This window comes from Oncorhynchus nerka, linkage group LG13 (assembly GCF_034236695.1).
Source record: "Oncorhynchus nerka isolate Pitt River linkage group LG13, Oner_Uvic_2.0, whole genome shotgun sequence".
Lineage (NCBI taxonomy): Eukaryota > Metazoa > Chordata > Actinopteri > Salmoniformes > Salmonidae > Oncorhynchus > Oncorhynchus nerka.
The window spans coordinates 47,326,745-47,470,923 of NC_088408.1; the positions used below are offsets into that span (position 1 = coordinate 47,326,745).

The 144,179-nt window shown below is 42.9% G+C and overlaps 5 protein-coding genes across 5 annotated transcripts; 3 read left to right on the forward strand and 2 right to left on the reverse strand.

Moving 5' to 3' along the window:
* The first annotated feature begins 1,008 nt into the window (after positions 1 to 1,008).
* On the forward strand, positions 1,009 to 29,993 carry ube2j1 (ubiquitin-conjugating enzyme E2, J1). The gene is made up of 8 exons (XM_029677145.2): positions 1,009 to 1,337; positions 19,764 to 19,837; positions 20,067 to 20,198; positions 20,829 to 20,913; positions 23,244 to 23,349; positions 26,102 to 26,228; positions 26,502 to 26,621; positions 28,581 to 29,993. Exons 1-8 carry the CDS (start codon positions 1,307 to 1,309, stop codon positions 28,845 to 28,847), a joined length of 942 nt encoding a protein of 313 aa, XP_029533005.1. The 5' UTR covers positions 1,009 to 1,306; the 3' UTR covers positions 28,848 to 29,993.
* Positions 29,994 to 30,087: 94 nt separating this feature from the next.
* On the forward strand, positions 30,088 to 74,926 carry LOC115139589 (gamma-aminobutyric acid receptor subunit rho-2-like). The gene is made up of 10 exons (XM_029677146.2): positions 30,088 to 32,996; positions 45,092 to 45,201; positions 49,362 to 49,429; positions 72,218 to 72,441; positions 72,624 to 72,706; positions 72,816 to 72,956; positions 73,252 to 73,404; positions 73,582 to 73,790; positions 73,893 to 73,916; positions 74,055 to 74,926. The coding sequence occupies exons 1-10, from the start codon at positions 32,878 to 32,880 to the stop codon at positions 74,364 to 74,366; spliced, it is 1,443 nt and encodes a 480-aa protein (XP_029533006.1). The 5' UTR covers positions 30,088 to 32,877; the 3' UTR covers positions 74,367 to 74,926.
* A 25,299-nt stretch (positions 74,927 to 100,225) lies between these two features.
* On the forward strand, positions 100,226 to 113,160 carry LOC115139590 (gamma-aminobutyric acid receptor subunit rho-1-like). The gene is made up of 9 exons (XM_029677147.2): positions 100,226 to 100,272; positions 105,632 to 105,738; positions 107,499 to 107,566; positions 107,726 to 107,949; positions 110,720 to 110,802; positions 110,947 to 111,087; positions 111,202 to 111,354; positions 111,545 to 111,741; positions 111,937 to 113,160. The coding sequence occupies exons 2-9, from the start codon at positions 105,672 to 105,674 to the stop codon at positions 112,228 to 112,230; spliced, it is 1,227 nt and encodes a 408-aa protein (XP_029533007.2). The 5' UTR covers positions 100,226 to 100,272; positions 105,632 to 105,671; the 3' UTR covers positions 112,231 to 113,160.
* A 4,547-nt stretch (positions 113,161 to 117,707) lies between these two features.
* LOC115139591 (xaa-Arg dipeptidase) lies at positions 117,708 to 129,308 on the reverse strand. Its single transcript, XM_029677149.2, has 7 exons — positions 128,825 to 129,308; positions 124,693 to 124,841; positions 123,990 to 124,132; positions 123,635 to 123,789; positions 120,679 to 120,814; positions 120,415 to 120,522; positions 117,708 to 118,314 (listed from the first exon to the last, which is right to left on the reverse strand). The coding sequence occupies exons 1-7, from the start codon at positions 129,236 to 129,238 to the stop codon at positions 118,124 to 118,126; spliced, it is 1,296 nt and encodes a 431-aa protein (XP_029533009.1). The 5' UTR covers positions 129,239 to 129,308; the 3' UTR covers positions 117,708 to 118,123.
* An 11,763-nt stretch (positions 129,309 to 141,071) lies between these two features.
* LOC115139592 (proline-rich nuclear receptor coactivator 1) lies at positions 141,072 to 144,129 on the reverse strand. The gene is given in 3 exon segments (XM_029677150.2): positions 141,072 to 142,403; positions 142,405 to 142,626; positions 143,337 to 144,129. Coding segments are annotated over 3 exon segments (828 nt in total). The 5' UTR covers positions 143,688 to 144,129; the 3' UTR covers positions 141,072 to 142,148.
* Between the last annotated feature and the right edge of the window lie 50 nt (positions 144,130 to 144,179).

Here is a 144,179-nt window from a genome sequence, read left to right on the forward strand (position 1 = left end):
AAATGTTCACTCCATGTACTTGCTTCTCGTCTCCAGCGTCGACCCTTAGTTGCCCTTTTCTTGTGGCAGCAGGTCACAAATCTTGCTACTGTGATGGCACACTGTGATATTTCACCCAATAGATATGGGAGTTTATCAAAATTTGATTTGTTTTCGGTGTAATCTGTGGGAAATATGTATCTAATATGGTTATACATTTGGCAGGTTAGGAAGTGCAGCTCAGTTTCCACCTCTCTCTATCTCTATCTCGCATGCACGCAAATATAAACAATTTACAAAAAATATAAACGGAACATGTAAAGTGCTGGTCCAATGCTTCATGAGCTGAAATAAAAGATTCAAGATATGTTCCAAATTCAGAAAAAGCTTATTCCTCTCAAATGTGCACAAATCTGTTTACATCCCTGTTCGTGAGCATTTCTTCTTTGCCAAGATAACCATCCACCTGACAGCTGTGTCATATCAAGAAGTTGATTAAACAGCATGATCATTACACAGGTGCATCTTGTGCTGGGGACAATAAAAGGCCACTCTAAAATGTACCGTTTTGTCAAGCAACACAATGCCACAGATGTCTCAAGTTTTGAAGGAGTGTGCAATTGGCATGCTGACTGCAGGAATGTCCACCAGAGCTGTTTCCAGAGAATTGAGGAGGTGCTGAAGATAATTGATGTCTGTAATGAAGCCCTTTTGTGGGGAAAAACTCATTCTGATTGGCTGTGCCTGGGTCCCCAGTGAGTGTGCCTGGCTCCTAAGTAGGTGGGCCTATGCCCACCCATGGCTACACCCCTGCCCAGTCATGTGAAATTCATAGATAAGGGCCTAAGGAATTTATTTGAATTGACTGATTTCCTTATATGTACTGTAACAGCAAAATATTTGCAATTCTTGCATTTTGCATTGATATTTTTGTTCAGTATATCTTAATGGAGGGAAAGAAAGAAAGTGTGTTAATAAAGTTTTGTCGTTCAAATCATTTACAGTTCTACTACTTCCTGTTTACGGTTTCATGTGACGTCACACGACTGACATTCTTCTCTGTTCGAACAGGTCGCTCACCAAATTCGTGGAACAACAAACTTGTGCCACGTCAGGACTTCCTTTCTAGCTAACTAACGCATATGACAGCTTTTTAGGGTAAACTGCATACGACTTTTGGCACTCGGTGAGCTTTACCGAATACATTGCTCGCATGTTTTGGACGAATCAAAACTCAGTATTGGCTAGTGTTAGCTGGATGTGCGTGTGTCAGCTGTCTCTCCTAAACAGACGTGAGCTACATTTTGAGTCCATTTGACTTGTTAAAATGGAGAACAAATATAACCTCAAGAGCCCAGGTAAGTTCGTAAATGACACAGACTACAATATGTCGAACTCGCTAATGCTATTTAGCCTAGCAGAAAGGATTTGGCTTTTATTCGCATTGGGTTTCCCATCATGAAGAAGTGACTCCACCATAATGCTGATAATATCTAGCGTTCGCTAGCTTGTTTGACTGTATGTTTAGCAAACTATTTGCCCAATGATATTTGAATACAAATGACAATGCCATAATATTAAGAAATAATCTAGACGTTATGGCCTTTTACAGGCGTTCTGTCACTTAGTAGCTAACACGTAGCCTAACCTCAACTTCACGGACACTAATAGAAAAATTGAAGTCATGATATACTTTTGTCTATTTTCGTGTTGCTGTTCATTTGATCAGACTTAGTGGAGTCTTTGAGCATAGATAAAAATCAAAAGTTGGTGTCTTAAGTTATTTGTATTCACAAACACCTTACCCAAAAAGACAGTAATCTGAGCAGTGGGCCCTGGTTATGATCACTCCAAAATAGTGAACCTATATCAGACACCTCTGGGGTTGACATTGTTATTCAGCCTCTGACTGGCTTGCCTGGTACAAGGACACACACGTGCACACTGGTGGCAGGTGCAGAATTATCTTAACATGAACAGCCGAGTGGGTTGGAACATGTCACTTTCAACCACAGCTAATCAGTTACACTAAGCTCCATGTGTTCAGTCGGTTCTGTGGTTTCCTCACTAGCTCAAATTAGACATGGTTTCTAGATTTCATTTTCTGCCTTCTTTGGCCAGCCTTGGACTGTGTCAAGAAATATGTACCGAAACCTTGTTTTTGCATAAAGCATTTTCTGGCCTGTAGTTCCTGTCCTCCATGCTAGATCAAGTATAGTGTGGAGGGTTGGGGAAAGATTTTAAAATTCTGCTCAGAATATTGTAGATCAAAGTTGTCTTGTCCTTGCGCACCCGGTGTGGGCTGCATTTAAGGTCTTAAATGAAGGGTTTACAAATACAGCTTGGGTTAACTAGTGTTTGGATTTTGAGAGGGGGTCAAAATAAGGCTGAGGCTATAGTTGAGTCAGGGTGTTGAAAGAGGATCAAATAAAGATTTGCTTCCAGTTTTGAAAGGTGGTCAAGTCAAAGTAAGGAAATGGCTACACCACTTTCTGGTAGTTTATGCATTTACAGTATCCCATTTGTTTGTGTGGATAAGCAAATGGAGAACCTATGCTTAGAGTATCACTGTCTCCATTTTTCAATAGCTTATTGTTGTAAGGTGAGTGTGACATTGTCTCTGAGACATGTCCCAAAAGCTTGTAGAGCTGTTAAGAAATGTCATTAGAAACCCACAATGAGGGCCTCCCGAGTGGCGCAGTGGTCTAAGGCACAGCATCACAGTGCCAGGATTTAGAGACCTGGGCAATGATGGAATTGTCTGAGTTTACTACTGACCACTCCGCCTTCCTAACCTAGAGGAGGTTTATGTCCCAAATGGCACCCTATTCCCTATATAGTGCATTACTTCTGATCAGAACACTATGGGCCCTGTTCAAAAGTAGTGCACTATATAGGGAACAGGGTGCCATTTGGGACATAAACCTCTAGGTTAGGAAAGGGGAGTGGTCAGTAGTAAACTCAGACAATTCCATCATTGCCCAGGTCTCTAAATCCTATTGTATTATTATGAATTTGGTTAAAAGTCATTATGTAACAGTGTCTCCCTGCTCACAGGACCCAACCTGTCTGAATTGTCCCCAGTTGCCTGCAAACACTAAAATGCGTTACGTAAGATTTTGTGTACAGGATTATAATCCTATCCCACAGGTCCACTGACTGACACCCTGCTCACCGCAGGAGTCAGGAGGCCCATGTGGCAGCAGAGGCTTTTCTTCTGTCACACCCACTCATTGTTATTATGAGACGCAGCTAAAGAAGGGCTCCACATAGTATGCATCCCAAATGGAACCCTATTCCCTATATAGTGCACTACTTTTGACTAGGGCTGGGAATTTCCAGGGATTACCAGATATTATCACGATATTTAGGTGCCAATATGATATGTATTGCGATTCTTTGTGTTACGATTTTATAGCAATATTATGTGTGTGTGTGTTGGGGTTTGTGTGTGCATAATGTGTGTGCACAGAGTCTGTGCAAGAGAGTTAGTTAAAAAAGGGTCATTGCAGGTAGTCCGGGTATCCATTTGATTAGCTGTTGAGTAGTCTTGTTTAGCAGTCTTATGGCTTGGGGGTAGAAGCTGTTTAGGGTCTTGTTGGTTCCAGACTTGGGGCACTGGTACCACTTGCCGCACGGTAGCAGAGTGAACAATTTATGGCTTGGGTGGCTGGAGTCTTTTTGAAGAAACGTTGGGCCTTTATCTGACACCACCTGGTATAGAGGTCCTGGAAGGCAGGGAGCTCAACACCAGGGATGTACTGTGCCGTATTCACCAATTGAAACTTATTTTATTGTACTGATCAACAACATTTGCATAGAAGTAGTCTTAAAATAAGAGATTGCTAAGTAATGATGTCATTCATTAAGTTGATTTGCCCACCCAGTCTGTTGAGCTCAGTTAGGGAGAGACATGACAGACAAAAGGGGAAACTATCTTTGGATGTGAGGGAGAGGCGATTTAAGTGAATTAATGCTTTTGTGGACAATCAGCTTTGAAATCAGCAAATCTTTGCTTTATGGTTTCACAAACAAACAAAGTACTAGGGCAGTGAATCCCGACTGAGGACAAAGATCCTGAATTAGTTCCTCCACGTCTTTCAGGTAGCCTACACTTGATACTTACATGTGACTTCTGCTCTCAGAATATGAAGATCGCATTGAAAAAGACTGGTCTGATTGTTTTCATATCTGGTTGACCACTTCAGGAGGTGATCAGGGATGCATTGTGTGTGTATTTCTCCTCTGTCTCCTCAGAAAACTAGTGTTCTGGGACAGAGAGGCATCTTTTCATTAAAACATTGGAGGAAATACGTTCGTAGTATGTGAGGAACGTGTTTGCTGGCCTCAAATGATAGTCAGCTAGCTAATATTTAGGAAATTTTTTTTTAAACCCTTTAGCGTTGCTTGCTGGCTAGCTACAGAGGTTACAGGTGCCATTATTTGTTGTGTTATAATATTTTGCCTATTCCAGCGTTTGTAGAATGCATACTGCAATTTTGATATCACGGAGGAAAAGAGAATCCAGGCAGACTGTGAATACGGTAGACGCATTTTAAATGTAGGTGTAGATGCATGACGCGTTCGGAATTCCATGATCGGAACTCTATGATCAGGATACTGAAGCTGCATGAACTGTCAAGTCTAGAGACGGTCTCTGTCGCAACTTGCCACCGTGTCTGTTCCTCTTTAGGGACAGTCACAGCACAACTTCAAATCGAATGTTATTTGTCACATGCGCCGAATACAACAGTTATAGACCTTACCTTGAAATGCTTACTTACAAGCCCTTAAACAACAATGCAGTTTTAAGAAAAATAAGAGTTCAAAAACAAATTTTACTAATCTAAAAAATAGAGGCGCAAACAATCAAATAACAAGGCTATATACAGGGGGTACCGGGTCAATGTGCGGGGGTACAGGTTAGTCGAGGTAATTGAGGTACTATAGGGGTAAAGTGACTATGCGTAGATAATAAACAGCGAGTAGCAGCAGCAGCGGGGGGGGGGGGGGGGGGGGGTCAATGCAAATAGAGCGGGTAGCCATTTGATTAGCTGTTCAGCAGTCTTATGGCTTGTGGGTAGAAGCTGTTTAGAAGCCTTTTGGACCTAGACTTGGAGCTCCGGTACCGCTTGCCGTGCCGTAGCAGAGAGAACAGTCTGACTTGGGTGGCTGAAGTCTTTGGCAATTTTTAAGGCCTTCCTCTGATACTTGGCCCCAGTGATGTACTGGACAGTACGCACTACCCTCTGTAGAGCCTTGCGGTCGGAGGCCGAGCAGTTGCCATACCAGGCGGTGATGCAACCGGTCAGGATGCTCTCGATGGTGCAACTGTAGTACTTTTTGAGGACCCATGCCAAATCTTTTCAGTCTCCTGAGGAGGAATAGGTGTTGTGGTGCCCTCTTCACGACTGTCTTGGTGTGTTGGACCATGATAGTTTGTTGGTGGACACCAAGGAACTTGAAGATCTCAACCTGCTCCACTACAGATGAGAATGGGGATGTGCTCGGCCCTTTCCTGTAGTCCACTATCATCTCCTTTGTCTTGATCATGCTGAGGGAGAGGTTGTTGTCCTGGTATCACACTTCCAGGTCTCTGACCTCCTCCCTGTAGGCTGTTTCATTGTTGTTGGTGATCAAGCTTACCACCGTTGTGTCATCTGCAAATTTAATGATGGTGTCGGGCTTGGCCACACAGTCATGGATGAACAGAGAGTACAGGTGGGGACTAAACACGAACCCCTGAGGGGCCCCTCTGTTGAGAATCAGTGCGGCAGATGTGTTATTGCCTACCCTCACCACCTGGGGGCAGCCCGTCAGGAAGTCCAGGATCCAGTTGCAGAGGGAGGTGTTTAATCCCAGGGTCCAAAGCTTCCACAGGGAGACAAGGGAGAGTTCCACTTATCCAGCAGAGCAAGCAACTGATCCAGTTAAGAAAGAAACGTCACTGTCTGTCTGCAACACATCTGTTTTATGTGTATCAGCAGTAGTGTTGCATGGTATACCAACATATACTAGAACATGAAAAGTGGTTTGGTACTAGAATTTGTTACTTTCGGTACTTCTGTCAAATGTGTGTCACATCATCTACTGATTGGAACGATCAAGTCTGTCGCAAGCGCACCGTGCATGCCTCTCGCCTACTCCACTTACTCATACATTGCTAGAGCACTGGGAGTCTGGGCTGCAACATGTTAGCTCCCCACTCATGCTGCACAGAAATGAACACACTTGAATATTGCGACAAGGCATGTTGAATTGTTGAAACTGTTAATTACTGTTTGCAAAACAATGCCCATACAGGCTTGAACACTTTACAATGCAATAAGATACTCATAGCTTCCAGCTTTGTAGGCTAACATTCCTTGCTAGCCTACATCTGAAGGAAGCTAACATCAATTCACTACCAAAATACTTTGTAAAGATATGCTGATTTTAAAGCTGTTTGTCCCCAAAAACTTTATTGATTCACTTAATCGTCTCTCCCTCACATCCAAAGATACTTTTGTCCGTGACATGTCTCTCTCCCTCCCTCACCTAACTCAACTGACTGTGTGGGCATGTATCCATGACATCATTATTGGGTCTTAAAGACAGCATGTAATTTCATAAAATAAGAGATTGCTTCTTCTAGGCAAATGTTGTTAAGCAGTACAATAAAATTAAGTCCCAAATGGAAGGAAACAGGTTGTCATCTGTAGCCCCATGAAATCAGTGAAACCAACCTCAATAGTTTATCAATAGAGATTTAGCATTCAAATAAATGATGACCTTTGTTATGTAGTTAGATTGGTAAAAACAAAGTCCAATTAATTGTATGATTGTATAATTCATTCATTAATGCATACATGGCTGTCTGAAATGTTGACATCAAATTTCAGATATAATGATATTGAACTCAAAAGATGCCCAACGATTGAACAGAGCAGTATCTGAGTTTATCTGTCTGCATCAAGTGTCATTTTCTGACTTTGGCTAATATGCCTTTTTTTCCCCTGTGGTATAATTTTTTTAATCGTTTTGGTATCGAGTATCGTGATACTAAACCTGGTATCAGTATTGAAGTCAAAATGATGGTATCGTAACAACAGTAATCAGATGTGAGTATCAGTATTGATTTAAAAGTCTGAAGCCTCAGTAAGAGCACTTGTGCAAGGCTTGATGTCACCGTTGTCCAGATCCGGGTTAATATATGATTTTGAAGCTTGATTCTTACTGAGCAAATGATGCTATACTGTTATTAAAGGTTCAATGCAGCCTTATCTCAATATCAAATCATTTCTGAGTTACAATTAAGTACCTTACTGTGTTTTAAATTAAAATGGTAAAAAATAAACAAATGGCTTCTTAGCAAAGGGCAATTTCTCAAGCAACAATCTTGCTGTTTGGGAGTGGGCTGGGAGGGGAAAACTGAAAATTAGCTATTATTGTCAGAGAGGTTTGGAACTCTCTCATTGATCTATTAACTAATTTACCACATGGTGATGTCAACATGGAAGGCCAAAACTCCATCCCACCAAAGCAGGCTGAAATTTCAGGCATTCTTACACTAAAAGGGCATTATCAGAATTTCCCAGTATTATTCCAACCTCATAGTATGGAAATGTTAAATTAAACACAGGATAATCCAGTTTGAGTGCACTGAGCCTTTAAAGATTTCCTAAGGTCCTGTTAGTTCTTTGTCCTACCTAGTGAATTATTACGATACATCATGCTTAACCGATAGCCTGACTCTCACTGCAAAAGCCCCTCACCCCATAGTGGCTTTAATGAGGGATGGCTGAGTTGTTTAGCCTACACGAGGGTGCATGTTCGCTGTCGGAGGATGTCCGAAAACAGCATATCTCCTCTTTCTGTCCCCTGGGAAACACAACGAGTGCGGACTATACCAGACTGCTCCAAGACTATGTCGATTCGACCGCCCACATACAAAACAATGCTTTTTATTTTCTTCAGGCTTTTCTTTTGCCCGCCATAACCAAAAGAAGTGTTTTGAAGCCTGATGCAGTGCTTTCAAAGGGAGTCAGTGTTTATTCCCCAAACCGAAGGAATTGGACTTAGTAGGGACATGGGCTATATGTAAACTTTTAACTCTGAATCTGGGGAGTTTGATGCATAGCCTTATTTTTCACGAGCTATATTATAATAAGTGTAAGGTTATGTAAAAAGTAGTGTTTTGGGCCCGTGTTTATTCCCCAAACCGAATGATTTGGACTTAATGATGGGTGGTTCTTGAAGTGCTCAGTGGCCCTTCAGGTTGTAATATAGCCCGTGAACAATAAGGCTCTGCATCAAACTCCCCAGTTTCAGAGTTAAAATACATATAGCCTATGTACCTACTAGGTAACAAATGGGCAATGGCAACTTCATGACAAAGTAGGCTAAATGTTCAATCTTGGTATGAAGTGTTATGCTATATTTTATGTTCATCACAAAAGCAGGGCAATATCACGGTAACAGAATTGCGCTGAGACTCTTTCACATCTTTCACAAACAAAAACAATTGATTCCAAAGTTTAACAAGCCATAGAACTCTATGCACATGTACCACTTAATAATTTACACTGAACATTGGACCAAACAACACATTTTGGAAACAGAATTTAGGTCAAATCTCCCTCACTTTGTTGACCATCTTTTCCAAAAACTCTTAAATATCTGTTGCAAATGAAGATTCAACTATGTCTGCAGAAACGTAGGGCTGTCAGCTTTTTGAGTTTTAATCACTTAATAATTCATAAGCCAAATAGATATCAGTAGAAACACTATGTAGGTCTACCTACTTGTTTTTTTTTGGTGAACTTTCATCATCCTCCCTCATGAGGGAGATGTGGGGTTTTGGTAATAGAATTACAAGGCACAAGGCAACGTTTCTTAAACTTACACAAGATTGATGTATTTCTAATACCTTAAGACTTTTTTTCCTGGTAGGTGTTTTCTTAGACTCCCTTTCCATCTTTGAACAGAAATCAGAGCCTTTGCTTTTTCCTAATATTTAGGATAGAAAATGGTTGAAAAATGTGCAGTGCCTTCAGCAAGTATTCACACCCCAGGCCTTTTTCTGCATTTTGTTGTGTTAACAGCCTGAATTTAAAATGAATTAAATTGAGATGTTGTGTCTCTGGCCTACGAGACCCACACTAACCAATAATGTCAAAATGGAATAATGTCTTGAGTCAATAAGTAGTCAAAACATTTTTGCTATGGCAAGCCTAAATAAGTTCAGGAGTAAAACATTTGCTTCACAAGTCACAAGTTGCATGGACATGATTTTTGAATGAACCACAGTTCTGTACCCCACACTTATAATTATCCGTAAGATCGATCAGCACAGATTCAACCAATGCCTTGCAAAGAAGGGCATCTATTGGTATAAAAAAATGCATTGAATATCCCTTTGAGTATGGTGAAGTTATTAATTACACTTTGAATGGTGTATCAAGACACCCAGTCATTACAAAGATACAGGCGTCCTTCCTAACTTAGTTGCAGAGAGGAAGGAAACCGCTCAGGGATTTTACCATGAGGCCAATGGTGACTTTAAAACAGTTAGTTTAATGGCTGTGATAGGATAACACTGTGGATGGATCAACATTGTCGTACAGAATAAAACAAATATTTCAAAAACATCCATCCTGTTTGCAATAAGGCACTAAAGGAAAATTTCTTTACCATTTAAAAAAAAAGTTAACTTTATGTCCTGAATACAAAGTGTTATGTTTGGGACAAATCCAACACCACACATCACTGAGTACCACTCTTCATATTTTCAAGCATGGTAGTGGCTGCATCATGTTATGAGTATGCTTGTAATCGGCAAGGACTAAGGAGTTTTTAGGGGGTTAAAACTAAATGGAATAGAACTAAGCACATGCAAAATTCTAGAGGAAACCTGGTTGTCTGCTTTCCAACAGACACTGGGAGACATTCTGTATACCATACACATTGTATATAGATACATTTGTTTCTACTATGTTATTGGCTTGTTTATTGTTTACTCCATGTGTAACTCTGTGTTGTTGTCTGTTCACACTGCTATGCTTTATCTTGGCCAGGTCGCAGTTGCAAATGAGAACTTGTTCTCAACTAGCCTACCTGGTTAAATAACAGTGAAAAACAACAAAACACCTTTCAGCAGGACAATAACCTCAAAAACAAGACCAAATATACACTGAAGTTGCTTACTAAGACAACATGGAATGTTCCTGAGTGGCCTAGTTACAGTTTTGACTTAAATCGGATTGAAAATCTATGGCAAGACTTGAAAATGGCTGTCTAGCAATGATCAACCACCAACTTGACAGAGTTTAAATATTTTTTTTAATGACTAATGTGCAAATATTGTTCAATCCAGGTGTGCAAAACTCTAAAACCTTGTTCACACTGCAGGCCTTAATGGTCAAATCAGTTTTTAAATATCGAATGTCCAAGTTGCAAGTGACCAAATCGGATTTGTGTGTATTCAGACAGCAGTCATTTTCTGACATGGTTACGTTGGTTGTCATGGTAACGACGGGTTGGTGTGCAGTGATGTAGGCTGATTGGTGGTGCTCGTGCTTCCTATCAATCAGAAGTTATGTAGCAAGCTAAGGTAACAACAATGCCTGCCATGGATGTTTCCCAGTTGCTTTGAAAGTTCAAAATCATAGTGTAAGAACACTTTTAAAGCGTCAAAGTATAAGGTTATCTAACTTTCAAAACAAGTCCTTTTTGGCTAGCCACAGCAGTCAACTAAGTAGCTGTTTAGCTTTCTGGCACATTCACTAATTTGTTTGTTATCAATTAGCAAGCTAGTTGGCTACCACATACACGTTCTTGTCAAACTGTCAACAGAGTAGCTCGCAAGCAACAAGATATGCCAAATAACCGTCTAAAAACCACTTGAGGGCAAATAAATCAGATTTGACCAGTTAGACGCAAGTCACATGGCTAGGAATCAGATTTGTATCCGACTTCAAACGACCTACGAAGGTGGTTTAAAATGTGGCTTGAACTATCCGATTCCATGTGCTTCTTGGCTGTTCAGACGGCAGGAAAAAGAACTAATTCAAATCAGAAATGCCCCAAAAAATGAAATGAGTCACTTCAAACTGCCAACGTGAACACTGCTTTAGAGACTTACCCAGAAAGACTCACAGCTGTAATTGCTGCCAAAGGTGATTCTAACAAAGGTGATGTATTGACTTGGGTGTGAATACTTATCATTAGGAGAGATTTCTGTATTTTATTTTCAATACATTTGCAAACATTTCTAAAAACATGTTTTCACTTTGGCGTATTGTGTGTAGATGGGTGAGGGGAAAACATCTATTTAATCAATTTTGAATTCAGGCTGTAACACAACAAAATGTGGAATAAGTCAAGGGGTATGAATACTTTCTGAAAGCAGTGTGTGTGTGTGTCTTTATCTAAAAAAATATATATATATATCTAAAAAATATGGACTGTTAGCTTTTATTTAACACCCGATTTGACATGCTTCTATAAACTTCACATTGGTGCTCATGGGTCCTTTACATGGAAATGCCCAACAGCTGTCTCATCTAGATAATCATCACAGAAGGGGTGGTGTTCCCACACAAGCAGACCACACTGTGCTAGTGTTTAATCTGGAAATCAACCCTACAAAAACCTGTTTTGATTAGTCAAATAAAATCCCAATTTAAACCCCTCGGTATACAGTATTTTCATAGTGACTGCTCATCCCACCAGCCTACTGTATCAACCCTGGTTAATCAGGGTGTTTCTGAAAAACGCTCACAAAATGATTCAGCCAGCTGCTGAGAGAGACGACCACTATGTGGGAGTTGCAGGAGGGACCCGTATTACCCAATGAGATCTGGGACAAGCTACTGTTGACAGCTGCCATGGCCCGGGATCAGGCCCATGACTGGAGGGTTTAGTGGCACAGACGGTGTCTGAGCCGCCATTGGCACTGCTATCAAAGCTTGGAGCTTTCATAGCTATACCATATCTCACCTCAGTCATTTTCACACCGCTCAACCACTTCTTTGTATTTTTTAAATTTAACTAGGCAAGTCAGTTAAGAACAAATTCATATTTACAATGACGACCTACCCTGGACAAACCATAACCCGGACGACGCTCGGTCAATTATGCGCTGCCCTATGGGACTCCCAATCACAGCCGGATTGATACAGCCTGGAATTGAGCCAGGGTCTGTAGTGACGCCTCTAGCACTGAGATGCAGTGCCTTAGACCGCTGTGCCGCTCGGGAACCCTAAAAGAAGTCCCAAGTGTAAGATTTTGTCTGCCACCGCACAACAGGAGAGGTATCAACTTAAATATGGTTACAACCAACAACAATATCCACACGTAGCATATAGACTCCCTCACTTATTTTTAGACCAGGAAATACACCTTTTTCTGCTCATAAGCACACTCCAGGGATTTGTAAACATGGTCCTCCTCCTCCGCAGTAGCTCCTTCAGTGTGTGAATGCATCATCTGTTGCTGCTGGGGAGAGAGAAAGGAATGGTTGATAGCTCTGCAGGCTTGTTGTGTGAAGTCGTGCTGCAGTTTGGACAGTGTTAAAACTCAGTGGCTGTCAGGGCAACTTACACCACGCAACACCCTTGCTGACTCTTCTGGTCCAGGGTTTCTGTGGGCCAAATGTATCAGTGCGTTAGGGAAGAGGTTGTAGTTCGTACACATACTAACACACATTCCACTATACTGTGCAAACCATATAGGCTATTTTCTACAATGACTTCTTGGCTCCCTACAGTCTTTGGTCAATATGTGACCGACCTCCTCAATTCGGTCATATGTAGCAAAATTTGAAATTGTGTTTTTTTTTAACATCAGATAAGTAGAGACTCAGCTAGCAAATGGTATATCATACACTGCAGTTGAGGAACAATTGGAAAGTAATTATGCTTTGAAAGTAACCCTACTTTTGAGAAAATGGCACTTGAATGTTTTGGTACACCGACTGGAGAGCTCTTCTTTGTCTACACCCATTCAGGATCGTTCACACCCTCTTTAGCCTTAATCCCACCCTTCTCTTTAAGGGTTCACATGTGAGGCCATGTGGTAAACACACTATATCAAATAAAATCTATATGTATTTGTCACGCACAGGATACAGAAGGTGTAAATGGTACAGTGATAGTACTTGCATAGTAGCAATATCAAAAACAAAGTGTCCAGATAAAAAATATTTTATAAATATTTTATCGTTAGTAGGTGACGCTTACCCGACACACTTGTCTAAATTGATGGGTCATGTGAAGGAAATGCTATAACCACCCCTCACCCACATCTAACTAAGAGGATGGGACACTATTGTCTAGACGTGTGCAGGTTCATGAAATAAAATAGATGGCCGTAATCACCCCCAGACACACTTGCTAATTTTATGGGTTTGGACATGTAGCTAAATAGCTAGCTAGCTAAACAATGAACCGGCATAACCCCAACTCATACTACTACCAATACAAACATTGTCATAGCTGTAGTATGAATCTGCAGTAGCTAAAGCTAACAAGCTAGGTTAAATATTAAGTAGCTAACATTAGGCTATAACTAGCAATGCAAATGGTTTACATTATCTCAGCCAATCATGGCTAGTGTGAAGGTTCCTGTATTTTTCTATGGCAAAACCAACTAGGCTCGTAGTTTAACCATTTTATTTGTATTTATGGATGGAATACAAGTTTGATATTAAGGCACACCAAAGTTCACATGTTCCAGAAGGGATTAAGATAAAATCAATGTTTACGTTCACATGCTGCTCCTGTGAAGTAGTGACGTGTGACAGTTTCCTGAAACAAGTCACATACATTTGAAGTCAGAAGTTTACATACACCTTAGCCAAATACATTTAAACTCTGTTTTTCACAATTCCTGACATTTAATCCTAGTAAAAATTCAGTTTTAGGTCCGTTAGGATCACCACTTTATTTTAAGAATGTGAAATGTCAGAATAATAGTAGAGTGATTTATTTCAGCTTTTATTTATTTCATCACATTCCCAGTGGTTCAGACGTTTACATACACTCAATTAGTATTTGGTAGCATTGCCTTTTAAATGGTTTAACTTGGGTCAAATGTTTTGGGTAGCCTTCCACAAGCTTCCCACAATAAGTTAATTTTGGCCCATTCCTCCTGACAGAGCTAGTGTAACTGAGTCAGGTTTGTAGGCATGCTTTTTCAGTTCTGCCCACAAATGTTCTATAGGATTGTTGTCAGGGTTTTGTGATGGCCACTCCAATACCTTGACTTTGTTGTCCTTAAGCCATTTTGCCACAACTTTGGAAGTATGCTTGGGGTCATTGTCCATTTGGAAGACCCATTTGTGACCAAGCTTTCACTTTCTGACTGATGTCTTGAGATGTTGCTTCAATATATACACATCATTTTCCTGCCTCATGATGCCATCTATTTTGAGAAGTGCACCAGTCCCTCCTGCAGCAAAGCACCCCCACAACATGATGCTGCCACCCCCTTGCTTCACGGTTGGGATGGTGTTCTTCGGCTTGCAAGCCTCTCCCTTTTTCCTCCAAACATAACAATGGTCATTATGGCCAAACAGTTCTATTTTTGTTTCATCAGACCAGAGACTTCTCCAAAAAGTACGATATTTGTCCCCATGAGCAGTTGCAAACCATAATCTGGCTTTTTTATGCCGGTTTTAGAGCAGTGGCTTCTCGCTTGCTGAGCGAAGTGGTTGAAAAACAAGTTTTAATGACTCCAACCTAAGTGTATGTAAACTTCCGACTTCAACTGTATGTACTGTTATTCCAGTGTAGTCTCCAACACTGACAGCTTTGTTGTACTGTGCTGCTTTCTGTTGAAGCTTAGTATCTGTTTTTTTATTACAGATTTCCAAGCTGTAGTTAAGGATTGTTTCTCCACTGTTGATTGTCAACGGAAATGCATCTGCTGGTGTATTCTACAAGATGACTTCTAAGCTTGATTTAAAGTGTCAATAGGAACCACTGGCTAAGCTGACATCTGGATGTAAAAAGAGATTTCTCAGGACAGTCATTCTCTTTGGAAAATATGATTTCCCGCATTGCTTTGGTCACACTGTCAACTGTCATGTCATTCGCTCACCGAAAGGTTTCATGCAAACCATCAAGTAGTTATTGATAGTTTTATGCACTTATTAGCATGTTATAAAGTTGAGAGAGACAAATCCATATCGTGATAAATTGACTGAATTGATGCGATAATGATAAATAGAATTCTGTTTATTAACATTATTGTGCACCTTAGTTATTTTTTTGTTATCCTTTAACTACTACTACTAGTTTGACAGTTGTAGCCATCAATTGTCCTATTAACAATCACCCATATTAGCAATTGTATTTCATTTCGATTTTTTTCTACTATATGCTGTTTATCGTAATGAAGGACATCAGCAAAATTATTGCCGTAGGTGATTGGTGTCGGTAATGTTCGGTTTATCGTCCCAGCTCTGTCAACCTCCTCTTCTGATTAATCTCATCTTGTGTTTACACCCCAAAAAAAATTCAGGAAGCTCAACTTGATCTGGGTTCCTACTTCCTACCGTCTGTGACCCTGTTGTCTGTGGGTAAACACTTGAAGGAGGAGGGGGGGAGAGTTTAATCAGTGCATTCTTATCACTCACACACACACACACAGACTTTCCTTCATTTTTGTTATCTTTCCTGTGCAGGATTACAGAATGGTACAGATAGTTACATCTGATAGTGTCTGGCCAGAGGCGGGATCAGATCTGGAACACATGCCCTGGGAGGTGTGATGTCAGAGCCTCTGTTCCACTGCCTTAAACTGCTTTCCTTCCCCTGCTCTCTGCCCTACAGTCACACAGGGGTCTGAAAAACATTATTAGCTTACTAGCTTCTGTCCTTGTTTCCTCAATTCCTTTAAAAAAAAACTTAAAGCTCATTGGAGGAGCAGGTACAAGGGAGGGACCTTGAATCGTCTCCACCAATCAATGTGCTTTGAAAGGAATGGAGGAAGCAAGGATTTGATTGGTGGTAAAGTTTTAAGACAGTCAGACCGGCCAGGGTTTCCTTCCATCCCGTTGGTCCCCACTCCTCCTGAGCTCATTTCACAGGCTTACTTTTAGTCTTCTATATTTGGAATTCCCATTGTTAGAACCTATGCTGCCCATGATATACTAGACAAACATGCACATGGCCAGTACATTCATTAAAAGTGCCATCTTACGTCATTACCTACCAATGCACTACTACTACTATTTTTAAAAAGGTCTAGACATAATCTCCAACATTTGCAACATTGTTTCAATATTGAAATTCGAACTCAACCAGTGTTCAGTGAATGTAGAAAATGGTATGGTTTGGGAAATAATCTTGCTTTTTAATGCTGGTAGCTAGCTCATTGTTAAAAAGCAATAATACACTTGAGTCCATGTGTTATAACATCATGTCACAGCTATGATAAAAATGTCATGACACATGGCCTTTCATGTATTGTTGCTGAATTGTCCCTGTAAAATAAATGTAATAAATAACATGTCACCTATACAAACTCCAGCTCTTTTTGGTGGTCCTTTGAGCTGGATAAGAACAATGGTCCTGCAACCTGGCTAGTGGGTCTTTTTCATTTTCTTGTGACCTTAAGAAGATTAATTGAGAACGTTGGAGACGTCAGGAGAAGGAGCGTTTTCTCCTAGCAACGGAGGGTCCATATCAAAGTATGTGAACCGGAGCATGGAGGGCACTTCTCGAATGCGTACTCAGTTTGTTCATATTTTGAAGCATGCATCGATACAAAGTGTGCAAAGATATGACGCGACCACGTAATAAATTATGCAACATTTCTTCAAATCAATGGCGCCCATTATTTGAGCTGAAGAAAAAGAAAATACACTCCGACTTCAGAATGAAATGTTACGTATTCACATAGAATATTGTAGTCAAGCAACATATTACATTTTTTACATTACATCTTGATATGTTAATAAATACATGCTGAGTTAATTTTGACATGTTTACCTACCTATGTACCGTAGATCGCAAGCCCATAATAAGTCAATTGGGCTAACTGGCTAGCTACTACTGTTAGCTATTGTAGCTAGCCAGATAGCCATGAAGAATGGGTATCTACCTTGCATAATATTAATTTTAGGTCATTTTTGCCTGTTAAACTATCTGGTTAGCTACATTATTACGATTCACATATATAACTAGCTGATAGTTATGAAGTAAAACGTTTGCTTTGTGAAAATGTTGTTTTGTCTCTATTGACGGGTAGGGTAGCCTAGTGGTTAGAGTGTTGGACTTGTAACTGAAAGGTTGCAAGTTCAAATCCCCGAGCTGACAAGGTACAAATCTGACGTTCTGCCCCTGAACAGGCAGTTAACCCACTGTCCCTATGCCGTCATTGAAAATAAGAATTTGTTCTTAACTGACTTGCCTAGTTAAATGAAGGCAAAAAATGTATTTTTATTTTTTAATTGACCTGGCTGGAAGACGGTTCAGTGAATGGGTAGTTAAATCCATAGTAAGTCAATAGGGCTTGATAACTAGCCATGAAGAATTGGTAGCTACCCACACAAAATGTACATCTACCGTACATAACATTAGCTTTAACTTATTTTTGCCTGTTTAACTAGCTGGCTAGATAGATTATTAAGATTCCCATATCTAGCTGACAATTATGACGTAAAACGTTTGCTTTGTGTGTATCTTGTTTCGTCTATTGTTTCCATTGTCCTGGCTGAAAGAAGGTTCAGTGAATGGAAGGTATAGTGTGAGGTAATAGAGTAGGGGGAGTGCGAGTGCTTCTCAAGTGTTATGCAATATCCACCCTCTCATCCTCACAATAATGTATTCGAGAACATTGTCAGAGAATGCACTTGGAGCACGGGTAGTATGCATATTGAGAAACACCCACTTTGTCCTGAGATAATATGTGGTCATCAAAATGTCCTTAGTTCACTTCCTGCCAATCAGTCTGACCAGCAGCAGAGGTGCAATAAGGCTGCTGGTCATTAAATCAAGGAGAATATGTCCTTTATGGTTATAGAGCCGTGTTGCAAACATCTGTATAAAAGGGACTGGTCCAGATGAACACAGTCCGGAGGCATCAACGTTCATGTCATAGGGGTCAATACACACCGACAGATGTTTTCAGCTGTTGGGAGCACATCATGTCTGAAGTTGACCCTGGCTTTACTGCTTGACCCTACTGCTATACGAATGTGTTTACTTCCTCTTCCATGAGCCCTAGTTACATGGAGTTTAGCTTGCACAAATTTGGCATCACGTGTGCTTCCTGTTTCCAAGCCAGGCAGTCTCCTCATATAGCCTAGGCTACCCATTTGCAACTGATGGGTTTTCAGTCTCTCATAGAGATTTTTAACTCATCCAAAGCTGGATTTGTGTTGACATTTGAATGGACACCTGCTGAATGGCACAATCCTTGCATTATTTGTAATGATTTTATGATTAACATTTTTGATTTTTGGCAGACGTAGATGAACAGTAATTAACACACTCAACACCACAATGTCAAATCATCAAATCTGATTGTTTACCAGGGTTTTTGGTGACATGCCACATTTTGCTGTTGCTGTTGTGCATTCACCACACTGTCTGTGTGGACCATTGACCAGTATGTACACCGAGTAACTTAAAACTTTCCACCTTCCCCACTGCTGTACCATACAGTCTGTGGATAGAGGGGTGCTCCCTTTGCTGTTTCCTGATTTCCACGATCACCTCTTTTGTTTTGCTGACATTGAGTGAGAAATTATTTTCCTGACACCACACTCCGAGTGCCCTCACCACTTCCCTGTAGGCTGTCTCGTCGTTGTTGGTAATCAAGCCCACCACTGTAGTGTCGTCTGCAAACTTGATGATTGAGTTGGAGGCGTGCATGGCCACGCAGTCGTGGGTGAACCTGGAGTACAGGTGGGGGCTGAGCACGCACCCTTGTGGGGCCCCAGTGTTGAGGATCAGCGGAGTGGAGATGTTGTTTCCTACCTTCACCACCTGGGGGTGGCCCGTCACGAAGTCCAGAACCCAGTTGCACACGGCTGTGTCAAGACCCAGGGACTCAAGCTTAATGATGAGTCTGGAGGGTACTATGGCGTTGAATGCTGAGCTGTAGGCAATGAACAGCATTCTTACATAGGTATTCCTATGGTCCAGATGGGATTGGGCAGTGTGATGGCGATTGCATCGTCTGTGGACCTGTTGGGGCGGTAGCAAATTGAAGTGGGTCTAGGGTGACAGGTAGGGTGGAGGTGATATGATCTTTGATTAGTCTCTCAAAGCGCTTCATGATGACAGAAGTGAGTGATACAGGGCGATAGTCATTTAGTTAATTAAGTCATATATAAAGAGCTCCAGCCCATGATAAAGAAAACACAAAAAATAATAATAGAATGGAATAAATACTTTTTACCACTGGGAAAATACATGCATTGTAAGGCGATTAAACGTAGAGGTTTGAGCTGGTTTGACAGACCGTGTGCGTTGCAGTTGCTGGTTCCAGTCAGCACTGTAACATTTGTGGAGCCCAGTCTGTCTGTGTTAGCCTCCCCTCAGCCCAGGCGAAGCGCTTCTCGAGCCCTGTGCATCTTAAATCAGGAGTTTATCCTGCTGTAGTGTCTGTTTATGGATGGATATGGGGATGTAGAAAGACAGCTGGAGAACCTGGGACATCGCATGCCAGTGGAAGTAAACTGCAAGCTCTGTGTCTGCTGGGATAAAGAGTGAGAGGATATCTGCTAGTCATTTTACCTGGGGCTTACTGGGATGTTTGTTTGTTTGTTCTCTTCGCCGGCTCGGTGCTAGCTGTAAAGAGGCTGATGAAGGAGGCTGCTGAACTGAGGGACCCCACAGAGCACTACCACGCCCAGCCACTGGAGGTGAGTCACACCTGGGACACCAAAACTCACTCGGGCTCATCAGCACCACAAACATCCCTGCCCTCCTCATTATCAACATAGTGTGTCATGGGTGTGTGTGCTTCCCTATATGTTTCTTACAAATCGACAAACAACCCCACACAAAACACATAGAGAAGGGTGTGTTCTCTAGCTAGCTGGACCAATCATTGAAATGTGTTAATTTGACTGACTTGTTGTGCACCCGCAGGATAATCTGTTTGAGTGGCACTTCTCTGTCCGCGGACCCCCAGACTCAGATTTCGACGGTGGGGTTTACCACGGCAGGATCGTGCTGCCCCCGGAATACCCCATGAAGCCCCCCAGCATCATTCTACTCACAGTAAGCACCCAATAAACACACACTCATATACACACACACTTATGAAGATATCCCCCTCTCTCGATCAATCACAGCCAATTATGTGTTAGTTGAAGTAACGATGAAGGGTAGCTAAACAAATGATCAAGGCTGGAAGATGGACAGCTATAGACATCTGGCCATAACCAACAGCCACATCTGGTTACATCGCACCGAGCCACTACTGTCAGAACAAGACCTAGCTGTCTTTGCATGGTCATTGCCCTGTCACAGAGGTTTTGAATGGTTCTCTGGTGATGCACCAATAATAAGAAGAACCAATGACGGGCTGATAAAAGCCAGTGGATCCGAAAGGTTGTGACAGTCTTTATGCCCAGTCTCTTTTTTTTCTTTTTCTTGTCTCAGCTCAGGCTGGCAGGTTTTTCTTGGTCTTTGAAGGCACTCTCTTTCTTTTTCTTAACATCCCATCCCTCCCATCAACCTCTACCACCCCCCTCTTTCGGTTTTCACTGTCTATTTGTTACTTGTTCAGCCAGGTTGTCATAGACAGCGATATGGTAATCAAGATCCTATCATAGAAATCCTATAAATCACTACGCCATATTATATATGTGTTCTATATGTAATTCTATAGTTATGCTTCTTTTTCAGCCCAATGGGAGATTCGAGGTGGGGAAGAAGATCTGTCTGAGCATCTCCGGCCACCACCCAGAGACATGGCAGCCATCTTGGAGCAGTAGGTATCCCTGTGTAACAGGTGTCACTGTGCCTGCTTTAACAGTATGGCTTCCTTCCTCACTGGCACTCGAGTTCGGATCCTCTGTCTCGCAAACACACGTGACTGCCCGCTTGATAACATCTTAGCCAACTACGCTACCGAAAACCTAGCAGTTCGGTAGTGCAAGTAGAGAAATGTCTAGTCAGGTTACCAATCCAACCAATCCAACACCGTTATACCTAGGCCGCCTCTAGCCTGTTCCCCCTACTCCTCCAGCTGCTGCACCAAAACTTAGCCTAGCATCCCCACTCACTTGCTCTCTGCCTGGTGGGTACCAACAGGAAGAAATGAGACATAGCTGACATAGTTCCCAAAATGTTTTGCATACGGGATGATTTCTGTATTTTTGAATGTTTACATATCTTGAAAACTTGATTGCTGACAAGCAAAACATTTTGGGACTATGTCAAAAATGGACTAATGATACAAATACCAAAAGATTGTTTTTGGATGGAGTCCTCCTTTAAGACTTTTCGTTTGAATTTAAATGAAGGCAGATATGCAAATGTTTTTTTGTTTTTTTTGCTCAACTTTGTTCTACATTGTTCTATCATTGGGCTTTTCTCCCACAATTTAAGAAGTCAAAACTGGAAGCGGCTGAAAATAAGCTTTCATAGGAGAACAAAGTAAATAAGATAAAGTTTTACTTGAAATATAGATTTGACACGCACGTCTTATTCACTCGCAATAATCTGTGTTGGCAGCAGGCAATCTGCTTCGTACCTTAAGTCCGATATTTCCCTTTTCTGGCTTGATTTCAGTTACCACCATTAAGCCATCCTTTTTCTGAGTATTCTCCACATGTTACTCTCCATACCAAAAACATGAAAATGTTATCAGATAGAATTCAATGGGAGAATCTAGATGTTCCACACTGCATTTATTTCTATTACTTTAGGGGTATTTTGGATGAGCCCCAAAAAAGCTTAGTCCATAGTAAGGTTTAGGGAATTAATAACAGAATTTAATCATGTGGACAAACAGGTTGTGACAGACAACCCCCCCATTTTGCCCTCCAGGGTCACATGGCAAAACAATGAGGCCATGCCCCAGAGATTGGACCTCCCCTGCTGGGTTTTTGATGTCTCAGATCCCCAGTACAAGTTCACTCTGGTGCATTACCAGCTCACTGTGGTGGAAAAGCTGGATAATAAGTTCCAGTAGAATCTCAAAGGCTGGGTCCCAAATACACTGAACAAAACAATTTCAAAGATTTTTCTGAATTACAGTTCCTATAAGGAAATCAGTCAATTGAAATCAATTCATTAGGCCCTAATCTATGGATTTCTCATGACTGGGAATACAGATATGCATCTGGTCACAGATGCCTAAAAAACAGGGATGTGGATCAAAGAACAAGTCAATATCTGGTGTTACCACCATTTGCCTCATGGAGTGCAACTCTTCTCCTTCACATAGAGTTGATCAGGCTATTGATTGTTGAATGTTGTTCCACTCCTCTTCAATGGCTGTGCCAAGTTGCTGGATATTGGAGGGAACTGGAACACGCTGTCGTACACATCGTTCCAGAGCATCCAAAACCTGCTCAATGGGTGACATGTCTGGTGAGTATGCAGGCCATGGAAGAACTGGGACATTTTCAGCATCCAGGAATTGTGTACAGATCCTTGAAACATGGGGCCGTGCATTATTATGCTGAAACATGAAGTGATGATGGTGGATGAATGAAACGATTATACAATCGGCCTCAGGATCTCATCACGGTATCTCTGTGTATTCAAATTGCCATCGATAAAATGCAATTGTGTTCGTTATCCGTAGCTTATGCCTGCCCATACCAAAAATCCACCGCCACCATGGGGCACTCTGTTTACAACGTTGACATCAGCAAACCGCTCGCCCACACAACACCATGCACTGTCTGCCATCTGCCTGGTTACAGTTTAAAACCAGGATTAATCTGTGAAGAGCACACTTCTCCAGCGTGCCATTGGCCATCGAAGGTGAGCATTTGCCCACTGAAGTCGGTTATGACGCCAAACTGCAGTCAGGTCAAGACCCTGGTGAGGACGATGAGCAAGCAGATGAGTGTTTTGTGCATATGGAACATTTCGGGGATCTTTTATTTTAGCTCACGAAATATGGGACCAACACTTTAGATGTTGCATTTATATTTTTGATCCGTATAGCACCCTATTCCCTTCATAGGCCTCTGATCAAAAATAGAGTACTATTAACTGCTGTTAAGAGTTGACAGACGGTATGAGTTTGTTTTTATTGTCTTTCATAACTTTTTTGTTTCTCCCTTTTTGTTTTTTCTCTTTCAGTCAGAACGGCACTAATAGCTATAATCGGATTCATGCCAACCAAAGGAGAGGGTGCAATCGGATCTCTTGATTATACCCCAGAGGAGAGGAGAGCCCTTGCCAAAAAGTAAGATTACATAGATTAGAGCTCTCCACTGTTTACTCTCTTTCCAGTGCATTTACCCTGTGTGCACTAACGGATGGATGAGTGGCGCTGATAACAATGTTGTGAGAAGGGACACACACACACACACACACAACAGTCTGGAGTGAAATGTCTGTTTGCATTTTGTTTCAATGTGTCCCTAACCCTTACACGCATCATTACACAATACACACATTAGGCCTGTATGTATGTATGTTGGATACTGGTGTGGTACGGACTAGCTGTACATGCAGAACCTATGGTGTTTGGCAGGCATTTGTTCAACAAAGTTGAGCATAAAGCGATGCTTATGCAAGCATGTCATGAAATTAACACCCTGGACACAGTGCATGTGCCTTCTACAAATAGCTATGCTCATTACCAGGGACACCAAGGCACCAGCATTGGACCTTATGAGATGGCAGCATTAGTGGCTGAGGGAAAGGGTCTCTGGCGGACACGTCTGGGCATCTTGATGCTCTTCTTCTCGCGCTGTTTACGGGTCTCTCCCTCTGAAGAAACTCGCACCGAGCTCTGACTTTGAGATGTATCAAAAGAGCAAAGGGTCCAGCCATTGCGTCCCAAATGGCACCCTGTTACCTTTTTTTGTTTGTTGAAAGGGCTCTGGTCAAAAGTAGTGCAAGCTCAAGGGAATCGGGTGTTATTTGGACCGCAACCCAGCATCTGTTGTATTTAACATATCAGGACAGGGGTCTTTAACAACTGGCTGTTTAATTAACACATGAAGATGAGATGTGACACAGGAACATATCTCGGTCTATAAATACATACAGTGCACACCGTGCCTGCGTGGCTGTTTATCTTCCGGGATGAAAGAAAGGCCCGTTTCACGAAAGGCTGTCGTGGCTGCGGCTGAGAGAGCAACTTCGCTTTGATTCAGATCTCCCGTCTTGGTTGTCTCCGTGCCCTGTGGTAATTGTGAAAGCTGTCAGTCAACGTCGGGGCCAGGGGCACCCAGCAGGAAGTAGCGAAAGAGGAGAATAATCCGCAGTTTTCAGAGTTGGCTCTGTTTCCTGACAGAAAAGTAAACTGATTGGGAAGTTTTGCTGGCTCCCAGACTGCTGTAATGACAAGTGTTAATAATTCAGAAGTTAGAGGAGGAAAACATTTCAGATGGTTGTCTTTTCTGCCTATTAAAGCATGATTTTGGTTGGGGGGGGGGGGGGGAGAACAGCAACTCTTGGGATGTCATGCTTGACTTCGTTGATGGAATTGTCAAACTGTCAATATCGCTCTCCAAGCCACAGTTGAATATTTTCTTCACATAATGAGTTTCAATCCATACGACTTGTCAAATTGTCTTGAGTCATCTTTGACTAACCAAATCTCCAAGAAGTTTCTCTAAGTTTTTGGTTGTTGTGCTTGGACCTCCAGCCAAACGACTCTGAGCTCTATTTTAACAAACCTAGCGCAATGGTAAATCTTAGCACTGGTGGTAGCGTCATTGTTCAGTGTGTGTCAGAAATAGTTGTTATTTTCACAATCGGAATTATGGGCGCAGTGGCGTGGAATTGCTGGGTTTTTGATGAATAAACAAGTTGTGTGTATCGAAGCTTGGCCCCTCACTGGTCAATCAGAACTTGCGCCAAGGCTAAATATGTGGTTGCTTCATGTGGTGTATTTATGGTCTTTTATGTATTGCATTGTCATCAACTACAATTCAAATGTTGGTCTGTTATAGCCTAGTTCTTTAAGCATCCGGCCCCGTGTTTGATAAATATGTTGAACATGTTTGCAGTCCACACTGTTCATATTGAAGCAATGCAATTATAACAGAGAATTTGATGTAAATGGCATGTTATAGAAGGGTCCAGACACTATTTAAATGTATTTTTTATAGCTATTTTTACTTGCTTTTGAGAAACTGACCCCCCCCCCCCCCCCCCAACCAATGATTTAATTTCCTCATCTTCGATTGTGCAGTATGGGGGCGCTGAAAAAACATGAACAAATTGTCATTCCGAACTTTATCCGCAACGTTATATTCCATGGATAATACGATTGTGGGAGCTGTTTTTGTTAGAATCTCTCCTGGCTGAAAGTAGAGGAGATATTGACTGCATCAATACTTGTCTTTGTGCGATGTATTGACGTGTCACAAACGATCTGTTCAAACAACTAACACACAGCTCAAACACCCATACAAGACATGCTACCCGTTGTCTCTTCACAGTCCCCAAGTCCAGAACAGAGGCTAGGAAACACACAATACTATATAGAGCCATGACTACATGGAACTCTCTTCCACCTCGTAACTCAAGCTAGCAGTAAAATTTGTCCAAAAAAACAACATAAAACAACCCCTCAAGGAACCACACTCACTAACGCACATTGCAATCTTGTACATTTTATATTGTACATTAGTAATGTAGAAGCAATGTACATGTGTATAATGCACAATGTCTTGTATGATGTTGGCTATTGTTTTAATATGATGCATTGTTTTATTCCTGTTTGGACCCCAGGAAGAGTAGCTGCTGCCTGGGCAGATCGTACTAAATACTAAACGAAAACAAATCCAGGCCCTCTTTTTGCCTAGAGGACTGCCGGGGTGAATTATTTCCCATCATTTATACACAGAGTTTATATATTGAGTCACATTTTCTCTACCCGGCTTGTCAGATGAATCCATTTGACTACAGGAAAACAAAGAAAGTTCAATGTAAACACTTCTGTCCATAACTCACACTCGCTCTCGCTGACCTTCTGACAGATCCCAGGACTTCTGCTGTGAGACTTGTGGCTGCTCCATGCACTTAGCCCTCCTGTCTCCCTCCCCCACAAACCCCAGCCCAGAGGACCAAGAAGACCAAGAGCTTGCCCAGCAGATCAACTTCAAGGTACAACTGCCTACCAGTCGCAATCCTACCCCAGCCACGGTGTGGTGTTGTTTATTTACATTTGAGTCTAGTCAGTTTTCTTCGAAACCTTTTACCAGATGTCAGAACTGGATGAAACACGTGTTCCCATGTCTTAACCCATTTGTGCAGTCAAGCAGTCACATACAGCAAAGATGGGGCTTTGCACCCGAGGAATGTTGTCTCAGCCCGCTGACAAGAGCTGGAGTACATTGTGTGTGACGGCAACCGTCAACTGTGTGTTTGTTCCTGCAGGCAGAGTCCAGGCAGGGCAGTGAGAGTACAGGGGCAGAGAGTGAGCCACCCACAGAACCCCAGGGAGAGACATCCTCCTCGGGGAGACAGGAGGAAGAGGAGAACGCCCAGGCTGAGCAGGTGAGGAACGCCATCCAGTGTTATAGTAGCTGGTGACGGACTGTGAGATCAGCGGCAGCACTTTTTCCTGCTCCTGACATAGGATCCATTCAAGTCCCTTTCTGAGGCACTGTGAAAACAGACAGTTGGAAAGCGAGAGCGAGACGGCTGGTGGAGGAGATTACCCTGCACCACAAACCTCCCCACCTACACATATTTTAATAAGCAATCTCTGCCACCTACGTGGGCAGAGAAACAACTGCATACTGAAGGTATTTGCTATTCTAGGGGATTATTCATGTATTTGCTATTGAAAGAGGTTGATATGGTTGCGTAGTTGGCATGGTTGCACACGAATGTGCCACCTTGTCGCAGACGACGTCCCGAAGACCGGGATTTTTGTCGTTTTTATTCCCGAGCCATTAAATGAAAGAGTTATTTATGAGAGGAGTGGCGGGGGTGTCCTGGGGGGGGGGGGGGGGGTCCCCCCGACGCTCCAGAATGGGGTATAAAAGAGAGAACATGGCAATGTCGTTACCCCGTAAATGATCCCTAATCTCTCATAGTGCTTTATGTAATGTTGTGGCTCCACTGTGCTGCATCAGCCTCTGTCACTCACTCAGGGAACAGCACTTTAAAAAAATAAATAAATCAATGTGTTTAATGGCTCGGGAAGCAATCAATCTGTATGATGACGGTGCAGGCAGCACTCTGCTCTCTGGCCCTCCAGGTTCTTCACTGTGCGCCAACCCGCTGCCAGTGAGGCATGATTTCGAGCAGTCCCCTATGACAACACTCATGATAACTGATGTTTTCTTATAAGCCGATTTTACAGCTAGATAGCAGTGTTATGATGTGTCATTTAATTGCACCATTATTTATTAGGAGAAGGTGATAGCAATTTTGAGATTGCCGTTCCCAAGCATGGTGAAGATGAATGAAGGGATTATGTTTCTTCATACTTCATACAATAGGGTCTATGTTTGTAAGTCGCTCTGGTTAAGAGCGTCTGCTAAATGACTTAAATGTAAATGTATGTGGATTTGGATTCAATCCCACTGAACTGACCTGAGTAGGAGAGAAAGAACGGGGATAGTTCAAATAAAAAAAATTGACTTCCCGTCTGCTGCTGGATGCAGTAACAAAGGACCGATGTAACCTCTGGCCGGGAGAGGGACCATTCTGGTCCTGTGGTTATCCCACACCTTGACTGCATCATCACGGTCTGCCTTGCTCTTCCTATGTCAAACTGAACAGAGTGATAATGGCATGATTAGAGGGCGTTGTTCACTGCTCCCTACTCTGTCCCCCAGTGTCTGTCTCTCTGTGCGCCAGCCCTCCCTGGCCTGCAGCCATCCCCTAACCAGGAGGCGTGAGATTGAGCTTTCTCTCTCTCTCTTGTGTAAAACCTGAGCTGTACCCTATTGCTCTTTGTTTAGTCATCACCTTTTAAAGCAACTTTAAATAAGACTGTTTCCCCTTTAAAACCATCAACGGTAGCCTTTTTAGTTGCTATGACCGTAGTGTATTTTCATGGCTGCAACTTAAGTGTTCCCAAGACCAACTGTGAACCAATATGCACATTTGCTGAGAAGCTCATGAATTAAACGCGTTTTGCTGTGTAGTAACACCATGTCTCTGGTGGTGGGAAAACCGATGTGCTTCTAGAAAGATGGCCCATAGTGTGTGTGTGTGTGTGTGTGTGCTCATGCACACACACGGGGTGGCAGGGTAGCCTAGTGGTTAGAGCGTTGGACTAGTAACCGAAAGGTTGCAAGTTCGAATCCCCGAGCTGACAAGGTACAAATCTGTCGTTCTGCCCCTGAACAGGCAGTTAACCCACTGTTCCTAGGCCGTCATTGAAAATAAGAATTTGTTCTTAACTGACTTGCCTAGTAAAATAAAGGTAAAAAAAATAAATGCAGTGTGTGTATGTGTCCACTGTCTGATCCTGTATATGATATGCTGTGCTCCCTGCAGGCCGAGGCGGCTCCACCTCCCAGTGAGGAGGAGACGAGTCCACCAGCCTCCAGCACCCACCAGCGCCGGGCCCAGCAGCAACAGAGAGACCAGATAGAGCCCCCCAGCAGGCCCACTTTCCCCCACACCGCCGCCCCCCACCCTCCTCAGGACACCAGCCATACGGGCTCTGTGGTGCTCATCGTGGTGCTCGCCCTGCTTCTGGCTGCCCTCATCTTCCGCAGGGTCTACCTAACCAACGAGTACAAGTTTGACTACGAGCTGTGACAAAACTAACCTTAACCTCCCCAGCCCCACCAACCCCCTGAGTCGAGTGAGTCAACCGCCCCTCCTATCACCTGACCTGACACCCTAGCTGGCAACAAACTGACTTTTTCTTTACCGTGGGCTTCAAAGAGGGCTTGGTTTACAATGAGGGTAACTTTCATTCCTGTGGAGGATGGGGTTGACTCCACCACAACACCTCCCAAGGTGTCTTCTATTACTTTGAATTGACTCTAGAGTGTACTACATTTTTTAGAATGGGAGTATTGTATCTAAACCTCCCCAGAGGAGAGACACTGTATCAGACCTGGGTTCAAATACTATTTAAAATCTTTCAAATACTTTGTTTTTGCTCTAGCCTGCCTGGGATGCCAGTTGTTTTTTGTTTTGGAATTATTATATTGGGACATGTAGCCAGGCAAGCTCAAGCAACCACAGATAAAATATGTGAAATTATTTCAAATAATATTTGAACCCAGGTCTGCTCTAGCTCTCCTTTTTAATTTGTCAGGCATCTGTTTATCATAGGAATTGCTGATTTGCTCTCAATATTTAAACAAGACAATACTGTCATATAACATGTAAACAATGAAGGCTATTAAATAGTTTGTCTCAAAATTATTATTTAATTGTGCAAAGGGAAGCAATATGATTAACATTTTGTATACAGATAAGATGCTAACAATTTCTGCTCAACTGTTATGTCGTTTACATATCTGACTGCCTAGCCAATGCTCTGGCTGCTCCTACTTTGCAATAGCAGATACAACCTAGCTAGTATACATACTCTGTCAATCTTATAGCCTGAGTGCCAGTCTGTTTCTGCTCTCTTGCCAACTCCTTGTCACTCAATTTCATGAGCTTAAAGGAAAGGGAGATTTTAAGAGACTGTACGACTATAGCCTATCTTTAAGTCCTCAAAAGAAATAGGATTGGGGACTAATGCAGAGGTTTAAATGTTGTGTGCACATTTTACTTCAGAGCAAATCAAATGACCAGAATAGGGCCTCTAAGTTTGAAACATATAAGACAGCTTGATTCATGTCTCAAGATGTAATTTAGACATATATCCATCTCTTCAGACTGTATTTGAACCATACATACAGTAGGTTTGAACATTGTATCAGAAAATAAATGCCTTGGAATTTTCTTATTTCTTTCTGTGTCATGACGGATGGCTGAAAGTAACACTTAGTTATCCATCTCTGCACAAACCATTCAGTAATCTGGAGAGTTGATACACATGTACACATAAAGGATCACATTTCATCATCCAGTAAGTTTTATCTAAAAGATGTACAGTGCATTTGAAAAGTATTCAGACCTTGACTTCTGACATTTTGTTAAGTTTCAGCCTTATTCTAAAATGTATTAAATGTGTTTTTCCCTCATTGATCTACACACGCTACCCCTTAATGACAAAGCAAAAACAGAGTTTTAGAAATGCTTGCAAATGTACTTAAATGACACATTTATATAAGTATTCAGACCCTTTACTCAGTACTTTGTTGAAGCACCTTTGGCAGTGATTTAAAGCTTCAAGTCTTCTTGGGTATGATGCTACAAGATTGGCACACCTGTATTAGGAGAGTTTCTCTCATTCTTTGCAGATCTTCTCAAGCTCTGTCAGGTTGGATGGGGAGTGTCGCTGCACAGCTATTTTCAAATCAAACTTTGTCACATGCGCCGAATACAACAAGTGTAGACCTTACCGTGAAATGCTTTACAAGCCCTTAACCAACAGTGCAGTCCAAGAAGAGTTAAGAAAATATTTAAGTAAACAGAAGTTTAAAAATGATAAAAAGGAACACCATAACGAGGCTACATACAGGTGGTACAGGTACTGAGTCTGTGTGCGGGGGTACAGGTCAGAGGTGATTTGTACATGTAGGTAGGGGGGAAGTAACTATGAAGCTGTTAAGCAGCCTTTTGGTCCTAGACTTGGTGCTCCGGTACCGCTTGCTGTGCAGTAGCAGAGAAAACAGTCTATGACTGGAGTCAATGTTATGGGCTTTCCTCTGACACCGCCTTTTATATAGGGCCTGGATTCCAGGAAGCTTAGCCCCGGTGATGTACTGGGCCGTACGCACTATCCTCTGTAGCGCCTTACGGTCAGATGACGAGCAGTTGCCATACCAGGTAGTGATTCAGCCGGTCATGATGCTCTTGATGGTGCAGCTGTAGAACTTTTTGAGGATCTGAGGACCCATGCCAAATCGTGCCCTCTTCATGATTGTTTTGGTGTGTTTGGACCATGATAGATCGTTGGTGATGTGGACACCAAGGAACTTGAAACTCTCGTAGGGATGGTGCCATTTTCAGGTCTCTCCAGAGCTGTTCGATCAGGTTCAAGACCGGGCTCTGGCTGGGCCACTTAAGGACATTCAGAGACGTGTCCCAATGTCACCCCTGCGTTGTCTTGGCTGTGGTCTTAGGGTCGTTGTCCTGTTGGGAGGTGAACCTTCACCCCAGTCTTCATCAAAGGTTCTCTACTTTGCTCTGTTCATCTTTCTCTCGATCCTGACTGGTATCCCAGTCCCTTTCACTGAAAAACATCCCCACAGCGTGATGCTGCCACCACCATGCTTCACCGTAGGGATGGTGCCAGGTTTCCTCCAGACGTGACACTTGGCATTCAGGCCAAAGAGTTTAAACTTGGTTTCATCAAACCAGAGAATGTTGTTTATCATGGTCTGAGAATCCTTTAGGTCCCTTTTGGCAAATTCCAAGCGGGCTGTCGTGCTTTTTACTGAGTGGCTTCCGTCTGGCCACTCTACCATAAAGGCCTGATTGGTGGTGCTGCACAGATGGTTGTCCTTCTGGTAGTTTCTCCTATCTCCACAGAGTAACTCTGGAGCTCTGTCAGAGTGACCATCGGGTTCTTGGTTACCTCCCTGATCAAGCTCCTTCTCACCCGATTACTCAGTTTAGCCAGGCGGTCAGCTTTAGGAAGAGTCTTGTTGGTTCCAAACTTCTTCCATTTAAGAATGATGGAGGCCACTGTGTTCTTGGGGACCTTCAATGCTGCATAAATGTTTCGGTACCCTTCCCCAGATCTGTGCCTCTACACCATCCTGTCTCTGCGCTCTACGGACAAGTCCTTCAACCTTATGGCCTGGTTTTTGCTCTGACATTTACTGTCAACTGCGGGACCTTATATAGACAGGTGTGTGCCTTTCCAAATCATGTACAATCAATTTAATTTAACACAGGTGGACTCCAAGTTGTATAAACATCTTAAGGGTGATCAATGGAAACAGGTTGCAACTGAGCTCAGTTTTGAGTCTCAATGGATCTGAATAGTTAAGTAATTAATGTGTTTTTCAGGGGGTTTTGCAAAAATGTCTAAACTGTTTTCGCTTTGTCATTATGTGGTATTGTGTGTAGATTGAGGAAAACATTTAATTTAATCGATTTTAGAATAGGGCTGCAACAGTAATAAAATGTGGAAAAAGTGAAGAGAAAGTCTGAATACTGAATGCACTGTATATTAGGATATGCACTTGCTGTTGAAATACTTGATTCCATGCCTGTTATATTATAGTGACATGAATAGTGCTTTCTGAGTTGTTACTGAGAGGTTTAATAAGAACAGGCGCCATATATCTACGTTGTGGTTTTTCGACAAGCGCCAGACACCTGTGAGAATCCTTACATCAGTTGATCGAGGATTCCCTGTGTCATGTAAACGTCTTCCCACCGTGAAATGGTTGCCAATCAACTTCACACGGACACCCTGGATTGTGGTCATGTCATTATACTGTAGCTAAACAAGAGCTGTTGCTGAAGCTGCGCGCTCGGTGCCTTGGTTTGGAGCGCTTGGAAACCAACCACTGTAGACCGTGGACCAATCAGGGAGCAATAAGCGGGACAAGCCGCTTGGCCTCGTGAACAGTCGTTGTTACTTATTCAACCGGCAAACTGCCTCACTACAATGCTTGGGAACAAAATATGCTACAATGCTCAAACCATTGCGGACGTGGATTAAAGGGATCGCTTCACTCATTCGAAGACTTTTGAGTTTTTACACATAATGCCTTATATTAAGTTTTTGTTTTTACTTTTTTGCTTGATACTTATCGGGGAATGCCGAAAGCACAAAAGTAGGAAAAGGCGGTGGTCCGGGGCGGTGGAATCTTACAAGCATGGCGCGTAAGTACCTGGATCCTTACCCTTTTTGAGAGTCCATCCAAATGTGTTTCCATCTTTCACTCTTTCGTTTGCACTTTAAAACAACTGGAGGTCTTCATGCCATCCCCTTTCTTTGTTTCTTTGGTTAAATGTCACACTTGTGGAACCCTACGTTCCGTTTGATGTAGCCTAATACTGGGCTATTTATTTGACCTCATTTTTTACATAAATTATTTATGGCTCGTTTCAGTAATGTTAAACCCGTTATAGTCGTTAACACCGAGACTGTATGCAAATATTAGCCTCCGTGGGGTGGTCTCGACTCGAACACGCACGGTGCCCGTGCGTAAAGATGATCCAGAGCGCAGTGCGCATATGATGGAAGGATGCAATCAATGGATGGACTCTGCATGAGCAGAGATGTCATGAATCATCACTATCTGCAAGTGTGATCATCCATGCCATTCATCTGAACTTTGCATCATTATTCTGCATCGTGCTTCACTGACTTGTGCCGTTCTCCCCTTCAGATGACCAGTTACGTGTTCCGTCATTGTTAATAATCTTATCTGTGAAATGAGACGCGATCCCACTGCGAGACTGTTCAATGACACAAAGCTCTCAAATGCACTTGAAGTAGGCTTCAGTAAGGGCAGAACATGGTTCATGTAATCTGCAAGATTTAACAGATTTAACAATTCCATGGGGACAGTGGATTAATCGGGTTCTCAGGATCCCCCGCTGTATTACAAGTAACTAACCAATTATGTTATTCTTGTATATTTAGTTATAACATGAGACATTTTTGTCCAGTAGACAGTTATAGGATTACAATGACAAATCAACCCCTATAGCATGAAGTGGCAGGGGACAATGTGCGGTTCATTATTACAAATCAACCCCTGTAGCATGAAGTGGCAGGGGACAATGTGCGGTTCATTATTACAAATCAACCCCTATAGCATGAAGTGGCAGGGGACAATGTGCGGTTCATTATTACAAATCAACCCCTGTAGCATGAAGTGGCAGGGGACAATGTGCGGTTCATTATTACAAATCAACCCCTATAGCATGAAGTGGCAGGGGACAATGTGCGGTTCATTATTACAAATCAACCCCTATAGCATGAAGTGGCAGGGGACAATGTGCGGTTCATTATTACAAATCAACCCCTATAGCATGAAGTGGCAGGGGAGAATGTGCGGTTCATTATTAACTCTTGTGTTGTCTTAACATTATGTATACTACCCTTGTCTCAAGGGTTTAAAAAAAATGACCCACCTTCACTAAACCCCTAAAATAAAGCATCTTAGTTGAATTTTAAACCCCAAATCTATTTTGCATGAAGAAACAACCTCTTCACAATGCAGAACGACTGCATTTAAATCAGTGGACATCACTGGTTTTTATTACGACACACCCTTCATAATAGTTTTTTTTGCTAAAGTAGAGGTTAGTTATTATTATTGCTAAAGGTACTGCATAGGTGTAAACATTACTTTTTTTTAGCAAGAGGTAGCACTTGTATAGCCTAAGAAAGTAGCAGATATGTGCAGAAAGTAGTTTTGAATGCATTTTATTGAAGGGAAACAATAACAGTCTTGAACTTTTTTGGCAACATAGTGATATGTTCTTATATACTGTACAATGAGGAATTCAACTACAAAATACTAGTCTTCTCCCATTTTTTAACCATTGCCCCCACCCACAAGGTGTATAAACAACAACAACAACAAATAAGAATAAAATAAGATAATTGATACAAAAAAAAACTTGAAGAACAAATCAATCACCTGTAATTAGCACACGTAGGACAGTATGCAAGTGTGTGTGCATGGACTTTGCAGATGTATTTCTCCCATGTGCAGCACATAGTATTTGTTTTACAGTCCTTTGGGGGGCAGAATTGGCATCTCCTCCTCTTGCCTGGCCCAGCTGCAGCCTCAGGTGGATCAGGACAAGATTCAGCCCCCTGAACAGCTTTCACAAGCGCTGTAGAAGCTGCTGCATGGGGGACGCGCTCCCTTCTTTGAATGTGTGGGGTTACAAGTGCCTTTCCCAGCTTCTCCAGGAACTCCCTCCTCTTGTTCCGCTTATCAGGCATCCAGGTAGTGTTGATCTTGTTCCATATCACGAAGGCATTGTATGAGGACACATCAATGATTTTATGGAAGATGGGGCCAGCGGGCAGTCATCCTCCTGCAGCTGTAAGTTCCAATAACCTTGTCCAGGTTGTCCACACCTCCTTTGTTGTGGTTGTAGTCCAGGATGATGGCTGGCTTCCTGTCCTCACGATCACGGATCTCAGCTGTTTTGCGCAGTGTGCCCAGGAGGACCACATTCTTGTTCCTCTATGGGAGGTAAGAAACTAGAGTGGTGGTGGGGGTGAAGGCAAACTTTAATGAGAAGGCCTCTCTCCCCCTTGTTTCGAGGGGTGCAGGTGGGAGCTCAGGCTTGTTCTTTTTAACTGTGCCAACCATGGTGATCTTCCTCTTCAGGAGCTGCTGGCTGAGTTCATAAGAGTTGAAGAAATTGTCACACGTGACATTGTGCCTCAATCCATCTGTGACATCAAGCACAACCCACATCCGCTGGTTCCTCTCCAGGCCTCCGGTGGTCGACTTCCCTGTGACTTCCCAGACTTGCAGGTCTTGACTCATGGTTATCAAATCATAACATTCTTGAGAATGTGTGAAAGACTTTCAGTTGCATCGTGGCATGGACAATCGCCCTTCCACTCTCTGCATCGCAGATACTACATGTAGCCTCGCCTCGGGACCTATACACACCCAATGTAGGCACGCAGGTCAATCTCATCCATCCCTTTCCAGTTGTCTCCATATTTACGGAAACCCTCCAAATGCTTTCAAGAAATGTTTATTTTGTCTGAAATGTTTATTTTGCCTGAAATGGTTTTTATTTTGTCTGTGAACTTGAGTCATGTGTGTGGTCGTGGAGTGGAGATGCTGCACATGCACATTAAAGCTTTTGTTTTGTGTGTGTGTGTGTGTGTGTGTCTTTGTGGTTTTTGTGGTGTGGTTAAATGATTTTATAACTGCCAGGTCAAAAATGACCCTAAGACCAATCTTTGTACCCTGGTGGTGTACAGCTTTCATGGAAATATGAACAAAGACGATGTTTAACTTTTTCTAATGTTGCGGTCACTCTAGGAAAGTCATCAAATTTCAAGTTGAAAAAATATCATTTAGGGGGTTTTCTCTGCTGTTAAACATAGTGGCTGGTCATGTTTTACCCTTAAGACAACACAAAGGTTAATTGTGCAAAATCACAAACACCAAGTGTGCATACCTGGATACACTGCGAAGGCTGGCACGGTCTAATTGGTTGTCTGATGGCCTAATTTGCCTCCATTTACTCAATAATTGCAACCCCCTCTATTTTGGGAGAGCCTTGAACAGAAATTGGCCCTGGCATTTCTAACACAACGGCCCATTCCTTTCCTTGACGCTCCCACACCGGCCCCAACACAGGCCCAATTCTTTCCATGAGGCTCTCATTATTAGCCTAAACCAAATTTTGAGCTACAAACCCAAGTTAGACATGCCCTCTTGGGCTAAAAATGGACCAGCCCATTTGGCATTTGCTTGAAATGCCAAATGGCCAGTCCGCCCCTGCCCTTGAAACTGGTGCAAAATGCCTAAATAGATGGGGGTCTGTTCGGAACAGTCTTCCCTGTCTTCCCTTAACTTTATACCCACAGAACATATAATGTTTACAGAGTATGGAAACGAACTTCCACCCATATTATCCTCAAACGACAAACGTATCATGCGGGTTAGATAAACTCACTTTGACAGCAAAGCATGTTTCTCTTGATTCTCTGAGGGCACATACACCCACACACATTGCAGTTATGCTCATGCAGACAAATGGCCCATAAACAGCAAAGCTCAAGTCTCAATGCTGATAAAAAAAAACACCTGACACCACACCTTGAACATGACAGAAAAAAATAATAATTAAGATCAGGTCCCGGTTTCCCAAAAGCATCTTAAGGCTAAGTTCATCATTAGAACCTTCGAAGGAGCATCGCTAAATCTCAGATCTGTTTCCTAAAACCGTCGTTATTAACATTGTACTTGAAAACGCTCGTAATCTAATGCCTACATCAGACTACTTGTAGATCAGCTCTACGTCATTTGATGCTTTTTTGGCCTCCTATTAATGCGTGGATCATCCATTTTGTATGGTATGTTACGAATTACAATTCGTATGATATTTTACAATTTAGCGAAATCTACGATATGTTACAACATTTCTAAACATATGAAATGTTACAAATTCTAACATGTTGTGGCTAACATTTGCTAACACACTAAGTAGCAGTAAGTAGTTGCCCAGGATGAGATTTGAACACACAACCTTTAGATTCCTAGACATTTGTATTATATGCCTGCCCGTCTGTCTGTCCAGCCATCCAGAGTCAGCCTAACCAACCACTGTCTTTTTGTTTTTACCTTAGGTAACCTTATATCTTATGTAACCATACCAAACATAACATCATGCTAATTTGGGTGTCCCGGATTGACGTTTACTATGTTACATCTAGTCTATGAGACCAGTCTGGAATGATGCATCGTTTAAACACTAGTAAACCTAAATTCAATCACTATCAGGAAACCTGGCCCAGGAATGTTAACCATAACTTCCATTGCTGTTTCGTCCATTGCGCAACATCCATATCTTGGTTTCAGAATTCCCGCCAATTGATCATATTTAAAAAAGTCACACGTGTGTTGTAAAGTCTGTGTTCTTACTCTTATTCATTCTGGGCTCGGTTTCCTGTTAGAGATGGAACCTATAACTGTGGGGCGGCAGGTAGCTTAGTGGTTAGATCTTTGGGCCAGTAATCGAAAGGTTGCTAGATTGAATCCTCGAGCTGACAAGGTAAAAATCTGTCGTTCTGCCCCTGAATAAAGCAGTCCACTGTTCCTAGGCTGTCACTGTAAATAATCATTTGTTTCTTAATTGACTTTAAAAATAAAGCAATGATCCGTCGTATACTCCACACACAGAGATGCATACAAAACTCTCCCTCGCCCTCCATTTGGCAAATCTGACCATAATTCCATCCTCCTGATTCCTGCATACAAGCAAAAATTAAAGCAGGAAGCACTAGATCAATAAAAAAGTGGTCAGATGAAGCAGATGCTAAGCTACAGGACTGTTTTGCTAGCACAGACTGGAATATGTTCCGGGATTCCTCCAATGGCATTGAGGAGTACACCACATCTGTCATTGGCTTCATCAATAAGTGCATCGATGACGTCGTCCCCACCGTGACTGTACGTACATACCCCAACCAGAAACCATGGATTACAGGCAGCACCCACACTGAGCTAAAGGCTAGAGCTGCTGCTTTCAAGGGGCGGGACTCTAACCCGGAAGCTTATAAAAAAATCGTGCTATGCCCTCCGACGAACCATCAAACAGGCAAAGCGTTAATACAGGACTAAGATTGAGTCGTACTAGACCGGCTCTGACGCTCGTTGGATATGGCAGGACACCGGATACTTCCGGCGCCGACAGAGATGGCCGCCTCGCTTCGCGTTCCTAGGAAACTATGCAGTTTTTTGTTTTTTTACGTGTTATTTCTTACATTAGTACCCCAGGTCATCTTAGGTTTCATTACATACAGTCGAGAAGAACTACTGAATATAAGATCAGCGTCAACTCACCATCAGTACGACCAAGAATATGTTTTCCGCGACGCGGATCCTGTGTTCTGCCTTACAAACAGGACAACGGAATGGATCGCATGCAGCGACCCAAGAAAACGACTCCGAAAAAGAGGGAAACGTAGCGGTCTTCTGGTCAGACTCCGGACAAGGGCACATCGCGCACCACTCCCCAGCATTCTTCTTGCCAATGTCCAGTCTCTTGACAACAAGGTTGATGAAATCCGAGCAAGGGTAGCATTCCAGAGGGACATCAGAGACTGCAATGTTCTCTGCTTCACGGAAACATGGCTTACTGGGAAGACGCTATCCGATGCGGTGCAGCCAACGGGTTTCTCCACGCATCGCGCCGACAGAAACAAACATCTTTCTGGTAAGAAGAGCGGCGGGGGCGTATGCCTCATGACTAACGAGACATGGTGTGATGAAGGAAACATACAGGAACTCAAATCCTTCTGTTCACCTGATTTAGAATTCCTCACAATCAAATGTAGACCGCATTATCTTCCAAGAGAATTCTCTTCGATTATAATCACAGCCGTATATATCCCCCCCAAGCAGACACATCGATGGCTCTGAACGAACTTTATTTAACTCTTTGCAAACTGGAAACCATTTATCCGGAGGCTGCATTCATTGTAGCTGGGGATTTTAACAAAGCTAATCTGAAAACAAGACTCCCTAAATTTTATCAGCATATCGATTGCGCAACCAGGGGTGGTAAAACCTTGGATCATTGTTACTCTAACTTCCGCGACGCATATAAGGCCCTGCCCCGCCCCCTTTCGGAAAAGCTGACCACGACTCCATTTTGTTGATCCCTGCCTACAGGCAGAAACTTAAACAAGAGGCTCCCACGCTGAGGTCTGTCCAACGCTGGTCAGACCAAGCTGACTCCACACTCCAAGACTGCTTCCATCACGTGGACTGGGACATGTTTCGTATTGCGTCAGATGAAAATATTGACGAATACGCTGATTCGGTGTGCGAGTTCATTAGAACGTGCGTCGAAGATGTCGTTCCCATAGCAACGATAAAAACATTCCCAAACCAGAAACCGTGGATTGATGGCAGCATTCGCGTGAAACTGAAAGCGCGAACCACTGCTTTTAATCAGGGCAAGGTGTCTGGTAACATGTCCGAATATAAACAATGCAGCTATTCCCTCCGCAAGGCTATTAAACAAGCTAAGCGTCAGTACAGAGACAAAGTGGAATCTCAATTCAATGGCTCAGACACAAGAGGCATGTGGCAGGGTCTACAGTCAATCACGGACTACAAGAAGAAACCCAGCCCAGTCACGGACCAGGATGTCTTGCTCCCAGGCAGACTAAATAACTTTTTTGCCCGCTTTGAGGACAATACAGTGCCACTGACATGGCCTGCAACGAAAACATGCGGTCTCTCCTTCACTGCAGCTGAGGTGAGTAAGACATTTAAACGTGTTAACCCTCGCAAGGCTGCAGGCCCAGACGGCATCCACAGCCGCGCCCTAAGAGCATGCGCAGACCAGCTGGCCGGTGTGTTTACGGACATATTCAATCAATCCCTATACCAGTCTGCTGTTCCCACATGCTTCAAGAGGGCCACCATTGTTCCTGTTCCCAAGAAAGCTAAGGTAACTGAGCTAAACGACTACCGCCCCGTAGCACTCACTTCCGTCATCATGAAGTGCTTTGAGAGACTAGTCAAGGACCATATCACCTCCACCCTACCTGACACCCTAGACCCACTCCAATTTGCTTACCGCCCAAATAGGTCCACAGACGATGCAATCTCAACCACACTGCACACTGCCCTAACCCACCTGGACAAGAGGAATACCTATGTGAGAATGCTGTTCATCGACTACAGCTCGGCATTCAACACCATAGTACCCTCCAAGCTCGTCATCAAGCTCGAGACCCTGGGTCTCGACCCCGCCCTGTGCAACTGGGTACTGGACTTCCTGACGGGCCGCCCCCAGGTGGTGAGGGTAGGCAACAACATCTCCTCCCGCTGATCCTCAACACGGGGGCCCCACAAGGGTGCGTTCTGAGCCCTCTCCTGTACTCCCTGTTCACCCACGACTGCGTGGCCACGCACGCCTCCAACTCAATCATCAAGTTTGCGGACGACACAACAGTGGTAGGCTTGATTACCAACAACGACGAGACGGCCTACAGGGAGGAGGTGAGGGCCCTCGGAGTGTGGTGTCAGGAAAATAACCTCACACTCAACGTCAACAAAACTAAGGAGATGATTGTGGACTTCAGGAAACAGCAGAGGGAACACCCCCCTATCCACATCGATGGAACAGTAGTGGAGAGGGTAGCAAGCTTTAAGTTCCTCGGCATACACATCACAGACAAACTGAATTGGTCCACTCACACTGACAGCGTCGTGAAGAAGGCGCAGCAGCGCCTCTTCAACCTCAGGAGGCTGAAGAAATTCGGCTTGTCACCAAAAGCACTCACAAACTTCTACAGATGCACAATCGAGAGCATCCTGGCGGGCTGTATCACCGCCTGGTACGGCAACTGCTCCGCCCTCAACCGTAAGGCTCTCCAGAGGGTAGTGAGGTCTGCACAACGCATCACCGGGGGCAAACTACCTGCCCTCCAGGACACCTACACCACCCGATGTTACAGGAAGGCCATAAAGATCATCAAGGACATCAACCACCCGAACCACTGCCTGTTCACCCCGCTATCATCCAGAAGGCGAGGTCAGTACAGGTGCATCAAAGCTGGGACTGAGAGACTGAAAAACAGCTTCTATCTCAAGGCTATCAGACTGTTAAACAGCCACCATTGAGTGGCTGCTGCCTACACACTGTCATTGACACTGACCCAACTCCAGCCACTTTAATAATGGGAATTGATGGGAAATGATGTAAATATATCACTAGCCACTTTAAACAATGCTACCTTATATAATGTTACTTACCCTACATTATTCATCTCATATGCATACGTATATACTGTACTCTACATCATCGACTGCATCCTTATGTAATACATGTATCACTAGCCACTTTAACTATGCCACTTTGTTTACTTTGTCTACATACTCATCTCATATGTATATACTGTACTCGATACCATCTACTGTTTGCTGCTCTGTACCATCACTCACTCATATATCCTTATGTACATATTCTTTATCCCCTTACACTGTGTATAAGACAGTAGTTTTAGAATTGTTAGTTAGATTACTTGTTGGTTATCACTGCATTGTCGGAACTAGAAGCACTAGCATTTCGCTACACTCGCATTAACATATGCTAACCATGTGTATGTGACAAATAAAATTTGATTTGATTTGATTTTGACCTGCAAACCATTACAGACTACGAAGGGAAGCACAGCCGGGAGCTGCACAGTGACATGAGCCTACCGGATGAGCTAAACTATTTCTATGCTCGCTTCGAGGCAAATAACACTGAAACATGCATGAGAGCACCAGCTGTACTGGAAGACTGTGTGATCACGCTCTCCGCAGCCGATGTGTGTAAGCTCTTTAGACAGGTCAATATTCACAAGGCCACAGGGCCAGACGGATTACCATGACGTGTACTGCGAGCATGCGCTGACCAACTTGCAAATGTCTTCACTGACATTTTCAACCTCTCCCTGGCCAAGTCTGTAATACCAACATGTTTTAAGCAGACCACCATAGTGTCTGTGCCCATGAACACTAAGGTAACCTGCCTAACCTAGCCATGAAGTGCTTTGAAAGGCTGGTCATGGCTCACATCAACACCATCATCCCAGAAGCCATAGACAAACTCCAATTTGCATACCGCCCCAACAGATCCACAGATGATGCAGTCTCTATTGCACTCAACACTGCCCTTTCACACCTGGACAAAAGGAGCACCTATGTGAGAATGCTATTCATTGACTACAGATCAGCGTTCAACACCATAGTGCCCTCAATGCTCATCATAAGCTAAGGACCCCGGTACTAAACACCTCCCTTTACAACTGGATCCTGGACTTCCTGACGGGCCGCCCCCCAGGTGGTAAGGGTAGGTAACAACACATCCACCACGCTGATCCTCAACACAGGGGCCCCTCAGGGGTGGGTGCTCAGCATCTTCCTGTACTCCCTGTTCACTCATGACTGCACGGCCAGGCACGACTCCAACACCATCATTAAAATTGCAGATGACACAACAGTAGTAGGCCTGATCACTGACAACAACGAGACAGACCTGGCCATTTGATGCCAGGACAACAACCTCTCCCTCAATGTGATCAAGACAAAGGAGATGATTTTGGACTACAGGCAAAAGAGGACCGAGCACGCCCCCATTCTCATTGACGGGGCTGCTGTGGAGCAGGTTGAGAGCTTCAAGTTCCTTGGTGTCCACATCACCAACAAACTAACATGATCCAAGCACACCATGACAGTCGTGAAGTGGGCATGACAAAACCTATTCCCCTCAGGAGACTGAAAAGATTTGGCATGGGTCCTCAGATCCTCAAAAGGTTCTACAGCTGCATCATCGAGAGTATCCTGACTGGTTGCATCACTGCCTGGTATGGCAACTGCTCGGCCTCCGAAACGCAAGACTCTACAGAGGGTAGTGCGAACGGCCCAGAACATCACTGGGGCCAAGCTTCCTGCCATCCAAGACCTCTATACCAGGCGGTGTCAGAGGAAGGCCCTGAAAATTGTCAAAGACTGCAGTCACCCTAGTCATAGACTGTTTTCTCTGCTACCACACGGCAAGCGGTACCGGAGCGCCAAGTCTAGGTCCAAGAGGCTTCTAAACAGCTTCTACCCCCAAGCCATAAGACTCCTGAACATCTAGTCAAATGGCTACCCAGACTATTTGCATCGCTCCTCCCCCCTCCCCTCTCCACACCACTGCCACTCTCTGTTGTCATCTATGCATAGTCACTTTAATTAACTCTACCTACATGTACATACTACCTCAACTATCTGGTGCCCCCACACATTGACTCCGTACCGGCACCCCCTTGTATATATATTGTTATTTTTTACTGCTGTTCTTTAATTACGATGTTACTTTTCTCTTATTCTTATCCATATTTTTTTAAACTGCGCTGTTGGTTAGGGGCTTGTAAGTAAGCGTTTCACCGTAAGGTCTACTACGGCTGTTATATTCAGCGCATGTGACTTTTGATTTTATTTGAACTGGAATGAGATAAACTTTATATGATCTTTCACCCTCTCTACTCTGATAGACATGAGCCAGCGTTGCACTCAATCATTTATTTACTCGCCAGAAGGGTTTTGAAGGAACTGCAGCACCCCTGATCAATTTAAATACATCTTCAGAAATAAATGAAATAATTCAGAATAGTCTACTACACCACAAGAAGGCCTATTATTTAGCCTCAGAGGATCAACAGATTTTTTTAAAAATAGCCTAGTTGTGGATTGATGCCCAGTAAAAAGAGGGAGTCAGGGTAGTCCTCATATTGCAGCCAAAAATATGTGTCTCAACACACCTAGGCCTAGGCTATTTATGGATTCAAGACAAGGTTGTTTTTATTGATCTCAGATTCCCAGTTTGTCAGTGTCAAAGTAGCCTGCCATTTCGATCATTTGTTCAGTATTAAAAAAGATTCTGCCAAAGTCTCCAGTCATGTAAAATGAAGTAGAATTGCATGAAATGCGTTTATACAAGGCACACACACACACACTTTTTGTTCCGGCACCTCTCGATTTACAAATTAAGCACTGAGGTTAGGGATAAGGGGTTAGGGTTAGGGGAAGGGTTAGCTAAAAGGTTTAAGTTTAGGATTAGGTGAAGGGTTAGCAAGTAGGGTAAGCTAACATGCTAAATACCTCAAAAGTAGTTAGTATTTTCTAATTAGCTCAAATTTTACATGATGAGATTCAAACTCACAACCTTTGGGTTGCTAGATGTTCGTGTTACATGCCCATCCCTACCAACCACCATCCTTTTGTTTTTCCCTTAAGTAACCATCTGTCTTATGTTACCATACCCTATGTAACACATCATACTACATTGAGTGTCTTGGATTTACGTACAGAATAATACGAAATGCTCTGGGACCAGGTTGGGTAGGTCTATCGATTGCACATACATGAACGTGATGTCAATATTTAGCCTAATTAAGATTATTAGGCTATCTCAAGTTTTATTTTAAAAATGTAGGCCTATCCATGCTTTGCTTGTTTATAATATTGCTAACTTTTTAGGCTATTTATATATTTATTTAACTAGGCAATTCAGTTAAGAACAAATTCTTAACTGAATTGCCCTGTTCCAAATTCGGGCCCTGTTCCTTTCGTAATCTGACTGTTGTGGTTTGAAGGTCATTTTAAAGGTGGTTGGGTGGTTCTCTGTAAGGAGTAAGGACTGGATGGAGACAGATAGCTGTTATCCACCAATATTTTCAGAAGTAGCCTATTGATTGCCGTTTTCTTTTGCAGTCCCCTGACTGGAAAAAGGATGGTTGATAACACCAAATCTCGCAAGTTGAAGACAGACAACCTGCTGCGAGTGGATGACCATGATTTCACCATGAGACCAGCCTTTGCAGGTAAGGACATGGTTCTAAACATCTTGTTGACTGATTTAACAAAAGTAGAATCCAGAGCCCTCTAAACCCGGGAAAGGGGCCCTGATATCACTGTTCAGATCAGGGGTGAAAAACTGTTCCTTGAGGGCCGCAGTGTATGTCTGTTTCCATGTGTGTACTTCTTGTGACCTCTCTGGGCAACCAATGAATGTCTCTGAAAACCCAGCAAGATTGTGGCCCTTGGGGACTGGAGTGGTGCTACTCTGGTTGAGATCTTGAACGGCATTGAAGCATATCCAGCAGAGAACGTACATCTGTGTGAAAAAGTAGTCTCATATCAATACACACAGGAGCTAGTGAAATATGACACTTTGAGAATGAATTCCTCTGTAGTAGCAATCCATTCGGTATCCACACCTGGTTTGACATGTTTGCCAAAGTGTAAGGCAGGTATAAGGAGGAGCTTTTGAAATGCATGAAATGGGATGCTGCATATTTCCCTGGTGAATAATGTACTGTATGTAGTGTTACTGAACTTGAGTGGCAGCTCAGACACGAAGAATTTCAAATAGGGGATCCTACATAAAACCCTTCAGTGTATCTGTAAATGGACACGCAGACACAGCCTCGTGTCCCAGAATAGAGAGCTTTGGGAGATTCAAATTGTCTGTCTTATACAAACATTATGAAAAGTTGACTTGTGTAAGCCTGTGAAAACTGTCTGTATTAATTTGGGTGGGAGATGTATAGCGGTGGCTAGGTTTTCTTCCCTAGCTTCAAACGGAAGCAGTCGCACAAGTGAAAGCCTCTTACGCAGCCGCTCCCCGCTCACTGGAGGAATGTTATCTGTGTGACATTGTGGCGTGCCAGCATGAGGTCTCTTTCCAAAACACAATCAGAGAAATCCCACTGGGAAGGAGCAACTGCATTGTCCCATTGCACACAATGAACAGCTTTGTGTGGCATCATTTTCACAGAGAGATAAAAGTTAATTGTTTGTTTAGAATTAGGGCTGTGCGAATGTCGTTTTTTTTCTTCCAGAGACAACAAGTATGTGAGGTTTTGCATTATGCATACAGTGCTCTGCCGGTGGGAAGGCCTTTATGGGGATAAGGCTGTAAATATCCCCAGTATGAATGTTAGAGCTGTTCCCATGTGTTTCAGGTTAAGACTGTAGGGAACCCCTGCTGCTCAATTACCATTTAAACTTTTATAAATAGCAGAGAAAAGGAGATTCACTTTTATTTCCATGCCAGTTGTCTGCACAAAACTACCATGAATATTCCATTCTGTGGATCCTTGGAGGTTTGGTTTCTGACTGGTTTCTGTTTGAAAATCCACCGTCTAAACAACGTTCGGATACGGAGACATGGAGATTTGCTGTTGCAGTGAATGTCACATTTGTCACACAGTACAGCAAGTTCAAATGTCCCGGGTTTACCGATAAACGTAAGTATAAAAACAAAGTATTTGAATCATCTCCCATTGGGTAGAAAACACCATCCGAGGCGTGTAAAGACCTGTCCATGGCTTTAATTTGACGTTCTAGCTTTACGATCTTACAGCAAGTAGTGAGGGTATACATTTACATACCGGTCCCCTGTGGGAATCAAACCCACAACCCTAGCGTTGCAAGCACCATGCTCGACCAACTGAGCCACATGGGACTACCATTTAATCAAATTTGCGTTACAGAGATAGCTTGTCCCCCCCCCCCCCACACACACAATTTTATTCCTATGATTTCGAAGAACATCCGCCAAAGCCATTCCATCTTTGGGATTTCTTTCAGGAGTGAACAGTGGTGTCTAATGCATAGGCTAGCCTTAATCTGGCTAGTGCTACCAATAGTTGATTTACAATTGCTAAATGGGGAGCACTCCAGTGTCATTATGTGAAATAGATGAAAGGGCTTCCCCCCCCCATTCAGCATTCATTTCATGTCTATTTAAGGTCTTATGACAGATTTGGTGATCTTTCCTGATCTGCTGGTATTTTACGGGAAGGTTACATCATTTTGCTGTGCAGAGATTCGGATAGCTAGCGGTTGTCCTGTGTATGAGAAAATAGACTGATGAAATGCTGCTGATCAACTGATTTGCCATGGGGGGAGTTCTGTGTCTTTGAAGTCTTTATGCTGGCTGAGGAATAGCTTCCTCTGTCATGTTGACTTCTAACAGAGACATTCTTGATGACTCAATGAATCCGCACAGAACATAGATTTTTCTACTTGTGTGCTCCACTGACAACTGTTTACCAGACCATACTAAGGACCCACTCTATGAAGAGACCGAGTAGTTCAGACAATTTCAGATGACATTCTCGATCACACAGAGCTGTGATCTGATCAGTTAATGATACATTGCATGGCTCTGATTGAACATTTCAGATTTGCATCATCAGCATATGTTTTAAGAGAGCTTTAGTAATCAAGCAACTGCTAGGGGGAACAGGGAAACTGATATGAATTTAAGTTGGAGGTCAAACGCACTGTGAAAAGGTCAAACACACAATGCTCCGTCCTCTGGACATGACCCCATAACGACCCATAATGATTGTTCTCAGCAGTGGTCTTTTTACAAGATCACATCTCCCACAGCCTCTACAAAATAACCAGTGGCTCCGCAATGGCAGGAGGAGCAGATGGAGAGAGCACATGTAATCACTATGAATGAAAGATAAAACATGTCTTAAATAACAGCCCAATCCCCCGCTAGCATGATCTATTACAGGGGTAGAGGCTGTGGGAGGCCTTTCTCCCAGCAGCTGGCAGCATTGTCCGCACAGGTGCTGGGAGGGGAGCTAGTGCCTGGGTCCCAGTTTAGGATCTGATGGATGGCATATGGTGTGAGCGAGGGATGACAGCGCACCCAGCTGGCACAAGGCGAGGAGTTAATATCCTCTCTTCCAGGCAACAGGCGAGGGGAGGCTGAGTGAAAGGAGGCTTTAGTTACTAGCGATTACATGAGGGTTCAGAGGCTGGTACTACAGCAGCTAGCGCAGATTATAAACTGGGTGGCTCGAGCCCTGAATGCTGATTGGCTGATAGCCGTGGTATATCAGACCGTATACCACGGGTATGACAAAACATTTATTTTTACTGCTCTAATTACGTTGGTAACCAGTTTATAATAGCAATAAGGCACCTCTGGATTTGTGGTATGTGGCCAATGTACCACGGCTAAGGGCTGTGTCCAGGCACTCCGCGATGTGTCGTGCCCAAGCACAGCCCTTAACCGTGGTATATTGGTCATATACCACACCCCTTGGGCCTTGCTAAATTAGACAATGGCAGGCGATCAGGACATTACCCACAATGCATAACACACAAATATGTATTATGCATTACTTGCGCTTCTTATGTGAACCTTTAACATGGGATGGATGAAACTGTGTGCCATATAATTGCATATAGAACTGATTCATAGAATGTATGTGCTGTGAAAATAAACATGACCTTATATGGAGTTATTTGGATTCAATATCCTCGCAAATCCTAAAATCTAACCCAAATCTATCACTCATGACTCATCCACTTCAATCAAATGAATACTTCAACACGAGTGTGTGGCATTGCCCTCAATACTGAAACGAAAGGGTTTTTAAAAAATGAGCTGAAGATATCTGTAGCTGTAATACCGTGTAATACCAAATCTTTCTGGGATTGTGGTAGTGATAAAAGGAAACTACTAGACATAACAAGGAAGAAGTATGGAGAAAATATCAGCGCCTCTATACTGGCGCATGGAAATCCAAGTTAAGACGTCGTCTCAGACAGAGAATCTTTTTTTTAAATCGACACTAGTGCAGTAGAATACTGCTGCACAGTTTTCACATTTTGTGGTGTTTGTCTGAAATGTTGACACGTTCAATGTATTTTTCTACTGATCTACACAGCCTACTTCACAGGGTAACAATTGAAAGTGTCAACATTTCAGACTCAACACAAGAACATTTGACAACTGTGCAGGGGTTCACATACCTTTTTTTTTTACTGCACTGTATATCTACCAAGAGAAAGTAGAATTGTTCTGTTTCACACTAGCTTACCCTAAATCATGTTATGTGATTATGGCCACTCTCAAGGGGAAACTGTCTTTCCACCTGAAACTGAATCCTTGACTCAGAAATATAATAATAAGAAGGAAAATAATCTCGTTCTTGTGACTGTTGTTTTGCAGGCCCTGCTGTCCCTGTAGGGGTGGATGTTCAGGTGGAGAGTTTGGACAGTATATCAGAGGTGGACATGGTAAGTGAATTGATAATCATACAAACATGAAAACTTGTAACATTTCAATGAAGTCAACTTTAACCGTTATTATTACAGATCAGTGGAACATTTGAAGAGGTCTTTGTGATACGGCGTTTAAATTCTACAACTGCTGAACGCAATGGGTAGGGATGCTAGCCATTCCTATAACAAATAAAGAGACACCCGTCAGTGTTAAATAAAAGTATTTTATAGTCGGTAACATCAATGATTGCGCAGCCCACCACTTCCATTGAACCAAAGAAAATGAACGTATCCTTCACAATCTGCTAATAAGTAAATACGACTGTGAAGCTGTTTTGGGAGGAGGGGGAAACACTGTTTTGGGAGGGAGGGGAGCACTGTTTTGGAGCTGATGAACTCAAATGAATTATATTGGTCATGCTTCTTAATCTCGTATTCTCAGATAATCCAAATAATAGGAGCACAGTGCTAAAAACAATGTTTTGTCTTCAAAATGACCTTGCAAATGACCATGCACATGTTCCACCACAGTAATATAATTACATGGGCCCGCTGTCCTAAGCTATAAATTGGAGCCAAACTGCCATCCTGATGTCCTGTAAGCCTCTATGTGAGCATTTCAATGTTTGTATATAATTGTATTAAAATAGACTGGGCAAATTATTGCTTTCAGACTATGACTGTCCTTAATGCCAGACTGATGGAGGACAAAGGTTCAGTCATCCGTATCAACCATTTTAATATCATTATGCAATGTTACAGTGGACTAATATTTGTTGAATGTGTCCAAATGTGATGTTATACACACGTTGTATGTAACGACAAAGGTACTGATTACTTCATTGGTGCCATTATTTCAAGTTGTATTATTACTGATCTAATACATAGTGTAATGCTGTGAAGTGAATGGAAAAGGGGAGGATCTGCTGTGGTGGATGCAGTGGCGTAGTCGGCATGAAATAGACCCTTTTGCCTTTTGCAACATATACAGATCAAGAGGCAGAAAGGAAGGGAAAGGATATGTGTGACCAATGCAACCTCTAACCCAGAGCTGTCATGACTGTATGTGTCTCATCATCACTAATGTCAACTCTGACTGCCCTCTCTGGACATAATATGTTCCCTGCTCATACTAGGGACATACACTGAGTGTACAAAACATTAGGAAAACCTGCTCTTTCTTTGACAGACTGACCAGGTGCCAGGTGCCAGGAACACTGGTTGGATGGAGGAGGAGGGGAGGAGACAGGTTAAAGATGGATGTTTATGCCTTTAGACAATTGAGACATGGATTGTGTATGTGTGCCATTCAGAGGGTGAATGGGCAAGACAAAAGATATAAGTGCCTTTGAACTGGGTACGGTAGTAGGTGCCAGGAACACTGGTTGGAGTGTGTCAAGAACTGCAATTCTGCTTTTCCCTTGTGTATCAAGAATGGTCCACCACCCAAAGGACATCCAGCCAAATTAACACAACTGTGGGAATCACTGAAGTCAACATGGGCCAGCATCCCTGTCGGAACACTTTCCATGTCCCAAGGAATTGAGGCTGTTCTCAGGGCAAATGTTGAGCGCAAACTTGAACGTTGTGTAAATTCTGTGCAACGTCCAGCGCGCGTTTACTGTGAACACTGAGACTGTACCCACTTTAAGTTAGTTTTAACAGTGGCTATATAGGCTACTGTGGCTATTTGATCATAATGTAGGCCTACCAGGTCCTCCCGGGTGGCGCAGTGGTCTAAGGCGCTTCATTGCCGTGCTAGCTGTGCCACCAGAGACTGGGTTCGATCCCAGGCTCTGTCGCAGCCAGCCGCGACCGGGAGGTCCATGGGGCGACGCACAATTGTCATATTGTCATACCATTATTACAGAGAAACAGAAATATTGTGCTACCCTCTGCCTATTGGCTACTTAGCTTATTCAAGCCTGTCTCAAAATACACACTGCCCCTTTAAGACAACAAAAAAGCTCTTTACCCGACTCGCTTTTCAAAGATATCTAGAAATGTACATGTTTTGTGCTCTTGGCTACATGCAGCTCTGGCTTTGATCTCAAAACAAGCGCATCTACTCACGACTGCTCATGCTGTAAGCACAATCCAGTTCAAAGTAATTGGCACAGATCCATATACAGTGCATTTGGAAAGTATTCCGACCCTTTGACTTTTTCCACATTTTGTTATTTTATAAAGCCTTATTCAAAAATTGATAAAATTGTTTCTACACACAATACATCATAATGACAAAGTAAAAACAGGTTTAGACATTTTAGCAAATGTATTAAAAATAAAAACTGAAATATCGTATTTATATAAGTATTCAGAGCCTTTACTCAGTACTTTGTTGAAGCACCTATGGCAGCGATTACAGCCTTGAGTCTTCTTGGGTAAGACGCTACACCTGTATTTGGGGAGTTTCTCCCATTCTTCTCTTCAGATCATCTCAAGCTCTGTCAGGTTGGATGGGGAGCATCGCTGAAAAGCTATTTTCAGGTCTCTCCAGAGATGTTCGACTGGGTTCAAGTCCGGGCTCTGCCTGGGCCACTCAAGAACATTCAGAGACTTGTCCCGAAGTCACAGCTGCGTTGTCTTGGCTGTGTGCTTAGGGTCGTTGTCCTGTTGGAAGGTGAGGTCCTGAGCGCTCAGGACCTTTCATCAAGGATCTCTCTGTACTTTGCTTCGTTCATCTAGTCTCCCAGTCCCTGCTGCTGAAAAACATCCCTGCAGTATGATGCTGCCACCACCAGCCTTCACCAAAGGGATGGTGCCAGGTTTCCTCCACATGTGACGCTTGACATTCAGGGCAAAGAGTTCAATCTTGGTTTCATCAGACTCATGGTCAGAGCCCTTTAGGTGCCTTTTGGCAAACTCCACGCAGGCTGTCGTGGCTTTTACTGAGGAGTGGCTTCCGTCTGGCCACTCTACCATAAAGGCCTAATTGGTGGTGCTGCACAGATGGTTGTCCTTCTTGAAGGTTCTCCCATCTCCACAGAGGAACTATGGAATTGGAATCAATGTAATTTACCACAGGTGGACTCCAATCAAGTTGTAGAAACATCTCAAGGATGATCAGTGGATACATGGTGCACCTGAGCTCAATTTCGGTGTCATATCAAAGGGTCTGAAAAATGTAGAATAAGGTTTTAACATAACAAAATCTGGAAAAAGTCAAGGGGCCTGAATACTTTCCAAATGCACTGTATCGTGTCTGTGACTATCATTAAATGTGAAGACTGTTATTTTATCAAATTCATTCTCTATGTGTAATTATTATTATGTGATTAAACTAATAATGTAAACTTTAATTAATTTGGAAGTCGGGGCACCATGGGAAAATGTTTATAGAGTCTATTTCCCGAATCGACTCTTCAGATATTTTCACATCTTATCAATCAGTCTTCTATTTATGAATTATTAATTGTTACCTCATTAGTCTAATTCCAAACATTGTACAATTCTTAGTTATCTGCACGAACCCTGGTTTCCATAATGAATCAGCTATAAACAAATTGTCTTAATTATTTATTTACTAACTAACTAAATAATCACACAGCATTACATTTCAAACAAACAGTAGATAATGATTACTAACAATGATAGAAAAGTTCCTAGTGGGCTAAGCCGATATGACAGCATGTTAGTCAACGGAAAGGGGTGGGGACTGAGAAAGAGCGGGAAAGACTAAATGGACACAGTCCATAATTCTATTCATTGAAATGCTAATCCTTTGCACATGAACGGCCACTCATTAGAGAACAACTGCAATGTTTATATATTTACGCCTGTATGTCGTTGTTGTCTTCTCTGTTGAAATCCTTGATTGTCCTGTAGGGTTCATCAGAGTCTCTGGTTAACTTTCCTAGAAGTCACAATGTCTTTCGTGGTTGTAGGTAGTTAGACTGGATACTTCAGAGTAACATTCAGAAATATTCTCATAGAATAGTGGATTCGGCGGTTGTCGGTATTCTCATTCTAGGTTTACGTCATTTCTAGCTGCAGACAAGTAATTTGTGTCGTCTAGAATTTCTCCCTTATTATTAGTGATCGATAGTCTCAGAGTTGAACAATTTCCAGTCGTGTTTGCCAACTACCTGCGGTCTGGTTTAATGGCCTATAGAGTTGTAGCCATTCCAATGTGGGGACGACGTTCTCTGACTACAAAGCATTACATGGGCTTGCTCCTACCTATCTCTCTGATTTGGTCCTGCCGTACATACCTACACGTACGCTACGGTACTTACTGGGGCTCTCTCATGCCGTCCCTGGAAGGGGTGCGTCACCTGAGTGGGTTGATTCACTGATGTGGTCATCCTGTCTGGGTTGGCGCCCCCCCTTGGGTTGTGTCATGGCGGAGATCCTTGTGGGCTATACTCAGCCTTGTCTCAGGATGGTAAGCTGGTGGTTGAAGATATCCCTCTAGTGGTGTGGAGGCTGTGCTTTGGCAAAGTGGGTGAGGTTATATCCTTCCTGTTTGGCCCTGTCCGGGGGTGTCCTCGGATGGGGCCACAGTGTCTCCTGACCCCTCCTGTCTCAGCCTCCAGTATTTATGCTGCAGTAGTTTATGTGTCGGGGGGCTAGGGTCAGTTTGTTATATCTGGAGTACTTCTCCTGTCCTATTCGGTGTCCTGCGTGAATCTAAGTGTGCGTTCTCTAATTCTCTCCTTCTCTCTCTCGGAGGACCTGAGCCCTAGGACCATGCCCCAGGACTACCTGACATGATGACTCCTTGCTGTCCCCAGTCCACCTGGCCGTGCTGCTGCTCCAGTTTCAACTGTTCTGCCTTATTATTATTCGACCATGCTGGTCATTTGTGAACATTTGAACATCTTGGCCATGTTCTGTTATAATCTCCACCCGGCACAGCCAGAAGAGGACTGGCCACCCCACATGTGCTCTCTCTAATTCTCTCTTTCTCTCTTTCTTTCTCTCTCTCGGAGGACCTGAGCCCTAGGACCATGCCCCAGGACTACCTGACATGATGACTCCTTGCTGTCCCCAGTCCACCTGGCCGTGCTGCTGCTCCAGTTTCAACTGTTCTGCCTTATTATTATTCGACCATGCTGGTCATTTATGAACATTTGGCCATGTTCTGTTATAATCTCCACCCGGCACAGCCAGAAGAGGACTTGTTCCTCTCTAGGTTTCTTCCTAGGTTTTGGCCTTTCTAGGGAGTTTTTCCTAGCCACCGTGCTTCTACACCTGCATTGCTTGCTGTTTGGGGTTTTAGGCTGGGTTTCTGTACAGCACTTTGAGATATCAGCTGATGTACGAAGGGCTATATAAATAAATTTGATTTGATTTGACGTATCCTTTGGTAGAGTTCAAGTTTAAACCACTTCACACACTAGCATCACCCGGCATTTTTTTTGTCACAGAAATTCAACCATTTGCAACCTTAGCTTACACCGTGGTTTGTGTGGTCTGGTGTGAATTGCGCCACAAGTGGGTTTTATATATTTCAGAGAAAAGGGCGGTTCATGACGCTGACGTAATGTCTATGCTCACGTGGGCGTGGCCATTGATTTAGTTAACTTTATATGAAAAACCCATGCTCTCATTTTGAAGGTTAACATCACATTACATCTTTTCACAAATAGTTTCATGTAGTTTCATCACATACGTTTCACAATATTTAGATGTAAACCTGATAGCTGGAAAATGTACACTTTAACATCTAAAAAAACGAATACATTCTAAAAGATTTAACAAGAGCAAGGTATTGTGTTTCATTTGAAAACAGCATAACAGTTTGTAAAAGCAGAATATTCAGGTCATCCCACACCCTAACCAAGTAGCTTGGATGAATAAGGTGCCCAGAGTAAACTGCCTGCTACTCAGGCCCAGAAGCTAAGATATGCATATTATTAGTAGATTTGGATGGAAAACACTCTGACGTTTCTAAAACTGTTTGAATGATGTCTGTGAGTACTCATATGGCAGGCAAAAACCTGAGAAGAAATCCAACCAGGAAGTGGGAAATCTGAGATTTGTAGTTTTTCAACTTTTTTATTTATTTATTGATTCTATTTAACCAGGCAAGTCAGTTAAGAACAAATTCTTATTTACAATGACGGCTTGGGAACAGTGGGTTAACTGCCTGTTCAGGGGCAGAACGACAGATTTGTACCTTGTCAGCTCGGGGGTTTGAACTTGCAACCTTCCGGTTACTAGTCCAACTCTGTAACCACAAGGCTACTCTGCCGCCTATCCAAGATAGATTTGGTCCGATTGCACTTCCTAAGGCTTCCACTAGATGTCAACAGTCTTTAGAATCTTGTTTAAGGCTTCTACTGTGAAGGAGGAGAGAATGAGAGCTGTTTCAACCTGTGAGAGGTAGCTGCGTTCCATTGCATTTCTCCTGTCTCAGCCTCCAGTATTTATGCTGAAGTAGTTTATGTGTCGGGGGGCTAGGGTCAGTTTGTTATATCTGGAGTACTTCTCCTGTCCTATTCGGTGTCCTGTGTGAATCTAAGTGTGCGTTCTCTAATTCTCTCCTTCTCTCTCTCGGAGGACCTGAGCCCTAGGACCATGCCCCAGGACTACCTGACATGATGACTCCTTGCTGTCCCCAGTCCACCTGGCCATGCTGCTGCTCCAGTTTCAACTGGCCTGGGCCCTAGGACCATGTCCCAGGACTACCTGACATGATGACTCCTTGCTGTCCCCAGTCCACCTGGCCATGCTGCTGCTCCAGTTTCAACTGTTCTGCCTTACTATTATTCGACCATGCTGGTCATTTATGAACATTTGAACATCTTGGCCACGTTCTGTTATAATCTCCACCCGGCACAGCCAGAAGAGGACTGGCCACCCCACATATGCTCTCTCTAATTCTCTCTTTCTTTCTCTCTCTCGGAGGACCTGAGCCCTAGGACCATGCCCCAGGACTACCTGACATGATGACTCCTTGCTGTCCCCAGTCCACCTGGCCGTGCTGCTGCTCCAGTTTCAACTGTTCTGCCTTATTATTATTCGACCATGCTGGTCATTTGTGAACATTTGAACATCTTGGCCATGTTCTGTTATAATCTCCACCCGGCACAGCCAGAAGAGGACTGGCCACCCCACATGTGCTCTCTCTAATTCTCTCTTTCTCTCTTTCTTTCTCTCTCTCTGAGGACCTGAGCCCTAGGACCATGCCCCAGGACTACCTGACATGATGACTCCTTGCTGTCCCCAGTCCACCTGGCCATGCTGCTGCTCCAGTTTCAACTGGCCTGGGCCCTAGGACCATGTCCCAGGACTACCTGACATGATGACTCCTTGCTGTCCCCAGTCCACCTGGCCATGCTGCTGCTCCAGTTTCAACTGTTCTGCCTTACTATTATTCGACCATGCTGGTCATTTATGAACATTTGAACATCTTGGCCATGTTCTGTTATAATCTCTACCCGGCACAGCCAGAAGAGGACTGGCCACCCCACATAGCCTGGTTCCTCTCTAGTTTTCTTCCTATGTTTTGGCCTTTCTAGGGAGTTTTTCCTAGCCACCGTGCTTTTACACCTACATTGCTTGCTGTTTGGGGTTTTATCCTGGGTTTCTGTACAGCACTTTGAGATATCAGCTGATGTACGAAGGGCTATATAAATCAATTTGATTTGATTTGATTTAAAGACAAAGGAATTCTCCGGTTGAAACATTATTGAAGATTTATGTTAAAAACATCATAAAGATTGATTCTATACATCGTTTGACATGTTTCTATGAACTGTAACGGAACTTTGTATCTGGACCTAGTGTTCCCGCCTCATGAATTTGGATTTGTGAACTAAACGTGTGAACAAAAAGGAGGTATTTGGACATAAATTATGGACTTTATCGAACAAAACAAACATTTATTGTGGAACTGAGATTCCTGGGAGTGCATTCTGATGAAGATCATCAAAGGTAAGTGAATATTTATAATGCTATTTCTGACTTCTGTTGATTCCACAACATGAACATGGCGGGTATCTGTATGGCTTGTTTTTGTGTCTGAGCACTGTACACAGATTATTGCACGGTGTGCTTTTTCTATTAAAAATAATGAAATCTGACACAGCGGTTGCATTAAGAAGTATAAACAGTGGGGCAAAAAAGTATTTAGTCAGCCACCAATTGTGCAAGTTCTCCCACTTAAAAAGATGAGAGAGGCCTGTAATTTTCATCATAGGTACACTTCAACTATGACAGACAAAATGAGAAAAACAAATCCAGAAAATCACATTGTAGGATTTTTAATGAATTTATTTGCAAATTATGGTGGAAAATAAGTATTTGGTCAATAACAAAAGTTTATCTCAATACTTTGTTATATACCCTTTGTTGGTAATGACAGAGGTCAAACGTTTTCTGTAAGTCTTCACAATGTTTTCACACACTGTTGCTGGTATTTTGGCCCATTCCTCCATGCAGATCTCCTCTAGAGCAGTGATGTTTTGGGCCTGTTGCTGGGCAACACAGACTTTCAACTCCCTCCAAAGATTTTTATGGGGTTGAGATCTGTTGAGATCTGGAGACTGGCTAGGCCACTCCAGGACCTTGAAATGCTTCTTACGAAGCCACTCCTTCGTTGCCCGGGCGGTGTGTTTGGGATCATTTTCATGCTGAAAGACCCAGCCACGTTTCATCTTCAATGCCCTTGCTGATGGAAGGAGGTTTTCACTCAAAATCTCACGATACATGGCCCCATTCATTCTTTCCTTTACACAGAACAGTTGTCCTGGTCCCTTTGCAGAAAAACATCCCCAAAGCATGATGTTTCCACCCCCATGCTTCACAGTAGGTATGGTGTTCTTTGGATGCAACTCAGCATTCTTTGTCCTCCAAACACGACGAGTTGAGTTTTTACCAAAAAGTTATATTTTGGTTTCATCTGACCATATGACATTCTCCCAATCTTCTTCTGGATCATCCAAATGCTCTCTAGCAAACTTCAGACGGGCCTGGACATGTACTGGCTTAAGCAGGGGGACATGTCTGGCACTGCAGGATTTGAGTCCCTGGCGGCGTAGTGTGTTACTGATGGTAGGCTTTGTTACATTGGTCCCAGCTCTCTGCAGGTCATTCACTCGGTCCCCCTGTGTGTTTCTGGGATTTTTGCTCACCGTTCTTGTGATCATTTTGACCCCACGAGGTGAGATCTTGCGTGGAGCCCCAGATCGAGGGAGATTATCAGTGGTCTTGTATATCTTCCATTTCCTAATAATTACTCCCACAGTTGATTTTTTCAAACCAAGCTGCTTACCTATTGCAGATTCAGTCTTCCCAGCCTGGTGCAGGTCTACAATTTTGTTTCTGGTGTCCTTTGACAGCTCTTTGGTCTTGGCCATAGTGGAGTTTTGAGTGTGACTGTTTGAGGTTGTGGACAGGTGTCTTTTATACTGATAACAATTTCAAACAGGTGCCATTAATACAGGTAACGAGTGGAGGACAGAGGAGCCTCTTAAAGAAGAAGTTACAGGTCTGTGAGAGCCAGAAATCTGGCTTGTTTGTAGGTGACCAAATACTTATTTTCCACCATAATTTGCAAATAAAGTCATTAAAAATCCTACAATGTGATTTTCTGGATTTTTTTTCTCATTTTGTCTGTCATAGTTGAAGTGTACCTATGATGAAAATTACAGGCCTCTCATCTTTTTAAGTGGGAGAACTTGCACAATTGGTGGCTGACTAAATACTTTTTTGCCCCACTGTAGGTATGCACGATAGCTTTGACAACGGTTTTTAACATCTGTGTTAAACTAGACATTGGGCAGATATCAATGTTTGCATTCTTAGCTAATATCAGCCCGATTCCAATATGTTCACCGATATATTGTGCATCCCTAAATTACATTTCTTCTAAAATGAGTGGCTTTGTGGCACGAAGTGATGGTTGTATGGTGTTGGAATCGGCTAAACTTTAAACATTGAGATATTAAATAAATGATAGAGACAAAGCCTTGAATATAAAGAGTTTGTAAAAAGCCAGAAGGCTTTGGAATGTGTTTGATGGAGGAGAGGAGAGCGATGTGTTGATATAGGGAAGACAGATTGATATCTGTGGAGTAGGTGAAGGAGGGGTTGAGGTCAGGAGGTGAGGGATGAGGTCAGTTTCCCTTAAGGGAGTAATCAGGGTTGGTATCTGGTTACCTTCTTTGCTGTGGAGAGCCATAAAATGTAAGGATTGAAGGGAAAGAGGAGTGTCTTAGTAGGATGCATATAAACTGTGATGTCTGAAATATTTTGCTGTCTGTTTACAGCTGTACAGAACCTCTGGGGAATGATTAAACTTGATTAAAGCTTCTGTAGTGTCCGTGAGTTATTTACTCTGATAAAATAAGAACCTAACAATGGGGGCTTTGTTTATGGCTCTATCACTTCTTAAGTGTCAAAGGAACTGAAATTAAAAGGAATGAAAGCATAAACAAAAGATATACAAAATATAGTTTTCACACCAAAATCATTGAATTGGACTGTATTCTATATACGTCCAAGGTGACCCTATCATTGCGTTGTCTAATGTCATATCTAGGGTGTTCCTAATGTGTAGTGTTTTGCTTAGAGCACTATCATAAGTTGATAACTCCTACAGCTTCAGGGATGACCTATGGACCTCTGTGGATAAACTGGATATGTAGGTGTAGAGTCAATGGCCTCAGAGTACATTTTAAACTTACTAAGGCTGGTATTTTTTTCAGACCCTTAAGTGAGCCGAGCATAAATCCTCATTGAATGTTCTGTTGTACGTGTGCGTTTCTGCTTACATAAGCGCACATGCCAAGGGAAAGAACCAAGTATCCTGCTAGGTTGCAACCTGTTCAGAATGGGTCTGATGTCATTAGATAATCTCCAGGTCAATGCTTGGAGGTCAGTAAGAATTGATGTCGACCTCAAGACATATGTTAAGGGGACCTGTAGTAGGTTTCCTACAAGTCACTGTGTCTTACATCATTGTAGTGGTGATAGGTATGAAGGAGTCTATTTCATAGCTATGTTATCTACGGAGGAGCTAACCTCACGACGGAAGTACTCTCTAAGCACTGAACCAGTCGTATGCGGTGTGATCATGGTTCATGACTTCTAATAACTTTCCTCCTGAATGGAGGGTTCTATTTATTAGTGGCATGTGTGTTGACCATCAGAAGAGTGTTCTGGAGATTCCCTTACATGTGTTGCAATCTGAGTGACTACTAACTCCTCTGTCACTATTTATCAATAGCAATTTGACTTATGAGGTCTCTAATCCTCTTACTGATTGTTGCTGGACTGACTGTGGTAGCATTGGTATTGGTACTCAAGGGGATCAGTTATCCCACTGATTTATTTTTAAATATTATCCTACCGGAACACATGATTAAAGTACTTTACTAGTTGTATTGTAGTTGAAACTACATATAGCAAGGCATTGCTATTTTTTCTATTTGTTTTGGAGGTGAAAGTCCACTGGACTTCTTTTACAACCAGTGTGGAACACCTCAGTAATATCTTAGATGTGTTCTAAGATGATCCCCAGGGGAGGGGCCTGTCTGCTCCTCACTGTTCTCATAGGGGAGTTTACAACTAGATTTGTTTTCTGCTCTGACGGCCTCATACGGTGTTGCACATAGTCTCGACCCTCCCCCCCCCCCCCCCCTCACCGGCCTCGATGAGGCTCATCATGGGTCTGGGCTACTATTCACCCTTTCTGGCTCGGGACCCCCCCACCAGCAGTTGGTGTTGGTATCCGAGGCACAAACGAAAAGGTCGGACCCTATGTGCAAGTTGTCAGCGGCCGCGTTGTTATGAGAATGGCTGAAACCTTTCGATCAAATCTCCTGGTGTTTGTGCTTCAAAACGCTCAGTGGCTGTCGAGGCCTGTCAGTCACCACAGCGTCCGCATGTGGCAACCTCTTCAGTACCTGCGAACTGAGACGAGGATATCTGTCTGTGATATCGCAATGTGTTTTACCAGTGGGAGTCATTGGGTCAGTTGCTGCACTTACGGCGTTAGTGTTATTTTAAGGGATGACAGTCCCCAAGAAAGCAGAAGATGTATCATCGGAAGCAGAGTACACTCTGCTCATTGATGTGTTTCTTGCTGAGACGGCAGCAGTGCTTGCGCACGTGTCCTAAGAGCAAGAGAAGTTAATCTCAATTACAGTATTGCACGGCTTCAAGGAGGAGGGAAGTTGCTCATTCTCAGAGACTCGAAATGATGAAAATAATGGTCAATCAGGTTTGCTGATGGAATGTGTCGAGATATCGTAATAACTCCTTGGATCGGATTCTGCACCAAGAGGTTTCTAAACATCTTTTTCCCAAGGGGTGCTTTCGACAGATACCGCATTGCAGCTAGCGTTAGGGGAAGACAGTGTGGTCAGTGGAGAAGGCACTGTGACCTGTGACCATACATGGTTGGTTTTCCAATCCATCAGTGGGAGTAACCGATCCATCAAATCTGCTCCGAGTAGCAAGGTTTCAGATTCGAGTCTGGTAACATACACAGGGTGAACGAGCGATTCGTCCTGGAAGTGTAGTTTCAGCATGACTCTCAATGTGAGAGGCGAGGTAGTCTGAGTGACCCTCGAATTGTAGTTTCGCCCCATTCTACTTTTAACCAACGTTTAGTTGGCTTCAAAACCCTTTTGAGGTCATCGAACAATGTTTGAGAGATGAGCGATATTGTCGCACCTGAATCAATTAGCGCATGACAAGTTAAGCAGTCCCTCGGGACTGTTTCCAGCTATGGCCGCTTAGAGTCGCGTTTAGTGGACATATTCCCCACAAAGTGGAGTGGTTGTTCGCAGCGACGTGACGTGCCATTTCTGTTCAAGGTGAAAGCGGATCGACTTTTCGGATTTTGAGTGGGCTTGGCTTTAACAAGACTCTTGACCTGGTTCTTTATTTGACAGTGTTAGTCAGTGAGCTATCGTGTTTGCGAGTCGCAGAACCACTAAATTCTCATTTCAAAGCTGTGGCAAGTTTAGCGTAGTCATTAAGCACATATTGCTGTTGTAGACTAATTAACTTCGTCATGTGTCTATTCGATGTTCGCTTCAACAGGTAAACCCGGTCAGAAACCGTAGCGTTCGAGGAGCCATCCAATGCGTCCTCTATGTCAGCTAGAAACGTCTCAGTATCGTTTGGCTGACCTGGAACGGGGTCAAAAGTGGGGAAATTCTTGACGAGATTGTCAAGGCGTTCCACGCAAAGTGGGCGGAGAGGATTGGCTTCATCCTGTGGGGAAATTGCTGCCGAAAGGCCAAGAGGAGAAGCCAAGCTTTGGCTTTGTTGGCGAAGAGGCACTATATTACTCAGTGCCGAATGGCCAAGAGCAGAAGACTGAGGGACACATGAGGGAGGCAAAGTCTGAAACCTTGGTTGGGTAGTCACGCTGTAGCACGTGACCGTTCTGGAATTCCACCAGATTGTACCTAAGGGTGATATTCTGCTGCACTTGCTCCTTTTGGTCTCAAACTTATCTGTCATTGTTTGCAGATAGAGGTCTTAAGTACGGAGCGAGAGATTCAGTGATGAGATTTCCTCCGCTTGCTTAAAAATCACTATTTTCATTTTCATCACCTGAGTTCTCTCATCATTAATTTGGTCAATGACTTCAATGAGTTCTGCTGCCCTGTCATCCAACTTTGTAATTGTGCTAATTAACTGATTGTCTTTGGTCTGCAGCATTTGTAGTAGAACAGTGTTACTTTGAGTAACGTTCAACAAAACTGCATGCATGTTATCAAGTTGAGTGCTCTTGTTTGTAGATAACTCGTCAGATTTAACTAGTTTGGCGTGGACATTGTCATATTTAGTTTTGGCTAAATCGAGTTGTTCCTGTAGAAAACGATTTTGTTCCTGTCAAAAACGATTTTGTTGAATAGTTTGTGCTCGTTCATCGTCATAAGCTGCAATTATCGTCATAAAATGCAATTACATTTAATTGTTCAGTTTTCAAACGCAGTTCCATAGCTAGCAGAATTTTTCCCTTTTCTTCTTTTGTCATTAGTTTCCTGGTTCTCTCCACCTGTCCCTTTATGTCTACCGTTTCCTGCTCATGATTGGACCAATGCCAATCTTGGATGGCAAGACATCAGGGTTAGATTTTGGAGAGCGTTTGTCGTGATTTCTACTGTTTTTCCTCTAATAGCATAGTTAGGGTTGGTATTGCTGTGAAGGTCAGAGATCAATCCTGTTATGGGTGAGGGTTCACTAATTAGCAGAGGAGTGGGAACCACTCCCTCTGATAGCTTAAACATTATTAGAACATTTGAGAGGATTATTAAATTTTTTCCTGTTTTTCCAAAGTTTGGTTTTGGAATACGTTAGACATTAATGAACCATCAGTACTGTGACGTGAATGAATTTGCAAAAACAAATTGACTTGATTAATTAATGATTAATTAATAATTAATGTATAGGCAGCTGGGAATTAAACTTTAGTTAACCTGAGAAGTTGGTTCATCTAGGTTAATATAGGAAAGTTTAAAATGTCTCATTTAATTGGAAGAACCTGAAAAGGTATGTTCGACATTTTAACTTATTAAATTGAACGAGACAATGGTATCCAATCAAATGAGATTGTCTGGATTATCATAAATGTAACCAGTAGAGCAAATGTTATGGTACATTCACCACTAGGTTCACTTATCCCTAAGGCCGAAGCCACATGGGATTCCTGCTTGAGGCGAGACATCATTCAGTACCGGGTAGTCCTAAATGAGCTTTGCAAAAGCAAATTTGACTGATAAATCAATGTTAATGATAAATCAAACCTGTATTTGTCACATAAGGCACAGCCTTCCCCAAGTCGTCCTCCTCGGGATGTTAGCAAGACTGTGGATGTCTCTGCTATTCCTACTGAATACCATGACCTCCTAGAAGTGTTCAGTAAGGCACGTGCTACTTCCCTTCCCCCGCACCATCCTTATGATTGTGCCATTGACCTTCTCCCAGGCACTACACCACCTCGGGGTCGGTTGTATTCTCTGTCTGGCCACTGGGGCCGTCCTTCTGCATTTCCTGCAGGCGCAGGGTTTTTCTTTGTGGAGAAGAAGTACAAGAGCCTGGGCCCGTGCATTGACTACCGGGGAATTAACGATATCACTGTCAAAAATGGTTACCCCCTACCTCTCCTCTCCTCTCCTCGGCATTTGAACCTCTCGAGGGGGCTACCATGTTTTCCAAGTTGGACCTTCGGAATGCCTACCACCTAGTTCGGATACGCGAGGGCTATGAGTGGAAGACAGCCTTCAACACAGGCAGTGGACATTTTGAGTACCAGGTCATGCCGTTTGGACTCACCAACGCCCCCACTGTCTTCCAGGCTTTGGTCAATGATGTGCTTCGGAACATGCTAAACCAGTTTGTGTTCGTCTCCCTGGAAGACATCCTGTTTTTCCCCCCTGATCTGCCCAAGAACATGTACTCCATGTCAGACAGGTCCTTCAGCGCCTCCTGGAGAACTAATTGTTTGTGAAAGCCAAGAAGTATGAGTTCCACCGCTCTTCTATCACCTTTCTGGGATATGTCATTGCTGAGGGCAATGTTCAGATGGATCCTGGAAAGGTGAAAGCATTGGTGAGTGGAGTTGCAATGGTTTCTTGGGTTTGCAAACTTTCTACTGCCGTTTGATTCGGGATTACAGCACCCTGGCGCCCCCCTCTCGGAACTCACCTCCCCCAAGGTACCGTTCAAATGGTCTCAAGCTATTGACAAAGCCTTTGTGGACCTGAAGCATCGGTTCACAACAGCACCCATTCTCATCCATCCGGAACCCCTCGTGTGATTTTGTGGTGGAAGTGGATGCTTCGGATGTTGGAGTGGGGGCCATCCTGTCCCAGCGATCTGCCCAGGACCAGAAGCTTCATCCCTGTGCCTTCCTGTCCCATCGTCTCAATCCTGCTGAGAAGAACTATGATGTTGGCAACCGAGAACTCCTGGCGGTGAAGATGGCGTAGGAGGAGTGGAGGCACTGGCTGGAAGGAGCAGAACAGCCATTCCTGGTCTGGACCGACCATAAAAACTTGGAATATCTCCGTACAGCCAAGCGCCTCAATTCAAGGCAGGCCCGTTGGGCCCTCCTGTTAACCAGATTCAACTTTACCTCAACTAAACTTTACATCAACTTTACTGTCTTCCGGATTCCATCCCCAAACTAACGGTCAGTCAGAGCGAGCCAACCAAGACCTGGAGACCACCTTAAGGTGCCTGGTCTCAACTAACCCCACTACCTGGAGCCGTCAACTGGTCTGGGTGGAGTATGCCCGGAACACTCTTCCCAGTTCTACCACGGGACTCTCCCCTTTCGAGTGCTCCATGGGTATCAGCCTCCACTCTTCCCTGAACAAGAGCAGGAGGTCAGCGTACCCTCGGCCCAGCTGTTTGTCCGCCGCTGTCGACGTACCTGGAGAAGAGCCAGGGCGGCTAATCTCAAGACCAACTCCAGGTATCGTTGACAAGCGGACCGTCGCCGGACCCCAGATCCCCGCTACCGCATTGGGCAGAGGGTATGGCTTTCAACTCGGGACCTGCCCCTTCAGGTAGAGTCCCGCAAGCTGTCTCCCCGTTTCATTGGTCCTTTTCCCATTTCCAGAGTCCAGAGTTCCACTGCTGTCCGTCTTGTGTTACCCCATACCCTCCGTATTCACCATACCTTCCATGTGTCTAGGATTAAGCTATCCTTTGTCACTGTCCTTTGTCTTCTGTCTCCAGGCCCATCCCTCCCCCCGGGTTATCAGTGGCCAGCCAGCATATACAGTGAGACCACAGGGCAGGGATTTCCAGTATCTGGTTGACTAGGAGGGTTATGGCCCGGAGGAGAGGTGCTGGGTTCCTGCTAAAGACATCTTGAACCACGGCCCTCATCGCCGATTTCCTGGTCAGCCAGGTAAGGTATGCGCCCAGGTAGGACGCCAAGTGGCGTCCCTAGGGGGAGGGGTACTGTCACGCCCTGATCTGTTTCACCTGGCCTTGTGATTGTCTCCAGCCCCTCCAGGTGTCGCTTATTTTCCCCATTGTATTTATCCCCTTGTTTCCTGTCTCTTTGTGCCAGTTCACCTTTTAGTCAACCAGCAAAATTCTGGACTTTGTACCCACCTGCCTGACCATTCTGCCTGCCTTGACCTTGAGCCTATCTGCCACTCTGTATGTCACAAATGTGTGTATAGGTGGCAGGGAAGTCAGGAGCAGGAGAATAAACTCGGTAAATGGAGTAATAAAACAAAACATAACTCCAAAACCATAAATACAAATGAAACAAATTGGGTACGAGGACCCGTCGCGCACCAAATATAAACAACACGAAACTGAAACAAGAAACAATCTCTGACAAAGACATGATGGGAAACAGAGGGTTAAATACACAACATGTAATGAATGGGATTGAAACCAGGTGTGTAGACAAGACAAAACCAATGGAAAATGAAAAAATGGATCAATGATGGCTAGAAGGCCGGTGACGTCGACCGCCGAGCACCACCAACAAGGAGAGGCATAGACTTCGGCAGAAGTCGTGACACTGTACCTTCTGGACTCTGATCTGGTTTTGACCTTTTTGCCTGTCCATGACCATTCTCTTGCCTACCCCTTTGGATTAATAAACATTGTAAGACTCCAACCATCTGCCTCCTGTGTCTGCATTTGGGTCTCGCCTTGTGCCTTGATAGTTGTCGTGTCTTTGGCATTATTAAATCATTTATTTTATCAAATAAATTCTCTGTAATTATTATTACGTGATGAAACTAATAATGTAAATGCAATTAACTAGGAAATCAGGGCACCAAGGAAAATCTTCAGATTACAAAGTTATAACTTTGGATATCATAAGGATTTTGGTTGGATATCATAAGTAACCACTTGTTAAACGTGATCCACGTTAGGGTGTCACCTAAATAATTAATTGTAAAAGAAATCTACTGGCGATTCTTCACCCTCAGGGGTTCACTGATCACAGAAAGCTGAAATCAAACGGAAGTGCAAAGGGTTGGACTTCCGTCGTGCAAAAGACGGAGGAATTTCAACATGACACAGAAAAAACAAAATGACTGCTTTCCCTTTGTTAGCTTAGCATCTCGTGCAAGCTAATCCTACTTTTTACACTTTCAAGCATAACATAGGATCCCCTTAAACAAGGGAACGGTTTTACTAGTAATGTCTTACGTTCAAACCCTTTTCGGCGATCTTCTTCGCTAGCCCTAAGTTACCGGAACTCGATACACCTGTGCCCTACCCACGCTACTGCAAACGCAGGGGACCAAGATTTATTGCTTGGTCAAGCTAATATATCCTCAAATTTCAATTGGCTGGCCCTATGTCCTCGCTCGGGAAATTAATATCTGAAACACGAGAGACAGAAATAGCACCTTTGGCCCAACGCGTCTATTTGTCAAAATTCTATAAGTAGCTGGATCGTGTCCTAGCACTTACAAATGTAATCACTAACTTCACAACTCATAAGCCATTCTGACGTCATCAGAAAAGCGAAACCGGGACAACTATGGGCAACACACACACCACACAGCACTATTCGTGTCTAACGCAGTCTGTTTGTACAGTAATCTGATTGCACAATTAATATATATATATTTAATTAAATTATGAAGATCTCATTCTATTTTAGATTCCTCACAGGAGGCACCAACATGGCATGTCTGTGACTATCATTAAATGTGAAGACTGTTATTTTATCAAATCAATTCTCTGTGTAATTATTATTACGTGATTAAACTAATCATGTAAACTTTAATGAATTAGGAAGTTGGGGCACCACGGGAAAATGTTTATAGAGTCTCTATTTCCCGAATTGACTCTTCAGATATCTTCATATCTTATCAATTTGTCCTCTGTTAATGAATTATGAATTGTTACCTCATTAGTCTCATTCCATACATCATAAAATTATTGGTTATCTGAACAAACTCTAGTTTTCATAATGAATCAGCAATATACAAAATGGCGTAATTATTTATTTACTAACTAAATAATCACACAGAATTACCTAACAAACGAACAGTAGATACTGGTATCTAACAATGATAGAAAGTCCCTAGTGGGCTATGCCGATATGATGGCTTGGTAGCCAAAGGAAAGGGGTGGGGACTGAGAGAGAGCGGGAAAGACTAAATGGATTCACTACACACAGTCTATAATTATATTAATTGAAATGCTAATCCTTTGCACATGAACGGCCACTCATTCGAGAATAATTGCAATGTACAGTTGAAGTCAGAAGTTTACATACACCTTAGCCAACTACATTTAAACTCAGTTTTTCACAATTCCTGACATTTAATCCAAGTTAAAATTCCCCGTTTTAGGTCAGTTAGGATCACCACTTTATTTTAAGAATGTGAAATGTCAGAATAATAGTAGAGAGAATGATTTATTTTAGCTTTAATTTATTTCATCACATTCCCAGTGGGTCAGAAGTTTACATACACTCAATTAGTATTTGGGAGCATTGCCTTTAAATTGTTTAAATTGTGTCAAACTCTTCAGGTAGCCTTCCACAAGCTTCCCACAATAAGTTGGGTGAATTTTAGCCCATTTCTCCCGACAGAGCTGGTGTAACTGAGTCAGTTTTGTAGGCCTCCTTGCTCGCACACGCTTTTTCAGTTCTGCCCACAAATCTTCTATAGGATTGAAGTAAGGGCTTTGTGATGGCCACTCCAATACCTTGACTTTGTTGTCCTCCCCCTTTTTCCTCCAAATATAACAATGGTCATTATGGCCAAACAGTTCTAATTTTGTTTCATCAGACCAGAGGACATTTCCCCATAAAGTACGATCTTTGTCCCCATGTGCAGTTGCACACCGTAGTCTGGCTTTTTTATGCCGTTTTTGGAGCAGTGGCTTCTTCCTTGCTGGTTATGTCGATATACAGTGCCTTGCGAAAGTATTCAGCCCCCTTGAACTTTGCGACCTTTTGCCACATTTCAGGCTTCAAACATAAAGATATAAAACTGTATCAACAACAAGTGGGACACAATCATGAAGTGGAACGACATTTATTGGATATTTCAAACTTTTTTAACAAATCAAAAACTGAAAAATTGGGCGTGCAAAATTATTAAAAAATTAATTTTGATTTATTAAAAAAGTTTGAAATATCCAATAAATGTCGTTCCACTTCATGATTGTGTCCCACTTGTTGTTGATTCTTCACAAAAAAATACAGTTTTATATCTTTATGTTTGAAGCCTGAAATGTGGCAAAAGGTCGCAAAGTTCAAGGGGGCCGAATACTTTCGCAAGGCACTGTAGGACTAATTTTACTGTGGATATAGATACCTTTGCACCTGTTTCCTCCAGAATCTTCACATGGTCTTTTGCTGTTGCTCTGGGATTGATTTGCACTTTTCGCACCAAAGTACATTCATCTCTAGGAGACAGAAGGTGTCTCCTTCCTGAGTGGTATGACGGCTGCGTGGTCCCATGGTGTTTATACTTGCGTACTATTGTTTGTACAGATGAACGTGGTACCTTCAGGCGTTTGGAAATTGCTCCCAAGGATGAACTAGACTTGTGGAGGTCTGCAATTTTTTTCTGGGGTCTTGGCTGATTTCTTTTGATTTTCCCATGATGTCAAGCAGAGGCACTGCGTTTGAAGGTAGGCCTTGAAATACAGCCACAGGTACACCTCCAATTGACTCAAATGATGTCAATTAGCGTCACCTGACATGTTTTGGTCTCAGAAATTCAACCATTTGCAACCTTGGCTTACGCCGTGGTTTAGTGTGAATTGCGCCACGAGTGGGTTTTATACACTTCAGAGAAAAGGGCGGTCCATGGCGCCAGCGTAATATCTATGCTCACGTGGCCGTGGCCGTGGCCATTGATTTGGTAAACTTTTTATGAAAAACCCATACTCTCATTTAGAAGGTTAACATCACATTACATCTTTTCACAAATAGTTTCCTGTTTAATCACATCCGTTTCACAATATTTAGATGTAAACCTGATAGCTGGAAAATGTACACTTTAAGAGATACAGTTATGTGTGTTTCCTGTTCTTCATGAGATCACCACATGAAACACAATCTTCATAACTGTCCTCTAAATGTCCACAGACCATTCTCACATTCTCAAAAGTAGAAATATTGTTTAATTCTCCCATTTTGTGGATTAGGAGTTTGGCCAAGAGAGGTTCTTTGTTCTGGTAGACTCTCTCAATACGGCATGGTAGTTTCTACCAGGTATTTATGACCTGTCATAAAGTCATAAAACTGGAGAGAGAGAGAGGAGGGGGGCTATAATCCTCCCTCATGGCATTTCATGACAAATGTATGCTACTCCGATGCGTTCTGCCTACAACAAAATCTCTTGCATAGTTTTGTTTCGGTATGTTGCATTGATCGTGGTTAATACTGTGTTGATTCAATCACAATTGCCACAGTAAAGGGAAACCCTGATAGTGTTAACAGGGAAAACGCTAGAACTGTGGTCACCCAACTTTTCTGAGGCAAGATCACTTTCTGCATCAAAATACAAGCCGCGATCTACTTCTCAGAATTGTATTTAACATTACTTAAAAAACGTAAGCCTATACAATATGAACCAATTAAAAACAGTACTGTAGCAAGTAAGTATGTGTAGTAAGCTATAGGCCCAATACAATATCACTGCAAATTAACTGTGCAAAATTGCCCTACTAATGCATTATTGTTCGGGCCATTTTAAGTTTGAGGTAGGCTATATGATCACACCGGTAATAGATCCATTGTTGTATTACTTGTGAGGCACAGCTGAGTGAGCATACATTTAAATAATGAGCTTTTATTTTGTATTTTACTGGGCTGATGGTGCCTGCATCTAATGGTCAGTCTCATTGGAGGGAGAGAGCAGCAGACTGAGGGTCCGCCTCTCAACATCCCGCCGCTCTCCCTTTCCTCCACTGACACTGGCCAAAAAGGGACAAAGTCTTACAGCTGATGGTGACTCGAGTCACACCGCATGCACAAATGACTGTAGTTACTCCCACGAACAGAGAAACTCAAATAGTCCTCAATATTAAAAAAGGCCCAAAGCCACTAATAATAACAACAATGCAAGCCTAGAGATATACTTTCCTACTCATTCATTACTGCTGCAGTGTTTGTTGTAGCACTGAGTGGAGATAGGAAGAACGTGCATTTTATGGCTTATAAAAGTATTGAATACAAAAGTGTTGACAGTGAAGAGTAAGAACTTAAACAAGAGCTCATTCATAAGAACAGCATCTCTTTGCTGTATTTGTTGACAGCCTCTTGCTATTCATGTTTTTAACCGTTTTAAAATCTCACAGTATCAATTTTGCTGTAGCTTTCTTTTATGCCTGCTACGATACTGCAGACACCGTAATCTGAGCCATCAGATTGGCCAGCGGTAGGCCTATAGTGCACTTGATTTGCTCTCTGGGCCCTCAGGGAAGGTACCTTCAGATGCATGAAATGGTTCGAAATGGCAACAGGTCGCCTACGCGATGCGCAAGGCAGCTGAATTGGGTGCACCTACCATCAACAGGGCTTTATTGTTGAGTTTATTACGGAAATGATTGATTAGGAATGCCTTGGAGATCGACTGGTTGGTGACTACTGCTCTAGAAAGTTGAGTGAAGGGGCAGCCTCTGGGCTACTGCGCGTGTGAGCAGTTTAGAGGGAACATTTGGCGCAACTCAATATTAGTAAGGTGTTCCTAATGTTTGGTATACTCAGTGTATATCTCATCATAAATATACACTATAATCCAGGGAGAGAGTGAGACCCTGGTAATCACAACATATACAATCAACGGCTTTATCTACAACTCTAACTCCAGGAATGGATTCAGAGGATTTATACAAGGCTTCAACCAACTAACAAATGAATGTTTCGGTGACCTGCAGGACTTCACCATGACCCTGTATCTGAGGCACTACTGGAAAGATGAGAGGCTGTCCTTTCCCAGCACCACCAATAAGAGCATGACGTTCGACGGGCGCCTGGTCAAGAAGATCTGGGTGCCTGATGTGTTCTTCGTCCACTCCAAGAGGTCGTTCATTCATGACACCACCACTGAGAACATCATGCTCAGGGTGTTCCCAGACGGACACGTGCTCTACAGCCTCAGGTGAGGAAACTGGAAGCAGCAGCTTCGTTTTGTGTCATTTCGACAGAACTCAGTTGATCCACATTTTCCCAGCACACATTTACCCATTTCATAGAATCATACTTAACTACGAGGATGTAGCATGTTGACATTTTTGTGTTTTCGTCGTCGTGGATATAAAGATGTTGTGTTTGAATCCCAAGGGTGACGGTTACTGCTGCCTGTAACATGGACTTCAGTCGTTTCCCTCTGGATTCACAGACCTGCACCTTAGAGCTGGAGAGCTGTAAGTAGTGGTACTCTGACTGTCTCACACTGTGCTATGGAGGGATTTGGTGTGGCGGTACAGTACATTAGGCAGATTTCAATTAGAAATGCATTTCTGTTGTCTCCAGATGCTTACACGGACGAGGACCTCATGCTGTATTGGAAGAGTGGGGATGAGTCCCTGAGCACGGATGACAGAATCTCCCTGTCTCAGTTCCTCATCCAGAAGTTTCACACTACCTCCAGACTGGCTTTCTACAGCAGCACAGGTAGAACCACAAATCATCTCTGAGGGACGGATAAGAAAATGTATTGTATAAAAATAATAATACAAATGATGACTGGATGTTGCTGCATTTACTTCTCAAGAAGTCAACATTCATTTGAATAACAAAATTGAAGAATATTATCTAACTGTGTGTACGGATATTTGTTTGTGACAATTTCACTGAATCCAAATACAGTCCATTGTTGTACAAATACATCTTTAAGTTCTTCAGAGAAGCAAAACCCATTTTCATATTTTTGGTGATATCTCACGTGTCTTTCACTTCTTCTCTCCAGGCTGGTACAACCGTCTGTACATCAACTTCACCCTGCGACGCCACATCTTCTTCTTCCTGCTCCAGACCTACTTCCCTGCGACTCTGATGGTCATGTTGTCCTGGGTGTCGTTTTGGATCGACCGCCGGGCCGTACCGGCCAGGGTCTCATTAGGTAAGATACACTCTTAGAAGAAAATATTCTACCTAGAACCTAAAAGGGTTCTTCAGCTGTCCCTGTGGAGGGGAAACCTTTTTCTAACAGTGTAGATGGATTGGTTGGTTCATATCTATGAGGATACTTCCTTGAGTCTCGTGTTCACACGGACGTTGTGGTTGTACTTTGCTCCAGGTATCACCACGGTGCTCACCATGTCCACCATCATCACTGGAGTCAACGCCTCCATGCCCAGGGTTTCCTACATCAAAGCTGTGGACATTTACCTCTGGGTCAGTTTTGTGTTTGTGTTCCTATCGGTGCTGGAGTATGCTGCCGTCAACTATCTGACAACGTTGAGGGACGGGAAAGATCGGAAGCTCAGGGAAAAGGCCAGAGAACAGGTAAGGCTCTTACTATGCTATACTGCTCTTCTTTATGTCCTTTCAGCATTTTTCCTAGTCTGATCTCTCTTTCTTTCTCTTTATCTCTCTTCTGTCCTACAGTCCCTGGGTCTGGCGAGAGAACAGGTAAAGGTCCTCATCATACCACACTGAACTACAAGTCCTTTCATTGTTTCTCCTACTCTGATCTCTCTTTCTCTCTCTCACCCACCTGTCTCTCTCCCTCCCTCCATCTCTCTCTCTCTCTCTCTCTCCGCCCTACAGTCGCTCCCCTGCACATGTGGCATGTCCCACACCGGGACCATGATGGCGGACGGGACCTACAGCGAGTCCGACACCAACAGTCTAGCCGGGTACACCAGGGCCCCAGCTCCTGAGGACCCCCCGGAGAAGCAGGAACGCATGGTGGTGCACATCTCCTTGGACAACGAGTCCACGGCGGCAACCAAGAAGAAGACAGGCTTCCGCAGCTTCAGTTTCATGCAGAACACCCACGCCATTGACACCTACTCCCGCATGATCTTTCCTGGATCCTACATCATTTTCAACCTCATCTACTGGTCTGTGTACTGCTGAGGCTCTCCCGGACAGCCTTGTTAGAGTCAGCAGAGAGACAATCTACTGATGTTGCTGTAACAGATGAGACAGGACTGTTATTTAACTCTGACCGACAAAACTGATTGACTCAAAGTGGTAATGGCCTCCGTAATGCACATTGAGGTGATGGAGTTCTTATAACACCTGTGCTCACCAGCAGCACTCACAAAAGGTTTTCACAAATCTCTAGATGGATAACACCATTCTATCCTCACCATCAGCTACAACCATGTTACTACTTGACTCAACTGTACAGCTTTCCTTTTTTTGCTATATAAACTATTTGCGCAACCATGCAGGTCCAAGCACAACTATGATGAATTTTATACTCATGGCACTGTCTTAGCAGGAAAACTGTGTCTGTATTACTGACAGTATACGTACTTCTGAAAATGGACTAAGCGTTGCCCAAGCTTGCCTCCTTAAGCAGAAAACAGAAAGCTTGATCCATAATGTGAGGGTTTGACCTCTTAAAATCGACTATGTTGATTTGGCAAGCATCAGTTGCTCATGAGAAAATTGAAACACAGCCACAGACTCATGAGCAAATTGACAACATAGACACAGAGACTCATTTGAGCCAGAGACTCTGAAACAAATTGAAACACAGCCACAGACTTAAAATCAGACTATGTTGAAACACAGCCAGAGATGAAACACAGCCACAGACATCATGAGCAAATCATGGCAAGCACTCATGAGCAAATTGAAACACAGCCAGAGACTCTCATTGAAACACAGCCAGAGACTCATGAGCAAATTGAAACACAGCCACAGACTCATGAGCAAATTGAAACACAGCCACAGACTCATGAGCAAATTGAAACACAGCCACAGACTCATGAGCAAATTGAAACACAGCCACAGACTCATGAGCAAATTGAAACACAGCCACAGACTCATGAGCAAATTGAAACACAGCCACAGACTCAAATTGAAACATAGCCACAGACTCAAATTGAAACACAGCCACAGACTCACATTGAAACCAGAGACTCATGAGCAAATTGAAACAAACACTCAGCAAATTGAAACACAGCCACAGACTCATGAGCAAATTGAAACACAGCCAAGACTCATGAGCAAATTGAAACACAGCCAGACTCATGAGCAAATTGAAACACAGCCAGAGACTCATGAGCAAATTGAAACACAGCCAGAGACTCATGAGCAAATTGAAACACAGCCAGAGACTCATGAGCAAATTGAAACACAGCCACAGACTCATGAGCAAATTGAAACACAGCCAGAGACTCATGAGCAAATTGAAACACAGCCACAGACTCATGAGCAAATTGAAACACAGCCAGAGACTCATGAGCAAATTGAAACACAGCCAGAGACTCATGAGCAAATTGAAACACAGCCAGAGACTCATGAGCAAATTGAAACACAGCCAGAGACTCATGTCTTCTAGGAATGCACCAAGTGTTATTATTTTTAACAGCTGATCATGATTGAGCAAACCACACAAAAATCTAAATCTACATTTATACAAGCTGGCAGATCTTCACTTAGATTACAGTATTTCAGTATTTATTTAATTATTTATTAATGATCTATTTATTCAATTATTTATTCATTTTAGGCCTATCAATTTACTTACATAATAAATGTTTAGTGCAACTAATATGCCATTATACCTTAAGTTGTTAAAAACCATGCATGGGGCTTAATAGGTTTTTTCATGGTTGGCCACAGAAATTGTGAGGGCGGGTACCATTAATGAATGCTTATGTTAACTATCATTCAGCTTGTTTCAGGAACTCAATGTTATCCACCAATTAAAGAGTTGTTTCTGTTTGTATATTACTCAGAAGGGGGTTTTCAAGACTTATAAACCTTTATCAGCGATGTAATGAACTTGAACAGCCTTAAGTGAACTGGTTTCACGGTGAAATCTTTTGTGTTTGTTTGTTTGATTGACTGTTTGGATTACAAGTGACTGCATATTGCTTTTTGTATCCAGTATTCTATCCAACCAGTATATTAGTACACATGGTATTGTATGTAGTATGTAGATAGCCACAAGCATGAGCTGGATTTACTAGGCATCCAGATTGCCACTGTAGATATGTCAGCCTGTTGGACAAATGCTCAACCAACGCAAATCACCTCATACAGATGCTTGTCCACAAGCTTGCGCAACTACTGTAGACTGATTATTGTCACGTCAAAACATTTAGAATGTATGCTTTTTTTTGGAGCAGATTTCTAAATAAAGGCTTTAAGCTAAAAGCATGTTTGCAGTCAATGTGTTTGAGCATGAGTCGTGACCATACATATTTTGCTTGCCTGTTCTCAATCTAAAGACAAGTCTGTAACCGTTATCTTTCAATTGCTGGGGGCAGGGTTGCAAAGTTCCAGTAACTCAAAATTCCCAAATTCTTTCAAAAAAATCCCCAGATGGAAGATTCCCTGATAAGCAGGAAATCTGAAAAATTCTCCAACCAGGATTTCGGGAAAACCTGTGAATTTTGGGAAAGCTGCTGGATTTTTGCAACCCCAGCTGGATTATGTCATTGTTTCCTTATGGATGAGGCAACATTACTAAGGACTATGAGATAAGTTGACTGGAAATACAGCATTCACTTTTAAGAATAATGTGTTTCTGAGACAGTCTTGCCATGTGATGTACATCTGTCTGTCTGTAATCCAGATTTTAGAGAGCATTCATAGCACATTTAATCCCCAAACAAACAAATCAAATTAGCCTCAGTGAGAATGTCTAAGCTGCCCCCACCTACACAGCCGCTATATGTGTCTCTACACTGAGTGTACAAAACATTAGGAACACCTTCCTAATATTGAGTTGCACCCCCCTTTGTCTCCAATGCTTCCCAAATTGGCTGGATGTCCTTTGGGTGGTGGCCCATTCTTGATACACACGGGAAACTGTTGAGCCTGAAAAACCCAGCAGCGTTGCAGTTCTTGACAGACTCAAACCGGTGCTCCTGGCACCTACTACCATACCCCATTCAAAGGCACTTAAATCTTTTGTCTTGCCAATTCACCCTCTGAATGTCACACATACACAATACATGTGGGATCATAGCTTTCACCTGGTCAGTCTGTCATGGAAAGTTCCTAATGTTTTGTACAGTCAGTGTATATTACAACATAACATTGTAACATAATGGAGCTACAGTACAGTTGCCTATTGCCTACATATCCCTTTCAGCAGGGTATGCCTGATATAGCATTGACCAATCAAGTGAGGCCCAGTGGTTGACCTACTGAACATCATAGATGTCATGTGATATGGCTAACTCATTCTGTCACGTCCTGACCTTAGTTCCTTTTGTATGTCTCTATTTTAGGTTGGTCATGGCGTGAGTTGGGGTGGGCATTCTATGTTTTGTTCTTGGGTTTATATTTCTATGTGTTTGGACTGGTATGGTTCCCAATCAGAGGCAGCTGTCAATCATTGTCTCTGATTGAGAACCATACTTAGGTAGCCGGTTTTCTCACTCTTGTTTGTGGGTGGTTATTTTCTGTTTCAGTGTTTTCAACTTACGGGACTGTTTCGGTTTTCCTTTATTCGCTTGTTTTCTGTGTTCAGTGTAATAAATATGACGAACACTTACCACGCTGCACATTGGTCCGATATTTCCTACTCCTCCTCAGGCGAAGAAGAGATTCGTTACACATTCAGCAGAAAAATGACATCACTGTCATTGAGCCACGGCACAGTTTGATCCATTGTCCTCTGTCTGCAGAGAAACAACTGCTGTTTCTGGTTAACTGGCATTTATGCAATATGCTAAACCCTGTTATGTTACAGTGATGCCTGTTACATGGTGTAATCTGTCTACAAATGTTGTCTATTGTTGACTCATCAGATGACCGCTGTCTGTGGTCCTCAGTAAACCAGTAACAGATGGTGAGGGGGCTTGGAATCCCATTTGTAGTGAGGATTGGATGCCCATTTGTAGTGAGGATTGGATGCCCATTTGTAGTGAGGATTGGATGCCCATTTGTAGTGAGGATTGGCAATCCAATCCTCACTACAAATACACCCTAATACAGGGCTTAACTATTATGATTAGGCAACTCTTTGTGTGTGTGTTGGTTCTATCCTTGTGAGGACCTGAAATCCCCAAAAGTCACTACAAGAATAGTCTCTATGAGGACAAGGCTACTTTAAATTTAGGAGTGAGGTTTAGGGTTACAATTATGGTTAGGGTTATAATTAGTGTTAGGGTAAGTGGTTAGGTTTAGGAGTTAGGTTTCGGTTATTGGTTAAGGTTAGGGTAAGGGTTAGAATATAGGGTTAAAGTTAGGTTTAGGGTAAATAGAATTTTGAGTGGAAATACATTGTAGGTCCTCACGAGGATAGACGAACATAATGCATGTGTGTGTGCGGAATTTGTGTTGAAAAAAAATGCAAACACAAATTCCCTTTACAGATTAATGATAAGATCTATGTTGAATTGTTCAATAGCTAAATTGATACTCATAGAACCATTATGTGGGTTTGGAATTCAGTAGGGGATTTTACCATTAATTGCTTTGTTAATTCCATTGTTTACCCAAGTTACCAAAGTTGATGAAATCAGCTTGAAGTATAATATAACATATTATAAGTATAACATAATTCATATTCATACAGTATATTGTAAAAAATATTTTAACAAGCATCTACAGTAAACATACTATTGTATTATGCCATGCTCACTGTCATATTCAACAGAACCATCATCATCAGTTGACAATTGGTTAGTGCAGATTAATTTCTAATGAAGAGAGATGAAAAAAAAAACGATGTAATGTCATGCGGTTGGCTTTGCATCAAGTGCTGCAATCTTCCGCCCACCAAATCCAGATGAATTATGTGTGGGGAGAAGTGATTGGGGAGGTGGGAGAAAATCTGTCAGTTCAAACCATATTAAACTGCCACACATGCTATGAAAGAACTGCAACACCATTCTAAATGATTTATGTCATGGGAGACATATTGGATTACCTCTGTGATAGCTGATGTGTTGAGCTTTCTGAAGCTATGGCTACTTTGTCATCACCCAGGTGGGTGATACACATTGGTAGCAGTGGATAGGGTGAGTTTCCCCCATGTGCAAATCATTTTAAGCATCTGTAAAATCATTTTATAATTCCAATCAATTGTTCATTGCATTTAAAAAAAAAAATTAAAAACGTATTAAATTAGATATATACAGTATCTCATAAAAGAAGACCTTGCCATCAGGTACTTTTCTATCTGGTAGGTATTTCTGTAAGACAAATTTCCACTCTAAAACTTGTTTTAGACCATGCCGCCCTCTATTGGTTGAAAGTTATGCAATAGAATGTTTGTTCAAATGAAATCCAAGTGTTCCCTGTAGTCTTGTGTGTGCCAGTGCTCTGGAACAGCAGGTGGTGGTGCTATAACACTATGCATTGCACTTGTAGTGTACACTGCGGTCATTGAGAACTACTGCATTTTACATCCTGATATCTTGAATACCGGGTTAGGGTTAGCGTTGAACCGGGATGTGGACATTAATCTAGGGGTTAGGGTAAGGGTTTTAGTTGAGGCTGGTTTAGTGTTGAACCGGGATGTGGACATTAATCTAGGGGTTAGGATAAGGGTTTTAGTTGAGGCTGGTTTAGTGTTGAACCGGGATGTGGACATTAATCTAGGGGTTAGGGTAAGGGTTTTAGTTGAGGCTGGTTTAGTGTTGAACCGGGATGTGGACATTAATCTAGGGGTTAGGGTAAGGGTTTTAGTTGAGGCTGGTTTAGTGTTGAACCGGGATGTGGACATTAATCTAGGGGCTAGGGTAAGGGTTTTAGTTGAGGCTGGTTTAGTGTTGAACCGGGATGTGGACAGCTAGGGTTAGGGTAAGGGTTTTAGTTGAGGCTGGTTTAGTGTTGAACTGGGATGTGGACAGCTAGGGTTAGGGTTAAGGTTAGGGTTGTGGTTGAGGGTTAGAGTTACCTTGGCTCCAGCTCCAATCTTAACCATAACCCTAGCTTCATGTCCACATCCCAGTTCAACTCTAACCCTAGCTTCAACCCTAGCAGCCTGTTTAATAAAAAACACAAACATGGGTTAGGGTTGAATCTTACATAACTTGTAGCCTATGTAATGCCACATACAGTAATGGGACAGCTCATATCATGACACCATGTGCATCAGAGAACATGAAGTTAGTAACTTACAAATCTTTTCTGCAGAGAAATATTGGCTTTGCCCTGTGGTGCTGCCCTAAAACCATAAAAAAATGTCTACATCCCTTTTACTATGTGTGGTGCTGACAGCCAATCCCTAAATTGTGTTGATGCACCCTTGTGACTCTGCCTGGCCTGAACAGATGCTGCGTTTTAGTATGTTAATCTCAGATTTCAGTTTGGCACATAATAGTATTACGCTCCCTGTGTTTTAGCCTATTCAGACACTTCCAGGTTCTGTCCTGATCCTGTTTGCAGGTCGGGATAGTCTAATGATACAGTAGTATCAGGAGTATACTTATAGTACTATCAGAAGTACACAATGAGCGCAGGAGTGCAGGTGCATACTGCTACTCCTCCATAAGGAGTATAGGAATATACTGCTAATCTTCCTTAAGGAATACAAGAGTACAAGAAGGGGAATAGGCTTTGTCATGCCCTCTGCACAACTGTCTTGGTGTGTTTGAACCATGGTAGTTTGTTGGTGATGTGGACACCAAGGAACTTGATGCTCTCAACCTGCTCCACTACAGTCGGTGAGAATGGGGGGCTGCTCGGTCCTCCTTTTCCTGTAGTCCACAATCATCTTCTTTGTCTTGATCATGTTGAGGGAGAGGTTGTTGTCCTGGCACCACACGGCAAGGTCTCTGACCTCCTCGATGTCTCATTGTTGTCGGTGATCAGGCCAACCACTGTTGTGTCATCTGCAAACTTAATGATGGTGTTGGAGTTGTGCCTGGCCATGCAGTCATGAGTGAACAGGGAGTTCAGGAGAGGACTGAGCACGCACTCCTGAGGGCCCCCATGTTGAGGATCAGCGTGGCTGTAGTCAATGAACAGTGTTCTCACATAGGTGTTCTTTTTATCCAGATGGGAAAGGGCAGTGTGGAGTGCAATAGAGATCTGTGGATCTGTTGGGGCGGTAAGCAAATTGGACTCAGTCAGGGACAGGTTGAAAATGTCAGTGAAGACACTTGCCAGTTGGTCAGTGCATGCTCGGAGTACACGTCCTGGTAATCCGTCTGGTTCTGCGGCCTTGTGAATGTTGACCTGTTTGAAGGTCTTACTTAGATCTGGTACAGAGAGCGTGATCACACAGTCGTCCGGAACAGCTGGTGCTCTCATGCATGTTTCAGTGTTACTTGCCTCAAAGCGAGCATAGGAGTAATTTGGCTTGTTTGGTAGGCTCGTGTCACTGGGCAGCTCAATGGTCCCTTTGTAGTCTGTAATAGTTTGCAAGCCCTGCCACATCCAACGAGCGCCGGAGCCGGTGTAGTACGATTAAAGCTTGGTCCTGTATTGACGCTTTGCCTGCTTGATGGTTCGTCGGCGGGCATAACGGGATTTCTTATAAGCTTCCGGGTTAGAGGTCCCGCTCCTTGAAAGTGGCAGCTCTACCCTTTAGCTCAGTGCAGATGTTGCCTGTAATCTATGGCTTCTGGTTGGGGTATGTATGTACAGTCACTGTGGGGACGACATCATCGATGCACATTGATGAAGCCAATGCCATTGGAGGAATCACAGAACATATTCCAGTCTGTGTTAGCAAAACAGTCCTGTAGCTTACTTAGTACCTGCTTCATCTGACCACTTTTTTTATTGGCAGTCACTGGTACTTCCTGCTTTAGTTTTTGCTTGTAAAGCAGGAATCAGGAGGATAGAATTATGGTCATATTTTCTAAATGGAGGGCGAGAGAGAACTTTGTATGCGTCTCTGTGTGCGGAGTAAAGGTGTTCTAGAGTTTTTTTCCCCCTCTGGTTGCATATTTAACATGCTGGTAGAAATTAGGTAAAATGGATTTATGTTTACCTGCATTAATTAAAGTCCCCGGCCACTAGGAGCGTTGCCTCTGGATGAGCGTTTTCCTGTTTGCTTATGGCGTATACAGCTCATTGAGTGAGGTCTTTGTGCCAGCATCGGTTTGTGTTGGTAAATAGACAGCTACGAAGAATATAGATGAAAACTCTCCTGGTAAATAATGTGTTCTACAGCGTATCATGAAATACTCTACCTCAGGCGAGCAAAACCTTGAGGATTCCTTTGATTTCGTGCACCAACTTTTGTTTTTCAAATACACATAGACTGTGACCCCTTGTCTCACAGTGGCTTGCGAAAGTATTCACCCCCTTGGCATTTTCCCTATTTTGTTGCCTTATAACCTGGAATGAAAATGGATTCTTGGGGGGTTTGTATCATTTGATTTACACAACATGCCTAATACTTTGAAGATGCTAAATATAAGACCAAAAACTGAAAACTTGAGCGTGCATAAGTATTTACCCCCCCAAAGTCAATACTTTGTAGAGTCACCTTTTGCAGTACTTACAGCTGCAAGTCTCTTTGGGTATGTCTCTATAAGCTTGGCACATCTAGCCACTGGGATTTTTGCCCATTCTTCAAGGCAAAACTGCTCCAGCTCCTTCAAGTTGGATGGGTTCCGCTGGTGTACAACAATCTTTAAGTCATACCACAGATTCTCAATTGGATTGAGGTCTGGGCTTTGACTAGGTCATTCCAAGGCATTTAAATGTTTCCCCTTAAACCACTCGAGTGTTGCATTAGCTGTATGCTTAGGGTCATTGTCCTGCTGGAAGGTGACCCTCCATCCCAGTCTCAAATCTCTGGAAGACTGAATCAGGTTTCCCTCAAGAATTTCCCTGTATGTAGCGCTATCCATCATTCCTTCAATTCTGACCAGGGGGGATGAGAGGTAATGGGTTTGCGCCAGACATAGCGTTTTCCTTGATGGCCAAAAAGCAAAATTTTAGTCTAATCTGACCAGAGTACCTTCTTCCATATGTTTGGGGAGTCTCTTATTTTTTAAATTCCACTTCACTAATTTGGACTATTTTGTGTATGTCCATTACATGAAATCCAGATAGAAATCCAATTAAATTACAGGTTGTAATGCAACAAAATAGGAAAAACGCCAAGGGGTGTGAATACTTTTACGAGGCGCCTGTTCTATCCTGCCGAAAGCGTAAAACCCGCCAGCTGTATGTTATTCATGTCGTCGTTCAGCCACGACTCGGTGAAACACAAGATATTACAGTTTTTAATGGTAGGATATACATGCTCGTAGCTCATCTATTTTATTATCCAATGATTGTACTTTGGCCAATAGGACCAATGGTAAACTCGCCGTCATATCCTTACAAGGCACCCAGATCTACGTCCCCGATTTCTCCCTCTCTTTCTCCTGCGAAAGACGGGGATGAGGGCCTTGTCGGGTGTCTGGAGTAAATCCTTTGCGTCTAACTCGTTAAAGAAAAAGTATTATTCCCGTACGGGGTGAGTAATCGCTGTCCTGATATCTAGAAGCTCTTTTCGGTCATAAGAGATGGTGGCAGAAACATTATGTACAAAATATGTTACAAATAACACAAAAAAACATACATAATAGCACAATTGGGTAGGGGACCGTAAAACGGCAGCCATCTCCTCCGGGGCCATTATTGCTCCTCCAGCGACAATTGACTCCCAAACAATTTATGAGTTGAAATTCGAATTTAATTGGCCACACCTCCCAGGATGTAGAATTTGAATTTGAGTTTGAGAGATAGAAAGTAGAATTGAATTCAGTGCAATTCAATGAAATTCAACTCCGTCATAGAACATGAGAGTTTCATTGAATCTGACACTTCCAGATACCAAACAATATATGACTTTTGTCTGGAAACAATGTTCATATTATTTTAACCTTAGTGCTTAGAATAGCCTTACTACATGATCAAAAGTATGTGGACACCTGCTCATCGAGCATCTCAATCCAAAATCATGGACATTAATATGGAGTTGGTCCCCCTTGTATTTTTTTTAACAGCCTCCACTCTTCTTAGAAGGCTTTCCAGTAGATGTTGGAACATTGCTGTGGGGACAGCAATAGTGAGGTTGGGCACTGATGTTGGGCAATTAGGCCTGGCCTGCAGTCGGCATTCCAATTAATCCCAAAGGTGTTTGATGGGGTTGAAGTCAGGGCTCTGTGCAGGCCAGTCAAGTTCTTCCACACCAATCTCAACAAACCATTTCTGTATGGACTTCGCTTTGTGCACAGGGGCATTGTCATGCTGAAACAGGAAAGGGCCTTCCCCAAACTGTTGCCACATAGTAGGAAGCACTGAATTGCCTAGACTGTCACTGTATGCTGTAGCGTTAAGATTTCCTTTCACTGGAGCTAAGGGGCCTAGCCCAAACCATGAAACACAGCCCCAGACCATTATTCCTCATCCACCAAACTTTACAGTTGGAGCTATACAGTTGGGCAGGTAACGTTCTCCTGGCATCTGCTAAATACAGATTCTTCCATCGGACTGCCAGATGGTGAAGCGTGATTCATCCCTCCAGAGAATGTGTTTCCACTGCTCCAGAGTCCAATGGCGGCGAGCTTTACACCACTCCAGCCGATGCTTGGCATTGCACATAGGCTTATGTGCGACTGCTCGGCCATGTAAACCCATTTCATGACGCGACCGACGAACAGTTCTTGTGCTGACGTTGCTTCCTGAGGCAGTTTGGAACTCGTAGTGAGTGTTGCAACCCGAGGACAGGGGATTTTTACGCGTTTCAGCCCTCGGCGGTCCCTTTCTGTGGGCTTGTGTGGCCTATCACTTTGCAGCTGAACCTTTATTGCTCTTAAACGTTTCCACTTCACAATAACAGCACTTGAAGTTGACCAGGGAAGCACTAGCAGGGCAGAAATTTGATGAACTGGTAGCAGGTAGCATCCCACGTTGAAAGTCACTGAGCTTTTCAGTAAGGCCATTCATCTGCCAATGTTTGTCTATGGAGATGGCTGTGTGCTCAATTTTATACATCTGTCAGCGACGGTGTGGTTGAAATGGCTTTATTCACTAATTTGAAGTTGTGTCCACGTACTTTTATTTATATATAGTGTATTTCCACCAACCATTTAGTTTGTTTGGATTATTTTTGAAGGCTTTGGGGTCAACATGAGGGTTAAATCAATGTAGCCTAGAAAATGTAGTATTTTCCCCATATTTAAAATATAAGTGATTAATGAAATACAATAATTTACAATATTCACATACAGTTTTTGTTTTCCTTGATCATTCATTTTAAGAGTTTGTCAGCAAAATCTATTGTTTCATCAATATTGTATGTGCATGTAGCCTATATAACGACATGTTTTATGTACAAGATGTATATTTGTATAGACTACGCCTAATATACACTGAACAAAAATACAAACGCAACATGTAAAATGTTGATCCCATGTTTCATGAGCTGAAATAAAAGATCCCAGAAATGTTCCATATGCAAAAAAAGCTTCTTTCTCTCAAATGTTATTTGTCACACTGTTTCAACTGTCTTTGTGATTGTCTCCACCCCCCTCCAGGTGTCGCCCATCTTCCTCATTATCCCTTGTGTATTTATACCTGTGTTTTCTGTCGGTCTGTGCCAGTTTGTCTTGTTTGTTCAAGGCTACCAGTGGTTTGTCTCAGAGCCTGGGTTCACCCAGTCTTTCTTTTTCCCTCTCCCTCCTGGTTTTGACCCTTGCTGGTACTGTCTCTTAGCCTGCCTGCCTGCCTGACCACTCTGCCTGAGCCTGCCTGCTGTCTTGTACCTTTGCCCCACTTCTCTGGACTATTTACCCCTGCCTGCCTTGACCTGTCTATAATCCTTTGGGATTATTAAACTATTGGTTATCCAACGTGGGTCCTACCTTCATAGCTGATACAAATTTGTTTACATGTTAGTGTATGTTCCCTTGCCAAGACAATCTATCCACCTGACAGGTATGGCGTATCAAGAGGCTGATTAAACAGCATGATCATTATACAAGTGTGCCTTGTGCTTGGGACAATAAAAGGCCACTGTAAAATGCCCAGTTTGGTCACACAACACAATGCCACAGATGTCTCAAGTTTTGAGGGAGCGTGCAATTGGCATGCTGACTGCAGGAATGTCCACCACAGCTGTTGCCAGATAACTGAACATGAATTACTTTACCACAAGCCACCTCTAACGTCGTTTTAGTGAATTTGGCAGTACGCCCAGTAGTGGCGGTGAGGTTATGGTATGGGCAAGCATAAACTATGGACAATGAACACAATTGCATTTTATCAATGCCAATTTGAATGCGAAGATACCGTGACGAGATCCTGAGACCCATTGTCGTGCCATTCATCCGCCGCCATTACCTCATATTACAGCATGATAATGCACAGCCCCATGTAGCTGGATCAATTCTTGGATCCCAGTTCTTCCATGGTCTGCATACTCACCAGACATGTCACCCACTGAGCATGTTTGGGATGCTCTGGGATCAAAGTGTTCGACCACGTGTTCCAGTTCCCGCCAATATCCAGCAACATTCAACAGCAATTGAACAACATTCCACGGGCCACAATCAACAGCCTGATCAACTCTATGCGAAGTAGATGTGTCGCGTTGCATGAGGCAAATGGTGGTAACACCAGATACTGACTGGTTTTCTGATCCACGCCCCTACTACCTTCTTAAGGTATCTGTGACAACAGAGGCATATCTGTATTCCCAGTCATGTGAAATCCATAGACTAGGGCCTAATGCATTTATTTAATTTGACTGATTTCCTTGTACGAACTGTTTATATTTTTGTTCAGTATAGAATAGAAGAGGCATTTGAATTTAATTGAATCCAATTATATTTCCTTTAATTCGAATTGCAATTCTGTGTCCTGTTGAATTGAAATATTTGAGCCATTCTCAATCAAATTCTGAATTGAGCACAACCCTGCTATCAATATGGTATTATGAAAACAATGAGTGGACATTATTGTGAAAACAAAGAATAGCCATTGTTTAAAACGACTGTCATAGAATTTACTTTATGAAATGTTTTACTGTATTTAAAGATGTTTGGCAGAGAGCATGTTAGCCTCGTGTCAGGTGTTCTGAGGTATTTCAGCCCACATGATCATTTGAAATAATTCCGCCCTGTAATAATATCATATAATGTGCTCAATTACGTAAATATGGGACAGAACTGCCTTGTAGCTCACTCTCGCCTTTTAACCAGAGCTAACAGATCTGCTCTTGAAAGCCAGGAAAACCGGACGTTCTGCGCCATGGTCACACACATATACGATGGGGAAAACATCTGAGCCATCTGACGTGGAAGGATTTATAGGTTTAGGCGAAATTGCTTTCCCAACAGTGAGATGAAATACCTCCGATGTTTCAGTGTGTATTTGTGTCTATAGTATTTCTGGCGCGAACGGTACCAGGGATCATGTCTGACGCACATAGAAAGTTCTCACAGTAGCCTTTATTTTCTGAAACGAGACTTTTGGACATCTGGGTCCAGAACGCTGTCTGTGTGGACACTATGCCCACGGATATCCTCCTACTGCTGCTGCTACTTGCCTCGGTGGTTGGCGCATCTGTGAGGTCGGTTGGTCCAAGGGGGCATGTGCTTCAGAACTACAGGCAAATCAGGTAGGCTACATGATTGATGTGTTTGAAATGGTCATAGACTAATATCAATCACCACAGGCAGCACTTGATGTGTATTGCAAGATGCTCATGGACATGCATAGGATATGCTAATGAATACTGAGAATGATGCTCTATTGTGAAAGTGTACTTGGCTGCTTCTACCTCTGCTGTGAATATTATTGGCGGGTACATTTTTGGCAGGTAAGCAGGACAAAAAGCGAGGGAGGACTGCAATCTATTTGTGCTACCACCAGCCACGCTCAAAATGACAATCACTTTCCCTCCCTGCTGTAAGTAGCATCATACCATTTAGATGAGATTTAATAGCCTTCAAAACAGAAATTCATCTGAAATTGGTTCATATGCTTCTCTGTAGGGGACCTTATATATACATATATATATATATATATATATATATATATATATATATATATATATATATACACACACACACACACAAAGGTATGTGGACACCCCTTCAAATTAATGGATTATATAGGGTGTATACACTAATGGTCAAAAGTTTTAGAAGACCTACTCATTCAAGGGTTTTTCTTTATTTTTTACTATTTTCTACATTGTAGTATAATAGTGAAGACATCAAAACTATTAAATAACACATATGGAATCATGTAGTAACCAAAAAAGTGTTAAATATAAAATATATTTTGATTTGTTTGATTCTTCAAATAGCCACCCTTTGCCTTCATGGCAGTTTGCACACTCTTGGCATTCTCTCAACCAGCTTCACCTGGAATGCTTTTCCAACAGTCTTGAAGGAGTTCCCACATATGCTGAGGACTTGTAGGCTGCTTTTCCTTCACTCTGCGGTCCGACTTCACTGAACACTCCATCACTCTCCTTCTTGGTAAAATAGACCTTACACAGCTTGGAGGTGTGTTGGGTCATTGCCTGTTGAAAAACAAATGATACTCCCACTAAGCCCAAACCAGATGGGATGGCGTATTGCTGCAGAATGCTGTGGTAGCCATGCTGGGTAAGTGTGCCTTGAATTATGAATAAATCCCAGACAGTGTCACCAGCAAAGCACCCCCACAACATAATGGAGACTTTTATCTCCCTCACCAACTTCAAACATCTGCTATCTGAGCAGCTAACCGATCGCTGCAGCTGTACATAGTCTATCGGTAAATAGCTCACCCATTTTTACCTACCTCATCCCCATACTGTTTTTATTTATTTACTTTTCTGCTCTTTTGCACACCAATATCTCTACCTGTACATGACCATCTGATCATTTATCACTCCAGTGTTAATCTGCAAAATTGTAATTATTCGCCTACCTCCTCATGCCTTTTGCACACAATGTATATAGACTCCCCTTTTTTTTCTACTGTGTTATTGACTTGTTAATTGTTTACTCCATGTGTAACTCTGTGTTGTCTGTTCACACTGCTATGCTTTATCTTGGCCAGGTCGCAGTTGCAAATGAGAACTTGTTCTCAACTAGCCTACCTGGTTAAATAAAGGTTAAATAAAAAAATAAAAATCAATAACACGTCCACCTTCATATTTTACGATGGGAAATACACATTGCGGAGATCATCTGTTTACCCACACCGCGCCTCACAAACACACTGCGGTTGGAACCAAAGATCTCAAATTTGGACTCCAGACCAAAGGACAGATTTCCACCGGTCTAATGTCCATTGCTCGTGTTTCTTGGCCCAAGGAAATCTCTTATTCTTATTGGTGTCCTTTAGTAGTGGTTTCTTTGCAGCAATTCGATCATAAAAGGCCTGATTTATGCAATTTCCTCTGAACAGTTGATGTTGAGATGTGTCTGTTACTTGAACTCTGTGAAGCATTTATTTGGAATGCAATTTCTGAGGCTGGTAACTCTAATGAACTTATCCTCTGCAGCAGAGGTAACTGGGTCTTGCATTCCTGTGGCGGTCCTCATGAGAGTCAGTTTCATCATGGTGCTTGATGGTTTTTGCGACTGCACTTGAAGAAACTTTCAAAGTTCTTGAAATGTTCCTTATTGACTTCATGTTTTAAGTAATGATGGTCTGTCATTTCTCTTTGCTTATTTGAGCTGTTCTTGCCATAAAATGGACTTGGTATTTTACCAAATAGGGCTATCTTCTGTATACCCCTCCTACCTTGTCAGAACACAAGTAATTGGCTCAAACGCATTAAGACAGAAAGAAATTCCACAAATTAACTTTTAAGGCTCACCTGTTAATTGAAATGTATTCCAGGTGACTACCCCATGACGCTGGCTGAGAGAATACCAAGAGTGTGCAAAGCTGTCATCAAGGCAAAGGGTGGCTAGGATCTCAAATATAAAATATATTTAGATTTGTTTAACACTTTTTTGGTTACAACATGATTCCATATGTGTTATTTCATAGTTTTGATGTCTTCACTATTATTCTACAATGTAGAAAATAGTAAAAAATAAAGAAAAACCCTTGAATGAGTAGATGTGCAAAAACTTTTGACCGGTAGTGTGTATATATATAATGAGGAGGGAATTACTTGAATTAGATGCTAGCATGATGCATTTAGACTATAGCTGTTCACATCCATTGCTATTTGTGGTGAAGCTAGGCCTATATCCACATTCTTAGGTATAGGCTATTATTGTATAGGATATTTGTTTGTTGACCTGAATGAGTAAAGTCATATTTTAAAAGTTTGTGCTGGGACTATTTATGAAAAAGTCAGTATTTCACAATTCTGTATGTATTGAGATGTGTTATTTATGTAGCTGGGATTGGATCCTGATGCCTACTGCATTATAGAGGGTTTTGTTTGGTTGATGCAAGGTGCGTGGTTAGAAAAATCACTTAATCAGATTACGTAACCTACATTTATGGTTATTGTTGTGGCTTTGCTACCTGAAGGTTATCCGATTGGAAAGCAAAAGAGCAAAATCTCATTGTAATTAAAAGTGATTTTTAATACACCAATGATGTCACCGTATTGATATGTTGATTTATAGGCTAGTAATTTGCTCCATTTGGGCGACATCTAGTACAGTTTTCCCCAAATTCCAGTCCTCAAGTAATGGCTCATTTCATAAACATCACTGTGGGAAAGTTGAAATGTTTTACTTTGCTGCCATGTAACTGGTTTCACATTTGTCTCCAGTGATTATAAGTTCAAATAGATTTAAAACAATTTTCATTTTTATTTTGAGAGAGAAAAATGACCTATTTACCTGATTTGCTTGATATTAACAGTTAACAATTAATACTTAATAAATAGTAAGACATTTATGTTCTATTAATGCTGTGTTTCTGTAAAGGGATGATTTCCACTCTAGCTTCCTGCAGTTAGCCTGGGCATATGTTCAAGGAAATGGGTTTTGCGAGAGATAGCTTGAGCTGACAATGACTTGTTCTCAACTAGCCTACCTGGTTAAATAAAGGTTAAATAAAATAAAATAAAATACTTGTAGTGTATTTGAGGTTTAAAAAGGTTTCAAAGGTGTGTAATTTCCACTTTGAAATCTCAGACTCTATTTTCTCTTACGACAAATATATCAACCACTACAAAAATGTCCATTAATTGTACCCCCAACAGCACACATTTCTGTTGTATCCCCAGACAAACTCACCTGATTCAACTCACTTGAGGGCTTGATGATTAGTTGACAAGTTGAATCAAGTGTACTTGTCTGGGGATACAACCAAAATGTGTGCTGTTGGGGGTACAATTAACGGACATTTTTGTAGTGGTTGATACATTTTTCGTAAGAGAAAATAGAGTGAAATTTCAAAGTGGAAATTACACACCTTTGAAACATTTTTAAACCTCAAATACACTACAAGTTTTTATTTATTTTTTATTTCACCTTTATTTAACCAGATAGGCTAGTTGAGAACAAGTTCTCATGTACAACCGCGACCTGGCCAAGATAAAGCAAAGCAGTGCGACACAAACATTAACACTGTGTTGCACATGGAATAAACAAACATACAGTCAATAATACAATAGAAAAAGTCTATACACAGTGTGTAAAAATGAGGTAGGATAAGGGAGGTAAAAGTTGAACATTTCCCTTTCAGGTCAACAAGGGAATAACAAGCCTTTATTTTCTGAAACTGGACTTTTGAACTGATTGCAGGTATCCATCAACAGGGTGATCAAATGAAGATCCGACATCTGTAGTTCAATGTGGCTGTGCACGGGTATGCCATGCAGTCGCCTATGTGGTGCTTTGAATACAGCTGGCCCCTGTCCAGTCACATCGGAAGGACTGTAGTTAACTTTTCCCTGCAGTGCTTCTTCGCTGCAACCCTCACACCACATCATGTCATGTCTCAGTGCCCCAGGACTAAAGAGACAGCAGGTTTTCTAGTCACATCAGTGACCTTCTGTAGGAATAGATGTTGGTCGCAGCACGTTTAGCCATCAGCATGGCTTTTGCCAAGTGCTTCTCCTTTCCCCCTTCTGACGACCAGGTGGCGAATCGCATCTCTGCATGTCTGGCAGACATATCAGTGTGGATGACGGATCATCACCTCAAGCTGAACCTCGGCAAGACGGAGCTGCTCTTCCTCCCGGGGAAGGACTGCCCGTTCCATGATCTCGCCATCACGGTTGACAACTCCATTGTGTCCTCGTCCCAGAGCGCTAAGAACCTTGGCGTGATCCTGGACAACACCCTGTCGTTCTCAAATAACATCAAGGCGGTGGCCCGTTCCTGTAGGTTCATGCTCTACAACATCTGCAGAGTACGACCCTGCCTCACACAGGAAGCGGCGCAGGTCCTAATCCAGGCACTTGTCATCTCCCGTCTGGATTACTGCAACTCGCTGTTGGCTGGGCTCCCTGCCTGTGCCATTAAACCCCTACAACTCATCCAGAACGCCGCAGCCCGTCTGGTGTTCAACCTTCCCAAGTTCTCTCACGTCACCCCGCTCCTCCGCTCTCTCCACTGGCTTCCAGTTGAAGCTCGCATCCGCTACAAGACCATGGTGCTTGCCTACGGAGCTGTGAGGGGAACGGCACCTCAGTACCTCCAGGCTCTGATCAGGCCCTACACCCAAACAAGGGCACTGCGTTCATCCACCTCTGGCCTGCTCGCCTCCCTACCACTGAGGAAGTACAGTTCCCGCTCAGCCCAGTCAAAACTGTTCGCTGCTCTGGCCCCCCAATGGTGGAACAAACTCCCTCACGACGCCAGGACAGCGGAGTCAATCACCACCTTCCGGAGACACCTGAAACCCCACCTCTTTAAGGAATACCTAGGATAGGATAAAGTAATCCTTCTCCCCCCCTTAAAAGACCTAGATGCACTATTGTAAAGTGGCTGTTCCACTGGATGTCATAAGGTGAAAGCACCAATTTGTAAGTCGCTCTGGATAAGAGCGTCTGCTAAATGACTTAAATGTAATGTTAAATGATGCTTGTCCTGACCAATCAAATCACTTCCTTTCCCAGTTCACCTGGCACCTCACACGCAGGACAAACTCCTCATCGTATTGGCCCAATGTATTCAAACTTGTGTGAACAGGCACTGTATTGCACAAATTACACTGCGCAAATGAGGGCCCACAGTCCATTTGGTTATAAAGATTACACTGTACTATGTTTAAATAGCGATGATCTCCTGTAGGCCTTGCGTTGATCCTTAGATATTGCATCAATTCACATTTGATGTGCCAGATGTCTGCTTAGCCACAAATGGATGTTCCAGCCTCACCCTTATCGTGGGGGACCAATCCCTTAGCACAATGGACCGGCAGGGGAACTCATTGAAGATCATTGCATTACTGACTCAGTCAGCGCCTGCCTAAAACAATCAAATCAACGATACTGTCATGTTTATTTAAAATCCCAGAGGCATCTGCTGAGAGAGTTAAGATTACGTTGCTTCCTGAGGCTTATTGAGAAAGAATTTAGCAGATTTGTGTACACCTTCCACCTTTACTTTCCATTACAATACCTAGAGAGGATCATAGACCAATATTAATCCTCTCTGACCTTGTGAGAAGAATATGGCATTGATTTGTTTGGAACTGTTTATGTGGGTGATGATTCCAGTGGTTTTCTTATTTAAGCAACATGATGTTTGAAGCATTATTTGAGATTTGCAAGTCAAAATAGGAAATGGCTTCGCATATCAGTGTCGGCTTGTTTTTAAGATTTTTAGGTCAACCACCTTTGAGGAGCTTCACTCATGCCTCTGTCTTATTGCCACCAGAGTTCTTTCTACCGAGGATTTTCATTTTAAGACCAAGCTTAAGCTGCTTGGAATGTTTATAGCTTTGAGTATATAGGCATTACGAGCCCGATTCAGACATAGGAAATGTACGCCTTTCCTACGCAAGCCTTTCCTATGCACTTCTCAATAGTTGGTATTCAGATTTATCTTGCGCAGGTATGTAAACAGGATTTGCAGGCGTGGTGCCCTTGCGCACGCTGAATAAATGTAATTAAACCACTGAAACCCTCCCACATGCTAGCCATCATATTTTCTCAGTACATTCAGTACGTTTTTTTAGTACATTTATCTAAAGCCATCCCTTTAAATTTGGTGTACCTTTCATCTTAATTTTCTCAACAGACTGACTAGAATATATGGAGAGAACAGGTTCAGAATATTATGGATCAATGAAAGAAAGCCATGTAAACACACGCATATTCATCTCCTTTTCAGCACCAGTTGGTAGATTTAAAAATACTCTGATCTTGTATATTATTTTGGGTTAGGAACATATTCATGAATAATACAAAAACAGGTTTGGAGGACCTTTACGCCCTAAATATATTGGTGAATCAAAAATACAGTGGTTTGATTCCTCCTGAAAGTTGCATTATTCAATTGTTCAATCTATGAAATATTGGAAGGTGAGGAAAGTTTGAACAGTAGTCCTATAGATCTACCCTAATCATCTTTACTATAATCAAGGAAGTGTGATGACAACGGTCAAGTAGTCGGGAACCATGCGCCAGTCTCCAGGTTTAAACTTCCACGTGTGGACTGTGTTCCATAATGATTCAAATAGGCTCCATGTCCCAAATTATTGCACAATGTTATTATACTATTGCTATCGAAAGTGACAGTGGAAAGAAAGGTAAACTAATGATGTAGTGGAATGATGGAAAAGGTAAAGAAACTAACACTAAAGTGACAGTTATAAATGTATGTGGGTACAAAAAATGTCTAAAATAAAAAAAAAATCTAGAACTTAAGAGGGTTCTTCAGCTGTCCCAATAGGAGAACCCTTTGAAAACCCCTTTTTGGTTCCAGGTAGAATTATTTTGGTTCCAGAGGGTTCTACATGGAACCCAAAAGAGTTCTACCTGGAACAAAAAAAGTGTTCTACATGGAACCAAAAAGGGTTTTCCTATGGGGACAACCGAAGAAACCTTTTGGAACCCTTTTTTCTAAGAGTGTATAAGTGACGTGGCTACCAAGAGTGGCTAAAAAACAACAACATTTAAACAGTGAAAAGTCCGGGCAATATAATTGACACATTCTAGAAATCCTAAATCAACTCAGTAGATTTGGCACTATACTATCATTTGCACATGGCTATACAGAAGCCTTTAGCTTGGATCTCCAAATTTCATCCAGCATTTTATAAACTTCACTGTGGAAAAGTTGATATGCTGTTAAGCTTCAGTTGACTGCCATACAACCTGTAGCTGGGGAGACGTAACATAGTAAAAGAAAATTCAGGACACTAAAAGTAGTATGATATGTTATATTTGGTCGGCCTATTGTATGTATTCATTTGTGGATGTCCATCATTCATTTCGCATGATATGTTACGAATTAAAATGTGTATGATATGTTACTAAGTGCAATATGTGCAATATGTTATGATTTTGCAATACGCGTGATATGAATTCCAATTTTTGGTGGGTAATGTTAGCTATACATTAAGGTTACGTTTTTTTTAACCTTTATTTAACTAGGTAAGTCAGTCAATATCAAATTCATATTTTCAATGACAGCCTAGGAACAGTGGGTTAACTGCCTTGTTCAGGGGCAGAACGACAGATTTTTACCTTGTCAGCACGGGGATTTGATCTAGCAACCTTTTGGTTGGTGTTGGGATAAAGGGTTAAGGTTAGGGTTAGGGGAAGGGTTAGCTAACATGCTAAGTAGTTGCAAAGTAGCTCAAATGCTAAAGTTGTCCTTGATGAGATTCGAACACATATGATAGATGTTCGCGTTATACGTCCACCCACCCTCCTTTCATTTTTGCCTTAAGTAACCTTCTTTCTGTCTTATGTAGCCGTACCAAACAAAACATATCATACTAATTTAAGTGTCTCAGATTTTTGTTTACTATGTTACTTCTAGTCTATGAGACCAGCCTGTGCCATGTGACTGGTTTTACAGTTGTATCCAGCTATCATAAATTACAACTGGAATGTAGCCTATGGAGAAGGCATTCAGAATGGAGACCAATAAAATACAGTCATCAAAACATATGCGTTTCGGGAACCCATGCATAGATTTGAAAACACTGATGTTTCACAATATGTAGGTTTAGGGAAGTTTTCATGGTCCCTTGGCAATCATGAGAAAATGGGTTGAGAGTCTTTACGTTGAGAGTCTTTACGCACAAAAGAAAAGGAAAAAGGTGGTTTGATTCATTTAGAAAATTGCTACATTCAGTTCTTCAAACCATGGTGATGTTGGAAGATTAGTGTACATAGAAGTATGATAGGGAGAATAGTGTACACTACCCTGGTCTATTGCCCGCACTCACCATGGAACTGAGTGATGACACAGTCAAGTTTTGCATCATGCGTCAGGTTCAAACTGCTTGGTGTGCGCTTATTTAATTAGCCAACATGTCATTTTTTTAAAACATGAAATATGGTAAACTGTTAGAGATCCCCAGCAACAACCACCGACAGAAGAAGAAGAATGAAATGAAATGTAGACTATACCAACTGAAGGGATCCAACAGTACTACCGACGGACGATATTGAAAGTGGCTAATATTTAACATGATAGAAATAGGAAACAGAGAAAGTCTGGATATATAATTAAAACATTGGAGAGTGACCGAAGGTTAGATTTTCCGCGACTGTTATTGCGTAATGCTTTGCATCATCACATTCACATGTACCCATTTGGCTTGCGTCTCCAAGTTTCATCCCTTGAAGTTAAAAGGCCATACAATTTCAATTCTGCATAATGGCTCATTTCATAAACATCACTGTGGGAAAGTCGAAATGTTAATATGCTTTACTTTGCTGCCATGTAACTGGTTTCACATTTGTCTCCAGCGATTATAAGTTCAAATAGATCTAAAACAATTTTCGTTTTTATTTTGTGAGAAAAAAATGACGTACTTACCTGATTTGTTTGATATTAATAGTTAACAATTAATACTTAATAAATAATAAGACATTTCTGTTCTATTAATGCTGTGTTTCTGTAAAGGGATGGTTTCCACTCTAGCTTCCTGCAGTTAGCCTGGGTATATGTTCAAGGAAATGGGTTTTGCTAGCGATAGCTTGAGCTGACAATGACTTTGTGATAAAAACCTACAGCTGGCATTCCATAGACAATATGTGGTGTGTGTGACCCGAGATAGAGATAGCCTGGAATAGTTTAGAACAATCCCTCATTGTTTCATCTTCATCCTGGCATCTGGGAAACTAAGCCGGGTTGGGGGTAAAACAAAATCCGTGCAGATAACCAGGAGATGAACCCAAGGTGGCTTATGATGCCAACCAATCAGCATGGGAAGGGTGGAACCAGCCCTGTATATGCATTTTTAGGTCTCCAATATAAGATCTCTGTTTTTTTTCATTATCAGTTAAGCTCTCAGCAACACACTCAAGAGTGTGGGGTCGACAGCTTCATTATTGCAATAATTCATCGATATTTTATTTATTTTATTTTACCTTTATTTTACTAGGCAAGTCAGTTAAGAACAAATTCTTATTTTCAATGACGGCCTAGGAACAGTAGGTTAACTGCCTGTTCAGAGGCAGAACGACAGATTTGTACCTTGTCAGCTCAGGGGTTTGAACTTGCAACCTTCCAGTTACTAGTCCAACGCTCTAACCACTAGGCTACCCTGCCGCCCCGATATTAAATAAAGATGATAGTTTGAAGAAATGACCGTCTCTCTCAGTATGAACGTCCATGACCATTTCCAATCCCCATATCCAAACAGCTTACTCGTTTACTTAGCTATTTTCAATAGTTCTTATCAATTTGTAAATTACAGTGCATATATCTGAAAAAATAAAATAGATATTCCACTTGGAATCAACAGGTTGCTCAACCTTATTCGTCTTTTCATCGCTTAAAAGTGGTGGAATTATGAGGGAAATAAGTCAAAGTCAGAATGTGGCATATCTGTAGACACACCTTTGTCACACCTCCATTTCTGTGATCTCCACTCTGAACGAATAGCCGGTTGAAATGTGTTACCTCATGCCTAAATTCAAGGTCAGAATACGTATAGTGAGAAAAGTGCATAAAAGGGAATTAACTTCCATTTTAAGCATGAATAACTCAAAAGGGGCTTAAGTTATTGTATAATGATATGAAACTATATTGTTCTTCTACAAAGAAGGTTGTCTTAAATTGGAAATTCATTGCAAATCATAAATGGACCAAATCAGTCAACCTCTGACCTGACAGATTCTAAAGCAAGGCAAAAAGTTTTCTGTAAACTGAATTTGCTTAGTGTCTTTCTGACACCAATTATAGAATAAAACATGTTTTATGAAATGTACAGTACCAGTCAAAAGTTTGGACACACAAAACTATGAAATAACCAAGAGTTACCTCTATTGCAGAGGATAAGTTCATTACAGTTACCAGCCTGAGAAATTGCAGCCCAAATAAATGTTTCACAGAGTTCAAGTAATAGACACATCTCAACATCAACTGTTCAGAGGAAATTGCGTGAATCAGACCTTCATGGTCGAATTTCTGCAAAGAAACCACAACTAAAGGACACCAATAAGACAAAGAGACTTGCTTGGTCCAAGAAACACAAGCAATGGACATTCGACCGGTGGAAATCTGTCCTTTGGTCTGATGAGTTCAAGTTTGAGATTTTTGGTTCCAACAGCTGTGTCTTTGTGAGACACAGAGTAGGTGAACAGATGATCTCCCCATGTATGGTTCCCATCGTGAAGCATGGAGGAGGAATTGTGATGTGTGAGGGTGCTTTGCTGGTTACACTGTCTGTGATTTATTTAGAATTTAAGGCGCATTTAACCAGCATGGCTACCACAGCATTCTGCAGCGATACACCATCCCATCTAGTTTGCGTTTAGTGGGACTATCATTTGTTTTTCAACAGGACAATGACCCAGCACACCTCCAGGCTGTGATAGAGGTGATGGAGTGTTGCATCAGATGACCTGGCCTCCACAATCATATGACCTCAACCCAATTGAGATGGTTTGGGATGAGTTGGACCGCAGAGTGAAGGAAAATCAGCCAACAAGTGCTCAGCATATGTGGGAACTCCTTCAAGTCTGTTGGAATAGCATTCCAGGTGAAGCTGGTTGAGAGAATGCCAAGAGTGTACAAAGCTGTCATCAAGGCAAAGGGTGGCGATTTTGAAGAATCTCACGTTTTCATTTGTTTAACACTTTTTTTGGTTACTACATGATTCCATATGTGTTATTTCATCGTTTTGATGTCTTCACTATTATTCTACAGCGTAGAAAATATTAAAAATGAAGAAAAACCCTTGAATGAGTAGGTGTGTCCAAACTTTTGACTGGTACTCTATATGTTATGAAGGAATCATATCATAATTCCCAGATTAAGATTATTTCTAGAGAAAAAGATTACATCAGTGAAAAAGATATGGCAGAATACCCTTTGCCCTTTTAATCCCTTAGGTCAATGCTAAAGTAGTGACTCCTCTAATAGCCTGGAGAATATTCTCCTAAAGAGCTTCTAACCTGCACACTCAAATTGAATGGTGCTCAGTAGTCCTAGCAGCTGCATGGACAAAACAAACATGGAAATGGCACCCTATTCCCTATATAGTGCACTACTTTTGACCAGGGCCCTATCCTACTGTACTTCCTACTTTCAAGCAATGCTTTAAGCAATGCCCTGGTCAGCAACACTACCATCAAGTGGATGAATGCTGGTGCAAATTGATGGTAGTGTTATTTTCGAAGATGTCTCAATGCACATGGGACTTGGGAACAACTCTTCTGATGGGCTGTTTGAATGGACTGTCATGTTGATACAGTGTCCTTTAGATCCCGTTTTTCTTGTTTTTGTTATAGATTCAAAAGAGAAGTACAGTTGGCAGTAAAAGGACATCAAAAGGTTGGCAGGTAAGAATTCTTAGTCAAAATACAGTCTCCCTGACAGAGTTTAGTCCAGAAGATCTATCAACACTGGATTATTTACTTGGTTATTTTTATTGAACAAAAATATAAACGCAACATGCAACAATTTCAAAGATTTTACTGAGTTAAAGTTCATATCAGGAAATCTGTCAATGGAAATAAATTCCTTAGGCCCTGATCTATGGATTTCACATGATTGGGAATACAGATATTTATCTGTTGTTCACAGATACCTTAAAATAAATTGGCCTCGCAATGGGCCTCAGGTACTCGTCACGGTATTTCTGTGCATTCAAATTGCCATCAATAAAATGCATATGTGTTCGTTGTCCGTAGCTTATGCCTGCCCATACCATAAACCCACCTCCACCATGGGGCACTCCGTTCACAAAGTTGACATCAGCAAACCGCTCGACTACATGACGCCATACACTTGATATGTGGTTGTCAAGCCGGGTAGATGTACTGCCAAATTCTCTAAAATAAAATTGGATGCAGCTTATGGTAGAGAATTGAACATTACATTCTCTGGCAACAGCTCTGGTGGACATTCCTGCAGTCAGTATGCCAATTGCATGCTCCCTCAAAGCTTGAGAAATCTGTGGAATTGCGATGTGTGACAAAACTGCAGATTTTAGAGTGGCCTTTTATTGTCCCGAGCACAAGGTGCACCTGTGTAATGATCATGCTGTTTAAGCAGCTAATCAAACATGGGACCAACACTTTACATGTTGCTGACAGCGTTTTAGCTAAATTAAATCTCATTAAAATCGGTTCATATACACTCACAGGAAGAATATGACAGTTTTCTAAGCGAGCACTTAGATATTGTCATTTTCACGTTTTCATAAATTCGTAAAATGTTTGGGTTCGACGTATAGTAGGGCATTTGTGAAAATTCTAAAGCAATATCATGTGGGAACGAGGGCCGTGCGTTTGCAGTAAATAAAACCTAATAAATACATGTCTTGTCCAGGACCGGAGTCTACGCAGACCGGTGCGCCATAACCAATCAGAGCTACAGTAGGCCTTCATGCAAATAAGGCATTTGCCACACTGGACTATCATCATTCACTTTTAACTGGACCGTGTGGTTACAGGCAGTAGCAACAGAGTGGCTTTAGATCATTAGAAAGCAATCACTCGGCTACCTGGGGTGGCATGTAGCCTAGTGGTTACAGTCTAGTGGTTACAGCGTTGGGCCAGTAACTGAAAGGTTGCTAGATCACATCCCCGAGCTGTCATTCTGCCCCTGTACAAAGCAGTTAACCAGCTAGGCCGTCATTGTAAAGAAGAATTTGTTCTTAACTGACTTGCCTAGTTAAATAAAGATTAAAAATATATATTTTTTAAATGTCAAAATACACCTGAATGGATTTCTGCAAAAATGTAAATACCACAGGAGTCCTCTTACATTTGGGAACTTTACCGTCTATTGATCAAACAACCCAGTTATGCACATCAACAACAACAACAACAACAACAAGATCAACAGCTAATGCTAGCCAGAGCGAGATGAGCTAAAATCTAACGAGGGAACATTAGATAAACCCTCTCAAACCTTTTCAGCCTGTTGGCTGTCAAAAAAACTGATAAATGATGGGGAATAGTAGTCTGCTCGTCCTTCTGCAGCTTGCCTGCCAATGCATGCTTGTCCCAACACACGTTTTGACAACTGAATGGTAACTTGTCTGCCGCGCCCATTTGATTGATGCCAAATACCTTTGACTGACAACTAAGGGTGCGTTCGTGAATTGCCTCCGGTGAAGCAGAGTGCCCTCTGGGTCGTTCATCAATTCAGAGTGTCGTCAGATTGTCTGTTAATAAATTCAGAGCGTTTTGCTCTCCAAGTGTTCAGAGCGCACACTGCACTATTGGCACTGGATGCTCTGCCAAGGAGGAGTAGGGATAATCCAAGCGTTCCTCACAACGGTAGTGAAGCACCCAAACTAACTGGCTAAAGTTGGCTAGCTTGTTAGCTACTTCTAGACACAAATGAGAGAACACCTCACTCTGACCATTTTACTCGCCCTAGCAGAGCTGGTTAGGCTGTTTACATGTTATCTAGAGCGTTTGTGACTAACTGTGCTGCTGGTAACAATTTAATAACTTTTTTTGTCAACGTTTACTGATACCGGTCATATTTAGCGGGTGTTGCACATTCGTAAATTCATCAGTTATTATGCGAGCTGGCACACTCAGACGAAAGTGCTCTGAAATCGGAATAGATAACCAAAGTGAATTTACCAACGCAAGATATATGCTAACTGGATAACATTCGTTCCAAGTTCAGCATAGCTAGCTAGCAAAGTGATTCCCATTTCTTGCTAGCTAGCCAAATGACACCTGCATCTCTAGCTGTAGCCACCGAAAAGCGAGATGAAGGGGAAAAGTTGGTCACTCACCCACTCCTCCAATGACATGACATCCTCCCTGGATAACAGTTGAACGACTGTTATCCAGTTAGCTAACTCTAGGCTCCAGTGTTTAGCTTACTAAATAAATAGCTACATAAATAGATACGCTAGCCTATTGGCCCACTTTATGACTGACTTGTGATCATTTCCTTTGCTAGTTTGATTGTATTGGCATTCCCAGCCCAGTTACATTCGTCTGTTTTTGTCCAAAATATTGAGTCATTGAAACTGTAACAGTGTATCCTGAATGGATGGAGACAGAAAACAATGTACCAAGCCAGCTGTGATTTACAACCTGATAGCAATATTTTTTGGACTACCAAGAAATGTATTGGTGAATTATACACTGCTCAAAAAAAATAAAGGGAACACTTAAACAACACAATGTAACTCCAAGTCAATCACACTTCTGTGAAATCAAACTGCCCACTTAGGAAGCAACACTGATTGACAATACATTTCACATGCTGTTAAGCAAATGGAATAGACAACAGGTGGAAATTATAGGCATTTAGCAAGACACCCCCAATAAAGGAGTGGTTCTGCAGGTGGGGACCACAGACCACTTCTCAGTTCCTATGCTTCCTGGCTGATGTTTTGGTCACTTTTGAATGCTGGCGGTGCTTTCACTCTAGTGGTAGCATAAGACGGAGTCTACAACCCACACAAGTGGCTCAGGTAGTGCAGCTCATCCAGGATGGCACATCAATGCGAGCTGTGGCAAGAAGGTTTGCTGTGTAGTGTCAGTGTAGTGTCCAGAGCATGGAGGCGCTACCAGGAGACAGGCCAGTACATCAGGAGACGTGGAGGAGGCCGTAGGAGGGCAACAACCCAGCAGCAGGACCGCTACCTCCGCCTTTGTGCAAGGAGGAGCTGGAGGAGCACTGCCAGAGCCCTGCAAAATGACCTCCAGCATGCCACAAATGTGCATGTGTCTGCTCAAACGGTCAGAAACAGACTCCATGAGGGTGGTATGAGGGCCCGAAATCCACAGGTGGGGGTTGTGCTTACAGCCCAACACCGTGCAAGGCGTTTGGCATTTGCCAGAGAACACCAAGATTGGCAAATTCGCCACTGGTGCCCTGTGCTCTTCACAGATGAAAGCAGGTTCACACTGAGCACATGTGACAGATGTGACAGCCTGGAGATGCCGTGGAGAACGTTCTGCTGCCTGTAACATCCTCCAGCATGACCGGTTTGGCGGTGGGTCAGTCATGGTGTGGGGTGGCATTTCTTTTGGGGGCCGCACAGCCCTCCATGTGCTCGCCAGAGGTAGCCTGACTGCCATTAGGTACCGAGATGAGATCCTCAGACCCCTTGTGAGACCATATGCTGGTGTGGTTGGCCCTGGGTTCCTCCTAATGCAAGACAATGCTAGACCTCATGTGGCTGGAGTGTGTCAGCAGTTCCTGCAAGAGGAAGGCATTGATGCTATGGACTGGCCCGCCCGTTCCCCAGACCTGAATCCAATTGAGCACATCTGGGAAATCATGTCTCGCTCCATCCACCAACAGACTGTCCAGGAGTTGGCGGATGCTTTAGTCCAGGTCTGGAAGGAGATCCCTCAGGAGACCATCCGCCACCTCATCAGGAGCATGCCCAGGCGTTGTAGGGAGGTCATACAGGCACGTGGAGGCCACACACACTACTGAGCCTCCTTTTCACTTGTTTGAAGGACATTACATCAAAGTTGGATCAGCCTGTAGTGTGGTTTTCCACTTTAATTTTGAGTGTGACTCCAAATCCAGACCTCCATGGGTTGATAAATTTGATTTCCATTGATAATTTTTGTGTGATTTTGTTGTCAGCACATTCAACTATGTAAAGAAAAAATATTTAATAAGAATATTTCATTCATTCAGATCTAGGATGTGTTATTTTAGTGTTCCCTTTATTTTTTTGAGCAGTGTATTAATCATGCATTGAACTGCATCCATCTATTCTGCAAACAGCGCCTTACTGTACGTCATGGAATTTTTAGTCAAATGTAACCTATTTTTAAACCTCTTATATAGTTGTTGTTTTGTTGCATATTACTAGGAATTTAATATGTTTTACTGACATTGATCGTTTGTTTAATTTCTGCAAAGTTGTTAAAACGCTGTCAGTTCCACTTTAAATTATACTCAGAGTATAAAATAGTCGGCTTTGAAGCCTTTTACCAAGCCCTGGGCAATCTAGCCTGACATGCTGACCACACCGCTTAAGTCACGTGTGCGAGCGTTAAAGAATAAATGTACACATACATGTTATTCAACCATTGCACCCACACTGCTTGCGCGCGTCAACGAGCGTCTGCGTAGATCTAAAATAGAACTTGGTTGTAATTTGTGACGCGCTGCAAGTACCCGCCTCTCCCGTCTCCTCAATGGTTTTTAGGAGCATATACACAGTGCAATGATTGAATAACGTGTATGTGTACATTATTTTGCAACGCTCGCGTCGGTGTGGTCAGCATGTTATCCTTAGCATGGGCAGGGTCAAGGTAAGTTCATATGCCCTGTGATGCATAGTTCCAACTTGATATGAAAAACACTGTCATAATTAATGAATCCTCATGAATATAAACATAATTCTATGGATATTCTGATAAGATTATATTTCGTAAGCCCTTTTGCCTTCTGATTGTTATTATTATTATTATTGTTATAGGACAAATACATGTTGTATGTAGGGTACCATTCGATAGGATGGTTGGTTTTCATATAGCCTGAGTGCCAGTCTGTTTGTGCTATCATGACAACTTGTCACTCATTGTCATACCAAACATGTTTGGCATGACAGTGACAGCAGTGGAGTTGGCAAGAGCACAAATTGATCCAGGGCAGAATAGTCTTGACAGTATGCTAGATGTTCAGAGACAATGAAAATACGTGTAATTTGAAACCGTTTGTTTCATTAGTCATGTTTTTGTCCCCTCCTCACAGCCCTATACTGAGAAGGATTCCAGATATCACCAAAAACACCATGAGTAATTCAGAACAGCTCTTAAGCATAAATGATCACGACTTCACAATGAGGCCTGGCTTTGGAGGTGAGGTTTTTTTAAGTGCTTTATTGCGAGCCTTACAAATCTATCATTATCGTCATCATCCTAATGTACAGTTCACCGATATTTTCGGACATACTTTCAATTCTTACTTAATCATGATTTATCATTAAGTCGTTGTTAAGTCATGCATTGATGTCGATGACAGATTTTCTGAAAGGTTACAGCTGTTTTACTCAAGTGAAGATATAGGCCTTTATGAGTTCTCATAAGCGGATATACACGATGTCTCGTGCTGCAGTGTGCCTTGAATTGATGAGATAACCAACTGGGATTATGTCTGCTGTGATTAATTACACAGTAGTAGCACCAGTCTGGAGCTCAGGGTTTCGATAACACTTCTCTGACTTCTCTAATCTGAAACCTTCTTGGGACCCGAATCCAGCTACTGCTTACTGATGGATTCATCCCAAAACACCAATAAAAGGGGATACATTGAGATGTCATTTAAATCCAAAAATTATTAAGATTCCAGAATAATCTATACAGACAGTGAATTGTAACAGACGTAAACAAAAAATGCAGGGTTATAATTCCGCGGTGGTGTTTAAAGCCAGTGAATAGTTGATGTGTGATTGCTCCATGTGATATGACATATTTTACAGCATACTGACTCAACCATGTATTAACAATATAGATGCAATATGTCTGATATATCATCTTGTGTGAATCTGCACTTGAGCATGCAACAACATTGCCACATCATTTTGTACTAAGAGGCAATGTAGGCTCTTATAACTGAGTCGTATCTTTGACTGTTTTACATTGTGGTTATACATACATACAGTACCAGTCAAAAGTTTGGACATACCTACTCATACTCATCAAGGGTTTTATTTTTTTTATGTAAAAAAAAATGTATTTTCTACATTGTAGAATAGTAGTGAAGACATCAAAACTATGAAATAACACATATGGAATCATGTAGTAACCAAAAAAAAGTGTTAAACAAATCAAAATATATTTTAGATTTTAGATTCTTCAAAGTAAGCCACACTTTGCCTTGATGACAGCTTGTGTTTTTTGCAGGGCTCTGGATGAAAGGGACTAGAAGAGAAAAAGCTCATGGTTTTTAATAGAATTGTCTGGATAAACATGACCCTTAAATACAGCTTCATAATCCAGACAGTTTAGTATTACAGCATTTTGGAAGTATAGTTTTAGATAGCCATTGACCTTTTGTTTTTGTCTGTATTTAATTATGTACTGTCAAGATTACCCCTACTCCGATAATTAACTTATAGAAGTTATTTAAGGAAACGAGTTACATAAATGTTAACATATCTGATTGGTTTTGTTATAGTGCTGTCAAATAATATATATTTTTTTATCAAGTTAGTCGCAGGATTTGCTGTGATTAATCGCGATTTCTGTGATTAATTGTAATTTCAAAAGTGTGCTAAAATTGAACTCTAATTTAGGATTTTTTTTAGAAACATAAGAATATTGACATCTTGATTTTGCTCAAAGTAAGTAAGCTAAACCCAGTAAATTGATAAAGCACACTTTCTTTAACCTCAATCTTAACTTGTTTTGACGTCGCATTGTTGTTTTTAGCTGTATAGATTTATGGATTTGGGATGTTTTCAGTTCATTTAGAACACTGTTTTTTAAATGAGTGCCCGACATTTTTCAAAATGGACCTCAACTTAACTGATTAGTGACAGCCCAATGGAATTTGTTTACTTATGTGTTACGTGTTCTCCTTTGAATTAAGATCAGATTTGAGTTGTGTATCTTTGCAGGACCTGCTGTTCCAGTTGGAGTTGATGTTCAGGTGGAAAGTCTGGACACGATCTCAGAAGTTGACATGGTAAGTGGTTCAATACTTTCTGTGAGCTGTGATGTAAACCAAAATAAAGCCTCCAAGATGCATAGATCATTCATGATTTGAGGATTTGGAAAGAAGAAGGCAAGACAATATGTGATGGCTCTGTTGAAATACCTAGCATTGTCATGCTCTGTGTTTCAGGACTTCACCATGACCCTGTATATTAGACACTACTGGAAAGACGAGCGCCTCTCTTTCCACAGCACCACCAATAAGAGCATGACCTTTGACGGGCGCCTGGTCAAGAAGATCTGGGTGCCAGACATGTTCTTTGTCCACTCCAAGAAGTCTTTCACACACGACACCACCACAGATAATGTCATGCTGAGAGTCTACCCCGATGGCAAGGTGCTCTACAGCCAAAGGTAATTCACCTGGTCAGAGTCAAACTATAGTTTTGTTCTCAGTTTAAAGCATACTGGTGTAATGGAAGAGGTTTAGTGAAACATACTTCTGTGATGATGAGTAACATTGCCTGAGACTGGAAGACTTGATAATAATAGATCGGATTTATATAGCTTCTTTCTACCTACTGAGGTACTCAAAGTGCTTTACATAACATGGGAGAAAATCACCTCACCCAGGGGCGGCTCTAGCCTTTTGGGGGCCCTAAGCAAGATTTGGTTAAGGGACCCCCACCTACATTTTACATACAGGAGCATTTACAGTAGGGTTAAGTGCCTCAATCAAGGGCAAATAGACAGATTATTCACCTAGTGGACTCAGGGACTCAAACCAGCAGCATTTCAGTTACTGGCCCAACACTCTTAACCGCTAGCCTACCTGCCGCCCATAGGGCTCTGGTAAACAGTAGTGCAATTAATAGTTTTCTAATTTGCCAAAAATACATTTTACTCTTGATAGTGGAGACAAATAGTTTACATTTAAAGTTCTACACATTTTGCCATTGGGTAGAGAAAACATGTTGCAGTTTTATTGCTAATTTCTTGCAATTTCCTGTAATTACTTATGCCATGCTAACATGATCTGAGTGAGAATGACTAACGAAATCAATGGGGGCTCCCTGGAGATCAGGGCCCCTGGGCATGTGCCCTGCGTGCCTGTTTGGTATTTGCTCATGATAGTTGGCTAGACTAAATACCGATCCAACAATTGTTAGATGACATGGCCTGAGTGACTGTCAGTGACAGACATAATAAGAGAAAAAGTAATTATGCACACATTTTGAAATTGCACCTTGTGTATTCTACTATTCTTACTCCCAATAGTAAGTTGAGACCCCACTGGGTTCCTACATTTTTTAAATGTTTTTGGTCAGGCCCCGTTGTGGCCGGGGGCACTAAGCAACTGTTTATGTCGCTTATGCCAGGAACCAGCCCTGACTTCTTCCACCACCAAGGTTTTAGCTAAGCAGATACCTTTGTGAACTGTAGTGAGTACAGTAGCTTGTTACATAAAATTAATCCAGAAAAAGCCGACAAATGATGGGTGAAATCTAGTTTGCTAGGTCTGATCACTATTTGGAATGGAATCAACTGAAGAGAAGTGTGTGGTGTTGTAAACACTAGTCTTTGCCAACTGGCAATTTACCCCCAAAGTGATTTCATTACGCAAATCACATAGCTGCCAGATGAGGCAGGCTAAATTTAAACCTTCCATTCTTCTTCTTTTTTCACCCATGAGCAATTTGCAAATGGTAAAGTGCTGTCATGCTGTTATTGTGGGATCTATATCCTGGCCAAGTGTGTCTATATATTTAACTTGACCAATAAATAGACATGCAGTTTGTATCATCACAACACCATTTAATGAATGTGGTGATAAACTGTTTGTCAGTAAAGTATAGGCAAGCTGCAGGCAGAAAGTGAGTTTGTCATTTTAGTGAGTAATCAGAATGCTGGACCCAAGAGAGACACTGAATTTGTAATCCAGTTGGTCCATTTGAGAGTTTAGTCAACAAGAGCCAGTATCAAGATGTCTGTGTCCGTAGCGCCCTCTGCTGGCAGTCGAAACACACTGCATACAGTCTTCTTGACACCTGTGGACACGGATAGTCATTAACACTTCCATCACTGGTGGAGTCAGCGATCCTGCTCCCAAAACTCTGGTTTTGGGACTGTGAAGTCTGCCCTGGTAGACACACAGGCCGTCTGTAATCCCAATCTTGAGGTGGATTATAGGATTTCTCTGTCATTACGGATGTATAGGATTTGTGGAGGGACAGGGTGGTGTGTGTTCTACTTTAGATACAATGCAGGCTCATCATTAGGGTTAATCTCTCCGGGGGTTGGAACCAGAGATTTGACAGACAGAAACAGATTGGGAAGGGGATTAAATACCTGTTTACTATACGTGGACCTCCCTCCCAGAGGATACCGTGTAGCAGCGGGTCTCTTCTATACTGAGCTGGATTATCTCTGCTATTTTCATGTATTCATCCCTGCCCTGGGGGCTCCAAATCTCCTCAAACAACGTACTCTGTGTGTACTGTATGTGTCTGAAATATGATATACAACAACACATATTCACCCACATCCCCCAGCCCCAACCTATTTCTCGTTGTATTATTGTATCTACATTACTCAGTGTATTTCTTGACCTATAGGACAGTCCTTCCAGGATTCTGCGATCTGACCAGTATTATTATTATTATAATAATTTTAACAATTCCCGCATATTATGTGTGGGCTTGTTAATTTGACCAATCACTTCACTAGTTCTGCATAAAACAGTCAAATCATCGCAATATTAGCGCAAGCAACTGAACCACCACTGCAGTTCAAAAAGAGGGATCGCAATTTCTACCAATCGCCGCACATTTACCCCATAATATAGTTCAATCAAGCCACACGTCAACACACTTTTTCCTTTGTCAGTGCATTTTCATGACAAATTGGACAAAATCATTTCATTTTGCCATGCAAAATGTCAGCACTGCTGCTGCAAAATCAAGCATTTTTGTCTGCAAAATATACATGTTTTTTCCTGTGAAAACCCCGGAGAACTACTGATCTTAGCCCGAGTGCCAGTCTGTTTGTGCTAAAATGTCAACTCCTTGTCACTCATTGTCATGGCAAACATTGGCCTTGGCAATGACAGCAAGAGCGCTGGCAAATGCACAAACAGATCTGGGACCAGGCTGTACTCAGCTGTCTGTGTTGTGTTCTCACGCAGGGTGACAGTGACATCAATGTGCAGCATGGACTTGAGTCGCTTCCCTCTGGACACACAGACCTGCTCCCTGGAGATCGAGAGCTGTGAGTCTCTGCTCGGATGACTTCACTTCCATTTTGACTCGCTCTCTCTCTGCTGTCACATTCAATTATATAATATAATGCACCTGTTCATAGACTCTTGTTTCAAGTGGTGGACACTGAACAACATGCCCCTTTCTTTTTCAGACGCGTACACGGATGACGATCTGATGCTCTACTGGAAAAAAGGGAACAATTCCCTGAGCACTGATGACAATATCTCCCTCTCCCAGTTCCTCATCCAGGAGTTCCAAACCACCTCAAAACTAGCCTTCTACAGCAGCACAGGTACAGCACTGAAGGCTGAAACAGCACATGCTGTTCACTGTGATTTATCAAGGTTGGGTTTCTGTTATGCTAATACAATGCATTGTATATGACATATTATCCTCTTCCCTCCAGGCTGGTACAACCGTCTGTATATCACCTTCACCCTGCGACGCCACATCTTCTTCTTCCTGCTCCAGACCTACTTCCCTGCGACTCTGATGGTCATGTTGTCCTGGGTGTCCTTCTGGATCGACCGCCGGGCCGTCCCGGCCAGGGTTCCTCTGGGTTAGCCCTTAGTAGTCCAAGATTTTAGCCAACGCTTGTTCGAAGCTTATTATGATTCTGTCTTCTACAGTGTTGATGTTTCGTTATTACAAAGCCTAAACACCACTGATATTCTGCTTTCGGTAGCATATCCTGCTGTGTCCCTAAGTTTCAATCTTTCTGAACAGACGTGTGTTGTGCTGTGCTCCAGGTATCACCACGGTGCTCACCATGTCCACCATCATCACTGGAGTCAACGCCTCCATGCCCAGGGTTTCCTACATCAAAGCTGTGGACATTTACCTCTGGGTCAGCTTTGTGTTTGTGTTCCTATCGGTGATAGAGTACGCTGCAGTGAACTACCTGTCTACGGTGCAAGAACGGAAGGAAAAAAAGCTACGAGAAAGGGTAAGTGCCATTTTAACAATCCCATGGATCCAAAGTGTCAGTTTCTCAGTCTGTAAAATATGCCCTGGGAAGAGTTTACCATTTAAAATTCCTCTGGAAAAAGTGCAGGCTAGATGTGTACAGTATGCGCTTGTCGGATGGAAAATGTGGGTACTGTAGCTCGGGATCAAACCCAATCTCTGTGTCTGTCTGCAGCTGCCCTGCACCTGTGGCATGACCCACCCAGGCATGATGGGCAGCTACAGCGAGGAGGACATCAACAACACGGGGAACTATGGCTGTATGCTCGAGGAGAACGGCGCCATGAAGCAGCAGAGGATGATGGTCCATCTGGACATTGAGGAGAACAACCAAATCACAGGACATGTGGGCTCCAGTGCCTACAGCAGCATGTGGGTCGACACCCACGCCATAGACAAGTACTCCCGGGTCATCTTTCCTGGGTCGTATACTCTGTTTAACATCATCTACTGGTCCTGCTACCTCTAAAGATGCACAGAATGGAACGGAGGTAGTTTTCCCAGATATAGAACCTTCAAAACACAGAAAGTGTCACAGTATGTTGCAACACCCTTTATACTGTGACACTTTCTATGTTTTGAAAGTTCTATATTTTGAAAATGTGATTGCTGACATGCAAAGCATTTTGGGACTGTATCAACAGTGGACTAAGGCAAATACCAAAATATAGTTTTTGAGCGGTATTTTCCTTTAAGTGAGGGAACAAAGCTATACCAAATCATTTCTGTAACAATAAGTACATTATTGTGCAGTTTAAATGAGAGTAGCATCCAGAATTGCATGTCTTGGCAACTTTGTAAAACGTTAATGCAATGTCTATGAAAACAGTGTCCAAATGGTTATTTCAAACTGTGCTATATAATTTCAGGGTATCATTTTGTGTATTTTGGTTTCAAAATGGACCATTACACCCATTTGATTTGTGTTCCCCCTTTTCTGGATATGCTTGAATATGTATTGAATAACAGTACTTGTAGTGTTTTAGCATGAATCTGTTAACTGGTTAAAAATTATTCCATGCATTTCTTTCCATTTCTGCGCACCCTTCTCATTTATTTTAGTGTTTGATTCAACATGTGGGACAGGTTATTGACATTTTTATTTTGTCATTGATTTAAATGTTTTCTTCTAATGGCTGTTTGTGAATTCTGTACATTATTCTTACATTTAGTTCATAGGCTACATATTTCTTATATGATGATGACAGCTTCATTCACGTGCAATGAAATCTACTGGACTAACAGATTGAAGAAAACCCAAAATATTATTATCAGTAGACTTTTGTCAGATTAATTATTACATTTCCTGAATGGAGATATAAAAAAGTTAGGGTTACATGCGTAACCCCGGTAACCCCGGTTCTATGCTAATATGAGTGAGACGGGATTCACGGCTCTATGGGCTCGAAAAACCAATCGCGCAACATCTGTTGGAGACAGACGGGTCAAGCGGCGAATGAGGTGAGCCCCTCTCCCACTCAGGAGGTTGAAAAGATTTGGCATGGGCACTCAGATCACGAAAAGGTTCCACAGCTGCGCCGTTGAGAGCAACTTGACTGGCTGCAACACCACTTGATATGGCAACTGCACCGCCCTTGACTGCAAAACGGTGCGGACGGCCCAGTACATCCAGGATCTCTATATCAGACGGTGTCAGAAGAAGGCCCCCAAAAAATGCCAAATACTTCAGCCCCCGAAGCCATAGACTGTTCACTCTTGCTACCTTCCGGCAAACGGTACCAGAGCATCGGCTCTTGGAACAACAGGCTTCGAGACAGCTACCTCCAATCCATAAGACTGCTAAATAGTTCATGAAATGGTTACCCGGACTATCTGCATTGATCTGCATCTTGCACTGACTCTATGCACACCTGGCTTCGGAGGGCATGTCTGAGATGTCTCACATTAGAATATAGCCAACTCCCGTATCAGCAGAAATGCTCTCTGAAGCCAGGGTAGTCCCAAGAACATCACCCCCTCAGTGGCTTCAACAGTGAGGCAGTATACACCAACAGAAGATGCAGTGACATCCAGAAGGTAAAGTAATAAAGGTATGAGGTGTGGTCCAACATGCCACAACACAAATCTCTCTTAAGGAAATGCCTTACAACAGTGCCCAAGAGGTATCCATACCTCTGGTGGAATAAGCCCATTTTAGTCATTTTAGCAGACGCTCTTATCCAGAGGGACTTACAGTTAGTGCATTCCTCTAAAGATAGCTAGGGCGGTAACCCTAGCATATATATTTTTTTAGGGGGTTTATCAGCGTTAATATCGCAGATACAAAATAATATACAAATAAAAACCTTTTATTCTTCAATAAAATAGCCTTCACTATCCAAAGGGGGGATAGCCCTTGCAGGGAGGCACCCAAAAGTCACAGAGGTCATTGTCGTTGTAGCGCAATACTCTCACTTCATCCAAGCAAATGCGCAAATTGCATACTGGACATAAACAGTGGAGACGCTATTCTTCCGTAGAAGTGCAGGGCGGCGGGTGGAAAGGCATTAACTCAATGTTAAGCGAGACAATTTTAATTGCCACTGTCCTTAGGCATAAAGGCGGGTTTGGGTACGAATGTTACCCTTGATAACTCTGGGGCAAACTGTAGGCATGAATGGTGGAATGCGTGCAGCTCACTCACTCACTGTGCGGATGTAAGTGCAATCAGCAAAGATGTCTTGAATGAGAGATATTTCCAGCGGCTCAAAAGTTTGCTGTGAAATCGGCCCACGCACAAAAGAAAGATCCCAAGATGGGGCTAAAGGCTTGGAGACTGGGCGTAAACGATGCTCTCCCTTCATAACAGAGGATGTTTCCATATTGTGTTGTCCTCAAAGCCTATATGACAGGCAGAGATAGCGGCTAAATAGACCTTAACAGTGAACTGTTTTTCGGCCACACCACCAAACATATCCTCTCACAGGCCAGGTCCAGATGGCCATGGTTTCTTAGTGAGAGTGTAAAATCTCTCTGCCCACCTGGGTCGAAAGATCCCTGCGTAACGGTAGTTGTCAAGGCTTCAGAGCCTAACCAGAACCGCTAACCAGAGCCTCCCTGGCCATCGAGGGGCTAACAAGATGAGGGATAATACTTGTTCCCTCACTCTGTTTAGAGTGGGGAGTAGCAAGCATAGAGGAGGAAAAGCGTAGAGAATTACCCCTTTGCCAAGTGTGTGCCAGCGCGTCCAATCCCAGTGGTGTATATCCTGCTATCGCCAAGAACAATAGACAACACGTCTTTGTGCTGTGAAGAGATCTACGGCAGCTAGACCGTATCACTCCCAGATCTGGTTCACCGCCTGGGGATGGAGTCTACCCGTAACAGGTTCCCTCTGGACAACAAGTAATGAGAGGAGTCGTGCGTAAGGAGAGGAAGTGTGCCCTGCTCCACAGTCTTGACAGCTAGTCTGTGTCGATGCAGAGCTAGTGACACCCTGGTGTGTTGATGTATGCCACTACAGTCGTATTGTCTGTCCTGACAAGGATATGATAATATCGAAGGAAGAGCAAAAAGTTGATCAGTTTGAATAAAACACTGTCAGCAGTTCGAGGTCATTTATAGTGTGGCAGAGCTGTGGGGATCCTCGTGCACTTTACCCCACCCTGTTCATGACGACACTACCCCTAGGGGAGTGCGTGAGAAGAAGATCGAGGGGCTCTTCCAGTTACGGAGCGCTGAGAGACAGTCTGTGACAGTGGAAGCTCCTCAGAGGAGGAAGGGGAGGACCATCCTCCTCAGTGAATCTCATTTATTTATTTATTTTGTGTAACATTTAAAAAGTTAGCCTTTTTAGATAAAATGATACAAAATATATTCACAAATAATTGATTCAAACACACTGTGTTTGCAATGAAGGTCTACAGTAGCCTCAGCAGCACTCAATAGGGTAGCACCATGGTGTAGCCGGAGGACAGCTAGCGTCACCCTTTTCCATAGACTTCACAGTAATTATGACAACTTATGGAGGACATCCTCCAAACCATCAGAGCTTTTGCAGCATGAACTGACATGTTATCCACCCAATCAAAATATCAGAGCATGAATCTAGTACTAAAAGTATAAGCTACAGCTAGCTAGCACTGCAGTGCCTAAAATGTGGTGAGTAGTAGACTCAAAGAGAGAGAAAGACAACGGTTTTGAACAAATTAATCTCTTAAAAAAAGAAGTGCAGGTCGGGACACGAAGTGAACTGTTGGATGCCCCTCACTGCCGCTGGAAACGTACCCCTAGGTAGGACGTCCCTTCTTTCCCCGAGGGAATTAAGTGGGCGGGATCTCGATGAGGCAGGAGCGAAGGAACGCTTCCCCGCCGGCCTCTGTTAGGAGAGTCGAACTAAGGGTTCGCAGCCTGGTGCGTTGCTGAGGGTTTTGCGTTGCACACAATCCTGGTGCCAGCGTGTTGCCCTCTCCCTACCGCAAGGCCTTGGCTCATGGAAGGGGAGAGCGGGTTACCCAGATCTTGGGGACAAGCAGAAGTTAAAGGCTTCGCCTACCTTACAAAGATTTTGTGTATCAGTTCCTTCGGTGTGATAGGACTATGGAGGAAATCTGCCTTTTCCTTGTCCGAGAGGCTGGACATGTTGAGCCACAAGGCTCCACCACCGCAAGGCTCATGGCGCGCCCACAACCTTGTATGACGACTCTGGAGGCCCGGAGGTTGAGATCTGCAATGACAGATCTCGTCCCATAGGTACTGGATGACTGTGCCTTTGCCTAAGATATTGCCTAGCAACAAATTGGCCTGGTAAGCCAACAGTAGGGACATTACGTTCAATTCACATACAGAACATGCCGCAGATATGTAGACCTTATGGAATATGGAGGCGGTGAAACGCTTCAGGGAGAGCAGTGCTGGTCATTGACAAGGCACTGGGGTTGAGTTGGTTAGCCAGTGACGGCTCGACCACCGGCGGCTTGTCAGAGCCCTTGTCCTCCTCCACGATCTTGAGTCTGACCACTGTCCGTCTGCAGACATCGATAAGTCCGAATCTGTCATTGGGTATCCTAGCTCCACTGAGGAAGGAAGAGGGCCTCAAGCCTGGGGCTTCCTCTTCCCCCTCTTCTTCCTCTGGAAAGATGCCAGTCATTTCCTCGTCATCAAACTTGTCAATGACAAGGTCCCCTTCCCCCGCTGCAAGCTCATCAAACAGTGGTTTGAGGTCCTCTGGGTAACTCTCTGCTACCTCCACCCATGTGGGTTGAGGTTGCGTGGTAGCCTCCTCACCTGCAGGCTGTGAGGGTGATAGGGCCCACAAAAGGACTGCTCTTCACAGCCTTCACTTGAGGGCGGTCTTGGGAAAGTCCATACCGTGCACAGGGTGCACGGGAAAGCGAGTACTGACTTAGCATGTTACCCAGCTTAGCTAAGTCTTCCGGCGAGAGCTAGCCCGTTGTAGTGTTTTTAGCTAGCTTTCGAGCTAGCTAGACAAGAGACAGGAGCTAGCAATGTTACCTTTGCAGGTAGTAATGCTGGTGTGTTTAACTAACTTTCCAGCGAGCCTTGCGGTGTGGGCTAACTAAGTCTCGATAGCTAGCTGTATACTCAAAGCAAAACTTTCCTTTTGATCAGTACTCAACGCCATCGACAGGAGCTGAGGCCCCAAGTTTTGCAGTGTTAACCTTACTGTTCGCTTGAGAACAGTTCAGTAGGAAGACTTTAGTGAGCATAGTGAGCATAGTCTCTTCCGCAAGGAAGAGAGGCGAGAATGACCAGTGGGCGGGCGAGTGGCGCCTTATAAGGAGACCTGTCTGTCTCCAACAGACATTGTGTGATTGGTTCTTTGAGCCCAGTGATCAGGCGAGCAAAGTATTTGAAATTAAACCTGCTTTTCCAATGCATTTAGGCTTATCCAATGCCACATTGATATGACATCTGTTTGGAGTTAAGCCTAATTTCAACCAAAACCTGGAAAGGTATATCCTACAAAAAAAAGGCTTTACAAAATGTAATGAGGGTGTTTTTATAATGTAATGATAATAACAATTCAAGTGCTCACACATAACAGAGACTCATATCTTTGGTAGAAGCACCAAATAGTGTTTTTAGGGCCCCATGGCTGAAAATCAAGTTGATTACGATTTTCCTCCTATCAATAGCCCATCATCAGCTGTTGGAATATCAAAACTGACCAGCGGATCAGTAGTATTTCACTCTATTATGGTTACCTTTGACCAGAAAGATCAGTGAACACAAACGTTCGTCAATAGAGAGCTACAGATCACAGGGTTTTGTTCTAGCCCCGCACTAAGTTAGGTAATTCATTTCAATGAGATCATGAAGTTGATTGGTTGAATCAGGTGGGCAGGAGATGACATGGTAGCATATCTGCCAGAGCCTACTGTTAGTATACAGTATGTGGTTCAGTGCTGGGCTGCCCCTCCACAATGTTTGGCCTCTGAGGCCCCTCTCAGGGCCCGCTCCTCCTTTAGGTTAGCCTCCTTTAACTCCTCTCTGGCTCTCTGCAGCAGCTCTGGGCACAGCAGCACATCCAGTGCTGTCATGGCCAGGGCCTTGGCCGCCCGCAGGGTGTAGAACTGAGCTTTATCATCACCTAGACGATGTATTCAGAGACACACACAAGTAAGCCTATGTGAAAAATGGTTGAATACTATATTACATAATATACAGTACCAGTCAAAAGTTTGGACACACCTACTCATTGCAGGGTTTTTCTTTATGTGTACTATTTTCTACATTGTAGGATAATAGTGAAGACATCAAAACTATGAAATAACACATGGAATCATGTAGTAACCATAAAAGTGTTAAACAAATCAAAATATATTTTATATTTGAGATCCTTCAAAGTAGCCACCCTTTGCATTGATGACAGCTTTACACACTTTTGGCATTCTCTCAACCAGCTTCATGAGGTAGCCACCTGGAATGCATTTCAAATAACAGGTGTGCTTGTTAAAAGTTCATTTGTGGAATTTCTTTCCTTCTTAATGCATTTGAGCCAATCAGTTGTGTTGTGACAAGGTGGGGGGTGGGGGGTATATATAGAATATAGCCCTATTTGGTAAAATACCAAGTCCATTTTATGGCAAGATCAGCTTAAAAAAGCAAAGAGAAATGACAATTGATCATTACTTCAAGGCATGAAGGTCAGTCAATCTGGAAAATTTAAAGAACTTTGAAAGTTTCTTCAAGTGCAGTCGCAAAAACCATCAAGCACTACGATGAACGGCTCTCATGAGGACCGCCACAGGAAAAGAAGACCCAGAGTTATCTTTGCTGCAGAGGATACATTCATTAGAGTTACAAGCCTCAGAAATTGCAGCCCAAATAAATGCTTCACAAATTCAAGTAACAGACACTCTTTGCACACTCTTGGCATCAAGAGTGTTACACACTTTTTTGGTTACTACATGATTCCATGTGTAATTTCATAGTTTTCTTTTTTCACTATTATTCTAAAATGTAGAAGAAAGTACAAATAAAGAAAAACCATTGGTGTCCAAACTTTTGACTGGTACTGTACCTATATTTTCACTGGACAGCTACTGTAAAACAGGGGTAGGCAAACCTGTTTGTATTTCATACATATTTTAAATTTTTATGCTGCACTCATATTTGCCCTTCTGGGACAATAAAGACTTACTGAACTGAACTGAGATAAAATTATTTTTTTTCTCCATCTAATGGAGTAGACTACAGCTCATTCAGAAAGTATTCAGACCCCTTCCCCTTTTCCACATTTTGATACGTTACAGACTCTAAAATTGATTCAATGATTTGTTTCCCTCATCAATCTACACACAATACCCCATAATGACAAAGCAAAAACAGTTTTTTTAGAAATGTTTGCAGATTTATATATATATATATTTTTTAAACTTAATTACATAAGTATTCAGACACTTTGACATCAGACTCGAAATTTAGCTCAGGTGCATCCTGTTTCCATTGATCATCCTTAAGATGTTTCTACAACTTGATTGGAGTCCACCTGTGGTAAATTCCATTGATTGGACATGATTTGAAAAGGCACACCTGTCTATATAAGGTCCCACAGTTGACAGTGCATGTCAGAGCAAAAACCAAGACATGAGGTCAAAGGAATTGTCCGTAGAGCTCTGAGACAGGATTGTGTCGCGGCACAGATCTGGGGAATGGCAACATTGAAGGTCCCCAAGAACACAGTGGCCTCCATCATTCTTAAATGAAAGAAGTTTGGCGCACAGCCAAGACAGCCACTCCTGCGTTTCGGGACAAGTCTCTGAATGTCCTTGAGTGGCCCCAATCCACCCGGACAGAGCTTGAGAGAATTTGCAGAGAAGAATGGAAGAAACTCTCCAAATACAGGTCTGCCAAGCTTGTAGTGTCATACCCAAGAAGACTCAAGGCTGTAATCGCTGCCAAAGGTGCTTCAACAAAGTACTGAGTAAAGAGTCTGAATACTTATGTAAATGTTATATTTCAGTGTTTTATTTTTAATACATTTGCTACAATTTCAGAAAACCTGTTTTGGCTTTTTCATTATGGGGTATTGTGTATAGATTATTGAGGGGAAAAAACAATTTATTCAATTTTAGAACAAGGCTGTAACATAACAAAATGTGGAAAAAGTCAAGGGGTCTGAATACTTTCCGAATGCACCCTGTCTACTGTGTTTCTAATTGATTTCAGGTGTATGACAAAGACATACCAGCAGCTACGGTGTATTCCTCTGTGTGGTTTAGAGCATCTGAGCCAATGTAAAAGTAAGGGTGGATTCCGGGAACAATAAAAGACACATTGCCAAAGTCTGTGGAGCCTGTGGAGATTACAAACAATCAAAGGTCTTTCATTCTACATTACAGCATTACAGTTTCATTGCATAAAAAGAACATTGCCTCCTAGTTCTTCCAATGACCACAATACGGCCTGTGGAAAGCACAGTGAGGGATGCACCATTGAGTTGCTGTCTTACCAGAGGTGTTTTTGAGGACATCTTCATCTGTAGTGAATTCCATCCCCAAAGCCTTGCCGTTTACCTCATACAACCCATGCAGGGTGGGATTCCGCAGGACATTGTGAAAGGCATTCCTTGCGAACTCCAGTTCAACCTTTAAAAAATATATATTTTTGGTGAATCGCTTTGGATCAGGGTTAGGGTCCATTTGAAATTTCTGAATTTAATTATATTCAACTCATTGGCCACACCCAACAGGAATCAGAATTTGAATATCCTGTAAAAGTAACTGCCTCTTTACTGCCGTATCATGTCCCCTAATCTTTTGAATGGGCTTGATGATTATATTAGCAAATTCGTGAAAAACGCAGTCATTGATATACAGTGCCTTCGGAAAGTATTCACAATTACTTAATATTTTCTACATTTTGTTGTGTTACAGCCTGCATTTTTAAATGTATTTGATTGAGATTGTGCCTCTGGTCTACACACAATACCCCATAATGTCAAAGTGGAATTTGGTTTGTAGAGAAATTTTGAAATTAATTTTTAAAAAAATGTAACTTAATAATCTTGTGTCAATAAGTACTCAAACTCTTTGTTATGGCCAGCTTAAATAAATTCAGGAGTAAAAATGTGCTTAACATAATGAGTTGCATGGTCTCATTCCGTGTTCAATAAGTCCAGAGCATCTTATCTGAGTTTGACAGTCGTTTCACTGACTTTGCATCACTTGAGCCTATTGCCACTTATATGTGCTTTCCATTTGGCACAGACATAAATGTGGAAGTCATTGCCTCCAAAATGGGATCACATATTCAGTTGGACACAACTATAGCAGAAACTGAAATTCTCATCCTTCAAAATGACATTCAGCTGAACTCCAGGGCAACCACTGAGATGAAGGAAGAGTTCTGGGAGCTACTGCTAGAGAAGTATCCCAACATAAGAAGATGTGCTCTCAACTTAACAGCCCCTTTTGGATCAACCTACCTCTGTGAGTCTGCATTTTCTCACATTAAGTACAGATCTACTACAACTGATGACCACTTTGTGGCCTGCATGAGACTTGCAACAAGTTGCTACAGCCTTGACAATGAAAAACTACTAGTATCCACGCAATGCCAAAAGTAACACTAAGGTAGGAAATTAAATTAGTTGCACTTATTTGTGGAAAACATGTTATTGGTCCACATTATATTTGGGTATCAAATAGCAGCAGGTCCATGCTCAGTGGTGTGTTGCGTTTCATACATGTTGTTGGTTGGTTTAGATTTAGAGACTGGTAGATCTCATCAGACTGACAAATGAAAAAGTAGATCTCACATCAAAGAAGATTGGGTACACCTGCTCTACAGAATAAAAATATTCCAAAACATGCATCCTGTTTGCAACAAGGCACTTAAGTAATACTGCAAAAAATGTGGCAACGAAATGAATAGAAAGCGGTATGATGGGGGCAAATCCAACACAACACATCACTGAGTACCACTCTTCATATTTTCAAGCGTGGTCGTGGCTGCATCATGTTATGGGTATGTTTGTCATCGGCAAGGGCTAGGGAGTTTTTTGGGATAAAAAGGAACTGAATACAGGCAAAATCCTAGAGGAAAACCTGGTTCAGTCTGCTTTCCAACAGAGACTGGGAGACAAATTCATCTTTCAGGACAATAACCTAAAAGAAATCTACACTGGAGTTGCTTACAAAGACGATATAGAATGTTCCTAAGTGACCTAGTTACAGTTAACATAAATCGGCTTGAAAATCAAGACTTGAAAATGGCTGTTTAGCAATGATATTCAAAATAACTTGACATAGCTTGATAAAAAAAAAAAGAATAATGGACAAATATTGTACAACCCAGGTGTGCAAAGCTCTTACTTACCTAAAAAGACTCACAGCTGTAATCGCCGCCAAAGGTGCATCTACAACAAAGTATTGACTCAGGGGTGTGAATACTTCTGTAAATTATATATTTCTGTATTTCTATTTTCAATAAATTTGATAGAATTTCTAAAAACATGTTTTCACTTTGTGATTATGGGGTATTGTCTGTAGATGGGTGAGAAAACAAAAATATTTAACCAATTTTGAATTCAGGCTTTAACACAACAAAATGTGGAATAGGTTAAGGAATATAAATACTTTCTGAAGGCACAATTATATTTGTGTTTGTGGATATCATTCAAAAAGCCTATACCAGTTAAAAGACTAGGAAAATGATGCATCACTTGCTTAGCATATTGAATTTGAATTGAAGGAAGTAGAATTTAATTCAAACCAATTCAAAGAAATCAATGGAGACATGAAACATGAGTCTCAAACATTTTGCCAAAAGCATCTGCCACTTATTACTGCAAAGAATATAATGTTTGTGTTTTTGCCATGATGTGTTAGGTTGCTCCCTTCAATTCTAGAGTGTTTGATCTAACGCATTCTGGGAAATTATTTTTCCCCATAATATTTTATAACATGTAAGTGAATTATGAATTATTACAGACAACCTACAAAATGTTCTTAGAATTTTCCCATCGGACTGTAATTATTTAAATAGACTTTAGGATGAGTTTTAAATATGAAATGTTTCAAGAACATGTTAAACATAGTATTGGTAACCATACATGATGTCAAAATAAACATGTGCGTAATGATGTATGCAATAAATTATCCATTTTAATTTCAATGAATTAAATTCTACTTCCTTTCAATCAAATTCAATAAAAAAATGCTGCTTCCTGTGGAGTGAGGCCAATTAGAATGTAATTCAAATTCAAGAATTAAATTTTAATTATAGACTAATTCATAACTAAATTCAGAATTGAATTAATTTTCCTACTCTGGAAAATTATGTTGAGGAAATTTGTTTGTTAAATATAACAATAATTTGTGTGACACGCAAAAAGATAAGTTATTCACATATTTCTCTTAAATTATTATTTTTCTTCTTTGTGGTGATTTTGTCATTGTGCTTACTTCACAGCCAGTTGCCATGGCAGCGGCTCTAAAACACATCTCAGCCTTGGCCTTGATGGTGGGCAAGTCTTTACGTAAGGGAGTTCGGAGATAGTACTCCAGCTCTGTGTAGGCAGGGATGATGTTGGGTTTCACCCCTCCATGCTTGATGATACCTGCACAGGACCACACAAGGAAGCAATGTAGAACTATATTTGGTAAATGTTTGCTGCATAGAGTTTGCAGGCCTCCCATTCCTTCTGCGTAGAGTTTAAAATGGCTCTGAAGTTGTTATTGTGGAAATAAATATTACTCTTGAGGACAAGATCAGGAGGAACATAGAGTACGTGTTTATGTTAACTGAGCTGTCCCTCACCGTGGATTCTCCAGTCTGGCTTGAGTTGCTGTCTGAGCACTGAAAGGTTATTGTAGGCAAGGACAGCAGCGTCCAGCGCGTTGACCCCTTCCCAGGGATAGGCTGCAGCATGAGATGCCTTGCCATGGTATCTCACTATGACACTGGAAATAGAAAAATTGTGCCAAAACGTTGGTCTTTACCCATAAAATATTGGGAGCATATTTAGAGTGTGTGACTATCTGAATATATATATATTTTTTTACACAAGTTTACTATTCTATTAGTCAGTACCACTTACAACATTTTTGAGTGTGTATCAACTTATGCCTTTCACTGGTAATGAAACAATAAACCAGACCTAGGCCTCAGAGTCGTTGGTCTGGTTTATTCTGAGATTCATCAGCGGTATTTCACATGTTGCAACTGGTCTGACTGCAGCCTGAAATAGCACTGCAATGCAGCCAGGGGCCCCAGTACAGAGTTCATGCATATTTTACAAGGGGTTCTCTGCCAACAATGGATTGCACTCTACAACATGGATCTCTACCTAATATGTTTTCCGTTCTAGCAGCCATTAACTATGACAAGTGCGAATATGAAAGATTGCGTACGTTTCCCAAATGTACCCTTTTAGTAGTGCGCTATAGAAGGAATGTGGTGCCATCGGGTGCCATAAAAATACAATTAGACTGTTGTGTGTGAGCCCTTGAAATAACCTTACTCGTGTTCAGCCACATCTGGCAGCCAGGAAGCATCCTCCTGTGAGGGATGAGCCATGAATACCACGTCCATGCCATCAAACGCTCTCTCCCTTATCAGGTCGATTTTACCCCCTCCATCCTCTTCTGCTGGGGTTCCCAACACTGTCACCTGTGGAGGAAGAGTTGGCTGGTCAATGTGTCCAGAGCATTAGGTTCATGCAAATCCTATTTGACAATGCACTCAAGAATGATGCTTCAGGTTATTGGATGTGTAAGGGAGGTTACCCTAGAGTTGGGGGTTTCAGTGAGGTGGCAACAATGCAGAGATGATTTTCTTTCCCAGCGTGAGGCTTTTATTTGCATGTGGAGATAATAGCCAGCTATATTTATAGGCAATTATTTTTTATAAAGACTTCCTCATATGCATTCTCCTGTTCTATTGGTTTTCTTTCCACGTTCTTTCATTGTCAAGCAGCCAAAGGCATTATCCTACTCATATTTGCAACCCATGATAGTTGTTGTATCTTCAAATCCCTCCTCTTTCTAACGGATATTTCCATATCTGTGTACATTGTTGCGCCTAAAATGTGAATAAATAATAGTTTATCAACATTTTAAGCTAAACATTCCAATCTATTCTATCAGCCCTATTAATTGATACAGCATATACCTCCACTACACTACATTGATGCGTATCAGTGTGAGATTAAGAAGTGAGTTTACACAACGCCCACTGAAAAATAAGTGGGTATACAGCGTATAACTGCATATACCCTCCACTACACCAGTGACAGCATGGTTAGTACATAATAATAAACATCATGGCAGCCTATTTTGACTCACTTTAATATACACCCAGTGGCCAGTTTATTAGATACACCCATCTATACTGAACACAAATATAAATGCAACATGTGAAGTGTCAAAAGATCCCAGAAATGTTCCATATGCACAAAGAGCTTACTTCTCCAATTTTGTGCACACATTTGTTTACATCCCTGTTAGTGAGCATTTAGCCAAGATAATCCTCCCACATGACATGTGTGGCATATAAAGATGCTGATTAAACAGCATGATCATTACACAGCCGCAAACCACGCGTAACCACACCAGCCCAGGACCTCCACATCCGGCTTCTTCACCAGCGGGATCGTCTAAGACCAGCCACACGGACAGCTGATGAAACTGAGGAGTATTTGTCTGTAATAAAGCCATTTTGTAGGGAAGAGCTTATTCTGATTGGCTGGGCCTGGCTCCCCAGTGGGTGGGCCTATACCCTCCCAGACCCACCCATGGCTATGCCCTGCCCGGTCATGTGAAATTCATAGATAATGAATTTATTTCAATTGACTGATTTCCTTATATGAACTGTAAGACACCATTACACCCACCACCACCAGCCTGTACCGTTGACACCAGGCTGGATGGGGCCATGAACTCATGCTGCTTATGGCGCACCTGTTAGCTTGCACGATTCGTCCCATCCTCCTTCGACCTCTCTCATCAAAGAGCTGTTTTTGACCCCCAGGACTGGATATTTTGTGTTTGACGCACCATTCTCTGTAAACCCTAGACACAGTTGTGCTTGACAAACCCAGGAAGCCCGCCAGTTTCTGAGATCCTGGAGCTGGCGCGCCTGGCACAGACGATCATACCATGCTCAAAGTCGCTTTGGTCACTTGTTGTGCCCATTCTAATGTTCAACCAAACAGTAACTGAATGGCTCGATGTCTGTCTGTCTGCCTGCTTTAGCAAGTCACGGCCACTTGACTCAATGTCTGTCGGAACAAACCATTTTCGTGAACGTTTGAGTAGCTAATAAACTGGCCACTGAGTGTACATTATATAACACACTCAGTACCGTTTCATTACAATAAATATGTTAAATGACTAACAGCAGACTCCCAGGAGGATAACATGCACCCTCAGGCAGAGGTGGCACCACAGGTCCCAGGGTGGTGGGGCAAAAAAAAAACGTGGCCCAGAGTTTTTCCTGATCTGGTATACATCCAGACCCTATCGGGTATAAAAGGTTTTGTGTGGGCTATGATAGGACCAGAGTTTTTCCTGATCTGGTATACATCCAGACCCTATCAGGTATAAAAGGTTTTGTGTGGGCTATGATAAGACCAGAGTTTTTCCTGATCTGGTATACATCCAGACCCTATCGGGTATAAAAGGTTTTGTGTGGGCTATGATAGGACCAGAGTTTTTCCTGATCTGGTATACATCCAGACCCTATCGGGTATAAAAGGTTTTGTGTGGGCTATGATAAGACCAGAGTTTTTCCTGATCTGGTATACATCCAGACCCTATCGGGTATAAAAGGTTTTGTGTGGGCTATGATAAGACCAGAGTTTTTCCTGATCTGGTATACATCCAGACCCTATCGGGTATAAAAGGTTTTGTGAGGGCTATGATAAGACCAGAGTTTTTCCTGATCTGGTATACATCCAGACCCTATCGGGTATAAAAGGTTTTGTGTGGGCTATGATAGGACCAGAGTTTTTCTAATCAGAGCACATGGTTTAAAAAACTCCTGACCCTAGGGAGGATGAAAACCCTGTAAAACTGCAGCAACATTGAACTTGTTTATATGAATTATATTTCAAAACTAGACTAAGGGGGGGGGGGGGGGTTCCTTTACGCAGAGAACAACCGGACAATAGAACTCACAGGGCTGAGCTTGCATTATGCAGGTTTACATCGTGTAGGCCTATGCAACTGCAATTAAAAAAGCAACTCACAGTCTATGCCATCACTGTTGTGTTGTTTTTTTTACATTCAGGTAGGCTAATAATTGTGGATTGAAAAGGTCAAGGTAGCCTAGCCAGCCAGCCAGATCACATTCACATTTTCAGAAAATGAATTGATGTATTTGTGTTTGCGTTAGGATAAAACAATTTTATCCGAACACAAATAAATTGACTATAAATACACAACATTACAATGTCTTCATCCTTGCCAGGGAGGACAAGGCCTGTAAGCATATGCAGCTGTGGTTGTAATCAGTAGCCTACAGTTGATCAGACTGAAAAATCACCACATTTCCATCACATATTTTTTCAATTTAACTGGGCAAGCCAGTTAAGAACACATTCTTATTTACAATGACGGCCTAACCCGGACGACTCTGGGCCAATTGTGAGTTGCCCAATCAGGCCGGATAGGATTCAGCTTGGATTCGAACCAAGGTCTGTAGTGCCGTAGACTGCTGCGCCACTCGGGAGCCCCATACAGCATGTCAGATCGGTAATGTTTAGCTGTAGGCTGATGCAACATTTCTATGAAGAGTTTGTGCTTGTGTAACTCTGGCGGGAGTGAGGTGTTTTCACTTTTGCTTTATTCACGAGGTCATGCAACCCGATACGATTCATGGTTGCTGCGTTCACGTCGTGAGAACATAGCAGGGGTGAAATGTAGGTGCAACTCGATATGATATGTGCCTCTGTTCACGACAGGGGAACTGAGCAGGAGTTAACGACTTCAGTGAAACTCCACGTGATTATTGCATTCATATTTTCTGGCGTTGCACTTGCATTCAGTAGTGTCTAAGAGTCACGTGATTATGGAAAAAGGACACAGATGGTTCCTGATGTGAGAGATTCACTGTGGTGTTAAACAGAACAACTGGTGCTGTGAGATTAGGATATCAGGACCTGTAACAGTAAAGCAAAGGATCGCAATATATGGGGAAATGGAATGGCTGCAGTTTTTCCGTTATGAGAACATGATGAATGGAATGCTAAGGCATAAATGTACTAAAGTGTGTATTCTTCTTATTCTGTCCTTTTGCTGTAGGCCTATTAATGTTATGTATTATGTCATGCTTTCTGTTTTGTGTGCTCCCCGGAAATATCGCTGCTGTAGCTAATGAGGATCCTAATAAAATACTAAACACTAAAATGAACACTGGAGGTAAGTGGAGAGCGTGCTTTGCACTTGGGCGTGCCTTGTGGCCGGCTCGCACAACCTGTTATGTCGGTGAGACACACAGAACCTGTTTCCAATATGGACTGCTAAATTGTGCAAGAGTTGACAAACCATGAAGCACAACAGTAGGCATACTTTCTCATTCTTGTTAACGCTTTTGAATCATCATTTTCATGAAACTGTGAGCATGCACGTAAAATATATCTTCAAACATTTTACCTGTACAGGGACGGGGAAATCGGGTGTGTGTTCTACCAAAGCTTTTAATCCGATCGCTGCAGCAGCTCCTATTTCCGCAATGAGGTTATGGCCACATGCATGTCCAATGCCTGGCAGTGCGTCGTATTCACTCAAGAAACCAACATTTATGACATTATTGTTCTCCTTGCCACCGACAGGTCCCCATATGGCACGGAATGCTGTCTCGAGCTTAAAATGACTGTCCACAGTCCATCCCTTCTCCTCTGAGAAAAATGTAACTAACCTGTCGTGGGACTTTCTTTCTTCATATGCGAGTTCTGGGCAACTCCATATGTCTTTACTAAGACGATGAAGCCTGTCCTTGGCTTCGTCGATACAACTACCAACTTTTTGTTTTAGCTCCAGGAGCGTATCTGTAGCGTGCTGAGCCATTTATAACGAGTCGACTGAGTCAGCACTAAACACTGGACTGCAGACAGTAGGGAATCTTCATTTGCTCAGATTGACTGGAGTGACGACTGCATTTCAACACATTTTGCCATGGTGCATTGAAAACAATGTGCTGTTTTATAATGCTATTCTATACATTTTGTAATGAGGCTAAGTGAAAATGCTGCCGTTTTAAAGCACATTTTCTGCAATTATACAGTTTTTGCCATGGGGCAGAGTTTTTTGTTGCTATTTTATAGCGCATCTCATGCTTTTGTTCACATTTTGCCATGAGGCTGGGAGAAAATGTGGCAATTTTAAAGTTAATTTCCTGCTAGTCTACACCTTTTGCTATCATATATCTGCCCCCCCCCCAAAAAAAAAAAAATATATATATATTATCCTACATGAAGAATAGCTCTATAGTTGTGGCCAAAAGTTTTGAGAATGCCACAAATATTAATTTTCACAGAGTTTGCTGCTTCAGTGACTTTAGATATTTTTGTCAGATGTTACTATGGAATACTGAAGTATAATTACAAGCATTTCATAAGTGTCAAAGGCTTTTATTGACAATTACATGAAGTTGATGCAAAGAGTCAATATTTGCAGCATTGACCCTTCTTTTTCAAGGCCTCTGCAATCCTCCTTGGCATGCTGTCAATTAACTTCTGGGCCACATCCTGATTGATGGCAGCCCATTCTTGCATAATCAATGCTTGGAGTTTGTCAGAATTTGTGGGGTTTTGTTTGTCCACCTGCCTCTTGAGGATTGACCACAAGATCTCAATGGGATTAAGGTCTGGGGGGTTTCCTGGCCATGGACCCAAAATATCAATGATTTGTTCCCCGAGCCATTTAGTTATCACTTTGCCTTATGGCAAGGTGCTCCATCATGCTGGAAAATGCATTGTTCATCACCAAACTTTTCCTGGATGGTTGGGAGAAGTTGCTCTCGGATGATGCGTTGGTACCGTTCTTTATTCATGGCTGTGTTCTTAGGCAAAATTGTGAGTGAGCCCACTCCCTTGGCTGAGAAGCAACCCCACACATGAATGGTCTCAGGATGCTTTACTGTTGGCATGACACAGGACTGATGGTAGAGCACACCTTTTCTTCTCCGGACAAGCTTTTTTCCGGATGCCCCAAACAATCGGAAAGGGGATTCATCAGAGAAAATGACTTTACCCAGTCCTCAGCAGTCTAATCCCTGTACCTTTTGCAGAATATCAGAATGTCCCTGATGTTTTTCCTGGAGAGAAGTGGCATCTTTGCTGCCCTTCTTGACACCAGGCCATCCTCCAAAAGTCTTTGCCTCACTGTGCGTGCAGATGCACTCACGCCTGCCTGTTGCCATTCCTGAGCAAGCTCTGTACTGGTGGTGCCCTGATCCCGCAGCTGAATCAACTTTAGGAGACGGTCCTGGCGCTTGTTGGACTTTCTTGGGCGCCCTGAAGCTTTCTTCACAACAATTTAACCCCTCTCCTTGAAGTTCTTGATGATCTGATAAATGGTTGATTTAGGTGCAATCTTACTGGCAGCAATATCCTTGCCTGTGAAGCCCTTTTTGTGCAAAGCAATGATGATGGCACGTGTTTCCTTGCAGGTAACCATGGTTGACAGAGGAAGAACAATGATTCCAAGCACCACCCTCCTTTTGAAGCTTCCAGTCTGTTATTCAAACTCAATCAGCATGACAGAGTGATCTGACGTAGCAGTAAGACGTCCTGTCGTGTCATGTCCCTTGTATATATCGTTTTTTTTCTTTTTGTTTTTACATATTTTTCATCGCATATCTTTTAAAACATTTTGCTAAACCTCAGCTTCTAAATACTCTCCTGCAACCCGCCTGCAACCCGCCTCACCCAATGTAGCTATTTTTCCTAAAGTATTTATATTTACTTCGGATCTCGGAACCCCTCAACTGAAGATAGCCAGCTAACTACCAGCTATGCTAGCGGTCTTCAGCTAACCGGTCATCAGCTAACCTTTAGCTCGGAAAGCTCTCGCCAGTTCGAACAACGCGACTCTAACCAGAGCATAACGGACCTATTTATTTTTTTATCCCCGGATTCCCACCGCAAACGGAACATTTTTCAGCTGGATCTTCACAACTAGCTATCTAGCTAAACCGCAACCCCGGATGATTACTCCTGGCTAGCGTTTCCACCCACTTAGCTTGAAGCTAGCCCGGCCAGAGCCCCTGTGCTACCACCGTAGCATACTCCTGGGCTACAATACCCGGACCCACGACCGGTCTATCGATGTCACCGCATGAAGAGGAATAAACAGACTCACCCCATCGCGACGTCCCCCAAAGGCTAACTCTCTAGCCCTTGCTATCTCCTTGCTTGCTAACTCGGCCTGCTAACTGCTAGCTTGTTTAGCCCCGGTCCGCTAACTTCTACCTTGTTCAGCCCCGGCCTACTAACCGTCTGAATCGCCGCGTCCCAAACACTCACTGGACCCATATTTACTTTCTATCTCTTTTCGATTTTTAATTTGTTTATACCTTCCGGTAACCTGCCTCACCCAATGTGATACGGAATCGCTATTATTTTAAATTTTTAGAACACACTCAAGAACCTCCAGAAGCTAACCAGCTAACTAGCTACAAGCTATTTAGTCATTGTTAGTTTCTTTTTAACCTGGATAACACTCGCCAGTCCAGCTTCCCTGCCCCATCCACCGCTGCCCCCTGGACACTGATCACTTGGCTACATAGCTGATGCACGCTGGACTGTCCATTAATCACGGTACTCCATTCTGCTTGTTTATGTTTTATCTGTCGGCCCCGTTGCCTAGTCAACGCCATTTTACCTGCTGTTGTTGTGCTAGCTGATTAGCTGTTGTTGTCTCACCTACTGTTTTAGCTAGCTCTCCCAATTCAACACCTGTGATTACTGTATGCCTCGCTGTATGTCTCTCTCAAATGTCAATATGCCTTGTATACTGTTGTTCAGGTTAGTTATCATTGTTTTAGTTCACAATGGAGCCCCTAGTTCCACTCTTCATACCCCTGATACCTCCTTTGTCCCACCTCCCACACATGCGGTGACCTCACCCATTACAACCAGCATGTCTTTGTATCATAGATAATTGCGTAATTATCGTATTTCGTCGTCCTAACGCAGTCTACACTGCTATCTGCCCTGCAGCTAGCCAGCTAGCTAACGTCCACCGTCTACCGATTAGCAGCACAACTATTACACTCAACTGAACGACTTGATTAGTGTAGTGTTAGCTAGCTACATAGTTGTCTTTGCTGTCTTCGTATCCAAGATAATTGTGTAGTTTAGAGTGTGTAGTTTTAGAGTGATTATCTTAATTTACCGAGGTTAGCTAGCCAGCTATTTGTCGTCCTTAACGTAGGAGACACTGCTAGCTAGCCAACAGCTAGCCAACGTCTACCGAACAGAACTTCCGCACTCAACAACCCGGTCGCATTTCGCTTCGCTCCACAGGTAGTATCACATTTTTCATTTCATTTCATTACAGTACAACGGCTTGATTTGTTTGATCGTAGCTAGCTACATAGCTAGCTACATAGCCGTCTTTGTATCAAAGATAATTGTGTAGTCTAGAGCGATTTCCTAGGTTAGCTAGCCAGCTATTGTCGTTCTTTTAACGCAACGTAACGTAATCAACACTGCTAGCTAGCCAGCTAGCCCCGAATAGCAGCACAGTAGAAACTATTACACTCAACGGAACGACTTGATTAGTGTAGTGTCAACAACGCAGCCACTGCCAGCTAGCCTACATAGTCAACAACGCAGCCTCTGCCAGCTAGCCTACTTCAGCAGTACTGTATCATTTTAATCATTTTAGTCAATAAGATTCTTGCTACGTAAGCTTAACTTTCTGAACACTCGAGACGTGTAGTCCACTTGTCATTCCAATCTCCTTTGCATTAGCGTAGCCTCTGTGTAGCCTGTCAACTATGTGTCTGTCTATCCCTGTTCTCTCCTCTCTGCACAGACCATACAAACGCTCCACACCGCGTGGCCGCGCCACCCTAATCTGGTGGTCCCAGCGCGCACGACCCACGTGGAGTTCCAGGTCTCCGGTAGCCTCTGGAACTGCCGATCTGCGGCCAACAAGGCAGAGTTCATCTCAGCCTATGTCTCCCTCCAGTCCTCGACTTCTTGGCACTGACGGGAACATGGATCACCACAGACAACACTGCTACTCCTACTGCTCTCTCTTCGTCTGCCCACGTGTTCTCGCACACCCCAAGAGCTTCTGGTCAGCGGGGTGGTGGCACCGGGATCCTCATCTCTCCCAAGTGGTCATTCTCTCTTTCTCCCTTACCCATCTGTCTATCGCCTCCTTTGAATTCCATGCTGTCACAGTTACCAGCCCTTTCAAGCTTAACATCCTTATCATTTATCGCCCTCCAGGTTCCCTCGGAGAGTTCATCAATGAGCTTGATGCCTTGATAAGCTCCTTTCCTGAGGACGGCTCACCTCTCACAGTTCTGGGCGACTTTAACCTCCCCACGTCTACCTTTGACTCATTCCTCTCTGCCTCCTTCTTTCCACTCCTCTCCTCTTTTGACCTCACCCTCTCACCTTCCCCCCTACTCACAAGGCAGGAAATACGCTCGACCTCATCTTTACTAGATGCTGTTCTTCCACTAACCTCATTGCAACTCCCCTCCAAGTCTCCGACCACTACCTTGTATCCTTTTCCCTCTCGCTCTCATCCAACACTTCCCACACTGCCCCTAATCGGATGGTATCGCGCCGTCCCAACCTTCGCTCTCTCTCCCCCGCTACTCTCTCCTCTTCCATCCTATCATCTCTTCCCTCTGCTCAAACCTTCTCCAACATATCTCCTGATTCTGCCTCCTCAACCCTCCTCTCCTCCCTTTCTGCATCGTTTGACTCTCTATGTCCCCTATCCTCCAGGCCGGCTCGGTCCTCCTCCCGCTCCGTGGCTCGACGACTCATTGCGAGCTCACAGAACAGTGTCCGGGCAGCCGAGCGGAAATGGAGGAAAACTCGCCTCCCTGCGGACCTGGCATCCTTTCACTCCCTCCTCTCTACATTTTCCTCTTCTCTCTCTGCTGCTAAAGCCACTTTCTACCACTCTAAATTCCAAGCATCTGCCTCTAACCCTAGGAAGCTCTTTGCCACCTTCTCCTCCCTCCTGAATCCTCCTCCCCCCTCCTCCCTCTCTGCAGATGACTTCGTCAACCATTTTGAAAAGAAGGTCGACGACATCCGATCCTCGTTTGCTAAGTCAAACGACACCGCTGGTTCTGCTCACACTGCCCTACCCTGTGCTCTGACCTCTTTCTCCCTCTCTCTCCAGATGAAATCTCGCGTCTTGTGACGGCCGGCCGCCCAACAACCTGCCCGCTTGACCCTATCCCCTCCTCTCTTCTCCAGACCATTTCCGGAGACCTTCTCCCTTACCTCACCTCGCTCATCAACTCATCCCTGACCGCTGGCTACGTCCCTTCCGTCTTCAAGAGAGCGAGAGTTGCACCCCTTCTGAAAAAACCTACACTCGATCCCTCCGATGTCAACAACTACAGACCAGTATCCCTTCTTTCTTTTCTCTCCAAAACTCTTGAACGTGCCGTCCTTGGCCAGCTCTCCCGCTATCTCTCTCAGAATGACCTTCTTGATCCAAATCAGTCAGGTTTCAAGACTAGTCATTCAACTGAGACTGCTCTTCTCTGTATCACGGAGGCGCTCCGCACTGCTAAAGCTAACTCTCTCTCCTCTGCTCTCATCCTTCTAGACCTATCGGCTGCCTTCGATATTGTGAACCATCAGATCCTCCTCTCCACCCTCTCCGAGTTGGGCATCTCCGGCGCGGCCCACGCTTGGATTGCGTCCTACCTGACAGGTCGCTCCTACCAGGTGGCGTGGCGAGAATCCGTCTCCACACCACGTGCTCTCACCACTGGTGTCCCCCAGGGCTCTGTTCTAGGCCCTCTCCTATTCTCGCTATACACCAAGTCACTTGGCTCTGTCATAACCTCACATGGTCTCTCCTATCATTGCTATGCAGACGACACACAATTAATCTTCTCCTTTCCCCCTTCTGATGACCAGGTGGCGAATCGCATCTCTGCATGTCTGGCAGACATATCAGTGTGGATGACGGATCACCACCTCAAGCTGAACCTCGGCAAGACGGAGCTGCTCTTCCTCCCGGGAAGGACTGCCCGTTCCATGATCTCGCCATCACGGTTGACAACTCCATTGTGTCCTCCTCCCAGAGCGCTAAGAACCTTGGCGTGATCCTGGACAACACCCTGTCGTTCTCAACTAACATCAAGGCGGTGGCCCGTTCCTGTAGGTTCATGCTCTACAACATCCGCAGAGTACGACCCTGCCTCACACAGGAAGCGGCGCAGGTCCTAATCCAGGCACTTGTCATCTCCCGTCTAGATTACTGCAACTCGCTGTTGGCTGGGCTCCCTGCCTGTGCCATTAAACCCTACAACTCATCCAGAACGCCGCAGCCCGTCTGGTGTTCAACCTTCCCAAGTTCTCTCACGTCACCCCGCTCCTCCGCTCTCTCCACTGGCTTCCAGTTGAAGCTCGCATCCGCTACAAGACCATGGTGCTTGCCTACGGAGCTGTGAGGGGAACGGCACCTCAGTACCTCCAGGCTCTGATCAGGCCCTACACCCAAACAAGGGCACTGCGTTCATCCACCTCTGGCCTGCTCGCCTCCCTACCACTGAGGAAGTACAGTTCCCGCTCAGCCCAGTCAAAACTGTTCGCTGCTCTGGCCCCCCAATGGTGGAACAAACTCCCTCACGACGCCAGGACAGCGGAGTCAATCACCACCTTCCGGAGACACCTGAAACCCCACCTCTTTAAGGAATACCTAGGATAGGATAAAGTAATCCCTCTCACCCCCCCTTAAAAGATTTAGATGCACTACTGTTCCACTGGATGTCATAAGGTGAATGCACCAATTTGTAAGTCGCTCTGGATAAGAGCGTCTGCTAAATGACTTAAATGTAAATGTAAATGTCCAGAGATACAACCTCTCTCATCATCACCCAGTGCCTGGGCTTACCTCCGCTGTACCCGCACCCCACCATACCCCTGTCTGCGCATTATGCCCTGAATATATTCTACCATGCCCAGAAACCTGCTCCTCTTATTCTCTGTCCCCAACGCTCTAGGCGACCAGTTTTGATAGCCTTTAGCCGCACCCTCATACTACTCCTTCTCTGTTCCGCGGGTGATGTGGAGGTAAACCCAGGCCCTGCATGTCCCCAGGCACCCTCATTTGTTGACTTCTGTGATCGAAAAAGCCTTGGTTTCATGCATGTCAACATCAGAAGCCTCCTCCCTAAGTTTGTTTTACTCACTGCTTTAGCACACTCTGCTAACCCTGATGTCCTTGCCGTGTCTGAATCCTGGCTCAGGAAGGCCACCAAAAATTTTGAGATTTCCATACCCAACTATAACATTTTCCGTCAAGATAGAACTGCCAAAGGGGGAGGAGTTGCAGTCTACTGCAGAGATAGCCTGCAAAGTAATGTCATATTTTCCAGGTCCATACCCAAACAGTTCGAACTACTAATTTTGAAAATTACTCTCTCCAGAAATAAGTCTCTCACTGTTGCCGCCTGCTACCGACCCCCCTCAGCTCCCAGCTGTGCCCTGGACACCATTTGTGAATTGATCGCCCCCCATCTAGCTTCAGAGTTTGTTCTGTTAGGTGACCTAAATTGGGATATGCTTAACACCCCGGCAGTCCTACAATCTAAGCTAGATGCCCTCAATCTCACACAAATGATCAAGGAACCCACCAGGTACAACCCTAACTCTGTAAACAAGGGCACCCTCATAGACGTCATCCTGACCAACTGGCCCTCCAAATACACCTCCGCTGTCTTCAACCAGGATCTCAGCGATCACTGCCTCATTGCCTGTATCCGCTACGGAGCCGCAGTCAAACGACCACCCCTCATCACTGTCAAACGCTCCCTAAAACACTTCTGTGAGCAAGCCTTTCTAATCGACCTGGCCCGGGTATCCTGAAAGGACATTGACCTCATCCCGTCAGTTGAGGATGCCTGGTCATTCTTTAAAAGTAACTTCCTCACCATTTTAGATAAGCATGCTCCGTTCAAAAAATGCAGAACTAAGAACAGATACAGCCCTTGGTTCACTCCAGACCTGACTGCCCTCGACCAGCACAAAAACATCCTGTGGCGGACTGCAATAGCATCGAATAGTCCTCGCGATATGCAACTGTTCAGGGAAGTCAGGAACCAATACACGCAGTCAGTCAGGAAAGCTAAGGCCAGCTTCTTCAGGCAGAAGTTTGCATCCTGTAGCTCCAACTCCAAAAGGTTCTGGGACACTGTGAAGTCCATGGAGAACAAGAGCACCTCCTCCCAGCTGCCCACTGCACTGAGGCTAGGTAACACGGTCACCACCGATAAATCCATGATTATCGAAAACTTCAACAAGCATTTCTCAACGGCTGGCCATGCCTTCCGCCTGGCTACTCCAACCTCGCCCAACAGCTCCGCCCCCCCCGCAGCTACTCGCCCAAGCCTCTCCAGGTTCTCCTTTACCCAAATCCAGATAGCAGATGTTCTGAAAGAGCTGCAAAACCTGGACCCGTACAAATCAGCTAGGCTTGACAATCTGGACCCTCTATTTCTGAAACTATCCGCCGCCATTGTCGCAACCCCTATTACCAGCCTGTTCAACCTCTCATATCGTCTGAGATCCCCAAGTATTGGAAAGCTGCCACAGTCATCCCCCTCTTCAAAGGGGGAGACACCCTGGACCCAAACTGTTACAGACCTATATCCATCCTGCCCTGCCTATCTAAGGTCTTCGAAAGCCAAGTCAACAAACAGGTCTCTGACCATCTCGAATCCCACCGTACCTTCTCCGCTGTGCAATCTGGTTTCCGAGCCGGTCACGGGTGCACCTCAGCCACACTCAAGGTACTAAACGATATCATAACCGCCATCGATAAAAGACAGTACTGTGCAGCCGTGTTCATCGACCTTGCCAAGGCTTTCGACTCTGTCAATCACCATATTCTTATCGGCAGACTCAGTAGCCTCGGTTTTTAGGATGACTGCCTTGCCTGGTTCACCAATTACTTTGCAGACAGAGTTCAGTGTGTCAAATCGGAGGGCATGCTGTCCGGTCCTCTGGCAGTCTCTATGGGGGTGCCACAGGGTTCAATTCTCGGGCCGACTCTTTTCTCCGTATATATCAATGATGTTACATTTACATAATTTACATTTAAGTCATTTAGCAGACGCTCTTATCCAGAGCGACTTACAAATTGGTGCATTCACCTTATGACATCCATGTTGCTCTTGCTGCGGGCGATTCCCTGATCCACCTCTACGCAGACGACACCATTCTATATACTTCCGGCCCGTCCTTGGACACTGTGCTATCTAACCTCCAAACGAGCTTCAATGCCATACAACACTCCTTCCGTGGCCTCCAACTGCTCTTAAACACTAGTAAAACTAAATGCATGCTTTTCAACCGATCGCTGCCTGCACCCGCATGCCCGACTAGCATCACCACCTGGATGGTTCCGACCTTGAATATGTGTACATCTATAAGTACCTAGGTGTCTGGCTAGACTGTAAACTCTCCTTCCAGACTCATATCAAACATCTCCAATCGAAAATCAAATCAAGAGTTGGCTTTCTATTCCGCAACAAAGCCTCCTTCACTCACGCCGCCAAACTTACCCTAGTAAAACTGACTATCCTACCGATCCTCGACTTTGGCGATGTCATCTACAAAATTGCTTCCAACACTCTACTCAGCAAACTGGATGCAGTTTATCACAGTGCCATCCGTTTTGTCACTAAAGCACCTTATACCACCCACCACTGCGACCTGTATGCTCTAGTCGGCTGGCCCTCGCTACATATTCGTCGCCAGACCCACTGGCTCCAGGTCATCTACAAGTCCATGCTAGGTAAAGCTCTGCCTTATCTCAGTTCACTGGTCACGATGGCAACACCCATCCGTAGCACGCGCTCCAGCAGGTGTATCTCACTGATCATCCCTAAAGCCAACATCTCATTTGGCCGCCTTTCGTTCCAGTACTCTGCTGCCTGTGACTGGAACGAATTGCAAAAATCGCTGAAGTTGGAGACTTTTATCTCCCTCACCAACTTCAAACATCTGCTATCTGAGCAGCTAACCGATCGCTGCAGCTGTACATAGTCTATTGGTAAATAGCCCACCCATTTTCACCTACCTCATCCCCATACTGTTTTTATTTATTTACTTTTCTGCTCTTTTGCACACCAATATCTCTACCTGTACATGACCATCTGATCATTTATCACTCCAGTGTTAATCTGCAAAATTGTAATTATTCGCCTACCTCATGCCTTTTGCACACAATGTATATAGACTCCCCCTTTTTTTCTACTGTGTTATTGACTTGTTAATTGTTTACTCCATGTGTAACTCTGTGTTGTCTGTTCACACTGCTATGCTTTATCTTGGCCAGGTCGCAGTTGCAAATGAGAACTTGTTCTCAACTAGCCTACCTGGTTAAATAAAGGTGAAATAAAAAAAATGTAAAAAAAATCTCCAGCCTTGTCCTTGTCAACACTCACACCTGTGTTAACGAGAGAATCACTAACATGTCAGCTGGTCCACAAATGCAGTGTTTTTTTTTTTTTTGGGGGGGGGGGGGGGGGGGGTTCAGTTAATTTGCATGGCAAAGAGGGACCTGCAAATAATCTGATAACTCTTCAAAACATTCTGGAGTACATGTAAATTGGCACCATACAAACTCAGCAGACTTTGTGAAAATGTATATTTGTGTCATTTTCAAAACTTTTGGCCACGACTATGTGCCAGATCAAATGTTCTTCAGGCTGAGTAAACATGTTGCATAATGATATATGGTCAGAGGGGGCACTCTCATCCATTTACTTCAGTCTAGAACAACGATTCAGATACATTCAGCCTGGTTGAATTAAACAAGGTTAGTTGCACTGTTCAAAATGGGCACACTGCATTACATTGTCACTAGTTTATTTTTCACTGTTGTGTAACTTATCCTCAACCACTACCATTAATACTGAAACTAGAGTACTACTCGTTCTCTGATGTTGTATACAGATGTAGGATCTTCATTTGTGCAGGTTTGCTACAGCAGGAAAATAATGCTGCAGCAACAGGAAATGTGAACTATAATTAATGGACATTTTGTAAGGGTTGATACATTTTCATAAGGAAAAATCAAGTCTGAAATTGCAAAGTGGAAATTAAACTTCAGAAGCCTTTTAAGCATAAACAAAACCAACACATTTTAAAATTTCCTGCCTTGGAGGAAAGTTCTCCTGCAACAGGGTGATCTGATTAAGAGCCTACATATGTAATATATATTAGATTAATATAACGCATATTAGATGTAGTGTAATAAACCCATACATTTATGAAAGACTGACTGGCATTAAGAAGTTTGTGCCATCAGCCTTTCCAACCGAGACATTTTTTCTGGTGAGAGCTGGTAGGGAACAGACATTCAACATATTGGGGGTAGACAATATTTTAATGTCAATTTAGATATTAAATGCACCCCCAATTTTTTTTTCTCCCTAATTACCATGTGGGGGGGTGTTTAAAAAAAACATGAATACAAATTTAGTGACTGGACTAAAATCACTTTTCTTTTAACAATTGCAACAACATGAGTCGATCTTCGGTACAGTAATACAATTTCATCATTGTGACATCACTAAGAGTCAAGGAACACGAACTAGCAGCTGCCTGGCTCCAGAGGTCAAATCACCTATCTTGGTCAATGAGAGAAGATTTGAAATAGACAAGATGGAGGCATACACATTGATTTAAATTTAATAACGGTGCACTTTCTAAATTCAAACAAACCCCCTGCAACTAGACATGGATGTTTAGAAGACACTGGTTGTCAGGAATTGAGGAAGTGTCGCCACGTTAAGGTTGGTCAAAAATTCTCTGTGTTACGCCAAACAGTACCTAATCTGTAACAGCTAATGGAGCATCAGGACCTTATCACATTAGTCCGTTGCAATCTGTTAGCTAGGGTCAAAGGTGTTACATAATAATCAAGATCACTTCGGGTAAATATAATTCTGTGCTTTAGATGGGAAAATGAAAGACATGAAATAAAAACACAAAGCATTTAAAAAAACAAAACAGAAATGAGTCAGTGCTAGAGATTTAAAAGAATAAGCACTCAGTGCTGAATGTCTGTTTTCTGCAGCAGCAGTTGTCCTCTTCAAAGGGAATCACTGATTCTGAGACTTTCACATTGCCACTCCATCTTCTTAATCTCGCCCACCCAGCCAGCTCAATCGGCCGTTGAGCTGGCAAGATTATTTTTGTACTACAGGACGAGAATGTGTACTGTAGTACAGGAGTTGTGAAACAATCTTCCTTCTAGAGAATTCTATCCTCTACAGTGCTTTCAGGGCAATAGCAGCCACAACAGGTGGGGTGAGGTTCACAGAACCCCAAACCGTCACAACTCTATGCTCGCCGCTATGGGGACCCATGTTTTGTTTTTCAGTCAGTTTTGTGCAAATTTGTAAAATGTTTTCTTACGTTCAATGCCCCTTAAAATGGGCAATGCAGCCCATTATTTACAGTAAAAAAGTGCACCAGTTCATGGTGAACATTATTTTGGGCTTCAGTAACAAAACTATACTTTCTGTTAAAATAACATGAAAAATATAGTAATTTTACATGTTTACAGAAGTTCATTAAAAATCAAATAAAAACAAGCCTGCTTGCTCAAAACTATGTGAAATTGTATTACAGATCAAAAACTCATTACATTCGGTTGCTGTTAAGTTATCGGTCCAGTTTTTCAGTGCCAAATGTGTTGTCATTGATCGGGTATAGAAGGATCGTTCCAGCTTTTCCATCCATTGTGATCATGGTTTATCTTGAACCTTCAGCAAAGACTTCAAATGAAAAGTCATTTTCTCACGGCTGTGGTCGGAATGTTGGGGCACAGTTTCACCAACCCAGTGACTGGGTGGTTTGGGCAGGACACTTGGAGACGGGGGCTCGCTGAATTTAGCTCCAGCATAGATCTTCTCTCCGTCTTTGAGCTCCTCCTCGGGTACAAGCTCAGCTGGGGTTACATTCACGATCTTGGCACTGTCAGCTGAGTTGAAGGACTTCTTCCTCACGACGGAGGAGCTGGAAGGTAGCAGAGGGTGGCTTCTGGTGGCAACTGCTGTGGTTTTTCATTACTGAGAGAGCATTGCCAGGTGCATTAGAATTCCTACTCCTATGGCTCCGGGTGTTCAGATTCTGGGCATCTTGATTGTGTCTATTGAGGTTGTGGACAGACTGGCCTGCTGGTCCTGTGGCTCTCTCCACTCTCCCACTTTTTGACTTCAGTAGCTGGGAGGAAAGAAAAACTAAATTACATTCTCACAAGGGTCAAAACCATTCTAACACTGTTATGCAAATTGATTGCCAAGAAGAACACTTGAGGAAAGAAACAATTGCCAGTTCCATCTAATTTGTTTTTTTGTGTCAATGCCTTTTGTTAACATCTCAGGAACTGGCACATCGCCAGCATATTGAAATCCTTCAAAACAAGTAACCTAAATACCTCTAACACGTCTATTCTGGTCATTTAAAAAAAAAAAAACAGTGTACAATGTGAACCTTATTCCTATAGGTCCACTGGTAATAATACCAGTGCCCGATTCCAAACATGTACACGCCGTTAGAAGTGGAGTTAACGTACGTCATTTTTTTCCATTCAAAGTTGGCAGGCAGTCTCGTTTGACTCTGCCTAGTTGTCGTTCATAATCACTCTGGTACGTTAACCTTGTGAGTGCACTACTTCAGAACGGGGTCGTTGGTTGAATATCAGTGTAAATAAGCAAACGTTGAGTTTTTAGCCGTCAAAAATAAAGTAGGGGAAGGACTCCATCCCACTGCTTCAAGCGAATTTGTGTAATGTTTACACTATGAATGGTGGTTAATGGATACAAAGCGGCATACTATTTCATTAAGAATAAACAAATAAAACGACATACAAATGTACACGCACAGAATAAGAACGAAAACAATCTCGTTCTCAAATTAACTCAATTGTATACCTCTTTCTTTGTTCCCTGCTTAAGATTGAGAAGGGTCAACGCAGTCGCATGGGTCCGGTTGGTCGCGAACTCGGCACTCTGCACTGGGGATTTCGAAACTGCGACATTGTTGTCTGTCAGGTGCATGGGGTTGATCCTCATCGGTTTTTGCTGGTGTGTCCGCTGTAACCCCAACGTTGTCGAACGCAATTTTCTCCCACCTTTCTTCAACATTGCTTGCTTTGGTTTGCTTAGGCTGGCCCCGACATGGTGGGATGTCAAAACGGATGGCTTATTGTTTTTAATAGGGTGACTTAGTGATTCGCCCAACATGACTTCAAAGTCCCGTGAAGGTGGCGAGGGAGGACACATCGACGAAATTAGAGAACTTTTGAAAAATAGTCAGGCAGCGTTAAGTTATTTACCGTACCACTTCGCTATCAACAGCTAACAGTAGCTAAAGTTAGTCTCTAGCTCGTCGCTGGCGGAACTGAAGTCTGTCCAAAAACCTCTCTGCAGTGTGTTTTTGATAATACATTGAAGACGAGTTCAACGATGTTGATGGCGTAGCTAGTTTCCCAATTCTACGCGAGGTTTTAGAAGACTCGAGATGGCGAAGAAGCTATGGACATCGCGCATGACAACTTCCTAACTATACACGCTACTCGCAAAACCCCGGATGCAGGTAGCCGCCACCATTTTAATTGGATAATGCAGGCGAAGCACGAAATTGCAGACCAGATTGTTGTCATTCATTCTCATGATGGGTACTTTCCGAGCCTGGGGATATCTATCTGACTGGCCGCCTGCCTCTCTGTCTGTCAATGTAACACAGCAATATAATCATTTTCATTACACATAGGG

Excerpts from the sequence above, each read along its gene's own strand:
- ube2j1 (XM_029677145.2), top strand. The coding sequence starts at position 1,307 with ATGGAGAACAAATATAACCTCAAGAGCCCAG. Across the intron at positions 1,338-19,763 it reads ATATAACCTCAAGAGCCCAG|CTGTAAAGAGGCTGATGAAG; the intron begins GTAAGTTCGTAA and ends GCTCGGTGCTAG. Across the intron at positions 23,350-26,101 it reads AGGAGAGCCCTTGCCAAAAA|ATCCCAGGACTTCTGCTGTG; the intron begins GTAAGATTACAT and ends ACCTTCTGACAG.
- LOC115139589 (XM_029677146.2), top strand. The coding sequence starts at position 32,878 with ATGCCTTATATTAAGTTTTTGTTTTTACTTTTTTGCTTGATACTTATC. Across the intron at positions 72,442-72,623 it reads CACGTGCTCTACAGCCTCAG|GGTGACGGTTACTGCTGCCT; the intron begins GTGAGGAAACTG and ends TTGAATCCCAAG. Across the intron at positions 73,405-73,581 it reads ACCGGCCAGGGTCTCATTAG|GTATCACCACGGTGCTCACC; the intron begins GTAAGATACACT and ends ACTTTGCTCCAG.
- LOC115139590 (XM_029677147.2), top strand. The coding sequence starts at position 105,672 with ATGAGTAATTCAGAACAGCTCTTAAGCATAAATGATCACGACTTCACA. Across the intron at positions 110,803-110,946 it reads CTCCCTGGAGATCGAGAGCT|ACGCGTACACGGATGACGAT; the intron begins GTGAGTCTCTGC and ends TTTCTTTTTCAG. Across the intron at positions 111,742-111,936 it reads AAAAAAAGCTACGAGAAAGG|CTGCCCTGCACCTGTGGCAT; the intron begins GTAAGTGCCATT and ends GTCTGTCTGCAG.
- LOC115139591 (XM_029677149.2), bottom strand. The coding sequence starts at position 129,238 with ATGGCTCAGCACGCTACAGATACGCTCCTGGAGCTAAAACAAAAAGTT. Across the intron at positions 124,133-124,692 it reads CCAGATGTGGCTGAACACGA|TGTCATAGTGAGATACCATG; the intron begins GTAAGGTTATTT and ends TTCTATTTCCAG. Across the intron at positions 123,790-123,989 it reads GCCAGACTGGAGAATCCACG|GTATCATCAAGCATGGAGGG; the intron begins GTGAGGGACAGC and ends GGTCCTGTGCAG.